The sequence below is a fragment of the Centruroides vittatus genome, unplaced genomic scaffold (assembly GCF_030686945.1).
Source record: "Centruroides vittatus isolate TY-2023 unplaced genomic scaffold, ASM3068694v2 scaffold_2931, whole genome shotgun sequence".
In the NCBI taxonomy this organism is placed as follows: Eukaryota; Metazoa; Arthropoda; class Arachnida; order Scorpiones; family Buthidae; genus Centruroides; species Centruroides vittatus.
In genome coordinates this window covers 365,694-509,872 of record NW_027122696.1, presented here as the reverse complement: position 1 = coordinate 509,872, position 144,179 = coordinate 365,694, and the positions used below count along the sequence as shown (strand labels likewise).

Sequence of the window (144,179 nt, the reverse complement as noted above, 5' to 3'; positions counted from 1 at the left end):
AGTCATTGACTACTTCATAGATGTTCACGGGACAGCTTGCTTTTCTCAGCGTCTTTAGGATAAGGGTCCACCACGCATGGTCAAAGGCCCCTTGTATGTCCAAACTTATACTGCAACAATACTTATTCTTGTCTAATGTACTTTTTATAGCATTGATGGCCTTGCAGATGACGTCCTCCGTTGACCTATTCGGAAGGAAACCGTGCTGCTTTGGACTGAGGAAATTTATGTCCTCGAGATGTTGAGGACATAAATTCATAAATCCTCATCAGCCAGAGGACATAAATCCTCTGGCTGATGAGGAAGTCCAAGACTTTTCCCATCACTGGTAGCAGGCTAAGGGGCCTGTAACTTTTGACCAGGCTTTTTTCTGCTTGGTCGCTCTTTGGTATGATGACCAACTTGGCTATCTTCCAGATTTTAGGAAAGATTCCAAACTTGAGGCATAAGTTGTATATTTTGCTGAGGTAACTGGGGTTGATATTCCAAATTTTGTGCATTGTTTCTGCCACCACACCATCATGTCCAGGTGCTTTGCCTGGTTTGAGCCGTTGTACGGCATTGTTAATCTCTTCTTCGGTAAACATCGGGTCCATCGACCCTGTGTATGTAGTGCATACTTCCTCTCTTATTTGTATATGCTCGGTCGTGTCGCTTGCGGGGTCATCCTCCGGGAAAAACCCCGTCATCAACGCTTGTACTGTTTTCACATATCCCTCTGTATACTCTTCAGTTACTTTCAAGGCTGTAAGGTATTGCGGTAGCTTCAGCTTTCCCGCGCACGCCTTATAGATGTAATTCCATGGTTTGGTTGAACTGCTAGTGCAGAACTCTCTCCATGATTTTATTTTAACATCCTTTATCTTCTGCTTATAGGCCTGGCAATGGTCCATATATTCACTTCGCTTTCTATGTCTTTCTTGGTTGTTTCTTGTTCTCTGATACCTTCTACGGAGTTGATTGTTTACTCTCCGCATCTCGCCCAGTTCTTTAGTCCACCACGGGACTGCTCTCGTCTTGTTTATTTTTTTCGGAATAGTCTCATTGCATATGTCAATAACCCTGTTATGAAACCTAGTTATGCTGTCTTCTGCTTCTATACTATGTGATATATTGTCCAGACTTAAGCTTTTCTATCGTTTCTTCCAGTTTCATCTGGAAGAGCGTCCAGTCGGCCTTATTGATGGCATAATGTGCCGTTTGTTCCTCTTCCATCCAATTGCACTGTCCGATTTCCATAAAGATGTAATTATGGTCGCTTAGGCTGGTAATCGGAGCCACGACCCAACTTTGGATTAGCCTTAAAGCTCTGGTGTTGCACATCGTGATATCAATCCAGCTATGGCCCCTTGGGCCATCAAAAGTAGGCTGGGAGTTAGGATCATTCACTATGTGCAGTTCATTAGCGCTCACAAAGTCGAGCAAAAGGTCAGCTCGCTCATCGTTGCCGGGATCGCCCCACATTTGTGAGTGGGCGTTAAGGTCTCCTCCGATTATTATACACTTATGCTTAAAGTTTCTAATCAATTCATCCAGCTCACTCAATAATGGACCAAGGTCCTCTGTTATCGGGCAGTAAACGGTAACCATAACGATACTACTTCTTCCGTGTCCCACTTCAATACAGGTCATGCTCTTGTTACTCCATTGTGTGTAGTATAGCACTGGGATTGATCTGTTGTTAACTATCATCAGAGTTTTTGGTATCTCACTATTGTCAAACAGCGTCCGGTACGACGTTCTCAGGCAGCCCGGAGTGCCTCTACGACAGTAGGGCTCTTGAACAAGTGCGACATCTACCTTCTCCATTATCTTGCACAACGCTGTAGTTGCCCCTATTGATTTCTGCGTATTTACTTGTAAAACTTTGATCGTTTTAAACTGTTCTTGATTAGTTACAGCCATAGTCTATCTTAGAAATTATCATTCGTCTTACTTTTTGTATCAAGGGACACTTTTTGTCGCACGCATTGTGACCTGTTTCTTTAAGTTTCTCCCGCCTACAATTGCAGCATTCAGCACGGCCTTTATTCGGGCAGTCTTTGTACCTATGGTTTTGTCCACATTGGCTGCAGACTATATCCTTTTCCGTGCAGTTTTTAGCTATATGCCCGATTTTGCAACACTTATAACACTGGGTGACATTTATATATTCTTCCAAGCCACATCTAGACCAGCCTAGATTGATTTTCTTTTTGGGCGACAGTACTTGGCGGCCCCTTGGGCTGACTTCAGCCACCCAATTGACTGTCCGTTTTTCTCGGCTACCATATTTAAATTTCAGTTCTACTTCACTTTTAAATTCATTAGTATTCAGATTGCAGTTTAGTATGTCATTCTGTTCATACAAACATTCCAGTACTTCTTCTTTCGGAGTGTCCCTGGCAACTCCATAGATAACTATACGGGGTCTTCTCTTCGCTGGCTCTCTAGTCTTCAAACCAGTCTTTTCTTCTATTTCTTTTCTTAGCTTCTTCTTTTCTTCCTCAGAGCCGACTTCAATTGCCACGCCGCCGCGTCGCAGTTTTCTCATGGCTTGAATTCCCACTCCGAGCTGTCGTGGGTCTACGTTCTTCTTTAAACGATCTTTAGTTCGTTCTGGATCTTCACCCTCTTGTTCGGGTTCTACTAGTATTATTTCTTTGGGCTTCTGCTTCGCTGTCTTCGCAACCGCTTGTGCATAACTTTGCACTGGTGCTGCTGTTGGCGTTGTAAGGATTTTGTCCAGTTTTTGGTTAATGTCGTCCATTGCAATTCGCAGCGGATCTTCTTCGCTCTGCCTTACCAAATCTATGATCATCTCGATCTTCTCGCAGATGAACACTGTGTGCTTTTGGGTCATCTTGCAAGCGCTGTTTTCCACCATATATTCCTTGATTTTATCGCGGATACTTTCCGCACGAATCACTCTCTCTGACTCGAGAGACACTTCATCTCGAGGGACGACGTCTCGTCGTCCGTTTCTGAAGATTTTGGCCTTTTGGCCATAGTCCTTAAAAGGACTCTTTTCAAACGTGTTGAACAAGCGCAGTTACTGATTAGTTTCGCCCACTAGGGGCTACTTGCGGGCAGGACCACTGGGAGGTTCAGTAACCGCTTCCCCTGAGGATTCGTTAAAGCGCAAAATGAATGAGCGCAATCGAAAGGCACAATAAGCCTAAAATAGACGCACAGAACTCACTAATAAAATCAAACGAAGCAAGCTGGGGCACCCTGCCCGATACACTAGTTTTGGAAAACATTAAAATGCAGTGTAAATTACGACTGTTTATAAATAAACAACTAGCAGCAAAAAAAAAACAAATACAAAAAAGTCTCGCCAGACGACTCAGATATTTTTACGGATGAAAACCGTTTTTCTATGGTGTGTTAAATTGTAAAACGATTCAGTATATGAAAATTCACTTATAATTCATGGACAGACTATCAGAAAGAAACATTTTATTTTTATACTATTTGAAAATGATGCATGTATCATGCGAGGGGATCCATTCGTAACGCAGAAAACAGCGAGCAAGTATTTCTTGTGTCATCGTCACAATGCCGAGCTTCATTATCTAAATTTGTTCCCCTTATTTAAAAAAAAGTTTACATTGTATTATAATAAATTCTCATTACTTTGTGCAATTCTTCCGTTAAGTAAAATATAAAATGTATAATATTGCACGAAATACATTTGTAATATATTCATAAGGGATTTTTCACATTTGTTCCGTATGTGATCTGAATTGTTTTTCTACAACAAAAAAGCCTTAATTAAAAAGCAAAAGCCAGTACCCAGTTTCTGTTTTTGTCTTCACTGTTTGCAAGACATTTTCATCATTGACACAATTTTCCCCGTTTGTGAACAATTGTAGTGGTTATATAATAAGGAAGAGAATACGATATTACAATATATATGAATTCGTTCGGGAAGAGTTGATATAACCGATGATACACATATTACGTAGATAATAGTAAAAATTGTAACATGTATATCCATCCTTCCTAACAGGAGCCGTGGTAATGGTAAAAAAGAACGCCCGCAATTCGTCCACATTTGATATATTGTAATTTACATGTTATAATACAAAATTTTGTCATTGATCCGAGAGTTTTGTTTTTGAAAATAAACCAGAAACGACTTACTCAACTGTCTCGATTTCATTTAAAATTTTGGTGGCGCCATCTGTTACCACGTTTTGTTTTAAAAAATTTTATATTTTCTACTATTATTAATTGATAAAAAGTTTTATTTTCACAGTAGTGATGGGTGTTAGCCACTAATGTTAAAAGTATTAATTTCTCTAGTACACAAACATCTCTGCAAAATTTCAGAAATTATCAACAAAAAGCAAAAAATTTATTAAGCTTCAATGAAAGGAGACAAATATCGTGTCCTTAACAGATTACCTCCATACATACTAATGTTACACCCACGTTTTATTTTATTTCTAGATGTTTGAAGGAGTTTTAAAATTACAAATGAAGAAATCTCGGAAGAGTTATCTTTTATCGATCATCACACTTTTTCTCTGTTATATATAACAGCCATGAAAGTAAAATTCGATTTCCATTTTCGTAACAACAGGAGTAATTCACGTCTTTTTTATAACTAATGTCGCACGCGATAGAATTAAAAATTATTCTTGTGCATTATAATAAATTAAGTTTAATTAAAACTATTGATTTTCTTTTAATTAAAGTTTCTGAATAATTTTCCAATTGAAAAAATCGTAAGGCCTCAACTAATTATAGATGAACTTTCGCTATACAGAGGTAGTCAAGTTATTTCAATTTAATTTTTTCCAGTGAAATTAGATAGATGGATGACGGACATCACTCTATTTTTAACAACGACAAAATGATGTACAGGTGCAAAATATTACTAACTTAAAGTAAAGATAATATGATTTAAACGAAATAAGTTAAAAATGTAATTAAAAATAGCAGCCCGGCATTGTAACAATGTCAATTAATAATTGCTCGTAAACATGATGTTTTGATAAAATCAATATCAGACAAAACGTAGAATTTTTGCCTTAATTAAATCAATTTCTTTAATTATAGTTATTCTATAATCGTGTAAAAATGTTTTAACTGCTTTTTAAAATTGTTTTAAAAAAATTTATTTACAGATTTCATTTTATTAAAGCAGATAAAGACAAAAATGATGAAAATAATAAAAGTTACATTCAATTACAAAATTTAATTCAAAAACAGTAATCACTGTCTAAATACAATTCCTAGTTTCGAAGAAATTTACAGAATAATAATATTAATAATAATGACATTATAACATTTAACCAGACAAATACGGTTATGTAGTCTAATAATAAAGAAAAACTTTAATTCTATAAATTTTCTTGACTGTTTAAATTAGATTATTTAAATTTTTTTTTAACTATACATTTAATAAATAGGTAAGCAAGTACTCTCTCCCTAATAAAAGTATGTATTTGTACACTTTTATTTACGTTATTTTTATTTCTTATTGATAAATAATTATACGCATTTACTGACTTTAATACACTTATTGTTTACTAATACACCACTGACTTAGAAATGAACTGTAGGAATATCATGTGCCGATTGAAGTTTTTGTCAGACACTGATTAAATTAAAGATTTCATCGACCTAATCGTTTACTATTTCTATTGGTTTTTCTGGCAAAATGTTTACTAAATTTTATGATGAAACCCGATAAAAGCAGCTAATTTTGCACATAACTCAAAAGGATTACAAAAAAACTCAGAGAATGGGAGAATAGTCACTTAACACCCTTGCTACAGAACATAGAATGTTCTCAAAAATAATTGGCTCATGTCAGAAACATATTACATCAAAGGATAAACGGATTGATGTGAGTTACACGCAAGGTATCCATCTTGATTCGGGCAAATTGAATGCAATTCCGAAACTGTAAATGGAAAGTGATCATGCGACACAAAACCCCATAATTAAAAATCAGAATATTACGAGGAATTCATAGCTGAAAAATTTTATTGACCTACTTGGAACGATTAGAGTTTTCCACGTTACATGGTTTTAACAATGTACAGTACCTGTACATTATTTTCCTATATTTTATATTTTGTAGCAAGAGTGTTAAGTGACCTTCTTCCCACCTGTACAATCTTTAATATGGTGCTGTCAATACATAAATGTAAATAAATAATTGTTGTTCGTTTGTATAAATGAAAGAAGAAGAAACAAACAACTAGTTTGTTTTTCTTTTCTATACCAGAGGATCTTCGTAAATTTTCAAGAATACTGTTTATTCATTCTGGTTTTTTTGTATTAAATAGTAATTAAAATATTTTGAAAATTCGTAAAATATGAAAATTCTGCGGTAAAAATAAAAAAGTTGATACCAGATTAAACAGGTGATTGTATCAGAGATTGACGTTTCTTGTGTGAAAATTGTGAGAAATGTATTTATCATTTTTGTTTCTTTAAGTTTGAAGATTTTCTTAAATTTACTAAAGAAACTACGATCGAAAGACAATTGAATTTTTTTATTTTATTGTAAGCGTTTGTTATTGAAAGTTTCTAGAAGGTATGAAAAGTATAGAAATGCATTTTTAAATAATTCTTAAATGTAACATGATCAATAATTTATTGTGACAATCACACACCGCTGTGCTGTAATTTTTAATTTATAAAACTTAAAATATATTTTCTCCACCGGAAATTAATAGTTTTTTTTTTCCTTTGTACATAAAACATTTACAGTTAGCAATAGAGGAAAACTACTTTTAGGGTAAATCTTAAATTGAACTAATGAGACTTTCGGTTCGCATAGGAAGATCGTATATAATTAATCAGGGCCTTAATAATCGTAGGAATTATTCATAAAGAAAAGGCAACTGACTCTGAAATTACCGCATTTTCAATTTTACAAGGCAAGTTAATGTGTACTCGATTTCATTTCGATTGTTCTTTTGTTTAGTCCATTTAAAATAGGTTGACACCTGATAAAAATAAAACGATAGTCAATAGAATTTACAATCATTTCATCAGCGCAGTTTGATTGGTTCTGTTTAATCGGCACTCATCACGTCAAACACTAATATACTTGTCATCTAAACACAAACGTCATAGTTGTCAATAAAATATTTGCGTTGATTATACACTAGAACAAGAATGAAGGCAGAAATATTCTGTACGTTAATGATGATTTACTTTTTTGCAGTTACAAAAGGTAGCAGAGAAAATGGTGAGTAAAATACAATTATTTTCCGAAGTGTTTTTACTCGCCAATTATGGTATATTACGAGATTCATCTCGGAAATAAAGGTTTTAACGTAAAGTGTAACGCATATTTAATTGTTGTTCAGCAGAAGTACATGTTCGGCTCAATGAGCGTTTTCGTTCTTCGAGCCCACATATAATATTTAAGTAATTTCTAATATTCTTTATAAGAAGATTTTTATAGTAAATCGCTCAGTTTAGGGTTTATTACTGTGAGTTAAGTAGACTTTATTTTATAACATGGTATCAAAGAATTTTTTACATTGTTAATGTAAAATATACAATGACGTTCGTTTTCGTAAATAGTGTATTTTTTGTTCATTCACAAGTGTCATAATCTAATCATTCACATTTGCAAAACTATTATTTACACAAAAGTCAAATACAATAAGTAAAAATTGCAGCCCTTCATTGTGACGATGTCGTAATAAATATTCGCTTATTTTCATGATGTTTTTATTCATTGGTGTTTTTTCTGTAAAATTCTTTAGTATAACATTATTATATATTGTTCACTCATATAAACTCTTGTTTTAATTTTGACTCTTTTTGGTTTCTAATATTTTTCTTTTAAAGTTCTGTCATATTAGTCAAGTTACTTGAATTGAAGCAACTCGAAATCACTTGACTAATATGAACGTGTCATTTACTTCACTTGAAATATGAAATAATAGTAAAACTTTTTTACAAATTTGAACTGCAGTTGACGTTCTTTCAACTAACACTTGCCTCAAATAACAACTTGAATGGGAAGTGTACTTTAATTCTTGCTAATATAAGTTTTCATATTGATTTCTTTAAGTATCTTATTGGCAATCCTACTCATTCGATCACCAAACTGCACTACAGATATATATAGTTATTTTTTGGAAATTTTGCAAATAGAAAGTATAACTAACTCATAAACTATTAGAAAAATTTTTTTTTATTAATTTTTTATCTTGCTTATTAGTTTATTTAAATTTTTATTGTTATGACATCTCACAGATTGACAATAATCAATATGTGAGCCCGCGGACCTCTCTACAAGCCTGAGCGGGAAAAGGAGAGAATATAGTCCAAAAATTCCGACTTCATAAATTTATTTCCTTCAGCGATTATTAGAGAAAAACATCGCACTAAAACGGATCGAATGACATTCTCTATAAATAAACAGAGAGGAATTTTAACAGCAAAATGTCAAAAAGAAAACATCTCATTGTGAAAGAAAGGCAGCTGTATTTAACGTCATCGAAGAAACTTATGCTGGGAATTAACCTTCGACTTGTCAATAGTCGATCACATGATCATTTTCCCAAGCATCAGGTATAAAAGGTAGAGACACCGAAATTCCGTGCGGTTGTCCGTGCATACTAAGTCGAATTAGTTACCAGGTGCTAAGTTCTACGGACCTCCATGAACAGATTGTCCCAGCCCATACAAGTCAACAAAAAGAAGATACAATTTCCTCTGAATTCCTCTCTCTCCATCGAACGAATGTCAGCTACTATGAACATCGAATTCCGAGGTAGCTATAAAGTTTTTTGTAAACTCTCTCTCTCTCTGCGGAAGTGCGACAGAGCTAGGTCAGTAGGTCAGCCGCCCTATAGGAGTGTATATTAACCTCATGTAACCGCATATAATCGTAGGTTTAGCTATTTGTATCGTAGGTTAGTGTATAATAAACGTTATTTTGTTAATTGTTCAAGTAGTCCATCTGTCTTATCCACCAAAAGGACTCCTGTCTACTTGCTCAGGTTAGTCTGTCAGAGACAGGTTGTCCGCGATAGACAGGTTTCTAGTAATTTTAAGAGAGGTCACGACCTTTTCCTAAGTATTTATTATACTTGCCTATTATACTTATTAAATTAAGGGGCATAGTAGTTCAGATTAGTTTAGGACCAAAGCCAGAATTGAGGAAAATCCCCATGCAACCCTGAAAGGACTAGGAGAAGTAGTTCCTCTACTTTCCACTTTTTCCGGGAACCAAGAGGAGACAAGCGTCACCAAGTTTTCGGAGTCTTTAACCGAAGTAGCAAAGGTTGCAGCGTGGTCCAATGCGCAAACGCTCGCAGTGGCAAAACTTAAACTTACGGGAATAGCCAGAGAGTTTGTCTGAAAGGATAGTAAAACAAAACACGTAGAAAATTATGATGAATTTAAGAAAATTATGTTGGAGGAATTCGAACGACTCCCCTATTATCTTAAGCTAAGTAAATTCTATCTATGCGTTCAACAACTGGGAGAGACATGCAAACTTACACTGTCTGCGCAAAATCTCTAGCGTCCGAAAAAAAAATTAGACAAGAAGGCACGGATGCAGCGAAAACCCGCCATTATTAAACGAATACAAGGCAAGGAGTTGGACGAACGATTAAAGAAGCAATTTTTAAACTGGGTTGATCTAACAATTAGAAAAAGAATTATGTCCCGTAAGCCTAAAACATTTACTAAAGCCCTTGACGTTGCAATCAGTGAGGAATCGATCAAAAGTTTTAGGGCACATCCTCGCGCGATCATTAGGCCTATAAAATCAAGAGAAAATTGGGATATGTTAATGGAAGCTATAGAGGATCTTAGACCGCGAATGGACGATTTAACCCAAAGACCATCCATTTATAAACAGGATATTACACGTAATAGACCGAATAGAGACCATCGAAGGAACGTTTTTATCAAGCAGAGAGGCGTCCTCAGACCCTGCAAAATACTGCCCATACAGATTTAGCCTCAGAAGATGAGGATGAAAATAAATGGAGTGGAAGAATAACATCAATACTGGAAAAACGCGAGCCCATCATTTTATAATACATAAATAATGTTCCAGCGAAAAATTTCGTATTGATCCCTCAGCCGAAGTTTTCTTTATCTCCGATGATTTAGCAAATAAGTTGAAAAAGAAGATTTCCATAAAATTCAGGAACCAAACGAAAATTAAAAGGAGTGACAGGAAAAACCGATCACCGCTATAGGATCAGCCTTACCAACTATTAAACTAAAGGAAAAAAATTTTCTATCACCTGCCATGTTGTGCAATCTGAAGTAACGGCCCCTTGTGAAGGGATACTTGGAAGACAGGTCATCGAAATCGCCAGATAGACTCTCGATTTTCGAAATAGCCAGGTGATTCTACCAAATGGGAAAATCACTCACTTTTGTTCTCCTAGACCCTTCGGGAAACATAAGACAAGACTGGAAAGAATAGAACACGAGGAAGAACTAAAAGGGCCCCAAATTAAATATAATTAGGCTCATGCGTGAAATTCCCAAAACAAATAGAGAAAAAATGCAAAATTAAAGAAACAAAGCAGCCGAGCAATCCATAAAAAGTAAGGAAAAAGGTGTATGAGGTCAAGCCCCCAAAAGGGACCCAAGAATCAGGAGAAACCTCCTCCCCAAACAGGAAAAATTCGAATTGTACGAGCGACTTCCACTCAAGGAAAGAAGCGATATTCTCCCCGTATGGTCCAACAACTAGAGGACATTACGACAGATCGAAAGAGGAAGAAACAAAGAATCAAGCAAGCAGAAATTATCCTTTTCCACATCTCACATGGGGGAGAGGCTTCCACACCTGACACCAGTGTGAGATAAGCAGAGGGTCAGGGGCTAAACTTTAAGGGGTTAATAAGAAGAGAGATAAGTGTCTGTATATTCGAAAATGGCCAAAGAAAGAATTTAGGAAATCTTCAAATAACTTGTCATCGCAAAAAGAGCCCTGTAGCATCGTACCCAGGGCTGTGACGTACTATGAGAATACACATAAACTATTACCAATTATCTTTCAAATATTTTCTCTGTGGCTGTAAGCTCTTCAGTAAATGCTAACAACACGGGTATCGTTCAGATTGCTGGATTATTAGGTACTCTTTTAATGAAATGACAAACATAGAAAGAAAATATTCGATAAAGAGAAAAGTGTTCTCTCAACTAATAGTTCCCTTAGCAGAACAACCTTTTAGAAAACTATTATTTTTATATTACAAAAATATAATTAATTTTAATTTCTCGGAATAAAAATATAATAATAAGCAATTCTCTCTTACAGGTGACGATATAAAAGATTATGTGGTGAAGGTAGCAGTGGTATGAAAAATAATTTCTATTATAGAATTATTGCAAATAATCGTCTATGATTTACAAATTTAAATATTTTTAATAGCTTCCTAAGTTCAAGACTACTCCGAAGGAAGAAATTATTAAAAGCTTTGGCGTTTTCAATATAATTCAGAAAAAATTAAAATTTAGGTAGGATAAAACGGTGAAATTTATTGTTGAATATTTTGTTTACTAACGGGATTCGTTTTTATTATTTTTCAATATTTTTTAAAATAAATTCACTTTTTACTTTCGTTTACTTATTTACCTGTCATCTGCTCATTGATCAACTTCATATCAAACAATCTCAATTTTTTAACATGCCACAGAGAAGACTTTAGTTTTACTCTAGAATATTTATCTCAATTATGTAATAATCCATTTCATGTGTTATTCTTCTCAAGAATTGTTTTAATATTTTTCTTCATTTGATACTAAATTTTGCTTTTTATTAGTACAGAAAAACACAATTGATTACATCTATGGCTTTTTTTGTAACAAAATAAGATTACTATTATGTCCTATTCTTCTCAAGCATATGTTTCAGAACAACTGTGTTGAAACTCTGATTTTCTGACGTGATTGAGTTTTTTGGCTTTAGTCTAATCATTGAGAATCCAAAAAAGTATGAATAGACATTTTGCAAGACTAAGCATGGCCCATGAATATCGATACATTTTAATATAACGTTTTGATTTTATATAGGGAAGCGTGACAATATACTTATTAATCATTGTTGTTATAAAAGTTTTAAGCATTTACTTTGAAAATTTCGTAATACTAAACTTGCCTACCACAGATATAGACAAACACACATCTGTGATATAAATTTCTATATAAATGAATAACGATATCGGTATTATTAAAAATAGCAGGTAGGCCCGGCGTTGCTCGGGCAAAACTAACGATACCAAAGATTAAGATTATCACCTTACCCGTTTTCACAGAATAGAAGAAGTAGTCCTCCTGTTTCCACACTAATTAGAGAATTTTTAGATGGGTCTAAAAATGTGTTCGATTTCCCGCAAAAACGAAAAAAACTGCATCTGCGACTTGCATGTCGCTTTCTCTTAACACTTCCATTGTTACGTAACACTTCCATTGTTGAATGGAAGTGTTAAGCTTTAATCCTGTTCCTCTCCCCCGTGGGGAGGAATTTCGAAAAATTCCTTCTTATCGTGCGTACTCGTGACATACATTAACTGTGTACCAAATTTCAACTTTCAACTCCTAACCGTTTGGGCTCTGCACTGATTATTATTATCAACCTGTCTCGATTATATATGTTACCGGCCAAACCCAATTTCAGGCCGTTTGTCCTTTTTTTTCTTTTTTTTTAACTCTTTCCGCCCTGTGGGCACTAAGAGGGCCTCTTTTAGAAGGCCCATTATGGGTTCGGCCAGGCCCACAATGGGGCGACCGGGCGGTGAGGGACGGGGACCGACATATCCGAACGGACCACCCCCCGAAAAATTCCTGGGGATTTTCGACCCGTTCGGATTTGATCCCGGGTCCCCCAGAGCGGTAGGCTGCCACCTTGACCGCTCGGCCATCCGGCCGTGGCCGTTTGTCCTAGGCCGAACTGATTTAGAATTAGTATTCAAGTATATTAATGGTTAAAATAAAATTAAAAGGCAATCAATTAGGTGAGTAATGTTTATTCAAACATAGTCTACTTAATTATAAAAAACGGGGTTGATGTTACCCTAGGTATCGAAGATGGCGGCTCGTCTCAGATTCCAGCAATCAGAAGACAGAGAACAGTGGGGATGCACGTTCTAACCTAACCTAACCTCTATCGTGTTCTAATAAATTACCATAATTATTAGCATCCGAATTATTAGAAAAGGTTAGGTTTAGGCAAACGTGTGTCCACACTGTTCCCTGTCTTCTGATTGCTGGAATCGAAGACGAGCCGCCATCTTCGATACCTAGGGTATCATTAACCAAAAACGGTATTGATTAGAAGTGACACAACAGTTGTACAAAACTATAAAATAAAAATAAGCTAATCAGTACTTATCAGTTTGTATTTTCTTTATTAAGTCATGCACTTTTAAAGGTAATTAACTTTCGAAAATATTTTCAAAAATTCAAACGAAATAATAAAAATAACTTATACAGTCAAACTAAAATTAAAAATGAACTTATTTGTGCTTCTTAGCGTAACATATAAAATATTTTATCTTTTATTTATTTTTACAGGGTGTACTGTGGTGGTATTTCGAATTACAAAAAATTATTATTTTTTTTAAACTGGCACCTATTTATAGTACATAAATCAGTTCGGCCTGACACGCGTAGGACAAACTAGTTTAGCCTGAAATGGGGTTTGGCCGGTAGCATATATATAGATTACTTAATCTAGAAGAAAAAAATTTATTTGAATAACTTCCAAAATAGTAAAACAAAATTCATTTTAAACAGCTACATCAAATCCAGTAGAGTGTATTCAATGGGCAAAAACAAAATAATAATAATAATAATAATAATAATAATTGCTTGAAATCTCACTAACAGGATTTAATTAAACGAAATTTTAATTAAAAAATATTCTTAGAAAACTTTCTCTGAAGTCAAAACTGAACACGTGGACATTTAATTCAAATTTTCCTGCAATCCATAAAGCTATAATAATGTGACCGGGGGGTCGGCACCTCTTTGATGCCTCGTCAGGTCTGACACCACCGTGTCTTAGCTGACACGAAAGCCGCGGCGCTTCAAAGCTCGGGCGCGCGAACGGTCGGGTCACGGGGCGATCGGATTCCGGATGGAGGACGGGACAATGCCCCGGAAAGAACAGAGACCTCGTTAACTAAAGCACAACGTTTATTTATATTAAGCGTGACTTATGTACAAAGACCACGGAAAAATAGGCCTAACGTCACGATTCCAAGAGAGAGAGAGAGTTTAGAAAAATTTTGCGTGGCGATAAATACCTTGTTGAGGCGAGTTCGATAAATCCGTCGATGCGGAGGGCGGCGTTTCTTCTATTGACGACGAGAGTCTTAGTCCTGGCGTCAACGGCAGACGTAAACGGCAGCGTTAATCCAGGTGTAGACACAAAGGAACTGGCACATACACACTGGAAAAATTGGCGCACTAGGTAATTTTGTTACTTAGCAAGAGTTGATCAGGGCGGCAACTGACGAAGTCTTGAGGTACTGTTTTTCTTTCGATGCAACTTAGGGCGAAGGTGATGAGAAAGCGTCATTTAAGCGTCTGAGAACTAAACGGATGGTTCATTCTCATGTGTAAATGTTGACAGTTAGTCGTTAGGTAGTTGACAAAAGGCGACAACTATGACGTCATGGCATAACACGGAAAATACACTGTAGGCCCATAATCAGGTACCGAAATTCAGATACTCACATCAAGCTAGAGGAATAACACCAGCCATTTCTACCTACAGCGACTTTAAATTAGTTAGTCAAAAACTAGAACATAGTTAAATTTTAAATTATTTTATCAAGGACAAATTCGTAAAGTGAGTTGGAAGTACTTTTAATATTAACAATCAAAATAAAAATATTTAATGATTTAGATCTATTATTTATCAAAAACTTAAGATTTAAACACATAAATATATAAAATTACTTGTCCTGACTGACTGACTGAGTGAGTGATTCATCGCCCAGAGCAAACCGCTGAACCTAAAGAGGTAAAATTTATACACAGTTAGAGTACGTCACGAAAACGCACAAGAAGGGGTGCTTCGAAATTGCCCGCAGGAAAAGAGAGAGAGCATTAAGTCTTAACATGAAGAACGGCTTCTACTGTTTTATTTTAGATGCGATTTTTTGTTTTCAACTACGTTTAGTTTTCATTGAATATTTAGGTGCTTTAAATTAATAACATTTCAGGTTGGTTGGTTGGTTAGTTGCAGTTTTTTGGCGCAAGGGCCACAAAGGCCAAGCTGCGCCACGCCGAATGGTTAATTCACCTATCACTATATGAATATGTTATATAAAATAACAACAAAAAAACAACAACAAGTATATACACAATTAAAACGAACAAACGACAATACACAAAAAGGTAAAAAAAAAGTATAATTAAATAATTAAATCTCTTTGTACAAATTAGTGACCTTTAAAAAGTCTAATACATTATACAGATTGGGCCTCTGGCCCGGAATCTCTGTCAAACGTCTTGCGCCAAGCCAAATAATTAATTCACCAAACACTATATGAATATGTTATATAAAATAACAACAAAAAAACAACAGGTATACACACAATTAAAACGAACAAACGACAAAACACAAAAAGGTAAAAAATAAATAAATAGTTAAATCTCTTTGTACAAATTAGTAACCTTTAAAATGTCTAATACATTATACAGATTGGCCTCTGGCCCAGAATCTATATCAAACGTCCTGTCCCAAGATACTGTATACGCATTATCTCAAAGGCAGAGCAATCGAGCAGTATGTGTTTTATGGTAAGTGGACATTTGCAATACAGGCATACTGGCTGCTCATCGCCCTTCAAAAGATATTAATGAGTCAGCCGAGTATGTTCAATTCTCAAACGAGTAAAAATGACCTCAGATCTCCTGTCATAGGGTTGCTTATGTGTCCAATTTTCTATCATAGGTTTGATCTCATGTAGTTTATTGTGGACTTGTGCATTCCACATATTTTGCCATCTCTCTGCTAGTCGTTTTTTAACTACTAGCTTCAAGTCACCTCCTTCAATAAACATTGTATGCTGAGAAGGACTTGTTGACTTTGCAGCTGTGTCACCTTCTTCATTTCCTCTTATACCTACACGGCCTGGGACCCAACAAAATTTTATAGAGTAATTCCTCAAAAGAAGATGACAAATCAGATTATGGATTTTAATCACTATAGAGTGAGAACTACGTTCAGATGAGATCAAAGCATGAAGTGCACTAACTGAGTTAGTGTGAATCACGCAGCAACGATGACCTTTTCTATTTATATACTTTAGAGCTGAATAAATAGCCTGCAACTCCGCAGTAAAAATGGAGGAAATCGGAGCTATTTGTTCTGCCACAATTTCATGTTGGCAAACAAAGGCTAAGCCAACATAGTCATCCGATTTAGATCCATCAGTGTATTTAGAAATTAAATTCCTGTCACGATGTTGAATTTCTGCGAAGTGCTGTCTATAGACGTAGTCAGGTGTGGTTTCTTAGGGGAACTGCTTTAGGCTTAAATCCACATTAATTACTGGGGTTAACCAAGGTGAAATTCTATTAACCTCAACCTGTGAGACGTTGCTTATGTCCAGGTCAATCGTGCTGCTTACATTCTCCATTCTTATATCAAATGTAGGAACACTACTTGGGCGAGCTGCAAATAATCTTTTCAGCTGAGTATCTGATACTCTACAATAAACTGAAGGTTTAGCCAGAGATTTCTGTTTGTTTAATAGAACAAAGACAACTGTTCTCTCCTGAGAGATAGTGGAGGTTCATAAGCATCTACGTACAGACATTGCACAGGAGAAGTTTGAAACGCACCAGTGCACAAACGCAATGCTTGATGGTAGATTGGATCCAGTATCCGAAGAATAGATTCTCGCGCAGAGCCATCCATAATCAAGCTTAGAGCGAACTAGGGCTCTATATATTCTGAGCATTGAACATTTGTCTGCTTCCCAGAATGAGCAGCATAATACCTTTAAAAGGTTTAGAGTTTTTAAACATCTACTCTTCAAATTGCGCAAGTGTGGCAAGAACGTCAATTTATGGTCAAACACAACACCCAAAAATTTCGCTTCGTTGACCATTGGGATTTTAACCCCATTTAGGTGAATTTCAGGGTCCAGGTGCAAACTACGCTTTCGGCAAAAGTGGATGCACGAGGTCTTTTCTGCATCCACTTTTTCCATCCAATAACATTTCAGACATTGTTATAAAAATTATATGTTTTAATTTTTTAACCAAGTATTCGAACCGTTTTAAATTCAAATTTCTTATTGCATATTGGTTCGATTATAGAAGGATTGTAAACGTTCCAGCCAATTAATCAGGTTTAAAACGTTATTTAAAGCAGTAAATTGATTTTCAGCAATAAGGGATATGTTTTATATAACAATTACTATGGTTGTCGAAGATTATCGTTAATAGTTATACCTTAGTTTCAAAACGTATAATATTTACCAAATCATCTAAATCATTTGCCGAAGCAACGCTGGGCTTATTTGCTAGTATTATTATAATTACCTAAACTTTATATATTTTATAATCACGAAAATTCGGTCAAAATTTAGTGTTAAAGATTCGTCCAAATCAATGAGTTTTGAACTATACAATTATACTAAACAAGCAATCTAGTGTAAATTAAACGGCAAAACATCAGAAACCTATTTTTCGAACTGCATGAATATATACAAGAACCTGTAAAAAGTTGATTAACTTTCCCAGAAAAAACAGGTAAAACTGCGTTTAACACTATAATTATTTTAAAAGTTACAAAATAATTGCTACAAACCGTTAATTGTTTAATTGTTAGAATATGTTTCATTGTTACAAAACGGAGGAAACTTAATTTCTACGAAAAACAATAGTTTTACAAAAATCGCAAATGCCAATAGCGAGTAAAGTTTTTATCAAATCCGATTCTAATCAAGATATGAAACATTTCCTTTTCTATACGTGCACCCCCGGAATATTTAATTAAAAACGAAACGGCACAAATTCTTTAAATACATAAATTTCCCTGAAAAATCGAAGAAATTTTCGACATAAAGCATACACTTTCTTAAATTTCAATATGGATGAACAAATTCTTTCTCCCACGCACACACATTAACAGCCGTACGTATAGAAACTTTCCCAAGTTTTTTGCATTTCTTGAAGTTTCACGGACCTACGAAATTCTAAAATCTAAAAAAAAACTGTTTAGTTGGATTTTGATTTATGACAAACTTTCAATCTGTTATTTAAAATCACGAAAAAGTAGTAGCTTGATTTTTGTCTCTTTTTAATGACAACGGCAAAAATAAATATATTCCAGAGTTTTCTCGCGTGTATATTGTTAAATTAATACTTATAACATAACTACTTATAATTCAGTTATGATATCTTAGTAAAATAATATGTCGACAGATATAAAATAGTGAAACCAATGCTGGATTGGCCTACATACTCATATGTAAATGGCACGTGGATTGGAATTATTGGGCAAGTGTTTAACAAGGTGAGAAATGGTAGAATAATATATTTACCGCTGAAGTAATAAATATAATAATGAATCTTTAATTTAAGTTATTTAAAGACATAAATTAATAATTGAATTAGACTTTCATCAATTATTTAAAATCTCCTTTAATAATATATTTATGTGTTTTTTTTATAGACAGCGGATATTACTCCATATTATAGTGAACACTCAGGCTACAACAACGGATTCGAATACTCTCCTGCTATTGAACTGAGTTCTGTAAATTTTTTTATTAAACGAATAGAAATAAAGCCTGGATGGAATGCAATTTTCAAATCCTTTTCAATTCAAGTAAGTATTTGACTTATGCCATCATCTTTTCGATATTTATTATATATTTTATTAAAAACAATTTGTGAAAAGACAAAGTAAATGTTTTTTTAAAAAATATTTTCTCCTGGATTTTAAAATTTATTGTATCACTATTTTTAAATCTTTTTTCAATTACAATATGTAAGTAGCTGTGTTATATTATACCTATAGACATTTATCTGTTTTCCACTTCGTCGACTGGTCGAATCCACTCAAAAATTGACAAATTTTTAAATATTTAAATTTATTTATTATTTGGACACATTAAATAAAAGACAGTTAAAGAAGCTTTTTATTCATGATGTAAATAAATTTCCAATAAAAGCAACTTTAGTATAATTATTCTAATAACCATTAATTAAACATATTTATAATATTTTTTACAAAAGGTCTGGTTCGCAATAGCAACGACTATTATTTTGGTTACATTAATTCTTCCTCCCATAATAAATTACAAAATAAACGAAAGTGAAAACGAACGTCGCTGGACAATAAAGACAAGTTTTTGGTTTCTATTTTCTTCTTTTACTAATCAAGGTATAAATAATTAATAACAATTTTACGCATTGATTTCAAGGAAAAGATTTATGTGTTTATTTTTCAGGATCTGACATCAACTACATAAAACGAATGTTTGCGAGAATTGCGATTGGAACTTGCTCAGTAACAATTTTAATATTAACATTTAGTTACAGCGTAACATTGACTTCTCAATTGACTGCTCCAGGAGAAGAACCCGTGCCCAAAACATACGCAGAATTAGTTGATTATGTAAAGAAAGGGAAGGTCGCTTGTGGTACATACGATGGTGGTGCTCTTTACGGTTTAATAATGGTAAAATAGTTTTTGTATTATTTTGTTTGTTAATATAATCTTGTATATGAAATGTAAAATTAGAAATATAGTTCAATAATGTAAAATTTTACCATTATAACTTTATAGAGATCTAATAAAGGATTTGTTAAAGACCTAAAAGATCATATGGTAGCCAACAACAACTTTTTCAACTCTGAAAGTTATATGCCACGTGCAAAGAAAGGCCGAATTGCACTTATTTCATATGATCGATATATAAAAATTTATACAAGTACAGACGAAGAAAAATGGTTTATTTCTGAAGATTCAATCAGATTTATGAAATTTGGATACTTTATGAGAAAAGGATTTCCGTTAAAAAACAATTTGATTACATGTAAGTGTGAATTTGAATTTAGCAAAAATTTTTCATTTATATAATTCATACAAATTTTTTAGTATAATATTTTTAGCAAGGAGTTGCTTGACTTTCCTTGCAACTTTTAAAATAGCGTGTGTTTTGCCATCTGTTAAGATATTGTATTATTAATAACGTTTATATTTTTAAATCTTGAAAGATAACAAAAATTTTAAATTTGAGAGTAACGATGTGTTTTTGTATGAAATTGTAGATACTGATAAGTTATAAGTACGTACAATTTGACACGTTATCAATGATAACGTGTAAAATCATCACCTTGTTCGACCCAACTTCATATGTGGCACAAAACACGTGTTTTACCCCGTATTTTTTCGATCTTTAATAACCAAAATTTAACAGCATTAATCTTCCTTATATACAAATTTCCTTGCAAAATCCTCGAAATAAAGCATACCACACATACCAACATCTATACATTCAAAAATTACCGTCGAAAGTTTTGCATTTCTCGATGTTTCGAGGTATCCCGAGACGAAAAATTTAAAATTAATAAAAAATAAATATTTATTGTGTGAATTATATATGTGAATAATTAACACACAGCTATGTATATCCAGAAAATACGTGTTTACATTGACTTAAGTGACTTATATGCTCAGCTCTGTATTTGGTTTTTTATTATTTACTTACAATTATTACTTTTCAGTACATAAGTATAAATTGTTCTAATTCTAATTTCAGCATTTCTCGATCGTTTGAAACCGGAATAATAAGTCAAGTCGATAAAACACCGAAGTATAAAAAGGAGAATGAGAAATCAAAATTTGAAGCACTAAATTTAACAAACTTTTTAGGAGCATTCTTTCTTCTTCTATCAGGATATTTGTTAGCAATTATTTCTTTTACTTTAGAAGTATTTATAGGCAAGAGGGCAAGAGCTGTAACTGATCAAGATAACAATGATAAATTATCAAAAGTTTGTTGCATTCGCATACGTAAATGAATAAGTATAATCTCACATTATTGTGTTAAGTAGAAACAAGCAATTTTTAGTATAAATTCCATTCTTTTAGTTCCATTAACATGTCGATCAAATTTATATAGTTCATTTTACCTGTTATGTAAAATTTATATTAATTTAGAAATGATAAAAGAAAACTTAATTCGCTGAAATACTTTTTATGTGTAAATAGTATAAAATAGTTGTAAGTAAGTACTAATTCTAGTTGATTTGTTGTGAAACCGTGTTGTATTGTTCTTAGAAGTGTTGAACACAAAATCGTGTTAATAACAATCACATGGCTTTTTCCACCTTTATTTAGTTGATACGGTACACGTTTCGGGCCTTGTGCCCGTCATCAGTCAACAGTCTTCCCCCCAGTATGGCACTTGCACACGGTAAGTTTGCACATTACAAACCCGAGAATTAAAAGTTTATAAATTCCTGTACATTATTAGTTATCTTCTTTCTCGGGTTTGTAATGTGCAAACTTACCGTGTGCAAGTGCCATACTGGGGGGAAGACTGTTGACTGATGACGGGCACAAGGCCCGAAACGTGTACCGTATCAACTAAATAAAGGTTGAAAAAGCCATTTGATTGTTATTAACACGATTTTTTGTTCAACACTTCTAGTAATTCTAGTGTTAAAAAGCAATTTTCGTATCGCAACTCTTGGACATCTATATCTGTCATTGTATACGAAGTTCAAAATTATACGGTTTAATATCATATGTACTCAGTGGTAAAATTAACGTAAACATTGCAAAAATGTGCACGAATATTTCATATTTTTACAATCACACTTTAGCTGTGTTTAGCTGTTGTATTTTCATACTGAGACAGCTTATTTCGAAATTTGGGATGTAGACCCGGTATGTCTTATTTTCATCGCGATTTCTATCAAATCGTGTAATTTTTTCAATGTATTTTGCAGATACGTAAGTTAGTGATAGCACTCTGTAATGAGAATCATACGGCCGTAGCGTGTCATGATGTCATCATTACTCTTAACTGTCTATCAATATCTTAACTGACAATGTTAGTGATTTGTCACGCTCATCTCTGTGTTCCATGAGCAACGTAGCTTCTCACTCCTTGCAAGTTCTGCTTGGGTTCTATAATCTAGTATATCTGAAATTTTCACGATACTCTTCTGTAGTGTGACTAGAAATTACTATTTAATTGCAATTGTATCTATATTATAAAGAATATATACCCACATTTATGTGTTATTTGTAAATATTCTGAGATGGTTTGTATTATAGAATGATATAAAAATTTTTATTTGTAAGGAAAAGACTAGAGCTGTGCTTGATCAAGATGAAAATGATACATTATAAAAATTATTACATACGTATACATAAATAAATAAGTGTAATTTCACACTATTGCGTTAAGTAGATACTCGATCACGTTTTTTGAATAAACTTTTCCTCTTTGTTTCTTTAAAGACGTAAATCAAATTTATATACATCATTTTTACCATTTACTGTTAAATAAAAATTTACGTTAATTTACGTTAAAAGATGATGAAAAATATTTAACTGGATTAAAGTTTTATTTATGTGTAAATAATATAAAGTAGTTATAAAAGGATAGTAATTATTGTGTTGTAAAGCAATTTGAGAATTGCTTTTCATCACAATATCTTTGACGGATCAAAATAATAAACAGAATTTTTTGACATTCATTTCAGTCATTATCTGCGAGGTGTAGAATTGTATAATTAAATATCGTATACACTGAATATTAAAATTTCCGTAGAAGTAGAGAAAATTTGCTGGAAAATTTGCCATCTCTGCAATCACACTTCATTACTGTTTAGCTGTTGTGTTTTGAAGCAGTGCTATCTCAGTTTTTTCGAAATCTGCGACATAGTTCGTGTATGTCATTTTTTCATCTCTATTTCAACCAATTGTCTAGTGTTTTCAACGCACCGCTTAGATAGGTCATTTAGCGGCATCACTATGCAATGAGAACCGCACTACCGTTTTTGCGTCATTGCGTTATTATTAGTCGTGACTATCTATCAATACCATAATCGGCAGTGTCATTCACTTATCAGCGTTAACTCTGCATTCGAGGAGCAACATGTCTCCTTACTCCTTGAAAATTCTGCTTGAGTTTAACAACACGGTGGATGGGTAATTATCACAATACTCTTTTGTAGTTTGACTCAAAATTAGTATTTAATTGCAATCATATTAATATTTTAAGAAATGTACACTCACATTTATATGTTATCTGTAAATATTAAGAGATTGTATTAATGTCATATCGTAGAATTATAAACAGAAATTTTTACTTGTTTTATAATATCATTTCTACAACAATAAATAAAACCTGCAACTACTGTTTATCAAACTATGCAAGATAAACTTAAACGATTTTGAATTTTTAAAGTTTTCTCTTATTAGTAGCATTCCACAACAATGAGTTTTGATCAGACTATTTTTCTCTGCAAACATTAACAATTCAAAAGTTATATGTTATGCCTGCGCTACAAATCTCCTAAATCACGATTTTAACTTTTACAAACGGAAATTCAAATTCTATCTTTAGCTTTTAGTGAAGTAAGTTTAAGAATTAATATTCGTAAAACTGTACTGACGTGTTTCTCTCTGATTAGAGATCTTCCACTTTCTCATTTTTACGTTTATAATCATGTTTTAAATTATGTAACTTTGTATCATGATTTGAGAGTTGTCTTTGACAATAAATTGACTTTTAAAGAGGTCATGTAAAAAAAATCGCAAAATCTATCGCAATTCGACGGGGAAGTTAATGGCGGTGTTTTAAATCTATATCCTTACAAACTGTACTGTGCTGGATTTTCTTTAGAAATTTCCAGTCTTTAATAGATTACTGCATATTAATCTGGGCAATGTCAGCCCCTTCTTTAATAATCATAGTTGTTAAGGAAATATATAAAGTATATTTCCTTTTAACGCTTTCTACATAATGTATGATCTTTATTTTTTTTATCATTTTATATATTTTTAAAATTATTATACTTCGTTTGTTATTTTTATTGTATTTTTGGGTAAATTATGTAAATCGGGAATGGAATTTTTTTTCCATTGATAGTTTCAATTATATGTAAAATAATTATTATACTCACATTCCTATCTATTAATATTATGGACATTGCAAATAGCACTATAAAAATTCTTCAATTGATGTATGCTTGTATCTTATGATAATAAACATTCTACATATTTGAATCGAACATCTCGGAAATGTTTGTGTTATTTTCAATGTTTACATTTTATTATATAATTTAAGGTCAACCAATGCTTGTATACTTTGAATATGAAATGAAAGCTTACATTGAACGACTATTTTTTTGACATTGTCGCAAAACTGGGCTGGATGACGGTGGTAAATTTATAGGGCTGCAACTTCCAAATGAAAGTTTTATAAATTACCACTGGTATTCTTCTGTCTTGCTGTCTATATTCTATTAGATAGATAAAAGTCGAGAGCGGATTCGGAATGCGTTGGGCCGGATTCCCAAATGAACTATACGCAACTTATTAAATAATATGAAGTTGTAGTAATGGTAAGTAACATTTTTTAAGGGACATTAGATAGCCCAATCACAATTTAACTATTAACATATAGAATAAATTTAAAATGGATATTCAATAATATTTTGGTGATTAATATATGAAACCGGTCAAATTTGATTTCAGGCCAAACTAGTTTGTCGTAGGCCAAACGGATTTATCCTACGCGTGTCAGGATATACTAGTTTAACCAAGACAATCAAGTTTGGCCTAAATACTTTAGGCTTAACTAGTTTGACCTAGGTGAAACTGATTTAGAATTATTATTCAAGTATATTAATGGGTAAAATAAAACTAAAAGGCAATCAATTATATGAACAATATTTATTCAAACATCTACTTAATTATAAAAACAGTATTGATTAGAAGTGACACAATACTTTTACAAAACTATAAAATAAAAATATGCTAATCAGTACTTATCAGTTTGTATATTTTTATTAAACCATACACTTTTAAAAATACTTAACTTTCAAAAATATCTTCAAAAATTCAAACGAAATATTAAAAAATAATTTTTATAGTCAAACTAAAAATAAAAATGAACTTATTTGTGCTTCTTAGTGTAACATATAAAATATTTTATCTTTTATTTATTTTTACAGGGTGTATTGTTGTGGCATTTCGAATTACACAAAATCATTTTTTTTTACACTGGCACCTATTTGTAGTACAATTTTTGGTACAGGTGCACCTCATTAAACCTTGTCCTGTCCTAACTAAATGTTCGGTAGCTGCAGTCCTTAGAAAGATTTGGACATCTTGATTAACATCACTTTCTTGTAGAAATTTTTGAGTACAAAGGTCGAATTCAGTTCTGTAATAAACAAATATTTTATTTTGACCAAATTACATAACATATTTATGCTTGTTAGACCAAACAAAACGGCGTTTAACATTGGGCTTCTTTTTTCGAAGATCTTTATCAGGCCTTCATTATAAGTAAATATTATACTAAAACCTATCTAAGAATATTCATAAAACTTGAAAATATCTTCCAAATACAAAAACAATAATCATCGAAATCAGTTCAGATTTGACAGTGCAATAGAGTAACATGGTGATTAAAAAAGAATTTGTTTTTTTTTTTTTGAAGTAATTTGGGAAAAAATAAACAATAAATTGCGTAAGTAACCTGCAATAGTGTCTGCAAATTCCCATGCTTAGTTCTAATTTTGTACAGGAATAAATCAGTTCGGCCAACGAATAAATCAGTTCCACCTAGGTCAAACTAATTAAGTCTAAAGTATTTAGGCCAAACTAGATTGTCCTGGGTTGAACTAGTATATCCTGACACGCGTAGGATAAACCCGTTTGGCCTAGAACAAACTAGTTTGGCCTGAAATCGGGTTTGGCCGGTAACATATATTAATAATAAATTAAAGGTTCCTTCAGATCATGCGATCGCCATTAATTAATTGAAAATTTTATCGATAGTTTGCAAAGAAACTAAATAATCACGATTATAAATATTCAGTATGGCGACCATTGTTTTCAACAATGCTCTCTATTCGATAAACAACATTTCCCATCTCTGAACGACAACGAATGCTGTCTTTTTATCTGGCACAAGTGAACATCTTTCAACATAGACTACTCATATTAGAAATCCTATAACAAACTTTCCAATGTAGAGAACATTGTTGAACAATGGAAGACGTACAGTACTGAAAATTCATAAATGTGATTTGCGTTACTCCAGCGCCACCAATCGTGAGAATTTTTTTAAAAATATTTTTATTTAATGAATGGCGATCGCATTATAAGTACAGTAGAGCATCGATTATCCGACCCTCGATTAACCGACTTATCGGTTAACCGACCGCATTCTAGTCGGCAAATTCAAATGTCCGCTAGTGGTGTGGCGCTACGATATTTGGTTATGTCTGGGCTACTTTAATATTATTTTTGTTAAATTTTTGCATGTTTTAGCTGGCAGCACTGGCTCGACCATGAAAGGGAGGCTAGTATTTAAACCAGGCCTATTACACTATACTAATAATGTATTTTTTTATACTTTTCGGTTATCCGACTTTTCAGTTATCCGACCAACCCCAGTCCCTAATTGAGTCGGATAATCGATGCTCTACTGTACTACCTGTTGTCCAAATGATAGTTTATTTCGAGCAGTATAACAGGCTGCCGAGACCTCTGAGATCGGAAAGTTATTTTTTAACAAATCTATATTTTTTGTACTTTATACCAGAAATTAAATCAAATACAGTAAGAATGAATTATCATAAGCTAAACTTGCAAAAGTTGGTAGTATATTCGATGGTATGTCATATTATGAAAAGGAAGTTTTATTTGAAAATAAATGTGATGTCAAAAAATGCTGACAGCGAATTTATATTGCAAGAAAAGATCTGGTTCTGTAGTTAATAACATAAAAGCCCGTTAAGAATAACTAAGTGGTATTGAACTTAATTTTGATGATAAAAGAATAAATGATAATGAAGACTCTTCCTGCTAGTTATAATAAAATATACAGACATAAAAGACGCTCTACTATATTATGGCGTTAGAAATTACGGGCATCTTCAATTGATATATTCAAAAGAAAAACGCTAGAAAATGTCATGTGTCCCAAAAAGAAGAGGAAAATCACAAAGTAATTTGTAATATCTACAAATCCTTCTTATGTGAAGCCTGTCGAAGAAAACCTACAATGACAATACGCGTTGAATATGCTGTTGTGTATAGATCTAATTATCGCCGATATATTCAATTTATTACACAAAATGATGAACATTTTGTTCTATTTAAATTAGTTATTTTTATGAAGCAGCGTTTATGGTCAGCGCTTTTGGGCGTATTGTAATTAATGATATATATAATTTAGCCAGGTAAGATTATTGGTATTATTCGTCATGTCTAAAAGGAAGACCTATTCACCATTAAGTGAGTCTTTTTTTTTTTTTTTAAATGCAGAAAAGGCCTCTTTCCGCTCAAAGAGCACTAAGAGGCCCAGGGAAGCCTAGGCAAAGTTGGCACATGAGAATAACATGATGGCACAAAGAAGGGACAGCGGGTGAAGCGACATACCCTATTCCAATATTAGAGTTGGAACAGAGCATACGACACCCACATAAACACATACAAAAACTAGAAACAAATACATACATCTAAATAAAACAACTATGCAAAAACATATAATACCAAGATAGACCCTGTAGAAGCACTAAATAGCCCAGCCAGGAACAGTGACAGTAAGCCGCAGCCAGCAGAAAGAGTTTTATTGGGAACCGTAATGACTAGCACACTGAATAAAGCAATCCTTTAGTAAGTTAAAACCCTCAGTGTCCTCTACTAAAGCGTGGAGAGGAGCCGGCCAGACCTGCAACCGGTCATAAAGGAAGGTGATCAATTTTCTTCGACAGATATCAAAAAGGCTACAGTCATACAAGATATGCTCAATAGTGTCCGGAACCTGGCAACCACAGTTACAATTTGGGTTATTTATGACCTTGAATCTGTAAAGATAGCTATTTAGTTTACCATGCTGCGTTAATAAAGTCGTAGTGAAATGGTCATGATGTTCCCAATTAATTTTAATCCTGTGACTGACAGTAGGAAAGAAGCTATGCGTAACGGCACCATTTGTGTCTGCTTGCCATCTGGAGTCCCACAGCTGAATTGAACTCTGCCGTAGAATATGCTTAGCATGCCCTAAAGGAAGAATAGAATAGTCTATATTACTATTTAAATGTGCACTAGTAGCCAGGAGGTCAGCCAAGGCATTCCCAGGGCAAGCAGAGTGTGCCTTAATCCAAGAGGCCTTAGTGTTGTACAAGGCGACGCACTTTTTGAATAAGTTGTAGATGTCTAAACTAAGCTTGGTGGATATCTTAGGCTTTTTTAAACAAGCCAATGCAGTCTGCGAATCAATGCAAAGTAACACCTGGTTCAGCTTGTTTTTAATTATGTAATTTAAAGCATGCCAGACAGCTAAAATTTCAGCCTGAACAATGGAACAATCCTGATGTAACTTAAAGTCTAAACAATGCAAAACTTGCATGCCTGACAGGAAAGCCACAGCTGCCCCCGTGCCGCACTCGGACTTCGACCCATCAGTGAATATCTTAAGCGGATGGTGGTCAGCATAATCGATCAATGCACCTTCATGTGAATATGCAGGGTGAGGAAGCTGCTCCACCCATTAAGTGAGTCAGATAGTAGATCTAAGATCTATTACTGGGACTCATTGGATGAGACAAGGATTTCACAGTTACTTCAAGGAAAACTGGATATTAACGATGGGATTTCATTATTAACTAAATTTAAAGCAGAATACTAGATTGGAAGGAATGAATGTTAAAATTGACTTGGGTGGAAAATTTGGATAAAGCGATTGTTAATTTAGAAACTAGACTTTGAGGATTTAGAAAACGAATTTGCATGCAATACGGTTAAGGTCTCGTCAGTTGAAGGAATAAACCTATAGAATGAACTGGTTGTGTTTAGATTAAGCCAGGAGCGGTTTGAGTGTTTTTTACAGCGCAACAATTTAATAATCTCTGGACCACCTGAGACTGAAAATGATAACTTGGAGGTTAGAGATTTAGTGTCGGAGTTTTTTCGAAATAAATTTAGTGTTGATCATATCAGTTTAGAGCGATATCACAGATTGGGTAAACAACGGAATGGTAGACTTGGGATCATTTATTGTTGTTTTTTCGACTATAGCGTTAAATATAAGATTAAAAGAGCGGCTTTTAAATTACAAGAATCCAGAATATTTATAATGGATGATTTTCCTCCCCTAACTAGAAATATAAGGAAAATAATTAATAATTTCGCTAGAGAAAAAAAATGACGGGAAATTCAATTAATTATTTAAATAATAGGAATGCAGTGAAAGTTGATAACAAAATTTATAATTATAATATAGTTTTTAAAAAAATGGAAGTGCAAATTTCAACTTGATTGAGAGTAGGTACAGTACAGTACATCGGTAGTTTCATGTAATTGTAAAGGTATTGTGAATAAATCTAATTAATTTTGAAATTTTTTGTGTAGTTTTGATATAATTTTTTTAATGGAGACGTGGTGGGACGGTAGAACTGCAATTTACTGTATTAAAAAATAAGTATACTCAGAGAGTTTTAATTCGAACAGAAAAATTGTCAATAAATTATGAAATATTTGTATTAACTGTTTTTAAAAATGAAGTACTTTGCTGCAAGTTTTGAAATTCTGTCCTATTTCAATATTCTAAGACGATGTCATATCTATCTACTATTTTTTCTCTTTTTTTTACAATAACAATTGAAAAAAATAATAAAAGTTTATAAATTGTTCAATAGGATCAAAAATTAAATTAATTTTAAAATATATAAAATACGAAAGAAACTAACAGCCTGTGTCCGGCTTTAGTGATCAACAAAAACATTCAAATAACACTTTTGTGGGAATTCCGGGAGGTCTGAAGCAGTCGGGCCTTTTTTTTCTCGGTTTACAGATCGGTAAAATCTGCCCCACTGTCAAGGATGGCTTGTCCAGTCTGGAACTAATTGTTTGTCAGGTCGAGGAGAGAGAGGGATCGTTGATAAGACAGAGGCGAGATTCGAATAAATGACACCAGTTGAATCAACAAACAGAATTTATTACGAAACAATAAAGAACAGTACACCGAATAACATGGACAGAGAGATTACGTAATAACATAGAAAAGTTCGAACCCGAGAGAGAGTTTACAAATAAGTGGTCGTCATACCTCAACAGGTGAACAGTCGGATGACAGAGTCAATACAATATCCGCAGTGGCGTAGCGGCTTCCAGCGTAGAATTTTCGGCGTTCCGGCTTCGAGTCCTACTAGAGGTGGGAGCTACGAATGACGACCCCTCTGTCCGTGCTCCCCTCCTTTTTATTTCGTCCCCTCGTTAATTTTCTCGCCAATAAGCGAATTTTGTCCTTAGTTCCGAGTGTGACTCAGTTTCGAGTTTCGAGGGGAGGGGGAGGTACAGTCATTCCCTTAAGACAGGTCGGTTTTTGGTTTGGAATTTGGTTATTGATGTCAAGATAATGACTAATTTAAATCTGTAATTTGCCGGTCAATTCGAACTCTCACATCACTGCAGGCTTTCTAAAATCGTAGTTGTCCTAAAAGGGCAAGTTCGATTTTTTTTTTCTTTGTTTTTTGGGAGAGATTTTCTCTCTTTAAGTATTTGCAGAAGGCGGTGGGAATTTATTTAAATATCGTAGTGTTAGCGGTTGGGTATTCTATGATACAAAAGTTATTTATTTGTTCTAGTTTCTAGTTTAGTACGGCGTAAAAATAGGATTTCCGGGGTTCGGAAGTCGGTCGTTCGAAAGTGGATGTCCGGTGACGTCAGTAAGTACTTGATTGGTTGACCCCGTTAAGGGTGAGGTCGAGAGTGCAGTTCAAAGTTCGAATTGATGGTTGTAAGTGGGTAGGTTAACGGTTCTTTGTTTTAGTGCGTATTGTCTTGATCGATGAGGTACTATTTCGGAATTAAGGATGTAGGCGATTATTTCTTACTGTGAGATTATCCGCAGGTGAGTGAATAATAGTTTCCCTTTTTCATGTCTTGATAAATTTCGGAGTCGGCAAGTGAAGAATCAACGTAGCTGAAGGCTTGTAGATTTCGGGTGAGGCTTCTTCAGCGGCCATTCTTCGGAGGCTGTTCTTATAAGTACAAAAGTAATATTAAATTAGAGTATAGAGATTAAAGTTTTGTCCCTCGGGTATGTTGGAGGTATGGATGGGTTTACAAGTTATTTACCGTACTCTCTCTCGGGATTATCATTAATAATTAAAATAATTACGTAAAATAAAAGGATTAAAATGTTAGCATTAAGCAATAACCTATTTCTGCCAATTGGAAACGTATAATATAATAATAAAATAGGGGTTAGTATAAAATTTGCAATTTCGTAGGAGTATAGGAATATATAAAATGTGCATCGCAGTGAGCGATCTTCTAGCTGGATGTCTGTATTTCCAGGTATTTTTAGTAGGTCAGACTCATGCGATGTTATGAGATGTTTCTGTAGTACTTGTATTTCCGTTTGATTGATAATGTGCTCGATAGGTGGAACGATCAATTGTTGTTCCATGGTTAGGTGTATTGTAGATTGTCTTTGGAAATGTGGTGTGAGGATGATTCCAGGCAAATAGCCAGTACATGCCTTTGGGAGTTCAACTACTCCAGTACCGTTTTATTTACGCGTGGTCGATAAAAGGTGACTTCTGATGTCGTGTCGGGCATTTGATCGTTAGGATAAGTGATTTTGGAATGGAATAAATCTATATGCCCTGTCTCTGAAAAGAAAGGAACTGGTCGAAGTTCTTAAAGATCGGCATGTATTTGGATTAAAGCTTCCCAATAATCTAATGATTCGGAGACGAATTGTATTTGTTGATTGAGATGTTCAAACGTAAAATCATTAACTAAAGTCCAATGACTGTAGGTCATGAGGAAACTTATTCGGTGCAAGAAAATTACTCTTTTCGTGAAGGTCATTGGTTTTTAATGTAGCACAGCCAAAGCATAGGTAGAGGATGCTGATTCGTAGATAGATCATGTCGATCATTTCGTTTAAAAAGTTCTCTCTCTAGCGGAGAGTATGGACTTTTGTTCTTGGTCTGTTTCCGATTCGGAGACTTCGCTTTCTAGCTCAAGTTCATCGCGGTCGTCGTCTGGTAGTGAAGGGAGTATGGAAGCTAAAATGGCTTCATCCCAAGGGTCGGCCGTTATTGTATCTTGTCCCAACGATATAGATTGGTCAACGGTTTTGCCAGTTTCAGGATGACCTTCCTTTTGGGTGATTGTTGGTCTGGTTTGGTTGGTGAAAATATTTGAGGTTCGTTTCAATTGTATGTTCTCGACCTTGAATTTGTTTGGAAGCGAGTCGCGGATAGGTCGAAGATTAGTGGTTTCGGTGGAAGGTCTCTTTTGATTAGTCGACCCTTTCTGGAGGCTTCCTGGGTTTCTTGGTTGGTCGTTTCGTCTCAGTTTTTCCTTATGCCTGCAAGATCGTGTGATCCTTGAGGGTATTCCCTCGCTTCGCGCCCTTTGCAAGTCTGGTCCAGGGCTTTGGCGCATGAGTCGAATCATATTTATCTCGGGCGCACGAGTCAAATCACTTTCTTTTTTATATTTACTTCTCTTTCGTCCTTTCCCCTGTTTCTTGCCGGGTTTGGAAGGTGAACAGAAGTGAATGGATTTCCCATTTGGTAGCGTGATTCGTTCCTTTGCATAATCAAGAATGAGGCCTTCCTCTTCTATCAAGTCTCGCCCGATTATTCCTTCACATGGAAAGGTAACTGCAGATCGGACGATTCTACAAGCCTTGGGGAATTTGTGTCCCCGTAATTTAAAGGTGGGAACCGCCTTGTTTATGGTGGGGACGGATTGTCCTCTCGAACCGGCTATCTTCCCTTTGGTCCCAAATTTAACAGGTGCTTTACTTTTTATCTTATGTGCTACCTCGTTCGATATTAGCGTTTCACCGACTTCCAGATCAACAGCAACCTTGACTGGAATGTTGTTAATGTAACATAGAATCACTGGCTTACCTTCTTTCGGTATATACGTTCGTCCTATTCTGCCTTTCCACCTTGTCTCGTTCTCATCTCCCAATGAATCTGATTGAGGAGGAGGAGGAGAAGTTCTACTAGAATTTCCTGTAGGTCCCTTTTGAAATCGTTGACTCCTGACACTCCTCAATTGGCCTCTCCAGCGATTTTGATCCTCTGCTGGAGACAGAGATCTGAGTCGTACCCCATTTGTATCATTTCCTACGTCGCGATTATGATTATATCGGTTCCGAATGTGATCAGGTCGATCGAATCGGCGACTAAGAGTGTTCGAACAATATTCGCCTTGCTGGAAGGGCGGATTATTATACGTATTATTAGCATAGTTTCCTCGATTGTTTCGTCGATTTCTAGAGCCGTTTTGTGGTACATTTTGGAGTAAATCGTCCATCTTAGCCTTTAGGTCCTCTAGGGCCGATGTTAACTGGGCAATATCTTTAAATGAAGGGGATTTGGGTTCCCGTTGATCTTCTCTAACTGTTCGCAACATTCCCCTGGGATGGGCAGTGAGATTTTCGATTGTCTCCTCACTAATCGCGGCTTTGAGAGCATCATCGAAAGTTTCCGCTTCTCTGCTCATCACACGTCTGCCGGATCCTGATATCTATCCCATTTAAAAATTGCGCCTTTAAGCGTTCGTCCAGCTCCTTTCTCTGAACGCGCTGGATGATAGCAGTTTCGGTGGCATCCGCGCCGGGTTCTGGCGTGATCTCAATTTCCATGGCAAGTGCCTGCAGCCGGGCAGCGTATGTTTGTACATCCTCATCCCTCCTTTGCACGCACGTGTAAAATTTATTTAAACGAAAGGAAAAAGGTTCACGTTCAAAACGCGCTATCATTATTCGTTTAAATTCGTCGAAATCATCTACCTCTTTGATCCGACGATCTTTCCTAACAAATTCCCGCGCTATTCCGGAAAGCTTAAGTTTCGCTACGGCCAACATTTGGGCCTTTGACCAGGCGGCTACTCTCGTTACATCCGCGAGCGAATCGAAAAAGTCCGTAACTCTCGTGCCTCCCGTTTCACCGGAGAATACGGGCAGTAAAGGAATTATTCCGCCCAGACCTCCTAGGGTAAGAGGGTTTGGAGCCGGATTTGGACCCGGATGTGGGTTCGCTGGTTGGGGACCGTCCGTCATTATGTCTACTCCGTACTTAAATCTAGGTTCGCGATGACGTCTATCGGGTCCCTGTATCTACTAATCCGAATTATGAAAATCTTAATTCGACCAAACTTGGCACCTTATTCGAATATGGCCTATTTCGTCTTATCAATCGTTCGAGAAGTTCGAAAACGAAACCCCACTCCTGAAAAACCAATTCGTGGGAACCCCGGGAGGTCTGAAGCAGTCGGACCTCCTTTTTCTCGGTTTACAGATCGGTAAAATCTGCCCCACTGTCAAGGATGGCTTGTCCAGTCTGGAACTAATTGTTTGTCAGGTCGAGTGGAGGAGGAGGAGAGGGATCGTTGATAAGACAGAGGCGAGATTCGAATAAATGACACCAGTTGAATCAACAAACAGAATTTATTACGAAACAATAAAGAACAGTACACCGAATAACATGGACAGAGAGATTACGTAATAACATAGAAAAGTTCGAACCCGAGAGAGAGTTTACAAATAAGTGGTCGTCATACCTCAACAGGTGAACAGTCGGATGACGGAGTCAATACAATATCCGCAGTGGCGTAGCGGCTTCCAGCGTAGAATTTTCGGCGTTCCGGCTTCGAGTCCTACTAGAGGTGGGAGCTACGAATGACGACCCCTCTGTCCGTGCTCCCCTCCTTTTTATTTCGTCCCCTCGTTAATTTTCTCGCCAATAAGCGAATTTTGTCCATAGTTCCGAGTGTGACTCAGTTTCGAGTTTCGAGGGGAGGGGGAGGTACAGTCATTCCCTTAAGACAGGTCGGTTTTTGGTTTGGAATTTCGTTATTGATGTCAAGATAATGACTTAGAACCTTGCCGGTCAATTCGAACTCTCACACTTACATTGAAGAAACAATTGGTTTATTCTTATACTTCAACATACAATTAATACGTAACTTAAAACTTAAGCACGTTCTATCTATAGGAGGATCTGTTTTAGACAAAAGTTACAGAATATGCTGTAAATTCTTTAGTTTTACTTCAAAAACATTGTTCAACAATTTTTCCTATGTATAAAACTTATTCTTTTTAATTATAATTTTCATAGTAATTGTGTATGAATGTAATAAACAAGTGAGTATCTAAATAGGATTAAATGAATTCATGTACGAAAAAATATGTTCGTGCTAAATTTAATGCAAAAAGAATATTAAAAACCATTAACTAGTTAAAAATAATTAATTGCACGCTTAAATATATATATAAGAAATAAAATACCTAATTAAGATATATCTAAAACACTATATTTATATATAACAATTGAATCTCCAATTGCTGTCACCACCAAACAGCGGTCATTTTTTCAGGAACTTGTTTTCTCTTTTACAATATTGCATACAAAATAAACTGAAAACGACGACTTCATCGGAACAATGGACGTTTGTTTTCATAATACTGTTTTTTTCAGAGGTTTTCCTGATATTATCTCTAAATATAACCGTTCTTATATTTTTGAAAGATTTTAACACATTTTTATAATTTAAAAATTTATATAATTTTCTGACTTATCAATTTTAAATTATACTGTAATTCTTTAAACACAGTAAAGCGCCTTTGAAATAAAATTACTAACATTTTTATTTGAAATTAAAATTTTAAAATTACTCTTATTGGAAATTATTACAATTTGATAACAAAAGTAATAACATGTAATTGAATTTATTATCGTTGGTAACAGTCAAATGTATAAATAAATAATATTTGCTGATAACATAAAAAATAATCTCTAATCATTTTCGTTATATTGGAAATTTCAAAAATATTTATAACTTTTTAGTTCATTTAATACTTTGTACAATATTTTATCCGTATTCTAAATTATTTAATTAAGTATTGAAGACACCAAAGATCATGATATGTAATTGTATCACTTCAAAGACTGATTCTCTTCAGTAAGTGTTATATAATTCTTCGATTTCCTTTAAAAAAATATAAACTTTTCTTATAAATTTTCGTATTTGTTAACAGTTTATATTAACCAGAGGAATGTATTTGAATTTCTGAAAAAATATTTATTGAACCGCTTCATTGTAGTTTTTCACAAATTCTTCGTTATTTACATAAAATTCTTCATTTTGTCTTACTACTTCAAAGTATTCACTGAAATCGAAGTCTGGTAATTCTCCTCCATATTCAACAGGAAGAAATTCTGGATGAATGAATTCATGTAATGATGCCATCTCACTATGTGGAAATATCTGTAAATAAGATATTAAACTTATTAAAAATCAATAAATCACGTGATTAATATTCATTTCCTTCTCTAATTTTTACGTTACAAAAATCACTTCCATGCAATATAACTTTACGACTATATATAAGCTTATTTTTGCCAAAAAAAAACAACTTATTTAGCAATTGCATACAGAGAGAGAATGTTGATAACTAATATGTCGGATTATCTGTGAATGATCCGTTATCTGTTTTTTTATCTTATATTGTAATTATAAATGACTGTTTGAAATTAAATAATAAATTCATAATTTTATGAAGAGTAACTTAACTAGCTGAATTCCTTCTTTGACATCATCAACAATTATATATTTACTAATTAATGTAAGAGCTTCATGATTGTGGAGGAAAATCAAAAAGAGATATTGTATTATATATTTTATATACTCTATACATTAGTAATAATATAACTTTAAAAAATTCAGTGACTGATGCCAACTGTGTACTCTTGTTAGCAGAATTTTTTCTCTGTGCATTATACAGGGTTTTATTTAATTATTAAAGGGGATGTTTTCAGTCATCCATTCGGATACTGTTTCTGTAATTGAATATACAGTACATACTCGTTAATCGGAACCCCGGTAATCGGAACGATTTTCAGTCGGACTGTGTCGTGCTGAATCGAACGTTTTTTGATACTAGATTTATTTCTAAAGTATAATTTTTATGTTTTTATATTCTTCAATATATTTATTTTGTTTGTACAAAATGAAGAAATTATTTTTAACGATACGATAGCCTCGATTATTATTATAAAAATTTTCGTTAGGCTTAAAATCGACGAAAATTCAACACGAAGCGACACGCAATGGAGAAAAATTTGAACATCGGACAGGTTAATATATTTTTTTCGTACATAATCGGTAATCGGAACAAATCACTAATCTAACAATCCCAGTCCCCAATTGATTCCGATTTTTCGGTTCTCTACTGTAATACGTTTGGAATATCTTAATGAACAGTTTTCAGCAATATCGTCATAAACGTTTGACTCTTGCGTTTGCAAGACGAAAAAAGAAAAGGAAAGGAAAGAAAGGAAGGAAAGGAAATCGAAGGAAAGAAAAAATACTCTTGAGAAAAATGTCACTAGTTTAACAAATTAAGTGTAATTTTGATTAACAAAACTTTCAGAATATCAAACAATACGTGCAACGATATAATTATTTAAATTCATATTTTTAAAACATTCTTATGTAATTTGTCAATAATGAAGCCTTTTAAAAAGAAATGTACAGTACGTTGCACAACTTGACATATTGTTTCCATAAATGAATCATAAACAATAGATAAAACGTAATTAGTTTAAAAAATATGCTTTTTTTAAAATACATCCTTTTTTGTTTTATTCTTTAGAAGTACTTACTTTATTTCGTATCTTTGCTGGAAAAAGTGGCAGAGAAAGTTTCAATAATCCTTTGACAATGGAGTTTAAATTGACGTAATGCATTTCTTTGATAAACAGTTGATTGCAATCATTCTAACGTAAAGAAGGAAAAATTCAATAAAGTTAACTAATTTTTTCAATTACTAAATTAAAGGTATATAAATAAAATGGTTTCTGTTAGTTTGGAAGGATTAGAACAAAAGGAGAATTTTAAAAATATACATTTGATTTTAATTTTACGGGAAATTCATATTTTTAAAAGTGAAAAACTATGAAAACCACAGCTTTAAATTTTAAATAAAATATTTATAACGAAAGCACCAACTATCACATATATTTCAATTAAGATAAACAAATTTATTATAAGAACAAAAGTTTTTAACTGTTTTTAACAGTTATTCTCAGGTAATGGAACGTTACGTAGAACGAGAAATTACTTGTATTTATTCTTACGCTTTCACAATGCCGGGCAACAATTTTAATCATAATTTTAATTCATTTAATTCAAATTACATGCTCTCCATTTCAAGTCAGTAGTGTCGTGCCCCTGTAAATCATACATTTCCTTTAACAAAGGTCATCTATCTAACGCATTTTAGGAGAGAATGTTTGAATTAAAATAACAGGATTTTCGGTTTTCATCGCAATTTCCTGTATAATTAGACGGGTGTCGATTGTGTAACTCCATTTTCGACATTAAAGAAGGAGAGACAGAAGGACAACAATGGAAATTTATAGGTGTACAATTTCTGCAAATTGCAGCCCTATAAAATAAGAGAATGTTAAAGAAAAACATTATTAAGTAAAAATCCAATATAGGTACGTGGCCGGCGCTATTTACATTTAAAAACTATAAATACGACTTTTATAAAGAAATAACTTTGCATGTTGTCCTCCTTTTTCACCGTTCGCACCATCAGCAGTCCTTGAACAATTCACACAAATTTCGGAGACGACCTTCCTTTGTAGGCTGCTGCCTCCGCAAAAGAATGTAAAACAGGTAAAGCGTCTTCTGGTGCTAATGCCACAATCGTAAAAATTACATTTTAAGTAAAAAATCTGCTTTACCTGTTTTACATTCTTTTGCGGAGGCAGCAGCCTACAAAGAAAGGTCGTATCCGAAATTTGTGTGAATTGTTCAAGGACTGCTGATGGTGTGAACGGTGAAAAAGGAGGACAACATGCAAAGTTATTTCTTTGTAAAAGTCGTATTTATATTTTTATTGAATAAAAAATCATTATCATTCATGATTGTTTTACGCTTGCGGCTACTAGTACGTGTTTAGAGAGTTCTCTTTTATTTAAATTTGGATTTTTGAATTTTATTAAAGTAACGACGAAAAAGTCACACTAAACGCTTTTTAGGAGCTTCCAACGTTAATTGAAAGTAATAACAAAAAATTAATTTTTAATTTGCTTTTATCACTTCTGGTGTTAATTTGTTAATCTACTGTAGTTTATTGTGTAGCAGATTTTATGATATTAGTAATTCTGTTATCAGGTAAGTGGCCAGTAGTAATGTTCAAAATAAACCACTCAGTCGGTTTGACGAAGACACAAATTTATATTTACAGTAAATGTACAAAATAATCCACTTTAGAGTTACAATTAAATATGCACAACCACTAATTCCAACAACAACCGACTATTCCCGTACAAATTCGTCGAAAGAACTCCTTACGATCAAACAGACTTGTAATTAACAAAACCTCCGAGTCAGGAACAAGTTCGTACTCAACCGCGTAACTTCCAACGAGAGAGTTAGTTAGCACCTTGATAACCACGATCCCCCTTGATCCGATCCGATCACCTCCGATCCGAACTCAGCCGATCCTGATACGAACCTACGATACGAGCTTCTGATACCCGCTGAAACTACGGCTTAAATAGACCCAACGTTCGAATCGTCCGCAATCCAATTTGAATGTTCCCGCAACGGCCGCCAACGGTCACTTCCCGCCGGCCAATCGTCTGTCGGTCGACGATTTGAAACTTAACGGTTCTTCCCACGGAATTTCCTAACGGTCGTTTCTACCGCCGATCCTAACGACTTTTCCGTTATGAAAGTTCGTTATAACAACCCAGGGCGGAAATCGCTCGCCTAGCGATTCCAAACCCTACACCAGTCAACACCTGTGTTACGTTCAATTTCAATGTTATTTAAAGTATTCACTAAGGATACCATAAGTGATAACGATCAAAAAACGAAAAATTCATTATCATAGCTTGTATGTAAATAACACCGATGATATTAAATTTTAGTGGTTAACCCTTCGTCACGCGCGCGCTCAGTCAAATCGAAATCACGCGCGCTCGGTCAATTCGGCACCAATTTAAAAAATTAATTAATAAAAATTTAACATCGGAAAACGGGTATTTTTACTTTAATCCAGTTTACTAATATGTTTGTAATCGAATTCAGTCAAAAAAGTTTTAATTTCATCATAATTTATTGATGATTTTAATTTTTTAATATTAGAAGGTAATTAGCATAAATTACAAAGTGTCGTGTTTCATCTTCGCTCCTGTTCAAGTTTATTGCTCTAGGCACGCGCCGATGTTTGTTTTTAGTTCTACTGGTGATTAGGCTTTTATTTCAACCTCGTCCGTTTTGGTTACAGAAGATGGGGAGACGGGCGTCACGTGATCGCTTACCTCACATTTTACCACAGAAATTACCTTACCTTGAAAGTTTTATTTTTTTTCTCAATTTTAATTATTATTAACTATCTTTTTTTGATGGATTCTCATACTTATATGTGTTATGAAGTTGTAGATATTTTTTTTATTAAGTTTTACAAATTTATTTTTTTTTCTTCGATTTTTATATATAAAATATACGAAAATTCAGATATTTATTAAAATTTATCAGAAATGCTAAACTATAAGTACAGTGTGTTTTACAATACTATTACGAACAGATATCGTCAATTATTTTATAAACATATTTATAATTTTAATTTTTATAAATTATTTAAATTGATGCAACGCGAAGCGCTCAGAATCAATTAATTACTGTCGCGCGTTATTAAAGATGGCGATGGGACTCGATTCAATTACTTCTTCATTTCAGATGTTAATTAAAAAGTGTTATTTTCATATAATATTAAATAGTGTATGTTTATTATAATTAATAAATCTATATAGGAATAATATATATTAATTACTGAGTGTATTTAAAAAATAAAAAAAACGGAACAAAAATATAATAGAAAAAAATGTTTATACTATACCAAAATGTTTTTTACATCTATTCTATTAGATCTATAATAATCCTGACGATGGTGGACTTCACGCCGATCTCTGAATAAGCAAGAGACGAGAAAATTGACATCCAGGCGACACTTAACGCCTAGATGTCAATTATCTCGTCTCTTGCTTACATCTATTCTACTTTCAATACAAGAGTTATATAAATAATAATTAAGATAAACAGCATAAATTGGTAATACAGATAAAATTATATTATATATTATTTATTTATACATTTAAATATTCATTTCTATTATTCGTTTATACATTTTACATTATACAATGCTAAAATTTTATGTACATCTTGTATTGCAAGAATTATAATTAACGTATGCAAAAAAAGTTAATTTTTTATTTTCTGGGTTAGGCATAAGGGGTTGCTTTCAGTGACTTGCAAACAGGATTTTTTAGATGCAGTATTCAACAAATAAACAATTTTTATTGATATATATATCTATAAATATCGTTCATTTGTTGGACAATATTCAAAAGGTCCTGTTTGCAAGTCACTGAAAGCAACCCCTTATGCCTAACCCAGAAAATAAAAGAAATACAGAAAAATAGGTAATATAAAAAATGAATACGTTCATATAGTATTAACTTTCTAATTCTATTGTTCTTTCTGAACTTTCTATACATGACTTACATAAATTATGTGAGTGCTCACCACAAATGTATTTATTACATCGAAAACATTTATTTGTCGTCTTTCTGCCTTTTTTATAACCGCAATCAGAACAGGATGATCGCTTCCGTGATGTTGATGCTGCAGATGTGGATGCCGCAGATGTGGATGCTACTGATGTTGATGCCGGTGATGTCCCTGTTGATGCTGTTGTTGATTCTGATTCCGATTCTGATGTTTCATGTTGCAATTTAGAGAATTGAAGGGCTGCCGTTCTAATGTTTCTGGGTAAATTTTCTTTTTGTGCACGTAATTTTAATTGCGGAGTCATTAGTTCGATCGATAGCAGTTTCATGAAGTGTCTTCTGCGTTGATTTTGTGGAAGTTTATTATTCAGATAATAAATGACATGAGAATTTACGGCCGAAATATTTAGCAAACTATAAAAAATAACAAGGGGCCAGCGTCGGCAGTATCTTGCGCAATTATAACGTGACGCCAGTTTATCAACAACGTCGACGCCTCCCTTTGTAAGATTGTAAAACGTTACGATTTCGGGTTTGTTTTTTTCCTCGGTTGAAGAATCAATGCTATTGTTGTGGTGTAAAGTTGATAGTAAGAGAGTTACTTTATTTCTTTTGGGAGAATATGAAACTAAAGTACACTTTTTTTGGAATCCAAACATGCTACTGAATACAGTTCTGTTTCTCGAAGTAATGAACTCTGGCGGTATTTCTCTTTTATTTTTTTTTAAAGTACCGACTGACGTCAGCTTTATGTCTAATAATTTTAATGCAAGTTCGTAACTCGTAAACCAATTATCAAATGTTATATTCCTTCCAGAGCCTGCTACGGGTTTACATAATCTTAACACAACATCTTTAGGAGAATTACTTGTGAAATATTGGCCCTGCGGTTGCATTCCCGCATATACTTCTAAGTTGCTACTATAAAAAGTCCTTGAATCTGTCAAGGCAAAAATTTTTATCCCATATTTTGACGGCTTGCTTGGAATATATTGCCGGAATTGGCATCTGCCCTTAAATGCCTCCAACATCTCGTCTATAGTTAAATATTCCGATGGGTAATAATTCTTTTGGCAATTAGTAACAAATTTCTCAAAAAAATCTCGCACCGCAGCGAGTTTGTCAGTATTACGACGATCATTTCTAGTAGCTTTATCGTCAAATCTTAACGCTCTTATTAGAAAACTAAATCTTTTCTCTGACATCACAGGTTTTATAATTTCTATTCCGAAACCATCGGAGGTCCAAATATCTCGCAAATTTACTGTATTTAATTTCATCACCGCACATGCAAACAATATTCCTATAAAAGCTTTTATTTCACAAATATTTGTTGAGATGGCATCACGCTCGCGGCTAAATTTTTCTTTTATTCTCTCTATATACTTATTTGTATTTTCGACAATATGATTTAATATATCGTCATCAAAAAATAACTTCCAGCATTCCGAAGGTGTTTTGACGAACTTTGCTCTTCCATTTGGGCCAGGCAAATGAGTTATAATATTTTCTTTCTCTCTCCTCTGAGTTTGAAGGGGCATTTCCTTATTCCACCTAGTTACACGGTCTTTACCCATAAAAAATGAACCAGAAGTACTAACCTCGTCTAGGTCTGAACAAGATTGTTCAGATTCAGAGTCCGATTTTCGCTGCTCCAAAATATCATCCTCTTCCTCCGAAGAAAAAACATCATCATCATCTTCAATCATCTCTGTTATCTCCGAAGATGAAAGCAAGTAAAAATTACTTTTATCCATAGCGCTGTTTTAACACAATCGTAAAAAAGAAGAACTATACTCGAAACCAAAAACAGCAACAAAAACAATGACGAGCTAATGCGAAAAAACTGCACTTATATAGTATCAGAGTAAAAAGTCACGTGACAGAGAAGGGAGAGGACTAAAATTTACCAAATATGGAAATATGTGAATAGGGTTCCTTATTTGGTAAATTTTTTGTAAGCTCCCTTTTCTGTCACGTGACTCAATAATTACTGCCCTAGACCAAGCCTAACCTTGTTTGGGAATCGAAGTTTTAATTTAAAAAAATACAATTTGACAGGAGATTGATTTATTTTATTTATTTGTAGTTTGGTATCATCTTACGAAGTTTTATGACAGTAGTTCCAATAAAATTTTTATTTATTTAAGTAATTATAATTATTATTTTACCTATCATTCAGTGTTTTTACGGCAAAAATTGAAAATTTTAAAACATTCCATTTCTGGATTCATCTGAAGACAGGTACTAGAGTTATACCATTTATTTGAAAGTTTATTTACATTCTTAGAACAATAATACATATTTGAAAAGACGGCAAACAAAAAAAAAAACCCTCATAAAACCCATATGATCTATAAGTATTAAACCAACAGCAATAAAAGAATATTCCAATTCATGAAAGACAAAATATAGGGGAAAAAATGTATTTTATAAAACTTAACATTTTCGATGCTACATTTTTATGTGCATAGTTCATATGTATTTTACAAGCGATTTTTTATATCGTCTATTGAAATGTGTACTATTGTACATGTGAGATTCCAGACAGGGTCCAAATACCTCGCAAAACGTAAGAGAAATAGAAAAATTTCTCTAGAAAAAGGACTGTGTAACATCAATATGTCGTGAAGGTACGAAATAAACAACGTAAGTCGCAGGTGTGACTTGATCATAGGTGTTAAATGTCAAATAGAAAGATTGAACTTCGACTTGGACGCTTGTATCAACGACAAAATTTATATAAAACGCAAAAACAGCATGGCCGGGGAGAAGAAAAAACAATCGCGTGATGGTCATAAAAATGTCATTACATCCTCGATTTCTCTACTATCTAACAGAATAAAATACTCGTTGGTGTAATAAAAAATGAAATTTTTATTATATTTTCTGTAATTTGATTTGTAAATGCAAAAATTAAACTTAAAAAACATCAACTCACTATAAATAATTTTATTTATTGACATCAGATTTATTAAATTTCACGAAATTGTATTATTTTTAACCTCAGAGTAGTAAAGCTTGTTTTTTCTAGCAAAAATAATAGACTCGCTAGTCCTCAACTGTCAAAAAGAAGAAACTACTAATCGCTTTATTACTTTGTTTTCAAAAACTCCCCTTTCTATCAGCTGATAGTAAAATGGCTAACAAATTGTTTACTTTCACTTAGAAAAATGTGATGATGTCATAAAACTTTATAAAAACATTTAAAAATACCAATGGAAAAATTTAAATTATTTCTGATCAAATTTCAGTTTATTAGAAGTAATTCACTTTAAAATAACGCCATTATAAACAAAGAAGCGCGCGCGCGCGCCACCGCTGCGGCTATTTTTAGTAACAACAACTGGCGGGAAATTTGAAAATTGAAATCCGAGATAACGCGCGCCATAGTGCCGATTTGGCACCAATAATTAATTAAAAATAACGGAACGCTTTAAGCAAAAAATGAATAGCGCATCATAAAATTGAAGAAAAATTAGACAGGTAATAATTTTTTCAGATTTTTCGGACAATTAGAATTTTTACACGAACTAATTAAAAATCGATTGGTGCCGAATCGGCACTAGGCGCGTGACGAAGGGTTAAAGGTTTTGGAGTGGGAAGATACAGAGAAGCCATGTGTCATATCTCGAAACAGGTCGAATTTAGTAAAGAATTTACTCGTTGTTAGCATTTCTAATTTTTTAAAACCATTATATTAACGAATTGTACGGCGTATGCTCTAGCTATTGGTGCAGGATACACCCAACACGGTGTTTCAGCCTGACAATTCCTGACTGCATGTCACAACTTTCACCAGCCCAAAGGGAATTCACATCATTCCCTGGCCGTCAGTTTTTTCGCCAATAGAACACATGTGGTACCTCATCCGAAGTGAGGTGAACTAGAGATCACCGTCATATATTGTAGACGATGTGCGCACGAGGTAACGCAGCTTGGCAAGGGATGCCTCAAGCAAACTTTATTCATCTCATTGATAGTATGTCTCGCTATATAGCGACCTTTACTGAGGCCATACTCGTTATGGAATAAACAGGTATCTTTTGCATAACTCTGTTTGTTCTTTTAATGATTTGAATGTTTCTATCACTTCTTCCCATCCTGCAATGTGGTTACAAGCATTCCTCTTCGTCATGACCTGACCAACATGATTCTATTGTTAAAATAAAGGTAGGATGTACAGGAGCATGCCGTTACTAATTCGAGATGAAGAGCATATATTTTAAATTAAATTAATTAAAATTATGATTGAAAATTGCAGCTCAGCATTATGACGATATCATAACAAATAACTGCTTTATTATTTTATTACCTTTAAATTTAGTAATTATTTTTACTTTTAATTTATTTAGTATTAATTTTAGTTTTAGATTTATAATTATTTTTAATAATTTATTTATTTATTTGTTTATTATTTGTTTACTTTTTCGCAGTTAATGAATCTTTAATTACAATTTTTAATTTATTATAACTTTCTTCTTTTGCTACAAAACTATAGAATTTTTTTTTTGAAACAAAAGATAATAATCTTGAAATTTATTTTAATTTTTGCTTTACAAATTTGACAGCTTTTTAAATTTTAATTATAAGAGAGGGCGTTATTATCGATTGAGTGTCGGGCTACCTATTATACTCTGAAATTAGGACTATGATCGAAGTTTTGATGAAAATTTGCCACAATCAGATTTTGAGAACGTACACAATTCTGTAATATATATAATAATAATAGACACTTTATAAAGTTCCTTCTTAATAAAAGATATTAATGATTTTCTACTTTGAATTTAAACAAATTAAAATGTTAAGTAAAAGTTTATACTTACACTTATTAAGCTCACTAAGTTATGTATAAATTTTGGCGTGTATTCCATTACTTGCTTAAAAGTAAAATTTTTAGTGTCAAAAATTAAAACTATTCCATTTTCTTGACATTGGTGTAAAGTGAAGAGTAAATCTGCTAAGAGGAATGTAACGCGGTAAGTATCTATCAAAGGTACTTCTGAAGGATTCCAATGTCCTGTATATTAAAAAATATCAAGAATAAATTAAAATACTCTTATTTATAAGTAAATACAGTGCACTTTTCTTACTCCGAAAGTGAACAAATTTCGAAATTTCATCACATCCTCATTTTCCGGAGGTTCGTCTTAATTTAAGTAATGTCCAGTAGCGTTGTGTTTGTTGTACTTAGTGGCTGTTAGCAAGCGGAGTGTGCGCCTTGATCAACGTTTATGTGTTGTGGTGTGGTATATTTGTTTTCACATACTCTAATATCTGTGTTGCTCATAAATTGTGTAACTACATTTGTGTAAGCTTTATATTATATTAATCATGATTACTCTGGACATGATACATATTAATGGTTCCTTAACTCTTGAACCTCTAGACTCTTGAAATTTGTGGATAATCCTTTCATGTGTTACAGCGTAATATCCAGAGTCTTCAGAATGAAAAGTTGTTTGCCTGTAGTCTTTCTAACTTTATTTTAATTATATATATAACCATGCTAATTCGTATAACTCTGTATCATTATTCGTTCGAATTAGCAAAAGTATACTGCATTTCAACTTTATGTTAAAACTACAAAACTAGGCCTAAGTCTAAAATTTAATATGTAGAAGAAATACGTACATAATGACATAGGCAACATTATTCGGATTTGGCGGTCTCAAGCGCGCAACTGATCACGACACAACGTTATTCGAGCGGCTTTTACTATCCTGTGAAAACGTGAACGCACTCCTCTCATTTGCTCGGGTGTCATGGCCGACGACAAGCGTTGATACGTTACAAGTTTTTTTCCTTGCAACAAGTTTTTTGTATATTGTTTTTCAACTATTTTATCTATTTGTATAGCATTTATTTCAACCCTCAAAAAGTTGTTGTCGCACTTAAATAACTTTTTCCATTAAAAATATCATTTTTGTATTTATTTTATAATTTTGTTTTTTATAACGTTATATCGACAAAACGACATACATACGCAATGGACATAATGACATATCTGTGTCATTATGCCCGTTGCTCAGTTAAGAAACTTATGCAGCAAGTAGACTGAATGTGACTCATTTCTTATATTTATAGTGTGTTACTAGAGTTAAATTCACTCTTGAAGAATACAAAATATATGGCACTTATTATTAGTTTTACTAATAAAATTTTGTTCGAATTACAAAAAATAAATACGTATGAATGACTTTGATCTTAATAGTCTTGTAAACTGAGAACACTTTCCCGTAGTTTTGAGGATGATAAAGTTTAATCTACGGTTCATTAAACTTAAAATCTGACTGTTGAGCAACTACTAGTTAGCATGACAAAAAAATGAAATTTTAGAGAGAACAGCGAGATTTGATAGCTTTTATAGACAGCGATAGCGAATTGAATAAACTCACTAAACACTATAAGTTGGACAGGAAATCGCGTTTTACAAAGTGGCTGGCTACGCAGAGAATTCTGGACTTTATTCACGTGTTTCACACGAAAATAATAGTCAATTTGCCATAAAAACTTGTCCGAATTATTCGTTTGGATTGGATTTATAGAATAAGGCGGTGCAACACTTATGCGCAATGCCGAGAGTAGTTGCCTTTTAGGAGGACTTTTCTGAAAAACTGGAAACTGGGCCTAATTTTGGTTCTAGATACTGAAAGAAAATCCGGATAACTACGTGTAGCCAGATTGTTAAGCCTAAAACCGCGACCTACTACTGATGATTTTTTTTCCGTTCAGACATTGGTAGGCACACCTCTATCCTCCCGATAATAAAACTTTTTTGATAAATCGCTGAAGCGTTGCACTGTGTTATTCCATCAGTCATAATTCAACTCAATTTTCAAATGTACAAATTATGTATATCTTTTCTGATCGCAATAACATCAGGCTGTAATTACAACTTCCATTCACAAGTGTTAAGAAATAACGTATGTTAATGTAAATTAATAAATAACGTATTATATAATTACTATAAATTATTTACAAGTTAAAAAATAAATTAAAACTATTTAGAAATCTTACCCAATTGTCCTATACAAATAAATCGCCCATTTTGATCAGGCTGAGGTAAAACTTTCATACAATTTGAAGATAAAGCTTTTTCTAACTTCGATGGAAGTAGATTTTTAAAATATGCCGGATATTCTAGTCTTGTAGAATAATAATTCCTAAGCAATTGAAGTGAACCTTCAACATCAAATTTCATCCCACGAAGAAATCCAAGAAGAAACCTGTCGTCCATTTTGCATTTGATTTTATTTTCAACTGAAAAATTGATTAAAACTTATTATAAAACGAGGCATTTAATAGTAATACTGTTATAAAAAGTATCGTAAGATTCATAACCAAAGACATTTTTACATATTTTCAAAATTATTGGATATTAAAATTACCACTTGATATTTTGAATTATAAATCCTATAATTAACAAGAAATGTTTAATATGAGTATATCTTTATTCTTGACGTGCATACAGATTACTTATTGATGTGTGTTCCGAATTTCATAGAGTCATTCTAGGAAAATGACCTAGGCATATTATGTGTTTTGGCGTAGCCATAAAATTTCATGGTAACATAAAAATATAATTTCATGCCTATGCTAAGTAATATCAACTGCAATGCATTTTTCACAGCTTGAAATGCAGTACTTTTAAATAATAAAAAGGAATTTATTTAATATGAGAAATTAAATAACTACAGTAACATTTCTGGAATAAAAAGAAATATGAAATCAACAGCCCTCACGTAAAGATAATATCAACTAAAAAAATTTCTTCCTCTCTCGTTGTTGGAGTTACTCCCGTACGTAAACAAAGAAAACAATTATCCCTAATTTTAAAATGAAAGAAAATATTGAAATCAAAAAAGATACAGGATAAGCAAGCAATTGTATTAAAATACTGTAACAGAGCAAAAGATTGATAAAGGGAACCAAGCATCAATAAAATGAAAAGGAACAATAGAAGCAGACACTGCATCTTCTGAAGAGATGTGGAATTCGAAACTTGATAACGTAATCGAACCTCGATATCGCGCCCCTCTCATATAATGCTAATGAATATTCCTCTTAAAAGTAAAACTAGGAATGCTTTAGCTTCTGTGAATTAATAAATGTACTGTACAATCTTACATTGTTTAAGGATCGCTTCGTGAAATAACATGACATACACACCCTGAAACTTCGATCTTGTCTGTATACTTCACTGTTTTAGATAACTAATTGTTTGAAATTCTTCGGTTTGGTTTATTTCTTTACGGTAGAGTTACACGTGGTCGATCTGCCGAGAGGGATTTACAGAAATTTCATAAGAAAACAAATGATGGCGCTACATCGAGGTTTGTACCTACTCTAACTGGAATGAAATAGCAAAAGTCTGACGTCAAATTGTACTAATTTCTTATGATACATTTCAAACTATTTTATTAATTCTGTTATTAATTCTGTATTCTTAAACCATCTCCGAATTTAATTCATCAAAGAACGAGTAATTACTTATTGTGACATCAATAGAATGCCGTGTTGAAATTTTTAATCATATTTTCAATTTATTTAATATAAACTATAGGCTTTCTGCATGAAATTACGTGTCTTCGCTCCCCCTCACATCAAACTTTTCCTGTTTGCAACAGAGTTATACCTGTCATCTAATTAACTCATTTCAGGGGAAAATATTCGAATTGAAATAACATAAAGTCTCTCTCGATCAAAAAAATCTATACCGTTAGTCGGGACTTGGTGCTCCTAATCCTTCCATATCTCGTTCAATATTTCACCTGTTTAACTACATTATTGAGATTTAAGAAGGAGAGGCAGACGAACGGACAGGTGAAAGACAGTAGGAATGTATAGGTCTACATTTTATTTTATTTTTTTTAACTGCAGACGAATTATTGAGAAATATATATTATTATATAAATTTCCTGTCTTAATAATACGTTCGGAATATTTTATATACAGTACGATAAAGTCTATGAAAATACTTACTTATAAGTTTTTTAAAATCTTCAAGAGCATTCTCATCCCAGGGGTAATCTTTACTGTCCTCAGGAAACATTTTGTGAAATGCATCCATCTTAATAATCCCTCAGTTTACTTTTTCTGTCCTGGAATAGATATTATAAGCTGTTTAGATGCTGCTGTAAGTAAATTTTTAATGTGTTTTAAATATCTAATGGGGTTTATTTTTTTAAAATAAAAACACAAAATATATCCAGATAAAACTATGAAAAAAAATTCTTAGAGGCCAAGTTTCGGCTTTCGAAAGCTTTATGTAAATCTCAAGTTCTAGGGACATTCTCACTTAAGACTGATTGTAACCTTTTTTAGGCATCAGTTGGTAAAATGTAATGCTTTACGTATGGAAAAATCCTTTTCTAAAAATTCTGAAAGACCGAACCAAAAGCTCTTTGTCTTATCCTATTTAATTTTTCAATTAGATTACAGCTTACAATTTCAAAAATCAAATTTTCTAATTTTCTATGAATTGTTCAAATCTTAAACAAATTAATTAAAGAAAGTTAATTAATTGATTTTTTAAACTTTTAAACCGTATATTAATAAAAGAATTAACTAGAATTCTAAGGCGAAGTGCTATTCCGTCCTATCTTGTTCCGTTTTCGAGAATTTTTACATAAAAATTTTCCAATTCATAAAGCATTACATTTTTAACGATAAATTATATGTTACGATCATTTTAAATGTTTTTAAATCATTCTTTCAATGGCTTTTAAAACATTCAAATTTAGAGTCCAGAGTTCTCCCAACTACTCGTAGTAAATTTATCACCCATAAATTTGTACTTTTACGCAATAAATAAATTTAAATACATTTTACCTAAGGGTAAATCATTATTTTTGTAGCCTATAAGTTATTTTCTATTATTTAAATAAAAGTACAAAAATTATTTACGTTTTAACATTATTATATAAACATTAAAAGTGACTTTCAACGAAGAAAATTAATACATTTTGTGTGTTTGAAGGACAAACTTAAACTGATCGAAACTTTGTCCTTCCAATAAACAAAGATTGTAGAACAGAAACAACTTTATAATGCTATCAATAAATCGATATAAAATATTTATATAGATATTATTTTAGTATTTCTAGATAAATTTTAAAAATATCTCTACATAAATTAGTAAAACTCGTATGTAAATCTGTTACTAAAATCACTCACCTGATTTAATAGAAGCAGAGTTTTGTCTGTCGATTGTTCAAATCAATAAGAATTAATCAGCTGTGCATATGACTAAAATAAACTGATAACTACTTATACACTAAGATATAAAGATAAATCATAACGATTGCAATCGCTCATCTGTACAAACGTCACTTCATTCCTGATAACATTAGAGACATAAATAAAGTATCTATTATCACTAGAATTGGAATATTAGAAATATTTTAAAATTATTTTAAACTTTAAACACGTGGAAACAAAACTGGCGCAAAATATATTCAATTTGTTTTATGTGACGAAAATTTAAAAGTAAACCACTAATGACTTCGTTCCTAAATATTCACAAAGATTCGAATTATTTAAAAATGTTATATTTACTTGGGTTTCACTAATAAATAATTTCATGTTTATCGTATGATTTCATATTGGCAACCATAAAATGAACACAGAATAAACAATATTTCTTAATATAATCCAATTAATTTATGGTTAACCATAATAAAATTTGTGAGATTCAAGGTCAGTAGGACATCCTCCACTTGTCTAGGATGACTATGCATTAGTTTATATTGTTGAAAACTTTGTTTAGTGTAGGATTCTTGAACCAGTCAGGATAAAAGAACAATCGTGTCCTAACTCGCTATAAAAGAACGATTCATCTTAATTTATATATAATCCGAGTGGGAAGAAGTGTGTGATAACGTAGAGTGGACAAGGGGTCGTGATTTTTCAGAGAATGGAAGTTAGCCAAATCCAGTGAATAAAATAGCTATATTTATTAATGTGAAATCTGGGTTAATCTACAGAATATACATAAAAATATATACATATATTTGCGTACAATGTAAGTTCTAACTAATTAATGACTCAAATATAATAAAGATAACGATTATCAAAATATTTCTAGTACTATCACCAAAAGATAGAGCTTACATAAATTATCATACTACCTGAGAACATCGTGAAAACCTTTTTTCATGTTAATGTTTACCTTTTCATATTATTAGATGGAGTAACTAAAGTAAAGGAAGGAACTACTCAATAAGCTAATATCTTTTGACACAGGACAAAGGCTATGTGGTTGTTAGTACGAATAAAACATTACTAAAAGTTTAGATGACCGATAGTGTGAATAAAAGTATAAATGGAACGTGACTTCCACCTTTTATAAGAAAATAAAAACAAATAAAAATTGTAATCGATTCAGTCATTCTCTGCTAAACCTTTCTTTTTAGCAGGAACAATGAACATCGTCTGAATCACACGAAACAAAGGAGAATTGTTATAGATAGATAATAGATAATAATAGATAGATAATAGTTAATAATAGATAAAATTTGATCTTTTTTTTGAATTTATAAAATTCATTAGATTTTCTACATAGAAACATAGAAAGAAAAAATTCGATAAGCAGAAAAGTAGTGCTCCATTTCAATAATTTTCTTAATAGAACATCTTTTTAGAGAACTTCGTTATATTTATATTACTAAAATGCAATTCATTTTAGTTTCTGGAAATAAAAATATAATAATAAGTAATACTTTCTTGTAGATGACGATATAAAGGATTACGTGGTGAAGGTAGCAGTGGTATGAAAAATAATTTCTATTATAGAATTATTGCCAATAATCCTCTATGTTTTGCAAATTTAAATATTTTTATAGACCTCTAGGTACAAAACTACTCCGGAAGGACAAATTATTAAACACTTTCCCCTCTTCGATATGATTCAGAAAAAACTAAAGTTTAGGTAGGTTAAAACAGCAAAATTTATTGTTGAATTTTTTGTTTACTACAGGGATTCGTTTCTATTATTTTTCAATATATTCTTTTTAATAAATTTACTTTTCACTTTTGTTTTTTCTTCTAACTCTTATCTGCACACTTATCAACTTTATATCAATCTCTATTTTTTAACATGCCACAAATGAGACTTTAGTTTTACTTCAGAATATTTATCTCAATTATCTAATAAAAAATTACCTCTTATTCTGCTTAATAATATTTTTAATATTTTTTTTTCATTTGACACTAAATCCTGCTTTTTATTAGCGTAGAAAAGAATAATTGATTACATCTATGGTTTGTTGTAGCAAAATTATATTACAATTACGCCATATTCCTGTCAAGCATAGGTTTGCGAACAACTTTGTTGAAATTTTGATTTTAAGACGTGATTTTGTCTTTTGTCTTTAATCTAATCATTGAGAATCTGAAACAATGTCATGAGATATCTAGCAAGACTAAGCATGGCCCAGGTATATGTGATCCCAAGGATTTCAAATAAGGGATTTTAAAATTAACGTTAATTGTTTGTTCAAAATAAAAATGTCCCTGATAAAAAAAACGGAAAATCAGATCGGAGGTCACCTGTTGTAATAACAAGTCAGTTGTAAAGTTGACACTTAGCTGTCGAAAATGCTTTGTCATCATCAACATTTGACGATCGCGTGACCCCTTTTCCATGACAATACTTTAAAAGCGAGAGCAACTGGAAGCTCGGGGCGATTGTCGTAGGAAGTTATAATTGGTGATAGTGCCACCTCGACTCCTGGACCTCCATACAGCAGACCCAATCCAGCTAAAGAGAAAAGACACCGGTTGGAAGATACCAAGAACTTCTACTGCTTCCATGCACACATGATAGTCATATACTGCTTTCCATATCTCTTCTTAGAGGTATTTCGGGGCTAAACTTTGTAAACTTTCTCTGTCGTATGCAGATTAGGCACGCGACATAGTTTCGAGATTAGTTGCCAATTTTGTGTAAATAGTATAGCGCATAATCGCATTTTACCTTAGGATTTATATAGCCTCCTCAAATCTAGATTTAGTTATTCAATAAATGCTTAGTTATTTTGCTAAACCTGTCTCCTGTCACTCCAAACCACCTGACTACGTGCTCACCTTTCTCGCCACTCGATAAAAAGCCATTTGAAATGACAACGTGAGCGGTCTTTGCAGACTGTTGCCAAGTAAGTGGTCAGTAGAAATTAACCCCAAAGAATCTAGCAAATAGAAGAAAGGAAACAGTGGGAACGCACACGTTCTAACCTAATCTAACCTATTCTAATAAATTACCATAATTATTAACAAAAAAATTATTAGAATAGGTTAGGTTAGGTTAGAACGTGCGTCCCCACTGTTTCCGTTCTTCTATTAGATGGAATCACAGACCAGTCGCCATTTTGGAACCATAGGTAACATTAACCCCGATTCTAATGAAGATATGAAACATTACTTTCTCCATATAGTGACCCACTGAATATTTTATTAAAACAAAAACAGCATAAATTCTTTCAATGTGTAAATTTCCCTGAAAAATCTAAGAAATTTTTGACAAATAGCACATACTTTCTTAATTTTCAATATGGATGAACAAGTTCGTTCTCGCACACAAAAGCACTAACATTTGTACATACAGAAAATCCCCGAAGTTTTTTGCATTCTTTGAAGTTTCACAGACTCCCAAAGTTCTAAAATCTAAAAAACAGTAGTGTCGGATTTTGATTGATCACATACTTTTTTATTTTATTTATAATCACGATAAAGTAGTAGCTTTATTTTTATTTTTTTATAATGACGACAGAAATAAATATATTTGAGCGTTTTCTCACGTGTATATCTTTAAACTAATACTTCTGACATAACCACTTTGTATTGAATTACAATATCTTTCTAAAATAATATGTCCACAGATATAAAATAGTGAAACCAAAACGGGATTGGTCTTTAAAGTTATACGTGAATGGCTCATATATTGGCATTATTGGGCAATTGGCTAACAATGTAAGAAATGGTAGAATAATTTATTTTTTACTGAAGTAATATATATAATAATTAATCTTTAATTTTAAGTTATCTAAAGACATACATTAATAATTGACTTAGATTTTCATAAATTATTTAAAACCTAATTTAACTATATATTAACGCTTTTTTGTAGACAGCAGACGTATGTCTTCTATATGCTACAATCAAACACGACAGAATAGAAGTTATAGAATACTCTTCTGTTTGTAGTATTTATGAAACCGTGCCGGTGCTTATTCTGCAACTTGAACAAAACTATATGGTGTATTTTCTCGGACACATGGCAAATTTCATCACTAATTCCTCTTCAGTTGACTGAAGAGGAATTACTGATGAAATTTGCCATGTGTCCGAGAAAATACACCATATAGTTTGTGTTCAAGTTGCATACTCTTCTGTTGTTAAAATGAATACTATAAACTTTTTTATTAAACGAATAGAAATAACGCCTGGATGGAATGCAATTTTCAAACTTTTTTCAACTCAAGTTAATGTTATACTTACGCCATTTTTTTTCTATCTTTATTAAATTTTATTAAAAACAAATTGTGAAAAGGCAAGGTAATTGTTTTTTTTTTCTTTTAAATATTTCGTCCTGGATTTTAAACTTTATTATATCATTTATTTAAAATCTTTTTTCAATTATAATATTTAAGTAACCGTGTTACATTATACCTATTGACATTTAACATTTTTCCAGTTTGTCAACTAGTGAAGTAAGAAATCCACACAAGCTTTTAAATATTTTAATTTATTTTTTATTTGGTCATATTAAATAAAAAACAGATAAAGAAGGTCTTTATCGATGATGTAAATAAATCTGAAATGAATACAAAACCTTACTATAAATATTCTAATAATCATTAAACATATTTATACTCTATTTCATTAAAGGTCTGGTTGGCAATAGCAACGTCTATTATTTTGGTTACATTTATTCTTCCTCCCATAATAAATTACGAATTAAACAAAAGAAAAATTTCACGTCGCTGGACAATGAAGACAAGTTTCTTGTTTCTATTCTCTTCTTTTACTAATCAAGGTATAAATTTTCAATGACAATTTTACGCATTAATTTCAAGCACTAGATTCATGTGTTTATTTTTCAGGATCTGACACAAGTTACACAAAACGAATGTTTGCGCGAATTGCGATTGGAAGTTGTTTAGTAACAATTTTCATATTAACATTTAGTTATAGCGGAACATTGACTTCTCATTTGACTTCTCCAGGTGAAGAGCCCGTGCCCAAAACATTCGCAGAATTAGTTGATTATGTAAAGAAAGGAAAGATCGCTTCTGATACTCATGATTCCAGTGCTGTTTACCGTCTAATAATGGTGAAATAGTTTTTGTATTATTTTATTTGTTAATATAATCTTGTAGATAAAATGTAAAATAAGGAATACAGTTTAGTAATGTAAAATTTTAACATTATAATTTTATAGAATTCTGATAAAGGATTTTTTAAAGACCTAAAAGATCACATGATAGCCAACAACAACTTTTTTAGTAATAAAAATTTTTTGCAACATGCGAAGGAAGGCCGAATTGCACTTCTTTCACATGATCCAGTTATAAAATTTTATACAAGTACAGACGAGGAAAAATGGTTTATTTCTGAGGATTCGATGACATTTATGCCATTTGCATACGTTATGAGAAAAGAATTTCCGTTTAAAAAACAATTTGATTACATATAAACGTAAATTTCAATTTATTTAAAATTTTTCATTTATATAATTCACACACATTTTTAATATAAAAATTTCTGCAACGAGTTGCTTAACAATCCTTGCACTATTTAAAACAGCGTATGCTTTGGCATCTGTTAAGATATTGTATTATTAACAACGTTTATATTTTTAAATCAAAAAATAAAAAAAATTTTAATTTTGAGAGTAGGGATGTGTTTTTGTAAAAAATGATAGATACTAATAACGTGTAAAATCTACATCTTGTCGAGACACACACACTAACATTGTTACGTTCGGAAATTATTCTGGAATGTTTTGCATTTCTCGACGTTTTAAGGTATCGTGTGTCCAAAAATGTAAAATTTTGATCGGGTTATTTTTGTCTGATAGCCATATTTTACCTCTGTTATGCATAACAGCGCCGGGAAAGTATAAACATTTATTGTGTGAAATATATATGTAAATAATTAAAACACAGCTATGTGTACCCCAAAATTATATGTATTTATTATAATATAAAACTATATATTTGAATGGAACATCTCAGGAATGTTTTGTTCTTTTTAATGTTTACATTTTATTATATTTTATTTAAGGTCATCTAATGCACGTACACTTTGAATGTGAAATGAAAACATTCATTGAACGACTATTATTTTGACATTGTCTCAAAACTCGGCTGGGTGTCAGTGGTAATTTATAGGATTGCAATTTCCAAATTGAAGTCGTATAAATTACCACTCGTATCCTTCTGTCTGGCTGTCTATATTTCATTAGATAGATGAAAGTCGAGACCGGATTTGTAAAGCTTTGGGCCGGATGTCCCGATAAACTATACGCAAATTTCTAATAAGAACAGAAAGTTACGTGATTTCCATTGAAAAATTTTCTATACAACGGAGTTAGTATACTAGAATGTCGTAATGACGTGAATTATACATTGTGATAGGGGAAAAAACTTCTCGATCTTAGAAGATTCTGTTATTATGCCTTTGTATCCTTTATCATAGCTTAAATTTATCTTTGTATACTAGTACATTTATCAATTAACAGGACTTATTATACTGGAAAATTATGGATGCAGATATTTAATCTTACTGATCAGAAATAAAATTTTTCATTTAGTTCACCTGTACACATACACTTTAAGCTTGTGTTTCGGACTTGTTTGTCCCTCCTCAGCAGGCATTCAAATAGCACTTTCTACAAATCAATAATTAAAATGTTTGTTACAATTATAAATAAAATTAAAAATATACACATTAGTTCCCCGACAATAAAATAATAAAATTCTTACAGTTTCTGTATTTCCGAACTTCTTTAAAGATTCAAATATACTTGTAATTTACATTAACCAAATAATTCGAAACGTATATCTATTTTTTATATACATTATAATTAATCATGATTAAAATTTCATCTGATAACTTCTACATTGACTACTTGCATTCTGGATTATTCTTTTCTACTTAAACTATATTTACAGTTCATTTTAAATCTTTCCTTTTATGCTTTCACTTCCCTCCCCCTCCTATAGTGTTTCTCCAGGATTGGTGGATTTCCTTCCGGTATTATTGTTTATTCTTTCTGTTTGTCTGTTTATATTTATATGTTCATATAACTGACGTTTAAAATTATTTTCTTCTTTTTTCCTTATTTTAACAGTGTTTCACAACCTTCCTTATTGCAATGTTCAGCCACTGCTGAATTTGCATAATTTCCTTTTATTGCTCTAATATGCTCGCTTAATCTAATTTTTAATTTTCTTTTTGTTTCTCCTATGTATGTTTTTTTTTGGGATACAATTGCAATTAAATGAATACACAACACATTTTCCCTCTGTTATATCATAATTTTCTTCTTTTCTATAACACAAATATTTTTTAGTTGAATTTATTTTACTTTTTTACAACTTTCTTAATTCTTTCAAATAATTTTGGTACATACCGTAATTTAACAAATTTTTTCTCTTTGTCCATTGGTTTTGGATCGGTTGTCATTACGTAATTTTTCATTCCATTTATTTAGTAAACATTTTGGGTAGTCATTTAAAATAAACATCTTAATTATTTCTTCCACCTCTTGTTTTTGCGTTACTATTTCACTTGTTCTTTGTCTTATTTTATTCATATACATTTTAAATATATTATATTTCATACTAACAGGTATAACAGATTTATAATTAATTATTTTGGGTATTCGTATAGGTTTAACATATTTCTTATCTTAAAATCAGAAAACTTAAAATCGAGCTGGGTGGAAAATTTGGATAATGCTATTAGCGAGGTTGAGGCCGAAGTTTTAAAACTTCGGCCTCAACCTCGCTATTATTAATTTAGAAACTAGACTTGAGGATTTAGCTAAATCCTCAAGATTTTACGGTTAAGTTCTCGTCGGTTGAAGGAATAAACCTACAAAATTAACTGGTTGTGATTATAGTGTTTTAAAGCGCAACAATTTAATAATTTCTGGACTACATGAGACTGAAAATGATAAGTTGCAGGTTAGAGATTTAGTGTTAGATTTTTTTCGAAATATATTAAATGTTGATCACCTCAGTTTAGAGCGAAGTCATAGATTGGGTCAACAACGGAATGGTAAAATTAGGCTGATTTTTTCTAGTATTTTTGAACTATGGCGATAAATATAAGATTAAAAGATCGGCTCTTAAAAAATCTGGAATATTTATAATGGATAATTTTCTTTCTCAAATTAGAATTATAAGGAAAATAATTAATAATTTCGCTAGAGAAAAAAATGACGGAAACTTCAATTAATTATTTAAATAATAGGAATGCAGTGATAACAAAATTTATAAATATAATATAGTTTTTAAGGAAACGGAAGAGCAAATTTCAACTTGATTGAGAATAGGCATGTCTGTAGTTTCATGGAATTGTAAAGGTATTGTAAATAAATCTAATTCCTTTTGAAATTTTTTGTGTAGTTTTGATATCATTTTCTTAATGGAGACGTAGTGGAATGATAAAACTGCAATTTACTCTGTTTTAAAAATAAGTATACTCAGAGAGTTTTAATTCTTACAGAAAAATTGTCAATAAATTATGAAAAATTTGTATTAACTGTTTTTGAAAATGAAGTACTTTGCTGCAAGTTTTGAAATTCTGTCCTATTTCAATATTCTAAGACGATGTCATATCTATCTACTATTTTTTCTCTTTTTTTTACAATAACAATTGAAAAAAATAATAAAAGTTTATAAATTGTTCAATAGGATCAGAAATTAAATTAATTTTAAAATATATAAAATACGAAAGAAACTAACAGCCTGTGTCCGACTTTAGTGGTCAATAAAAACATTCAAACAACACTTACATTGAAGAAACAATTGGTTTATTCTTATACTTCAACATACAATTAATACGTAACTTAAAACTTAAGCACGTTCTATCTATAGGAAGATCTGTTTTAGACAAAAGTTACAGAATATGCTGTAAATTCTTTAGTTTTACTTCAAAAACATTGTTCAACAATTTTTCCTATGTATAAAACTTATTCTTTTTAATTATAATTTTCATAGTAATTGTGTATCAATGTAATAAACAAGTGAGTATCTAAATAGGATTAAATGAATTCATGTACGAAAAAATATGTTCGTGCTAAATTTAATGCAAAAAGAGTATTAAAAACCATTAACTAGTTAAAAATAATTAATTGCACGCTTAAATATATATATAAGAAATAAAATACCTAATTAAGATATATCTAAAACACTATATTTATATATAACAATTGAATCTCCAATTGCTGTCACCACCAAACAGCGGTCATTTTTTCAGGAACTTGTTTTCTCTTTTACAATATTGCATACAAAATAAACTGAAAACGACGACTTCATCGGAACAATGGACGTTTGTTTTCATAATACTGTTTTTTTTTCAGAGGTTTTCCTAATATTATCTCTAAATATAACTATTCATATATTTTTGAAAGATTTTAACACATTTTTATAATTTAAAAATTTATATAATTTTCTGACTTATCAATTTTAAATTATACTGTAATTCTTTAAACACAGTAAAGCGCCTTTGAAATAAAATTACTAACATTTTTATTTGAAATTAAAATTTTAAAATTACTCTTATTGGAAATTATTACAATTTGATAACAAAAGTAATAACATGTAATTGAATTTATTATCGTTGGTAACAGTCAAATGTATAAATAAATAATATTTGCCGATAACATTAAAAATAATCTCTAAACATTTTCATTATGTTGGAAATTCCAGAAATATTCATAAGTTTTCAGTTCATTTAATACTTTGTACAATATTTTATCCGTATTCTAAATTATTTAATTAAGTATCGAAGACACCAAAGATCATGATATATAATTGTATTACTTCAAAGACTGATTCTCTTCAATAAGTGTTATATAATTCTTCGATTTCCTTTAAAAAATATAAACTTTTCTTATAAATTTTCGTATTTGTTAACAGTTTATATTAACCAGAGGAATGTATTTGAATTTCTGAAAAAATATTTATTGAACCGCTTCATTGTAGTTTTTCACAAATTCTTCGTTATTTACGTAAAATTCTTCATTTTGTTTTACTACTTCAAAGTATTCACTCATATCGAAATCTGGTAATTCTCCTCCATATTCAACAGGAAGAAATTCTGGATGAATAAATTCATGTAATGACGCCATGTCACTATGTGGAAATATCTGTAAATAAGATATTAAACTTATTAAAAGTCAATAAATAACATGATTAATATTCATTTACTTCTCTAGTTTTTACGTTACAAAAATCACTTCCATGCAATATAACTTTACGACTATATATAAGCTTATTTTTGCCAAAAAAAAACAACTTATTTAGCAATTGCATACAGAGAGAGAATGTTGATAACTAATATGTCGGATTATCTGTGAATGATCCGTTATCTGCTTTTTTATCTTATATTGTAATTATAAATGACTGTTTGAAATTAAATGATAAATTCATAATTTTATGAAGAGTAACTTAACAAGCTGAATTCCTTCTTTGTCATCATCAACAATTACATATTTACTAATTAATGTAATAGCTTTATGATTGTGGAGGAAAATCAGAAAGAGATATTGTATTATATATTTTATATACTCTATACATAAGTAATAATATAACTTTAAAAAATTCAGTGACTGATGCCAACTGTGTACTCTTGTTAGCAGAATTTTTTCTCTGTGCATTACACAGAGAAAAAAATCTATTTATTAAAGCGGGTGTTTTCAGTTATCTATTCGGATACTGTTTCAGTAATTGAATATAATACGTTTGGAATATTTTAGTGAACAGTTTTCAGCAATATCGTCATAAACGTTTGACTCTTGCGTTTGAAAGACGAAAGAAGAAAAGAAAAGGAAAGAAAGGAAATCGAAGGAAAGAAAAAATACTCTTGAGAAAAATGCCACTAGTTAACTAATTAACTGCAACTTTTATTAACAAAACTTTCAGAATATCAAACAATAAGTACAACGATATATTTAATTAAATTAATATTTTAAAAACAATTTTTGTAATTTGTCAATAATGACGCTTTTTAAAAAGAAATGTACCGTATGTTGCACAACTTGGCATATTGTTTCCATAAATAGATAAAAAGTAATTACAGTACAGCATCGATTATCCGACTTAATTGGGGACTGGGGTTGGTCCGATAACTGAAAAGTCGTATAACCGGAAAGTATGAAAAAATACATTATTATATTAGTAGTGTGTTAGGCCTGGTTTAAATACTAGCCTCCGTTTCATGGTAGAGCCAGTGCTGCCAGCTAAAACATGCAAAAATTTAACCAAAATAATATTAAAGTAGCCAAAACATAACCAAATATTGTAGCGAAACATCACTAGCAAACATTTGAATTTGCCGACTAGAACGCGGTCGGTTAACCGATACGTCGGTTAATCGGGGGTCGGATAATCGATGCTCTGCTGTAATTAGTTTAAAATATATGCTTTTTTAAAATACATTTTTTTTTGTTTTAGAAGAAAAAGTACTTACTTTATTTCGTAGCTTTGCTGGAAAAAGTGGCAGAGAAAGTTTCAATAATCCTTTGACAATGAAGTTTAAATTGACGTAATGCATTTCTTTGATAAACAGTTGATTGCAATCATTCTAATGTAAAGAAAAAAAAATTCAATATAGTTAACTAATTTTTTCAATTACTAAATTAAAGGTATATAAATAAAATGGTTTGTGTTAGTTTGGAAGGATTAGAACAAAAGGAGAATTTTAAAAATATACATTTGATTTTAATGTTACGGGAAATTGATATTTTTAAAACTATGAAAAACTATTAAAACCACAGCTTTAAATTTTAAATAAAATATTTATAACGAAAGCACAAACTATCACCTTTATTCCAATTAAAATAAACAAATTTATTATAAGAACAAAAGTTTTTAACTGTTTTTAACAGTTATTCTCAGGTAATGGAACGTTACATAGAACGAGAAATTACTGGTATTTATTCTTACGCTTTCACAATGCCGGGCAACAATTTTAATCATAATTTTAATTCATTTAATTCAAATTACATGCTCTCCATTTCAAGTCAGTAGTGTCGTGCCCCTGTAAATCATACATTTCCTTTAACAAAGGTCATCTATCTAACGCATTTTAGGATAGAATGCTTGAATTGAAATAACAGGATTTTCCGTTTTCATCGGAATTTCCTATATAATTAGACGGGTCTCGGTTGTGTAACTACATTTTCGACATTGAAGAAAGAGAGACGGAAGGACAACAATGGAAATTAATAGGTATACAATTTTTGCGAATTGCATCCCAATAAAATAAAAGAATGATAAAGAAACACATTATCATTTATGATTGTTTTACGCTTGCGGCTACCAGTACGTGTTTAGCGAGTTCTCTTTTATTTAAATTTGGATTTTTGAATTTTATTAAAGTAACGACGAAAAAGTCACACTAAACGCTTTTTAGGAGCTTCCAACGTTAATTGAAAGTAATAACAAAAAATTAATTTTTAATTTGCTTTTATCACTTCTGGTGTTAATTTGTTAATCTACTGTAGTTTATTGTGTAGCAGATTTTATGATATTAGTAATTCTGTTATCAGGTAAGTGGCCAGTAGTAATGTTCAAAATAAACCACTCAGTCGGTTTGACGAAGACACAAATTTATATTTACAGTAAATGTACAAAATAATCCACTTTAGAGTTACAATTAAATATGCACAACCACTAATTCCAACAACAACCGACTATTCCCGTACAAATTCGTCGAAAGAACTCCTTACGATCAAACAGACTTGTAATTAACAAAACCTCCGAGTCAGGAACAAGTTCGTACTCAACCGCGTAACTTCCAACGAGAGAGTTAGTTAGCACCTTGATACCCACGATCCCCCTTGATCCGATCCGATCACCTCCGATCCGAACTCAGCCGATCCTGATACGAACCTACGATACGAGCTTCTGATACCCGCTGAAACTACGGCTTAAATAGACCCAACGTTCGAATCGTCCGCAATCCAATTTGAATGTTCCCGCAACGGCCGCCAACGGTCACTTCCCGCCGGCCAATCGTCCGTCGGTCGACGATTTGAAACTTAACGGTTCTTCCCACGGAATTTCCTAACGGTCGTTTCTACCGCCGATCCTAACGACTTTTCCGTTATGAAAGTTCGTTATAACAACCCAGGGCGGAAATCGCTCGCCTAGCGATTCCAAACCCTACACCAGTCAACACCTGTGTTACGTTCAATTTCAATGTTATTTAAAGTATTCACTAAGGACACCATAAGTGATAACGATCAAAAAACCAAAAATTCAGTATCATAGCTTGTATATAAATAGCATCGATGATATTAAATTGTTAAAGGTTTTGGTGTGGGAAGATACAGAGAAGCCATGTATCATATTCGAGACAGGTCGAATTTAGTAAAGAATTTACTCGTTGTTAGAATTTCTAATTTTTTTAAATCATTACATTGCACGAATTGTACGGCCTATGCTCTGGCTACTGGTGCAGGATACACCCAACACGGTGTTTTAGCCTGACAATTCCTGACTGCATGTCACAACTTTCACCAGCCCAAAGGGATTTCACATCATTCCCTGGCTGTCAGTTTTTTGCCGATCGAACTCTTGTGGTACCTTGTCCGAAGTGAGGTGAACTGGAGACCACCGTCATGTATTGTAGACGATGTGCGCATGAGGTAACGCAGCTTGGCAAGGAATACCTCAAGCAACCTTTAATCGGCTCATTGATAGTATGCCTTGCCGTATAGCGACCTTTACTGAAACCATACTCGTTATGGAATAAACAGGTATCTTTTGCATAACTCTGTTTGTTCTTTTAATGATTTGCATGTTTCTACCACTTTTTCCCATTGTGCAATGTGGTTACAAGCATTCCTCATCGTCATGACCTGACCAACATGACTCTATTGTTAAAATAAAGGTATGATGTCCAGGAGCATGCCGTTACTAATTTGAGGTGGAGAGAATATATTTTAAATTAAATTAATTAAAATTGTGATTGAAAATTGCAGCTCAGCATCATGACGATGTCATAACAAATAACTGCTTTTTTATTTTATTACATTTAAACATTTTTTATTACATTTTATTACATATTTTCGTTCAGTTTTATAATTAATTTTAATAATTTTTATTTATTTATTTATTATTTGTTTACTTTTTCGCAGTTATTGAACCTTTAATTACAAGTTTTTAATTAATTATAACTTTCTTCTTTTGTTACAAAACTATAGAAATTTATTTCTTAGAAACAAAAGATAATAATCTTGAAATTTAGTTTAATTTTTTAGTTCGTTTATTAATTTTTATTTTACAAATTTGACAGCTTTTTAAATTTTAATTATAAGAGAGGGCTTTATTATCGATTGAGTGTCGGGCTACCTATTATCTCTGAAATTAGGACTATGTGGCAAATTTTCATCAAATTCGATCAATCAGATTTTGAGAACGTACATAATTCTGTAATATATATAATAATAATAGATACTTTATAAAGTTCCGCTTCAATAAAAGATATTAATGATTTTTACTTCGAATTTAAACAAATTAAAATGTTAAGTAAGAAGTTTATACTTACACTTAATAAACTCACTATGTTGTGTATAAATTTTGGCGTGTATTCCATTAATTGCTTAAAAGTGGAATTTTTAGTGTCTAAAATTAAAACTATTCCATTTTCTTGACATTGGTGTAAAGTGAAGAGTAAATCTGCTAAGAGGAATGTAACGCGGTAAATATCTATCAAAGGTACTTCTGAAGGATTCCAATGTCCTGTATATTAAAAAATATCAAGAATAAATTAAAATACTCTTATTTATAAGTAAATACAGTGCACTTTTCTTACTCCGAAAGTGAACAAATTTCGAAATTTCATCACATCCTCATTTTCCGGAGGTTCGTCTTAATTTAAGTAATGTCCAGTAGCATTGTGTTTGTTGTACTTTGTGGCTGTTAGCAAGAGTGTGTTCTTGATCAACGTTTATGTGTTGTGGTGTGGTATATTTGTTTTCACATACTCTAATATCTGTGTTGCTCATAAATTGTGTCTATACATTTGTGTAAGCTTCATACTATATTAATCATGATTACTCTGGACATGATACATATTAATTAATGGTTCCTTAAATACTCATTTGGAAAATAGACTCTTGAAATTTCTTGTATTACAGCGTAATATCCAGAGTCTTCAGTATGAAAAGTTGTTTGCCTGTAGTCTTTCTAACTTTATTTTAATTATATAAAACCATGCTAATTCGTATAACTCTGTATCATTATTAGTACGGATTAGCAAAAGTACACTGCATTTCAACTTTATGTTAAAACTACAAAACTAAATCTAAAATTTCATATGTATTACATAAGATTAAGATATGAATACCTTATAATACAGTAGATCTAATTCGCGTATTTCGCAGGTTTGAAATTTGAGTTAAATGTAATTCAACGCTGACAGATAAACAAAATGCAAAACAATGGATATTTACTACCATCGAAATGTTATCTTTGAGAAATAGCCCCATTTAGATGTGAGATACATAAAAAAATCTGGAAAACTCCATGTGATTAGCCTGTTGTTTAGCAGAAACTCACATCGTTAAGTGGTTGTTATCCTCAAACAAAAGGTAAAGATAAAACTAAATTATTTTAAATTCGTTCTACTGCAATTCGCATCGCTGTTTGTTACTTCCAGCTAGAACAGTGTTTCCCAACCTTTCTTGTGCTATGCCCCACCTAAGCCTTTCTAAAATTCTTATGCCCTCCAACATATACGTTAAACTCTTTTGGAAGGTCTCTCGTTGTCGTGTTCGTTGAAGTTTTTTTCTTGCACTTAATTGCCACACTGTTTTATCGTAACCACGATAAAACCCAATCCTTTCACCAGTCTCTTGCACTTTCCAGTCATTGCCAAACGCGACCTGGAACACAACAACTCACGTCTGCCCACCTCGAGGTCTGGGCAAAGAATGTTCTTTCTCCTCTTTCGCCGGCCTCAGGGCCTCGTTCATCTCTTTGTTCTCAGTGGTTCCCAGAGTTGTTAATCCCATCCCAAGAGAAAAGGATTATAAAGGAAAGTTCTAGAAGGAAAGGGAAACAAAGAAAATTAAAACTGACTGAAATCAATATTTACAATAAATATAGCGTACAGCGGCTATATGGTTAACTTAAACTCTAAACAATTTTCGAATTGCCCCCCTTAACAATCAAATTGCCCCCTTGTGGGGCGTGGGAACCACGTTGGGAAACACTGAGCTAGAAGGCACTCTCCAGCATTTTCTTGCGAAGTTTTACCATGTGCACTTCTCTTAGCAGTAAACGAGGTGTTTTATATTACAGTGTCTAACACCAGTGAAAAGATTCTCCTCTTCTACTCAAATATCCTTATTTATGCATCCATTTATGGGTTTGGGTTGCATCCAATTTTGTGTTTGAAAACGTCGTCGATCTACGATGAAGCAGTCATTTCAATCAGGAAAGCTAATTCGTATCTGTATTTAGTAGGATGTGGACGAATTTATCTTACAACCCTCGTCTTCTCCAATCCGAGACAATGAACAACTTTGCCAAATTGCTCAAAAGCGAACATATGGAAGACTCAAATTGCCCGACATTTTCTTTAATCAAAATTTACTTATCATTCGTCTTAGGGAAATCTTTGTTATTTTTTTTAATCATTGTATAATTCGCAATTATATACATATTTCAGATAGTGACGGCAGTGACCGTACGCCAATTCAAAAACTCACTGCTGACTCACGAAACTTCTGGGTTCAATTTCTTCATTTGTGAAGGCCTATATTAATTCTGTATATCTTGTTCGAAACATAATTATTCATTTAAGTAGCCTGTAATATTTCAGCATTTTCAATGAACAGCTTGCCGGGACTCAGGGGACTTTGAAACGTGCAGAAAAAATTTGGGGTTTTTTCTGTATGTATGGAAGTTAATGTGTTGGAGGCAGATTTTGTTCACCCTGTTTGAAGCTAATAACTCCTGTGCCTTTTTGTCAAAAACTTATGAAATTTTGCAAGGTTGTTTGTGTATTGGGAATTGATGCTATTACATTTTAGTGATTAAAGGTTGAAAAGGCGAGGAGTAAAAGGAGTCGTGTAATATCTTCATTAGGATAGGACTTAAAGAGGATTTTATTCGTTATCAGCATTTACAATTTTTTTATAAAATCAATTCGTATCTAAAAATTAAGATTTTTGCCATTTTATAATAATTAAAAATAAAAAATAAATTTAAATAAAATATTATAGCAGATGGCGCCACGAAATTTTGCCAGGAAAGTTAAGCAACTCCTTGCTGGAAATTTTTCTTATGTTTTTCTCACCAGTCAAATTGGAGACGCCCGTACAGAAAATAAACTACTGGATATAGAAAGCTCAAATTTTAAACTTAAGCCTCTATCTTTATTTGTATTGTGATTCCGTGTCAATAGGTCAAAGTTCACGGAGATATAGCTATTTTACATTTCTCGCTTTATTTATTACCTTGGTTCTTCAAAGTGAAATGTAGGAAACGATAATAAAAATCTGTTGTGTACCTCTGTCATGTACGAAGTTTACCTGAACCCTTACTGAGAACCCCTCCCCGGGGTTTTGAGGATGATTAAGTTGAATCTACGGTTCATTGGACTTAAAATCTGACTGTTGAGCAATTACTAGTTAGCATGGAAACCACAAAAAAATGTAATTTTAGAGAAAACAGCGAGATTTGACAGGTTTTATAGACAGCGATAGCTAATTGAATAAACTCACTAAACACTAGAAGTTGGACAGGAGATCGCGTTTAACAAAGTGGCTGGCTACGCAGAGAATTCCGGACTTCATTCACGTGTTTCACACGAAAATAAAGGTCAATTCGCCATAAAAACTTTTCCGAATGATACATTTGGATTGGATTTATAGAATAAGGCAGTGCAACACTTATGCGCAATGCCAAAGGAGGAGTTACTCATTAGGAGAACTTTCCTAGAAAACTGGAAACTGGGCCTGGTTTGGGATTTAGATACTGAAAGAAAGTCCGGATAACTACGTGTAGCCAGATTGTGAGGCCTGAAACCGCGACCTACTACCAATAACCTTTTTTTCCCATTCAGACATTGGTAGGCATACCTCTCCTCACGATAATAAAACTTTTTGTATCGCTGAAGCGTTGCACTGTGTTATTCCATCAGTCTTAATTCAATCCAATTTTCAAATGTTCAAACTATGTATACCTTTTCTGATCGCAATAACATCAGGTGTAATTACAACTTCCATTAACAAGTGTTAAGAAATAACGTATGTTAATGTAAATTAATGAATAACGTATTCTATAATCACTATAAATTATTTACAAGTTAAAAAATAAATTAAAACTACAGTAGAGACTCGTAAATCGGAACCCCGGTAATCGGAATCGCCGGTAATCGGAACGATTTTCAGTCAGACTGTGTCGGGCCGAATCGAACGTTTTTGATACTAGATTTACTTCTAAAGTATAATTTTCATGTTTTTATATTCTTCAATATATTTATTTTGTTTGTACAAAATGAAGAAATAATTTTTAACGATACGATAGCCTCGATTATTATCATAAAAATTTTCGTTAGACTTAAAATCGACGAAAATTCAACACGAAGCGACACGCAAGGGAGAAAAATTTGAACATCGGACAGGTTAATATATTTTTTCGTACATAATCGGTAATCGGAACAAATCACTAATCTGAACAACCCCAGTCCCCAATTGATTCCGATTTTCGATTCTCTACTGTATATAGAAATCTTACCTAATTGTCCTATACAAATAAATCGCCCATTTTGATCAGGCTGAGGTAAAACTTTCATACAATTTGAAGATAAAGCTTTTTCTAACTTCGATGGAAGTAGATTTTTAAAATATGCCGGATATTCTAGTCTTGTAGAATAATAATTCCTAAGCAATTGAAGTGAACCTTCAACATCAAATTTCATCACACGAAGAAATCCAAGAAGAAACATGTCGTCCATTTTGCATTTGATTTTATTTTCAACTGAAAAATTGATTAAAACTTATTATAAAACGAGGCATTTAATAGTAATACTGTTATAAAAAGTATCGTAAGATTCATAACCAAAGACATTTTTACATATTTTCAAAATTATTGGATATTAAAATTACCACTTGATATTTTGAATTATAAATCCTATAATTAACAAGAAATGTTTAATACGAGTATATCTTTATTCTTGACGTGCATACAGATTACTTATTGATGTGTGTGCCGAATTTCATAGAGTCATGCTAGGAAAATGAGATAGGCATATTATGAGTTTTAGCCATAAAATTTCATGTTGACATAAAAATATAATTTCATGCCTATGCTAAGTAATATCAACTGGAATGCATTTTTCACAGCTTAAAATGCAGTACCTTTAAATAATAAAAAGGAACTTATTTAATATGAAAAATTAAATAACTACAGTAACATTTCTGGAATAAAAAGAAATATGAAATCAACAGCCCTCACGTAAAGATAATATCAACTAAAAAAATTTCTTCCTCTCTCGTTGTTGGAGTTACTCCCGTACGTAAACAAAGAAAACAATTATCCCTAATTTTAAAATAAAGAAAATATTGAAATCAAAAAAGATACAGGATAAGCAAGCAATTGTATTAAAATACTGTAACAGAGCAAAAGATTGATAAAGGGAACCAAGCATCAATAAAATGAAAAGGAACAATAGAAGCAGACACTGCATCTTCTGAAGAGATGTGAAATTCGAAACTTGATAACGTAATCGAACCTCGATATCGCGCCCCTCTCATATAATGCTAATGAATATTCCTCTTAAAAGTAAAACTAGGAATGCTTTAGCTTCTGTGAATTAATAAATGTACTGTACAATCTTACATTGTTTAAGGATCGCTTCGTGAAATAACATGACATACACACCCTGAAACTTCGATCTTGTCTGTATACTTCACTGTTTTAGATAACTAATTGTTTGAAATTCTTCGGTTTGGTTTATTTCTTTACGGTAGAGTTACACGTGGTCGATCTGCCGAGAGGGATTTACAGAAATTTCATAAGAAAACAAATGATGGCGCTACATCGAGGTTTGTACCTACTCTAACTGGAATGAAATAGCAAAAGTCTGACGTCAAATTGTACTAATTTCTTATGATACATTTCAAACTATTTTATTAATTCTGTTATTAATTCTGTATTCTTAAACCATCTCCGAATTTAATTCATCAAAGAACGAGTAATTACTTATTGTGACATCAATAGAATGCCGTGTTGAAATTTTTAATCATATTTTCAATTTATTTAATATAAACTATAGGCTTTCTGCATGAAATTACGTGTCTTCGCTCCCCCTCACATCAAACTTTTCCTGTTTGAAACAGAGTTATACCTGTCATCTAATTATCTCATTTCAGGGGAAAATATTCGAATTGAAATAACATAAAGTCTATCTTGATCAAAAGAATCTATACCGTTAATCGGGACCTGGTGTTCCTAATCCTTCCATATCTCGTTCAATATTTCACCTGTTTAACTACATTATTGAGATTTAAGAAGGAGAGGCAGACGAACGGACAGGTGAAACACAGTAGGAATGTATAGGTCTACTTTTTTTTTTTAACTGCAGACGAATTATAGAGAAATATATATTATTATATAAATTTCCCGTCTTAATAATACGTTCGGAATATTTTATATACAGTACGATAAAGTCAATGAAAATACTTACTTATAAGTTTTTTAAAATCTTCAAGAGCATTCTCATCCCAGGGGTAATCTTTACTGTCCTCAGTAAACATTTTGTGAAATGCATCCATCTTAATAATCCCTCAGTTTACTTTTTCTGTCCTGGAATAGATATTATAAGCTGTTTAGATGCTGCTGTAAGTAAATTTTTAATGTGTTTTAAATATCAAATGGGGTTTATTTTTTAAAAATAAAAACACAAAATATATCCAGATAAAACTATAAAAAAAATAAATTCTTACATTACATTTTTAACGTTATCTGCTGGAGATAAATTATATACGTTACGATCACCTTAAATGTTTTTAAATAATTCTTTCAATGGCTTTTAAAAATTGTCTTTAATTCTGGACTAATTTAACTCTGGACTCTAAATTTTTCAAATTTAGAGTCCAGAGTTTTCTCAACTACTCGTAGTAAATTTATCACCCATAAATTTGTACTTTTACGCAATAAATAATTTTAAATACATTTTACCCAAGGGTGAATCATTAATTTTGTGGCCTATAAGTTATTTTCTATTATTTAAATAAAAGTACAAAAATTATTTACGTTTTAACATTATTGTATAAACATTAAAAGTGACTTTCAACGAAGAAAATTAATACATTTTGTGTGTTTGAAGGACAAACTTAAACTGATCGAAACTTTGTCCTTCCAATAAACAAAGATTGTAGAACAGAAACAACTTTATAATGCTATCAATAAATCGATATAAAATATTTATATAGATATTATTTTACTTTTTCTAGATAAATTTTAAAAATATCTCTACATAAATTAGTAAAACTCGTATGTAAATCTGTTACTAAAATCACTCACCTAACTTAATAGAAGCAGAGTTTTGTCTGTCTACTGTTCAAATCAATAAGAATTAACCAGCTGTGCATGTGACTAAAATAAACTGATAACTACTTATACACTAAAATATAAAGATAAATCATAACGATTTGCAATCGCTCATCTGTACAAACGTCACTTCATTCCTGATAACATTAGAAACATAAATAAAGTATCTATTATCACTAGAATTGGAATATTAGAAATATTTTAAAATTATTTTAAACTTTAAACACGTGGAAACAAAACTGGCGCAAAATATATTCAATTTGTTTTATGTGACAAAAATGTTTGGCTGAAATTTTCGGATTGCAGACCCATACTGTCGTTTGTATGACTGTCTGTTTATCGTTTATCTCGAATATGCAGTTAAATAGATGAAAATCGAGACGAGACCTGGAAAGGATAGAAGACGAAAAGCCCGATTAACTTCGGATTTGGACCGGAAGTCACGTGAATTTTTAAATTAATACGAGATTAATTGCTACTGCTGCTGTAATGATGTTACAATAATATAAATTCAGTTTTTTCTATTATCCTAACAATAATTATTTAACATTATAAAATCTGAAAAAATTTCAAGAATAAATTAAGAGTAATTAGAGTATCCATTTATCACAGATTAATTATAACTAAAATACGTTGAAAGTACGACATTAAATCAATTATACAGAAAGAATTTTGAAATTCATGTTACGCGCATTTATGATTAAAATTCTAAATTATTATCTTACAAATATAACCGTAAATATAAAAATAAAATTAATAAATATTTTAAAATTGTAACAAATTCATTATATTGCGATTGTAGATTGATTTCTTTTGTTTATATTTTAATGTAAATGATATGCTTATCCTTTAATTTATCATTAATAATATAAACAGTATCGGTATGTTTTCTATCGTTGTATGAACTGTTTACAGGCCAAATCAATTAACTCTATTAATTATGCCAGGAAAGTAAAAATAGTGTATCCTAGGTATAATCATTATTATTTTATATGTCGTTAAGTAAAAGCTGCTGACGTTATAATGAATTCTGTTAAAATTTGAATAGTTACGTATAAAAAGCTACCGTACCGTAATTAAAATACCTCTATTTAACGCTGCGTAAGAATATGCTTAGTTGTACAAATGCAACCAAATCTGTGGTGCTATCTTAAATTTCTTAGATGTACAAAATGTACAAATACATTCTGTTAAAACTAATATAGGTTCAAACACATACCAGTTTGAGAATTTTTCCACTGCAAGAGGTGTTAAAGTACAATAACCTTGTTAGTTTGGTCTCCACGTGTCATATACAGAGTGTACTCGTATGATGATATCAGTGTTGAATATAGTGAAGATCTCCGTGACGATCTAGTGAGGTTATTTCCCAAACTCCGTCTTGTTGGGTTGGGTTCCGTATGTATCACAATCCGATAGTTAATTCAGGTTCGATAAAAGCACACATTCAATTCAGTGAATATTTAGTTTATTTACAAAACAAAATATTTCAGAATATTCAAGTTGAACAACATTACATACACAGGACAACAAAGTGTGGTGTCTCACGTAACAGCTTGTCCTTCGGGGACTATTAGATTCTGGGGAAACTTCGTCGGTTTGTGGAGTTGGCTCAACTATACGGTCTGTCCAGACTCCGCACTTATCCGTCCCTGAGATCTTTATCAGAGGAGAACACTCTCTTTACGCTTAGCGGGCTGCCCAAGTGCCTGAAACTACCGTATTATCAGTCTCTTGCTTTTCTCACCTTTCCTCTCGCCCCTTTTACTATTTAGAGTCTTTGGACGACAAGTTTCGACCAATCAGGATCCTTCGTTTCATCGGCACCTTTCCAAAACGTCGGCCCTTCTCCCGACGAAACAGCTTACCGTAGCGTCCGTCACTTGTTTACATTTTTTTCTAGTAAACTGACACGTGGCAAACACATTGCCCGCCCACACACAAGTCCCGTAAACAAAGACGATACTCCCTTTGTTTTCCCGACTGTTTACAAATATAACACCAGGTGGGACCAATTAACAAGACTGTGTTGCTTTTGTTCCTACTCTGTTAAAGGCGACCCTTTACAAATATTATCACAGTTATAATCAGTAGAGAAATGTATATCTGCTGAACCTCCTCATGCGTAATTAAGTTCACTTATTCGAATTAAAAAACAAATTTTAAACACAAATAAATAACAGAATTACACATAAATATAATTTGAATCACATTATAACATTATTATGTTGTGTGTAAAATAATAAGGTAACCAATGCAGACTAATTAAATATAATAAATATTTTACTTCTTTTTGTTAACTCATGTTTGATTGTGTTATTTAAAAATAATACGATAAAGGTTCCTGTATTAATTTATTAATACAATAACCTTTGTCGTAGTTTGCCGATTGTAAAAGTTTGCTGACTCTGATGTCTTTGTATTTTTTGTTCTAATGCTTTCTTGCAAGTGAAGGTTACTCAAAAGAATTAGGTTGTGTTTTTCCTCAGCAAATTGTCAAGGTGTAATCATGGTTATTTATTTCCCAAATGTTTTGTGGGTTTCTCACCCTGTTTGCTTGAGTTCTGTTCTCTCGTTTTATCAATTCATTAGTTACAACTAGACTATTAGCTTCCTCCTTCAAGATTTTGTCAAATTCCAAAAAATGAAAAATTTGTCGGTAGCTACTGTTGTCTATGGCTCGCTCTTGTGAAAGCCTGAGAAGGAGTACAATGTTCTAAGACATAGACTTGTCAGTTGGTTGCAGCTGATTCTTGCCGAGTAAGAAAAATCGGTTTTTATATCCTGGGATCACGTTGATTGATTTGTATTTGTCTAATTATTGTACAGAATTTGCATGCTGATGTCCACATCGACCACGATAGTGTCTTCCTTCTTCAGCTAAAATTGTGTTTATTAATTCTAAATTAGATATTATCTATTTTAAAATTAAAATAAACAAACTGCTTAATTTTGTCATTTTCAATATTTGTTTAAAATTTTTATGAAAACACCGCTTCCCTATTATCAAATGTCTAGTAACCATGGTTCTATTTAGCCATTTTATAAAATAATCATAAAAATCGAATAAGACGGTTAGCATTCACGTCTAATATGTAATATTGTTTTATCACATACGTTGTAACTAAATATTAGATTGTTTGACGTAAATTTAAAAATATTTTAAATATATCTAGTTGAAACATATCGGCAGTGTTGTTAGTTATAAATAGATCAATCTTGAAAATGGATGGTTTAGGTACAGTACGTAGTCTTTTTTTATTAAAAAAAAGTAGTTCTTATATGCTTTATCGTAGCAATAGTAGCAGTTAGGGTTTCTTATTTCCCGGTCTTTTGCTTGTCCCGGGATTCCGGGATAAAAGTGAACTGTTTCCCGGGATCCCGGGAAATCCCGGGATATAATATATTATTTTTAAAATATAAAAAAATCTTGAAATCGAATGATATCATTATTTTTCATTTTTTAAAGTAATTTAAGTGTTCTACAACCTCCAAAATCGTATTAATAATGATGTGTAAAATATGTATTAAAAATACCTTTGAATTACGTAGAAAATTCACAAATAAAAAAAAATTTGTTAAAGTTTGTTCGAAACTGCTTATAAGAAAAATTGCCTACGAATTGAGTTAAAAATTTAAAGAAAAAAACTGAACTTTGATCAAACTTCTAACTTAGAAAATGATATTTTTTATTTAAATAAAACATAATACAAATATTACTGTAAATTTTTATAATGAGATTTTAAGAAACAAAGATGGTCGATACTCCGATCACTCAATCTGGTTCTTAATTTGGTAATAAAAAGTCCTGCTGCCGAGAATGCCCTTTCTGATTCAATCGATGTGGGTGGAATCGTTTTTAACGCATTTAACAGAAGACAGATGTTGTGTGTTTTTTCACCTGTAGCCTCAAAGATTTCTATTTCGTTCTCGAGACGCGTTTCAGTACTGCTTTTGTTGTCCACTTTTCTTGATCTGTCTATCTCAGCTTCTTTGATAGCAGCATCAAGCTTTTCAGCTAAAGTCATTGCAGATGAGCTTGCGACATCTGGTAGTTGATCTGTATCACCGGAAGTAGAATCAGTAGATACTTCAAAAAGACGATCTAACATCTGTTTTGCTGATAAAATTAACATAGTCTTGGTTGGTAAGGCTGGCAAACTTTTTTCACTTGGGAAAGTTGAAACTTTTCCATAATTCTTTCCACTATTGAGATATTGTATGAGGCCAGTCAGTTTTACATTTCTTCTCTCTGCTATGCGTCGAATAAACGACTCTTTTAGTCTTCTTGAAAAAGGTGTGTTTAGTTGATTTAACTCATTTATAATAAAAGAAAAAATACCTTCCGATGAAAGTAAAGTCGATCCTCTGTTGCCAAGCTTTTCTGCTCCAGCTTTTAATGGCTGCAGTGATGCCACGATGTCACGAATTACAGTAACTTCTTGTTTGTCAAGATCAAAATTGTCCGTATCTTTATTACAGTCAATGATTGCTTTCGATATGGATGATCTTATTTTAATAAATCGCTCTAACATGGCTAAAAGGCTATTCCATCGGGTTTTGGAATCCAGAAATAAGTGCAAATTTTTTCCATGTTCCTGTTCAACGTATTTTTGTAAGATGTTATTCTTTAAAGGTAATTTGCGAAAAAATTTTGCTATTTTTCTAACCTTATTAATGATTTGAGAACAGACGATTTCATTACCTAGTGTGTCATGTAATTCAAATGAAATATCTATATCGAAAGGATCTTCAGCCGAACGCTCACACAAAACACTTTCAAAATCAATACTATAACTAAAGTCTTCTTCATCTTTCTCAATATCGTCATTGCGCTCTTCATCTTCAGTTTGAATTTCTTCAGAAAGAGGGACTGCTACTGAAGTGGTTGACTTTTGGTACAAAACATCACATACCGCTAAATGAATTCCGTGTGCATAACATAACTGATGCTCACATTCAATTAACCTTCCAAATTTAACCATTACAGCTGCACCATCAGTAACACAAGCCACCACGTGTTTTTCTAAAGATATGTGAAATTCTTTTAACTTTTCTTTGATTACTTGGACAGCAGTTTCTGCAGGTAGAACATTGGAAATCTTCACCATTCCTAAGTTCCAAAATGTTCCGTCACTTTTGTGTATGTTTATATTTAAATACCGGCGATTGTTTAGTGAAGTATATCCATCCAAGGATAAACTAAACCTTGATCCTTCATTTATTTGGCTATCAATTTCAGAACATAATCGTTGTTTGATTTGTTTGTAATGCGAATGGATGAGATCCATTACATCTGATGGATTTTTTGGTAACGTGTATCCTCTGTCTGTCAATGATTTTCTGATGAACTCACTTTTTGTAATAGAGTTGATAGAGATGCCATCTAAAGTCGCAAGTTTTGTTACTATTTCTTCACATGTTTCTTTTTTAATAAAAAGCGATGGTAAGGTTTGTTGAGAGGCTAATCGCTTACTGCTAGTTTCTCCAGTTTCCTCGGCTGTACGCTTAGTACTAGTGACAGATAATTTGTCAATATTATGCTTGAGAATCAAACACAAGACCGTGTTATTTATTAAACACTTGGCACTTTTCCACTTCTATTAGTTGAGACGAGATTTTATTTCACTCGTTTCGGGCATTTCGCCCCTCTTCAGTCAACTAATAAAACAATATACAACATTTCAAGTAATATAACACACACTAACAGATACCACAAAAATTAATTTAAAACGTACCGTTAGTTCCTCGAACTCAAGGGTGCGCGTGCATAGCACAATTTGGACCTCAAAGTTACAGCAACAAATGTAAATGTTCTACGTACTGCTAATTAAATTGTAAAATTTCTTTTAAAATATATAAACATACAGGCTTATTTTATACATATCGGTATATTAAACATATTCGGTATCTTACTTTTTTAAAATCGAACGCAATAGATCTTTAATCTTCTTTTTACTAACTTTTTTCTTTTCTTCATTGTTGTTTTATCTTGACATAAAGCAATAAACGTTTGGACCTGGTGTTAACTAAAATACTCACTTTTCGTCTAGTACTGGCTCATTATTACGCAGTTGTTTGTTGACCATTTGCATATTCTGCTGGTTATGACGATCTGAATTTACATAATTAACTGTATAGCCAAAAGTAGCCAAGTTAGGCTGGATCTGTTGCTTATTTTTTATATGATTATAATATTCTTAACCAATTCTTGTTTATATTTATGCTTAAATTTTTATTTATAGAATTACTGGACTTTATGATGGCCACGCTCTCTTTAAATTTTCTATTATAAGCGTATTTTTCTTTATATAAAATTTTTGTACCATCTTGATCTATATTACAATTATTAAGTAGGCAATGATCATGAAAAACAGAGTTTACTCGATTGTATCTTAAGTCGGCGACATGTTCCTTTAATCTGATATTTAACTTACGTTTCGTTTCTCCAATATAAATACTATTATTCTTACAAGTACACGGAATTTCGTAAACGACATTCTTTGTTTCTTTCGCTTCTGTTCTAGTTTGCTGTATACTCTTTTTATTTTTTAGCCGGGATTTAAGTTTCTCATATTTAGGTGCGAGTTTTATGTCTACCTTTCTTAATTCTTTATTAATTTCTTCATATAATCCTTTTACATATGGTAAACTAATATATCTTATTCCTGAGCCTTGTTTTTCTATTCTTTGTTTGTCGTTTCTATTTGTTTTATCATTTATTTCTTTTTCCCATTTTGTAATTATATAGTTTGGGTATCCATTTAATACAAATTTATTTTTTAATTCTTTTATATATTTAGACATATTACTTAACTTACTGGTTCTATTTTTAATTTTTTCATATTCCATTGCAAAGACGTCAAGTTTATGTCAAGATAAAACAACAATGAAGAAAAGAAAAAAGTTAGTAAAAAGAAGATTAAAGATCTATTGCGTTCGATTTTAAAAAAGTAAGATACCGAATATGTTTAATATACCGATATGTATAAAATTAGCCTGTATGTTTATATATTTTAAAAGAAATTTTACAATTTAATTAGCCGTATGTAGAACATTTACATTTGTTGCTGTAACTTTGAGGTCCAAATTGTGCTATGCACGCGCACCCTTGAGTTCGAGGAACTAACGGTACGTTTTAAATTAATTTTTGTGGTATCCGTTAGTGTGTGTTATATTACTTGAAATGATGTATATTGTTTTATTAGTTGACTGAAGAAGGGCGAAATGCCCGAAACGAGTGAAATAAAATCTCGTCTCAACTAATAGAGGTGGAAAAGTGCCAAGTGTTTAATAAATAACACGGTCTTGTGTTTGATGCTCAACATATAAGAAAACACGGTTTCAAGAATACCTAAATTATAAAAATTTTTGTCATAGAAACGGCAAATTCCATCGAGAAAGAGAAAATTCACACGTACAGCTTAACAAAATGGATACTACGCACATCGACAGGACGCAAGGTGAGATTAATAAAATAATTATCGATATAAACTACTTAAAAACACATCTAAGGGAAAAGAGAACACTTAAAACACTTTCCCTTCCTAAGTCCATCGCTAAAGCAATCCCGACAAGGGATAGGAACTATTTTAATTTGAAAATACTAAGATCAGCCATAAAGTATAAATATATAAAGCTTAGAGAATTAAAGCGCAATTTTAAAAAATCAAACGACAAAAATTCGAAATACTCAAACAAAAGAATCGACCCGATTATAAATTTAAGCGATTACGAAGCCAATAAACATGAGAAATTAGTAAAACGATTTCAGTATCCGCCCAACATGGAGATTAGCGCATGGAAAGAATCTCTAGTAAAAAACAAATCACAGGTTAAAATTCCTGAGGACATCCTTGAAACAATTCGTGCAGGCCTGGACTTTAGTGGCCCCAATAGATGGGAAGTTCTTGATATTATACCAGACTTAGATCGAGTATGTAACAACCTTCCTGAGCCAGAATCGCAACTTATTAAATCAAGTCTTAGTAGCAAAATTAAGAAATACATAACAAAAGAAAAAAGCAAAACTGTTATAAAAGACAAAAATTATTATAAATATAAAAATAACATTAGCAAAGTACAAACATTCCTGGTTGATAATGGACTAGAGATAATTAAAGCAGATAAATCGAAACAAGTTATTATTGTATATGCTGATTGGGTAAAAAATAAGAAATGTGAATTAGTCGAAGGTAAACAGTTTAGGCAACTCCCGATAGACCCATAAGATATTATATATAAAGAGCTAAAAAGTAGAGTCACAAGATTACATAAAATGAATAAATTAACAAAAGCTGAAAAAGAATTTATCCTAAACGATCAGAATGATCGCACACCAAAAATTAATATTCAACTTAAGACTCACAAAGATGGCGAACAGGTTCGACCCATAGTGGACTTCAAATATTCAACGTTATATAATCTTGAAAAATTTCTAAAGCAAGAACTTAAGTCTTACCAAAATTCTAATTTTGCCATATCTAATACTGATGAGCTTTTAACAGATCTAAAAGATATGAAGATAGAAAGCACTTTTAAAATGGCTAGTTTAGACATAATTGAAATGTATCCCTCCATAACATGGGACATAATTGAAGAAAAATTAAAAAAACTTAACATAACACCAGAGATCACCCAACTAATAGAGTTTTCGTACATGAGTAATTACTTTGAAATAGAAGGTAATTATTACACCCAAAATGAAGGTATTAGTATGGGATCAGTTATAGGACCTAAACTTGCTGAATTAGTAATGATTGATATAGATGAAATAATTAATAAAATTCAAGGTATAAAATTTTACAAGCGATATGTTGACGATATTCTGATTATGTACAATACTTCTGAAATTACAATCAACCAGATAGAAGTCCTTATAAATAATTTAAATAAACGAATTCAGTTTAAAACAGAAGAAGAAGACAGTATTAATAATAGCATTAACTACTTGGACGTTAGGATTACAAGGAATAGAAATAGTATCGAATTTGAACCTTTTAAAAAGCCTTGCACTATCAGTACGACTATCAAATATAACTCTAATATACCTTTATATATCAAATATAACGTCTTTGCAATGGAATATGAAAAAATTAAAAATAGAACCAGTAAGTTAAGTAATATGTCTAAATATATAAAAGAATTAAAAAATAAATTTGTATTAAATGGATACCCAAACTATATAATTACAAAATGGGAAAAAGAAATAAATGATAAAACAAATAGAAACGACAAACAAAGAATAGAAAAACAAGGCTCAGGAATAAGATATATTAGTTTTCCATATGTAAAAGGATTATATGAAGAAATTAATAAAGAATTAAGAAAGGTAGACATAAAACTCGCACCTAAATATGAGAAACTTAAATCCCGGCTAAAAAATAAAAAGAGTATACAGCAAACTAGAACAGAAGCGAAAGAAACAAAGAATGTCGTTTACGAAATTCCGTGTACTTGTAAGAATAATAGTATTTATATTGGAGAAACGAAACGTAAGTTAAATATCAGATTAAAGGAACATGTCGCCGACTTAAGATACAATCGAGTAAACTCTGTTTTTCATGATCATTGCCTACTTAATAATTGTAATATAGATCAAGATGGTACAAAAATTTTATATAAAGAAAAATACGCTTATAATAGAAAATTTAAAGAGAGCGTGGCCATCATAAAGTCCAGTAATTCTATAAATAAAAATTTAAGCATAAATATAAACAAGAATTGGTTAAGAATATTATAATCATATAAAAAATAAGCAACAGATCCAGCCTAACTTGGCTACTTTTGGCTATACAGTTAATTATGTAAATTCAGATCGTCATAACCAGCAGAATATGCAAATGGTCAACAAACAACTGCGTAATAATGAGCCAGTACTAGACGAAAAGTGAGTTTTTTAGTTAACACCAGGTCCAAACGTTTATTGCTTTATGTCAAGATAAAACAACAATGAAGAAAAGAAAAAAGTTAGTAAAAAGAAGATTAAAGATCTATTGCGTTCGATTTTAAAAAAGTAAGATACCGAATATGTTTAATATACCGATATGTATAAAATAAGCCTGTATGTTTATATATTTTAAAAGAAATTTTACAATTTAATTAGCCGTACGTAGAACATTTACATTTGTTGCTGTAACTTTGAGGTCCAAATTGTGCTATGCACGCGCACCCTTGAGTTCGAGGAACTAACGGTACGTTTTAAATTAATTTTTGTGGTATCTGTTAGTGTGTGTTATATTACTTGAAATGTTGTATATTGTTTTATTAGTTGACTGAAGAGGGGCGAAATGCCCGAAACGAGTAAAATAAAATCTCGTCTCAACTAATAGAGGTGGAAAAGTGCCAAGTGTTTAATAAATAACACGGTCTTGTGTTTGATGCTCAACATATAAGAAAACACGGTTTCAAGAATACCTAAAATATTATGCTTGTTACGCAGATGTCTGATAAGGCCGCTTGTTAAAAAATTTTTACACTTTATCTGTGTTTTACATTTATTAGGTTGCAAATTCTTGTTTCAAATCCTTAACGAAATATTTCCAAACAAATGATTCTGACATTCTTGATTAAAGGGATTGGTTACGAACAAAATAAATTATAAATTATAACGTAGTATAAATGTAGATAATAGGCGATTACGGGAAAATCCTTGAGTTAACTCGCAGCTCACAAATTCACAAAAGGAAGTGTGACATATGCACAATTTATAAATAATTTTAATTTCAGTTATTCACATCAGATTTGTTAAATTTTACAGGATTGTATTATCTTTCAACTTTAGGGGAGTAAAGCTTTTTTTATTTTCTCCCGCGAAAGTAATAGATTCTACTAGTCCCCCACTTTGAACGACAACAAAGTGCTAATCGTTTTATTACTTTGTTTTCAAAAACTCCCTTATCTGTCTGTAGTGAGTTAAATGACTAACAAATTGTTTTTGCACTCGGGGGAATGTTTTCTTTTAAATTTAACAACTAGTATTGACAGTAATGAAGTCTATAATTTTGTTTTTAATAATTAAAAAAATATTGATAAAATAGCCAAATAAATGTTCGGGTCACAATTACTAAATGGTATTGCTACGTAATAAACATAGATTTTAATTGTTGCAAAATTGAAAGTATTAAATTTGTAAATAGCGTCCCAACTGAATATAGTAATGAATAATCTGCCAAGTATTGAATAATGTCATCGTAGTGTGTCTGTAAAAAAGCAAAGTAAACTACAACACGGTTTCATCAGATTCAAAAGTATTAAATTTCTTATCGTGTTATGATCGCGAGACAGCACAGCGATAACACCGAGCGAAAAAATCGCGTTGTCAAAAAAGCTGCAATAACTTATTTGAAATTAATTGGGATTTGGCCGGTCATTGAAACCAGGAGAAAAAGATAGAATGTGTAGTATAATGGTAAAGGTTAAACGTTCCACATTGTTATTTTATTCAATTGCAATTGTGCTCATAATAATCGCGAGAATACAGAGCTCTCACTCTGCCAGATAATTCACTGCAGGTGGTATTAAGGAATTGTTTTTCGCAAAATTTCTGTAAATATATATATATATATATACAAATTTTTAAAACCTCTGTTGGAATCACTTCAGAACGTATCAATTGAGGATTACTACAAAGCCCGCAGTTCAACAATTATTTATTTTAGAGACATATAAACAAAAAAAACTAATAAGCAGGCTTAAATTAATAAATATAAATGCATTCCGGCATTCTGACAGTTTATGAGTTAATTATACTTTCTATTTGTAAAATTTCTTCAATCTTAACACAAAATAAGAAAAAAGTGAACTTTTAAAAAAATTGCGGGATTTCCCGGGATGAGAAAAATTTCCCGGGATATTCCCGGGGTAAAAAAAACAGCTGGGATCCCGGGATCCCGTTTCAGAAACCCTAGTAGCAGTGATTCAAAATCTCTCATTATTATTATCATTTTTACTATTCCTTTGTATTAATCTAAAGTTATTTTGTCGAAATAACTTTAGGTTAGTACAAAATTCCAATATGGCGGTGGTTTCTTTGGCTATGTTGTGACGTTTCAAGACGTTTCAATCAAAGCATTAACTTCACTCTCAAAATATCTTAAAATTTTGTTTTCGATAATATTGAGCATTATATTTAAATTGAATAATTAGCTAAATGTTGCTATAAAATTAGTTTACAGATTAAAATTTTTGTTCCAAATTCTACTTGAATTTTAAACTCAATATTTTTTACATTGATGCAAAGCAAGGAACGAAAAAAACAGCTTATTTATGTATATAAAACGTATGCTTATGCATTAATGAAATATTTATGCACTGTTTATCAATGTTACCTTTCTATAATGCCGAGCAATTAATGTACAGAACTCATTTTTAATAAAGATTATTGAAACAGAAATAAATAAATATCCATCGGATATTTTATAAATTTCATGTACTTTTACTACGTCACGCGGAACCGCAAGAATACGGGCAACAATAGATTTTTCTATTGTTACACTTTCTTTGTTGAGTGAATATTTTCATAGAGAAAGACGTATTCAAATGTTTGTGCGTAAATTTCTTGAAGAAAATTGTGTTGGAAATAAACGTGAGTAATATTTTGAAAGACTACAAAATATACTGTACAAATGTTTTAATAAAAATAGAATTACCGATCTAAAAATTTGTCTTTAGGTAATCATAATATTCTTAAAATTAATTAACAGCAAACAACTAGAATAAGAAATTAATTGCGAAATATAGTTCCATATTTTAAACTGATTGGAATAGAATACATTTAATTACTAGAGTTAAAGTAAATAATAATGAGTCTGTGAAAAATATTCGATTGACTCTCCCCTGACGATTAGACCCAAATAATTCACGAATTGTTTTTATTTATTTATTTATTTATTTCTTTTTACTTGTTAGGTATGAAAATGGATAAGCGAGAAAAAGATGTATATGTGAATGCAGATGAGGATAGAGAGCCAGATTTGGTGTTGTCTGAGCAAACATTTGATCCCCCTGATTCCAGCATATAACTCCCAACAGATTATGATGATCCAGATAATTTCTCGAGTTGGGATTTGGATAGCTACCGAGAAACAAATTATATTGAAATTGTTTTCGATCTTGCTGAAGATTGTTTTGGCTATAGCGATTCTTATTCGCAACATATTTTTGTATTTATTTTTTATTCGTATTTTTAAAAAAATTTTATTTATATATTCTTGTCATATTTAAAAGAAATTTTTTATATATTTTTGTATTTATTTTGTATTTGTATTTTTAAAAAATTTGTTCTTTATTTGTTTATCTGTTTTCTGTTTATGTTTAAAAAAAGTAAATTTTATTCATTTACTAGAATTCTGTCAACATTTGTTATATTTATTCTAAATTGTTTTTTTTAATGTTCAACGAAATAATATATATGTACTATTTTAATGTTAAAAATGTATTTATTAAATTAAGTGCTTTTAATAAAAGTTTTCGAATGAATTATTAAATCGGTTTTTTTTTTATTAGAAAATCATTTTTTGTTGTTATATAATATTGTCATACTTTTAAATGTGAACAAAAATTATAATAAAAATAAAAAATTATAATTAATTTATAGAGCATCATAAAATATAATTTAAACATACAAGGTTTTAGTATATATCAGTCATTTAGTGTCCGTTATTATTTACTTTATTGCAATATATACACACAGAGCGTCCCACGTTTACATTCATATAAAGGTCATAGGTTCAAAAGGCACTAATTAAAATGTTAGCAATTACGTTCGTCTCAGTCAATAGACAGAGAGTAAGGCAACAAAACATGTCAGTGATCTGCCAAAAGGATAACACTTTGCAGAACTTTATATGTGGAAATCGGATTTTGTTTAGGTGTTAGACACATGAAGAAAACGCAAAACATCGCATGGTGGCCAGTCTATTTGTCAGGCACCTACCAATGACCAACTATTTACGGTCAATGGTTTTATTTATTTCTACGTTAAGCACGATGGAATTCTTTTTATGATAAAGTGAAGATAAAAATTGAGAAGAGCAGAGGTTTGATGAAATCGAATAATAGTTACTAATATTTTTCAAATAAAGTTGTTTGTACTAACGATTGTGACATAGAGAGCAACAAAACAAAATTCCATTTCGAGTAGATAAAAATAGAGTTTCGGGGATTTTACTTACATTTACGTAAACAGATGATGGCTTTTACATTAAAACCAGCAGATGAGTGTGAGATCGTAATCGAGGGTAGGAAATACTTTGTGATTTATCTACCACTTAATTGAATACAAATCGTATGATTTGTTCTCTTTTGTCATATAGGGATGGCTTCAGCTAATTGTTGGAAACGGGTCTTTAAGGATTCCCTGTGAGTTGTTTTTTTTTACACCAGGTAATCAGTTTTATGGAACACGGATTACTACTGGTTTATTAATCGCCTCGCGGAATAACAAGTGGGAGAGGTCGCGAGTAAGTTGGAAAGAAGGTCATTGGCATTCAGACAGAGAATACTTCATCTTAACTCTAACAAAACTTAAATTTAATGGAAATCAAAATAGATTATAATACAAATAAATGAATAAAGTGGAAAAAAGAATAATTGAATTACAACTTGCACTATCTTAAGTCTAATACCTAGCACGCGATGAAAGAGAGCTTACAAAATATTTCCGTAGTTTCATAATACCTCGTTAAATTAACGTTTCTGGACGTTTTCTATTTGGAGTCTTTTTCAAATGGCACATTATTAAACCTTTAATCTTCTACTAATAATAGGCAAACATATGGAGGGCCCTTTTCTACTTCTTTTCACGATGAAGCTTTAAGATAGACTCGTAGTCAAATATATGTGTGGAGAACACCTACTATACTTTTTCCTAAGATGAAGGCATTCGGTGGACTCCTTGATTTTAGCTCGAAATTCGCTAATATTCTGGAGGTTTTAACCTATCAAAATAAGCAAATGTCTTCACGTGAAAGGATGTCTAGGGCAAAAATTGAAGGTAACAATTTTCGTGTTTGACGTCAACTGGACAGGAAGATAACGACTTAGAAAAGGAAATTAACTTCCGTTGAACCGGTCAACAACTGAGTGTCTTTCCATTCTTCAGTGGAAATTATGTAAAGATTTTTAACAAGATTTCGGACATATTTCTTATATAAGATTGACATCAAGTGATTATTTTACAAGTAACTGAAAATATCATATCTTTCAATAACACACAACAGTTATATTTGAAATTAAGGAAAGGAAAGTACTATGTGCCTTTCCCCTTCTAAGAAAGTTCCTTCAACGAACATCCGTTGAGTTTGTTACAACATTTGGTAAAATTTTTTAACAGTAAAACATTTAAAATATTGCTGATATTAAAATAAATTTAAACAATCGAGGACTTGTCTTTTAACGAGTTTAACCGTTATAAGAGATTAGGGGAGAGGGTGATTTTCACATGAGCCTGGTGTTGCTCAAGAGAAACGTAACGATAGCGAAGATTAATATTATTAGATTATAGCCGACTTTTCCCATTTGTATTACGTGCAAGAATTACGTTAACTCTCTTTAGAAACCTATCATAGACTTATACCATAAGTCTGAAAATATGTTAGATTTCTCGTAAAACACCACATCTAGAATAGTACAGTAAAATCCAAATTTGTGCTAATCTGTAATTCTTTTCCTCATTTTTTCTGGGGGAAAATTCGAAAACCCGATTATTGCCTACATTGTCATGACATACCCTAACTGTGTACTAAATTTCAAATTACAACTCATAACCGTTTGGCTCTAAACTTAACATTATTATCTTGGGTTATAGTCGGTCAACACTGGTTGCTATTTACAATGCCGAACCAGAATCAAGGCATAGTAACCAAAAGAAAAATTAAAATTTATTGGTGTGTCTATATACAGAAATTTCCTCGCAACGACATGTTCAATATAGTGGCCTTCTGTAGTGTGATGTATGTGTTTTCATTGAATTGTAATGTGTCCAGGCGTTCGTGTAGTGTGTGCTATGACCTGCATAGGAAAGAAGAACAGATACAATAAGCACCCTATCGAATTTGTCACAGATACTTTATTTCCTGGGCACGTTTTGTATGCTTACTGACTTTTTCAGTCATGCGTTTCATACATTGTGAGTTTTTGGAATGAATATGTCTATAATGTATGTGATTTTATTGTTTGTCAATGAGTGTGATGTCTTGTTTGTTGCGATAAATTGTTTTATCTGTGGTTATTGCTTTGTCATAGTACATTTTGTGCGTGTTGTTTTCCAATACTGTCTGTGAAATGTACTTATGTAAAGTTTGAGGATGTCTAATAATTTGTGTTTGTTTGAAATCTCTTGGTGTATTATATTTGCTATTTGATCATGTCTATGTAAATAATCTGTCTGTGCTAAGAGCTTGTATCCAGAAGTAATGTCTTGTATAGCTTCTGGCATGATGTGACATTTTCTGCATGTGTCATTTGTGAGCGTTTTATCTTTAAGCATGTTTTCTGTAGTTTCTAATATTTTTGACCTGGTCCTGTATGGTTATCATGAATTTTTTTTCTACCAAAAGAGGCATCTCCAGCAAACCAACTGTTTCACGCACACTTATGTCAACAAAATCCTGGGCCAGGACGTAAGGATGTCTGCAATGGAGTGGCTTTTGAATATTCTATTGCTTAATGGTGTCTATGGTTTTTATATGTTGTTTCCTGTCTATATGTTGTGAGTGTAAATTTATTGGTGTGTTTGAGCCTACTAGAATTACTACTTTATGTGACTGTGATATTTATTGTTTTTTGTAGAAAAACTCTTGCAGTGTCTGTATTTGTTTGTAATAAAGGTTAACTATGTCAATCAGGCACGTCTGCCATCTTTACGTGAAATGGTTAATTAATCGTTGCTTTTTTGCGTACGTTCTGTTAGTTTGGCCTGATGGAATCCTAAATACTTGTGGAACTTGCCCTCTTCCACGGATTTAATAACGGATTCATGGTTTCAAAGTGGAAAATTTCTTTCTTCAGGACTCCTTTTTCTACGTAAAGTGTTTTACAATTGTCTAGGCTCCATTTGTATGTCCTTGGTGTATGAATGTGTGTTTTGTAGGAATTGATGAAGTTGTTTTATGTGGATGCTTAAAGTTTTACGTTGTCCATGTACAGTACATTAGAAGATTTAATGAGTGATAATTTCTGGTTTGGAACTTTGGTTAACACGCGCTATCCAATCACCTGCTCTGTACTTTAGGTCAAATTATTAAAGCTGATTTATAACAGAGTGAACAGAAAACAGTTTGATATTATAAACAGTATCGGTATGTTTTCTATCGTTGTATGAACTGTTTACAGGCCAAATCAATAAACTAATACTCCTACATCTGCCGAAAATAATCGGGCTAAATTTTGGATGTATGATTAAAGATTAGAAATAAATTTGACACTAGAAATAAGCGTTAGGCGCCATCTCTTATTAAAATAAATAATTATAATATTTAAATAACTTTAAATATTATAATTATTAACGTGAAAAGCGTCCGCGCGGTAAGCGGAAGTTGCGGTTGGAGTCCTGCTTCGGGCCGGTTTATTTTCCAGTTTAATCTAAAAATTATTTAAATATTATAATTATTAATTTTAATAAGTGATGGCGCCTAACGCCTACTTCTAGTGCCAAATTTATTTCTAATCATTAATCATATAACCAAAATTTAGCTCGATTATTTACGGCAGATGTTGGTGTATTGGCTTAAGATATCGGGTTTGGTTTGATGTTTATTTGTATTTTTCAATTAACTCTATTAATTATGCCAGGAAAGTAAAAATACTGTATCGTAGGTATAATTGTTGTTATTTTATATGATCTTAAGTAAAAGCTGCTGACGTTATAATGAATGCTACAACGTTTTTTTTTTAAATTTCAATTTAAATAGTTACGTATACAAAGCTATCGTACCGTAATTAAATTACCCCTATTTAACGCTGCTTACAAATATATTTAGTTGCCCAAATGCAGCCAAATCTGTGGTGACATTTTAGGATATGTACAATAGGTTCCGTTAAAACTAATATAGGTTCAAACACATACCAGTTTGAGAATTTTTCCACTGCAAGAGGTGTTAAAGTACAATAACCTTGTTAGTTTGGTCTCTACGTGTCATATTAAAAGTGTACTCAAATGATGATATGAGCGTTGAAAATGTCACATTTATAATCAGTATAAAAATGTATATCTACTGAATCTCCTCATGTGTAATGAGGTTCAATTATTCTAATAAAAAAGAAATTTTAAACCAAATAACTGCCAGAATTACATATAAATATAATTCAAATCACACTACAACGTTATTATATTGTGTGTAAAATAATAAAGTAACCAATGTGAAGTAATTAAATATAATAAATATTCTAATTCCCTTTGTTAACTCGTTTGATTGTCTAATTCAATTGTTCCTGTATTAATTTATTAATACTTTTATCTATAAAACAAGATTCGGGTTTACGCATTAAATGAATATACAAATGAATACTCTGTTATCGCAAAATTAGTGGCAGATGGGTTGGACCGGTCATCATAGAGGAAAGAGTACGTGACAAAGTGGAGAACAGAACGAAGAGGTGGTTGCATGTCGATAAATTAACCCTTTATTGCCTGAATTTTTATTTTTCGATAAAAATTTTTTTAATTTCTCATTTTATCATTAGAAGAGGTGTTTGTTTACAGATAAGTTAATAAAAAAATTTTAAAATGTATAATAACAATTTTTTAATTATGGGACTTAGAAGTCCCGTCAGGCTTTACAGCATATTGGGACTTACAAGTCCTTTTTTGTTTAATATTACATAAATAAAATATTTTTATTTTATATAAAGAATTTTTTTCAGAGAAATTGGCAGATTAAATTCATAATTATTTATTTGAGAATTTTTACAATATAAAAATGATAAAATTTTATAAAATAATGAATTGCAGTTCATTTCATTATTGTAAAACTGGAATAAAATTTATTGTTTTAATAATTCATGATTGGTGAAAATCTAGGAAACAATTTTTTTTCTGGTTTACACACAAGAAAACTTTACATAGTGTGCATCTTGAATGTGGTCTTGATTCTATATGCTTTGTAGCACAATATTCACATCGACCTCTATTAGGAACAAATTCGGGCCAATGTCCTCCCTGATTTTGTAATCTAATATCATTGCTTACAGAAAATGCTAATTTTTTTCTTTTCGATAATGGATCAGTTGTTTGGTCTAACGATTTTCGTTTTGGTCTTCCTCTATTTGAAGATGCTTTTTTTCCTTTTGTTAATAAACCCTGCGATACTTGTCTTTTGAATTGCAAAAATGGAACTTTTTCATTCATATCAGTGAAAATTATATAAGCATTTACAAGAGCCATTTCTATGATTGCAAAAAGCAGTCTATGCCACCATTTCTTCGATCTTCTATTTCGATCATATAATGATCTTAACATGTCAGCTTTATCGACTCCTTCCATATGAGTATTGTAATCCTTGATAGCAAGTGGTGCTGGCACATCTAGTTTTGTTCCATCCTTCTGAGTGCGTTTTACATTTACGACTTCCGTTCCATGATAATTGGATAATAAATGAACACTTCGATTGTCTTTCCATTTGAAATATGCGATACCCTGATCAGATATTCTGAAATCATATTCTCCTCTTTTTAAGTCCTTGTCAATTGCCAGTTTTGGAAGTCCTGCTCGATTTGAACGAATAGTTCCACATGCATAAACACCCTGTGATTTTAAGTATTCAAACAACTCTAGAGATGTGAAATAATTATCCATTATAATTACAAAATTTCCATGATGAAGGGATGATGATAACTTTGCAACAACACTTCCACCGAGACCAAATTGTTTTTTCTTACGATCATCATGTGTTTTTCCTTGGTAAATTATAAATTCATATATGTATCCTGACATATCAGCACGACACCAGAGTTTATAACCTCTCTTCACAGGTTTCATTGGATTGTATTGCTTGAGGGATGAACGGCCTTTGAATTTTACCATGCTTTCATCTATGCTCTGGAATTGATCTGGTAGTCGAAATTTTTTGAAGTTTTCATTAATTGTAGTGATCAGTGGTCGTATCTTATATAGTCTGTCTTTGTTATCTAGAGGAATGGATAAGTTATCATTTACATGTAAGTTTGATAAAATTTGTTTATATCTTTCTCTTGTCATTACTTCTCGTACAATGGGAACGCATAAATCTATATCACTACACCAATAGTGACGAGTTTGTGGTAAACGATGATAACCAAAAAGAAATTGCAGTCCTAGAAATCCATACATTTCTCGTTCTATAATTGTCTTAATATTTCTTTGTTTTTGTTGGCTATACAAATTGCTTTGAAATACAATATTGCTTATTGTACTTTCTCCTAAAACTGTCAGGAAAACATCTGTTGATGTGGCTTTATTTTCAAAAAATTGATTTACTGTTCCTTTCGTTAATGAAAAAGAAGGAACAGTACTTACATTTTCACGTATTCTAAAATTCCTTTTTATTGATGGATTAATAGCAAATTCTTCCTCATCAGAATCATCCTTGTCAGATTTTTCACTAAATAAAGCCGAAGCTATGTGAGTTTGTGGTGATATTTTATCACATTTATTCTCTGATTCATCATCACTACTGTCTTCAACAGGTGTATCAATATCTAATGGAAATTCTTCTAACAAAAAATCATCTATTTCTTCATCTATAAGTCTTTTATCCATATTATCTATTAAAACGTTAAACAAATTGATAAATCTATAAAAAATAATGTACAAAAAACAAATTCCTGACATTTACAAAAAAATCTCCTTAGGCCTGAAGGGACTTAGAAGTCCCAAACATATTTTGACCTTTTACACAATAAATATAATAAATTCCAAAAATATAATATACTAAAATCAAACTACACATATCTAAAATATATATAATAAAATACAAAGACAAGTACCTTCAAAATAATAAGTAAAATCTAACAAGAAAGCAAGCAATATCAGCTACAACCATTCAAACTACAGAATTTCTCTGAACAAAGTGAAACTTGTTTCTATAAAATTGAAACAAAGACACTTTCAAGGTTACTGCCCCCTACAAGAAAAAAAAAACACTTCATACAATCAGGACCTGTAAGTCCCAGTAGGCTATAATGCATACACACTAAAATAAAAAATTTCAAAGTTAGTGGGACTAGAAAGTCCCGTCAGGCAATAAAGGGTTAAAACGTTATATACAAGAAGAATGTGCCATCGGAGTTATATCATTCTTAATGTCGCACCGAAGGCAACCGGAACGGTCAAATCCCAATCGGGAAATAAAAGGATAAAAAACATAGATTGAGGTTTGCCGAAAGGATGAAATTAGAGATTGTCCTAGAAGCTTACCAGAGAGTAATCAATCCAACATCGAAAAGAACAGCAGCTAAATACAATGAGATTGTTCTGAAAGAAGGATGACAATCAAAATCTCACATGCCGTATAGAATATCACTGGCACGAAAATCTAAGGCAGACGAAATAATTGACGAGTTACTCGAGGCGGGCTTAACGGGAAGAATTTCATTAAGTGTTTTTGTTTTCTTTTCAATTTTATATTTTTTTTTATAAATATTCTTCAATTGTTCGTTATTCACAACAGAAATTTTCATTCATTAGAGCAGGGCTTCTTAAACTTTAATCCACGACCCCATTTATGATTGTGATTTTTTTCGCGACCCAAAAAAATATAAAATAAAAATATATAAATATTTTGTGATGACTTATTTATTAGGTAACAATATATATAATATGAAAAAATACAGTTCTAGAATTTGTTTAAAAACATACAAAAATTATATACTCTATTTTTCATCAAAACTGCATTTTTTGGGTACCCAAGATATGCCAAAACGACCTGGACAACTTCACCATACGTCTTCACTCTCCGACGTCCCAGCCAAAAGTGGTCTCACATGTCTTATCTTTTGACCTCTGAGCTACCCATTTTCTTTTGTCTTCTAACACAGTTACTCACCACCCACACTTGGAAGAAGTTTCTAGGAAGTTAAAAACAAAAGGAACAAGAACAAAAAAGGAAAAAAAAATATATATTGAAGATATATACAAGTTTGCAAAAACAATAATGGTGTACTACCACAGTTCACTCTTGTGTTACAATGGAACAGAGACAACTGAATACACTGAAAAGCGACAACAATATACTAGTTCACACTACAATCAGTGTTGCTGAATCGTTGACTCGCTGCTCCAGAAGTGACACAAAGCGCAACTCACGAAACGTATGACACAAAGCGCGCCATTTTCAAACTTTCACAAATTATTTTCAATATTTTGTATTAAAATCTCGCGACCCAAGATTTATCTAAGCGGCTCCAAATGGGGTCGCGACCCATAGTTTAAGAAGCCCTGCATTAGAGTATTAGAGGTCATTCATGAAAAAATTACAAAATAAACGGAATATTTTGCATTAAAATTGAAACGATTTTATTAAACTAAATAACGATTGTTAAAATATGTATAATTTTGAATTTACAAAATGTTTTATTGAATTTAAAGTTAATTGAAATTAAATGAATGTTGTGTTCATATGGTTTAAAAAATTTTGCAGCCAATACCGGAATTTAATTATTTCAATTAGTTTGAGGATTTGCTGATCTCAGGTTTTTTATCTTCGATTTCAGGAAAGATGTTCTGAAGATCTTCTGTTGGATCTTGTTTTTCTTCTGTTGCATTCTTTTCATTCTTTTCGCGACCTTCAACTTTCATTTCATTTTTATTTTTAATTTTTGTTGAAAGTTTAAACCATTCTTTTTCGGGTTTATTTTCTGATTTTAATTCCTCAAATTTTCTAAGATCCATTTGTAATTTTTTAAATATTTCAGAAATTTCCTATAAAAAACAAGATTTTATACAGGAATGAAATATATTTTGCAGTTACGAACATATTTTGGCTGTAAACGCGAAAAGTCTACAATACTGGTTTGATATAATAAGGCAATGCTACACATGGGTGATCTCTCATGGAGGTGCATCAAAAACAAAATATACGAAGATTTATTTTTACTATTAAATCTACTTTAGGGAGCATGCATAAGGTAGAGTTAAACTTTATTTATGAAAGTCTTATTGTTTGGTAATGAACAATATTTTGCATATTGTATTGTTCGTTTCCCATTGTTTACTTCCCTTATGAGGTGTTGAATAATAGTAAAACGCATATATGAACAATGTTACTTTCAGTAACATTCCTCAGATTTACTATTGAGTTCGTAACATTGCGGTTCGGAACCCTCAGATACTTAGCTTAATCGGAAGGGATGGGATGTGAGTAATGAAATTAAACACAATATTATAATTAGGAGTAACATTATAACTTTCGATAATGTAAAATGAGTAAAATGAATATTTCAATACGTACGTCAGAAGATGAATTAGGCAGTATAATGCAGTTGCCTACGTTAAAGAGTTCTTCGTATATTATTGTGCATTCTTCTCTTTTGAATGATCCACCTGAACAGGAATCCTTATATTGTTTTTTATGTGTTTCATTAAGGTGATTTTTTAACGCTACTAACGAATCAAACACTCGTCCGCAATATTCACATTTATATTGGTTGTCCTGCAAACTTCTGAATTCAAAAACGTGCATATTTTTATCAATTCAATCCACAATATATACGTTAACTTTGATATAAATTATTAGATACTTCTTTCCTGCGTCCAGATGAATCGTTTACAAATATGCAACAGAATTGTTGATCCCGACAATGCACAATTATTTAATTGTTTTTCTATAAAAATTAGAAGTATTGAATTGTTACGCGATCGTTGCATTTAGAGTATTTTTTTAATCTTCTATGTGATATTCTGTAATTTTCAGTATTTTTTACATTTAGGGAAAGTTATGACGATTGAAGTATTAAAGATTGTAAAAGATCAGATGATAAACATAGACATATGACTGTAAACAAACTTACTTTTTAACTACTTGAGCACACGATATGTCTTTGAAAGCTTTCAAAATTAAAAACATAAGTTGTGATTTATTATATAAAATTATGAGCGTTAGTCTGATCTGTCTAGCCTTATGAAGGAAAGAAGATTGTTAAATATCTCATGTTCATTATTCTAATCGAAATTGTAAGAAATTATGAAATAATTTCAAATAAACAGATAAAAGTATGTTCCATTTGTTTTGTTGGGTGATATTTATACAAGTTACGAAATATATGAAAATGAAATTGCTATAACATGAATTATAGCGGTCATCTGTAAAATTCGACCATTTACATTTCGATAAGTTAAATTGCCAAACCAATGTAAATAATGTTAAATAGCGTCGATATAACTTCTGACAATATAGTACCACTGTGATAATAAGATGGGGTTGTCTAATATATTGCATAATTATGTGAAAATTTGTAATATTTCTGTATTGCAGAAAGTTTTAAACCCGAAAAAATAATCTTGTGTAATTAATTTCAAATTTAATTATCTAGTTAATTACAAGGAAGGTTTTACTTGTGTTGAAGTTAATTAATTCTATTACATAAGAAAATATAATTGTTTGATAGTGATTACGTTCTCAAAAATTTTTAAAACATACAGTCAACTTCCGATTTAGGGAAGATTGATTTACCCTAGCAGGTGATTTACCCCATATGCAAAATAGTCGTGGAAGTGTTCTTGATCGTAACTTAGTACTTGTTAGATTTAGTACTATGGATTTTTTAGGTTAATATATGTTATAATTTTTATAGCAGTTTATATAATTTATATACGATTAATAGCTACGTAATTTAACTTATTTTATTGCCATTGTGAGGTTTTTAAGTGAATAAAGTCTTCATGATCGGTAATGAACTAAATTTTGCATATAGTATTGTGTATTGTTTACGTTGATTACTTTCCTTATGACATATTGAATAATAGTAACATGCTATTATTGCGCATATAGTTACTTTCAAGTGACCTTCTTCAGAATTACTATTGAATTCGTAACACTGTGTTTCGAGAACACTCTGAACTGCACTAAATCGGGAGTGATGGGTATAATACAAAGAAACACTACATTCAGTAATAGAAGTAGCGATAAAACCTTTCAGTATTGAAATAAAATAAAATATATATTTCAATGCGTACTTCAGAAGATTTATCAGGCAGAATAACGCGCTTGTCTAATGTAAAGCATTTTTCGCACATTAATCCGCATTCTTCGTACTTAAAGAATCCATCTGAACAAGTATGGTTAGATCTTTTTCCATGCCGTGTCCATAAATGATCTTGTAATGCGTTTTTCGTAGTAAACACTTCACCGCAATACTGGCATCTATATGGCAATTTCTTCAACCTTCTTAATTCAATAACGTGCATATTCTTTGTCAATTCGATCAACAAAGTATAATTTTACTCCGATAAAAATTATTAGATATTTTTTCCAGACTCCAGTTGGTGCAGCGTCCAGCGTATATGAATATGCAATTAAGATTGTAATTTGAACAATTGCGCAATTGTTTTATTGTTTTTCTATAAAGATCAGAATTACTAAATTTTTACCAGATCGTTGTAATAAATTTATTGTTTTGTTTAAATTTTATAAGATAACCTGTAATTTATAGTATTTTTTACATTTAGAAACAAGTAGACTTTAGGTGTTAACAGTTGCAAATCATTAAAGGATAAAACAAAGACATATGGATATAAACAATCTTTTGTTAACTACACGACAACATAATAGTATTTCTTTGAAAGCTACTGGGTATTTTATAGGAAAACGAAACTAATCTTTGTGGTGTAGGTTTATCTGTTTCGGTTTTATACGAAAACATAAATATGGTGACACGCTTCTAACGTTCTCTCTAAAGCAGTTTAATACCAGCAAGTTCCGGGGAGGAGGTGCATGCCCGACGTTACAACCGACAAGAGCGTCAAAAAACATTTAATTCTCGGTCGGGATTAATTCTATATGCAATGTCAAAGGGCTCAGTGAGCCAAATAGACACGTTAAAAATAATGTTTTCAGAAAATTTCAACCACTTATCTTTTATTTAATGTATAGAATACTTTAAAGTGATTTTTTAAATTTACCACGTATGGTTTTTTGGCAAAAAACATTTTATTTACATAATTGCTTTTCGGTTCACTTTTCATAATTTATTACGCAACCCAGAAAGAACGTAGTTTTAAAGTCTTCATAGAACACAAAAACTCTTAATTCAATTATGTTTCAGCATAACTGATTTAGAGTAGGTATTTTATCGGTAAAACTGTAGCATGAATCACAGACGAAAATTCACATGTAACATACAAAGTGCACTCTTACATTTCTTATATTCATATCTGGACAATCTTATATCAGTTTCGGTGCCACACATTGCACATCATGCCCACCGCCTCCGATTGGAGAAGTGTCGCTCCTGACGGGATTGGACCGCAACGGAATCGAACCGGGTGGTCTACAGCTACGAATCCAGATTATTTAGGCACTGACGACGGTCGTGTTCGTGTCTAGAGGTCCCGTGAAGAATGTTTCAATCCTGCCTATGTTTTAAAGCGGCACATCACTTCCATTGCCGGGGTGATAGTCTGGGGTGCCATCAAACACTACAGCCGTTCACCTGTAGTAGTGATCCAGTGACCATGACAGACCAATAGTGTGTTAGCGACATCCTGCAGCTATATATGTTACCTCTCATGGCAGCGCACCCAAGAGCCATTTTCCACAGGACAATGCTCGACTTCATACGGCAAGGGGGTTACAGGAATGCTTTTGCCATAATGCCACCCTTCTTAATTTAAACAAATTTTGTTAAAATAAAAGAAGTGAATATTTGAAATCTTTGCAGACATTTAATTTTTTTAAATACGAAAAACTTCGCAAATTGCTCGCTACGCCCTTTTTTGGTGTTTTTCCAGCGACAGTTCAAACAGAATTCTTATATGAAGATGACTATTCTTTTGAGGTTCGCGAAATTTATTGTATTTTAAAAAATTGTCAAAATATTTATTAAATATAATTGGTAGAAATTTTATATGTTTAAAAAATTTGTGAAGTAGAAGAAAAAACTTCCTGTTTTGATAAAGGATAACAACTTAGTTTCTCCAAAAAAGATAGTTAATCCTTAATGTTTCACACTCTATCAGCAAGTTTTTCTGATTACCGTCACGTCTCGGAAGCGTTGAGAGCTTCTTTCAAATAATTTGATTGGAGGAAATTTTGGTATAAAGGATGAAAGGTCCTCTCCAAATAGTGCTTTCTCACATTGTGCTCCTCCGAGCACAATGTGTGACAGCACTGTATTGTTTCATCTCGGAGAAGAATAAGTTCTGACTTATTTTCCTCCGAGATGAAACAAGATAATATTAATATATTTTTTATTTAGAAAAGTCTAGTGGCGAGTTAAGACGCGAAACAATTTTATCCGAACTGTTGTCAGAAGATCTTGACGATAGTCCAAGGCAGTTCAGGTATTTGCTTACATATTAACCTCTGACGAATAATTAACGTCTATCCCAGTGAGACGGGAGGTGTTTCTGAAGAGTCCCTATATTGTACTATAAAGTTTAATTGTAAGAGAAAACATTGACCCTTTCTCAAAGTTAAATTTATGTTTGGCACCATCTGTTAAAAAATTTTATACATTATATTAAGTATTAATTATTATAAATGGCAGAAGCTTTATTTTTGAGGTAATAATGAGTTTTTAAATATTTAAATGGCAATATTGAGTAAAATTTTATTAAATCTGACTCTACTCTAAATACAAATTTTACCTGGTTTATCACCCCTGACTTATTATCTACACTATTCAATAATATCAATTTCACATATGTAAACGTTTTCCTTTTAAATTTCAGAATATTTGGCACACGATGTCCTGATTTATAAAGTAGAATGTAATCAGCATACCGCTATCTTTTGTGTAGATCTATCGCCATTCAAGAATTCGTGGGGTGAAATAGATGAGAATCCAGGGTCATCTCACAGAAATAAAAAATATCAGTAAAAATATTGAACGTGCTAATTTTATAAATTAATAGAATTTTTAAAGTTAAGTTTTCTGCATTTGTTCGCATTACATTGTGTATGCACACAAAAGTCTGTTCATAGTTTTTCTTAAAAAATATTGTTTATGCCAAAGACTAGCAATTTTTGATAACTTTGAGTGGCAATTTTACTGAGTAGAAATGGAGTAAGAATTATATTTTAAATTATTAGTTACACGTCTAAATAAAAATGAAAACCATATTTCATAATTCGAGTTCAATGTGTAGTACACAGTTGTGGCTAAACTATATTCTACTTCTGTTTATGTAAATCAGCAGTAAGTACAAAAGAAACCTAATCATTTTAAAACAGAGTAATTTCGAATTCCAGATCTTCTTTTAAAGAATACAAGAAAGCTTCTGGGTTGTTAGAATGACGTTCAAATTTTTCTTCTAATTTTTCTATAAACTTTTTCAATCTTTCTTCTTCTGGATCTTCGATAATGTCTCTAAAGCTGTCTACTTTAGAACTTCTCTTTCTTTCTTCACACAGTTTCACCTGTTCTTCGTTTCTTCGGTAGAATTCTTCATTACTTCTAATCATATTATTGGATTTAGACGGATCGAAACCTGGCAAAGTTCCTCCATATTCCAAGGGTAGACAATCAGGACTGATGAATTCGTGCAAAGTTTTCATATCAGAATGAAAATGTAGCTGTAATTTAAATTTAAATTTTCAATATATAGAATATAATAAAGTAACATACACTTAAAATTTCAAATTATCATTGAAAGATAATTACAATTTATTAAAATAACAAAAAAGTTTATCCGATTTTAATGTTGAGACATACAGTGTATCTAACCACAAAATATAACAAAGAAAAATATAAAAGTAGAAATCTAAAAATCATTAAAAGCAATATGCACATGCATTGATATCATTAACACTTACTTTTTTCTTCAGTTCATCAGACAGAAGTGGGACTAAGACACTTAAAATAGCTTTCATTATGATATTTAGGTTTACGTAATGCACTGCCTTGTATCCAATAGTATAAGATTCTTTCTATTTAAACAAACACATATAAATATATCAGTATGTATAGGCTATATATAAAGAGATAATTAAAATATCAAAATTTTCAATAAATATTGTCGTAAAATGAATTAAAGTATTCTCCCTTCTGTGTAACCCAAAATGTGTTTAAATCGTAAATACATTTTATTTGAGGTTTATATTTGATTTATAAAAGACGTATCTCAAATTGTAAGATTGAAAAATAGTGAATGTTTTAAATTTACATCAGATCACAAAAATCTTGTATTTATAATTTCAAATCCCGGCGTAAAAATGTCTTGTGTTCTTCAGAAATAAATGTGAAAACTTTATATAAATTTTCAATATTATAATTACTAGATATGTGTTTTATGTCAAGTTATACGGAATGAATCAAAGTACCCTACCACATTTTAAATAGTTATAATTCTAAACATATATTATCAATATATCTTTATTACTTTCACATTGTAGAGTACTATAACATAAATGTAATAACTTTCATTATAGAGATTTGTCACGACGCTGAATATATCAACGGTAACGCTGAATAATTGCTATATAGAATGACATTCAAGCAATTACGTTTTATCATACATGTCATCTCGCGATAAAATTTAGTACTTGATATAAATGTGTACGTATAAGTTGCATTATAACATGAAAACTACTCACAGCAATAAGCATAACTAACCAATAGATGACTTTTGGTGAGAAATGGTAAAAATGCGACAAAGATAATCCCCCAGCGTCTATAATACAAACGATTTTCTTTTCTTGAGTTCGATGTAAAGTTAATTGTAGGTCCATATAAAGCATCAAAACACGCAATAATTCAGTTGCACTTGCAACAGACGTGTCCCAGTTACCTGTAAAAATAAAGATTTAAGCGCAATATTATAAAAGGTGGTGTGAAACGGGATCGACAAATTCTGGTGAAGTCCACCTTGATTTGAAACTTAATTCTGGTGTTGACACTGGCGCCTTCAGGCAAATGACCTCTTATTTAAAACCTAACTAACTTTTCTTTAAAAAATTATTGTTATAATTGCAAATGAATATAAAACACCAACATACATAATTTAGAGACGTAGATATAGCTTCCGAACTGGTCAGGTTTCGGCAAAAATTGCATTACATTCATGTTCAGAACATGTTCCAATTTGGAAGGAGAAAGATTCTTAAAGAATTGAGGATTGTTTACTCTCATGTTATAATAATTCTTAAGCAACTGAACGGAACTTTCTATATCAAACTTTCTAGCGCGTAGAAATCCAAGAAGGAAAATGTCGTCCATAACACAAGGAATCTCTTGGTCTTCTAACATCAATAAAGAAAGGAAATATTAGTTATTGTATATTAAATTTTTTTTTTAAAATAAATAAAACTAGTTAAAGGTAGGAACTGATCAATAATTAATTTATCGTAATGGTGTTATTATAAATGTTCTGCTTTGCGACTTATGAAAAGCTACATTTAATTTCACAGCAATTCTTAAATGAACAGAATTTACAAATTTTTTTTAAAAGATTTGGGTTATATGTGAGATATGTGGCACATTTACTTTATTTTTTTTTGCAAAATGCATTTTATATCTGTATCGGTATTTTCTATGTAGGTTTATGTATTAAGGAGATTGATGCAATTGAATTTTGCAGATTAAAGGTCGAAAAACGAGAGATAAATGGAGTCGCGTATATCTCCAGTAGGGTCAGTATTATGACAACATTACTTGTTATCAGTATTTAAAATTTATTATAGAATGTATTCTTACCAACAAAATTAAGCTTTTTGCCATTTTATGATATTTAAAAATAAAAAGTGTGTTTTAATAATACTGAAAACAGATGACATTACCAAAGTTTGTCGGGAAAGTTAAGCAACTCGATGGTCGATTTTTTAATATCAGTATAACTGTGTAAAATTCCATTTTTGTTTCTGATTCCGCTGCAAAATCAAATTGTGAAAATTGTAATAATACTGGTATCGATAAATGAAGAAAAGTATTGATACCGGTATCGGTATCGGCAGCATCCAGAATTCCCTAAACAGATTTTTGTTTTACGCTTTTTACACAATTATACATTGTTTAAAAAACGTACGCAATAATAAACTATCCTTTTTTTGAAAATATTTCGAAATATTAACAATTAATCTTTATACGATGAATTTTCAAAACGTAACTAAACTCTTCATATAACAAATTAGCATTTTCTAATTATACATTAAAACAATAGAAAATATTTTAAATAAAATCAAATAGCTGTACTTACCGATCGAGTTTTTAAATTCCTTTAAGACATTTTCATCCCATGAAAATTCTTCTTTCTCTTCCTCGAAAATTGAACACTTAATATCCATTATGGTTTCGTGATACTGCAATTTTTAATATATTATATTCAGTATTTTAAACTCATTTTATAAATAATTTCTTAAACTATATTATGCTAACAAATTGGTTTTAGCAATAACAGAAAGTAAAAGTAGATATCCTTTGAATCCCATAATTATTTAAATAGTAGAAGTTACAATTTTCAAAATAAATATGTAACAGAGATGGTATCTATAAGATATTCCGAAACTTTAGAATGTCATTGAATATTAGTTGTAACAAAAGAAAATACGTTGATATACCAACCTTTGTCTTTCCGATCTTTTTCGAAAACTTACGAACAAGACACAGCAATTTTCTTCTTACTCTAAACGGAAATCCGCTCGCTTATATTTGCAGTAAGTTAATATCTGCTTGAAATAAAAATACTTGTGACTAAGTTTAGATAGGCGAGTGTGTAAACGGAGAGGCCAGGAAAAGGTACAGAGAAACAATACACAATATCTACTTTATCTAGTCAAAACATCTACAATATCTAGTGAAAACAACTATTTACAGAGCAATCTTTTTACATGACCAATCAAGAAAATCGATTCTGCAATTCCACCTTTGGAATAAGTTATTGTTAACAGCAAAGCATAATTGAAAAGGGATGTGTGAAACTTTTCATTACAAAAATCCAAATTGAATAAAATACGATAACGCTCTTATAGAATAAAACTGTCGTGTATGGAGAGAAAATGCGAATTTGTCAATTATTGTAATTCGAAATCGCTTTTCCCTTCTTTTTTTGCGTAATTGACTGAGGTTACTGCTTTCTGAACAACGAACAAGTGTTTATAGAATTTTTCTATTCAAAGATTCTTATATATTGTAATTGCAATTATTGTGCAAAGATTGGCATAAACGTTGACAGTTTATCATAAATAACGTAAAGACGTTTATCTGTGAATTATCTATGTAAAGGAAGGAAATTAGTCTGGATCGAAACAGTTAATAGTTACAAGTATTATCATTTCTCCGTTTCAAACGTATTAACGTATTACTTATTTAATCAGAAATAAATGCTGTTTCCTTGTTGCATATTCTATGTTTTTTTACCCTTTGATTAAAAAAAAAACATAATCAGAGTGGAAACGTTTCATTTTAAAATGTTAAACAATAATCATTTAAATTGTGCCATTTTTTAAGTATAAGAGCGATTTTTCTTTAGGCACTACTATTGTATTTTATTTGCGATCATAACAACTTCTAATCTGTTAAAACGAGTAAATTGTAGATTTGGATTTATTATTATTTAGCGTAAAACCAAACACTGCCTTGCAAAAAGATATAATTATCTGTACATTCTTCTTAATTTCTTAATATTATATATAACATTGGAAAAGCATGGAAATCGGTCAAAAAATGATTTCCAAGATCTTTATATTTTTCGACTCGGATGAACATGTAACGTTGAGGAATAAAAAAAATTCTGTATGTATGTTAGTGTGTGTTTGGGAAACATGATTATTTTTACCCTATTTATAGCACAATAACTCCTGTCTTTGTCGAAATTTTTTAATCATTTTAGGGAGGCTTGTAAATGCTATTAAATTTTGATGTTGTAATCAAGCAGATTGGGATATAAAGAAGTTCGTGTGTCAAATCTCAAGTATAGTCGAATTTAATAATGCTTTTATGCATCATTGGCATTTACGCTTTCTATATTAAACCTATCTCTACCTTCAAAATAAAGCTTTTTCAGTATCATAATAGTAAAAAATATAAATTGTTAAACGTTGTCCTGGGAATTGTATTTATTAGCGTTTTATAAGTTATAACGGTTACATTACATAAAAATCTTTTTTTGTAAAAAGTGAAGCATTTAGAATGTAAAATACTCAATAAGCAACAGAAATTATATTAGTCTACTCACCTTTGTCTTATCCAGAGTCTTCTGTTACGTGACAAAATGAACCTAGAGTACATCTTGTTATCTGGCTTAATAGCGAATAGGCGAAGTTGTTATGACATTGTGCTCCGATCCAATTTTATTATCACTAACTTTATAACACAGAGAACCAAAAATATTCATAATTTTCTTATCGATATCTTGAAATCTTACAGCCGAAATTGCTGATTAATCGTTTATTCTTAGTAAAAGTGCTATCGCACGAAGTGGCATCACTACATAACCGTACAACTATTACATAAATACAATAAAGCCTGTCTATATGAAACATGTTTATCTGAAAAACCTGTTTATCTCAAAATTCACTTTTTCCTTGCAATTTCTGCCTAAATTCATTATATTTTCCATCTTTATCTCAAACAATTTTCTCCCGAAATATCGGACTGAAGTGGGTAATTACAAATCCAATGTTTAGCGGCTACATTTTGATAGAATAAATTGTAGTCGACAAACATATCTTGCAATTCAGTACGCTTCTTTTCTCAGATTGGCTACGATTTTGGCTTGCATTTTATTGGTTAAAAATATTACGGTTAAGGTATGTGAAAATATTTTTATTTATATCTAACACAGATATGTAGTGTACTTGCTATTGTACTGTATTAGTCAATATCGTACCTCCAATCAAAGCTGTTACTGCTCAATGTTTAAGAACATCTATATCTCGAAACCTATTATATAATTTTAAATAAATAATAAATATTCTAAATAAATAACTATTATATAATTTAATATAATTAAATTTTGGATGATTTTCTTTTAAATTTTATTTTTAATATTTACAAAATTAATTTAGTTATCATGTTGCTTTCAAGAATTTATATACGGTTTTGATGTTTTCAAATAAATATCAATTTATAATCGTTATATTACAAACACAATGAAGTAATTAAGATGCTAATTTGTAACAATAGCACGTTCAGTAACTTAATTTTCAACCGTCATTTAAATTGTCGTGAAATTTACCAAGTTAAATTTTATGCTGAATATTTTTTACAAATTGGCCTTCATATAAAGTTTGCTGTACTGTCTTCGAAAACAGGTTAAAGTGTTTTTACTCAGTTCTATGATAACAGAGATAAAAGGAGAAGTTAATATGCAATTCAGCAACTTTTACTGTAAACACATAAATGGCCTCATACGTGTTGTTTATGTGCGATGTCCCTAGCTTCTCATCTATTTTACCTCACGAATTGCTGACTTGCGTTAGATTTACACATAAGATAATGTCATATGCTGATATATTTATTAAGAATGGTTTAACTATGTTTAAACACAAAGGAAAAATTCAATAGAGGATTTAAAAAAAAACGTATTTAAGAATACAAAATTTAACGATAAATTTTATTAAGGAAATAATCTCGAATATCAACCATTAACTAACTCTTTTCGTAGAGAGAGAGCTTTCGTAAATTTATATTACCTGTAAGCATATGTGTTTAATGCTGTACGGCAAGTATTCATCAAATAAGGCACAAGTTTAAATTTTCTTCATATGATCTTGTTTCGTCTCGGAGGAGAACGAGTGTAAGCAGCAGAGAAACGAACTGCCAGTACGAGAGCAATAGAGAAGTAAGTACTGTTTGGAGGTGACTTATCCCGTTTTATACTGAAATTTCACTAATCAAATTATTTGAAATAAGATCTCAACTCTTCCCAGGCGTGACGGAAATCGGAAAAACTTGCAGATAGATTGTAAAACATTAAGAATTGACCAACTTTTTTGGAGAAACTAAGTTATTTTCCTCCATCAAAACAGGAAGTTTCTTCTTCTACTTCACAAAATTTTATAAAGCATATAAAATTCTTATCAATTATATTTTATAAATATTATAACAATTTTTTTTTATAAATATAACAAATTTTGCTAACCTCAAAAGAATAGTCATCTGCATATGAGAATTCTGTTTGGACTGTCGCTGGAAAAAGACGAAAAAAAGGGCGAAGCGAGCAATTCGCGAAGTTTTTCGTATTTAAAAAAATTAAATGTCTGCCAAGATTTTAAATATTCACTTCATTTATTTTAACAAAAATTGTTTAAATTAACCTTTCAACTCTAGACTCTTTATTAATGTAATGAAAATGTATTAAATTATGTAATTCATTTATTAAACTACGTGAGAAGTATTTAGAATAATTATCTATGTTTAAAGTAAATTAAAGAATAATAAACTTGTTATTTTAATTAAAAGAAGGGTTGAAGTAAAGTAATAATTTAACACTTTACGGAATTATGTACAGTTTTATTTTTTACACAATTCATTTGTACTGTACGTTCTCTTCATGCATCAATGAAATTTGATACATTACAGATCATCAGACCTTTTTTTACTTATTGTAATATATTTTACCAACTTTTTAATTAAACACAGAATGGTAAAACCAGATCGTAATACAATTTAGAAAACTTTCTGAATTCAAGTAAGCATTTTACTTGTGTTATATAAATATTGCTTGTAATAACAATGCACAAAACTTTTATTACTTACTCAGCCTCTGCATATGCCAAAAGAGTAATAAAAGCAATCCCGAAATTTTGGAAATACCTTCAATAGAATTTCTTGTTAAGTACATCACAGAAGAGTGAAATAATGTGTTTCTTAGTTGTTATCAGATAATAATGTAACTACAAACTCTGAATAATTATAAGTATTCCGAATAAATTATTTCAGTAGAAAGGTTTTATAAGTATTCCGAATAAATTATTTCAGTAGAAAGAAGCGTATTCAATTGCAAGATATGTTTGTCGACTACAATTTATTCTATCAAAACGTAGCCGCTAAGCGTTGAATTTGTAATTACCCACTTCAGTCTGTAATTTCGGGAGAAAATTATTTGAGATAAACATGGAAAATATAATGAATTTAGGCAGAAATTGCAAGGGAACAGTGAATTTCAAGATAAACAGGTTTTTCGGATAAACATATTTCATATAAAATTTTAAAACGAATTTCTTAAGGTAATACAATGTTTGAGTCCTTTTCTTACATCGTTTATTTCATATAGATAGGTTCTATTGTATTTATATAAAAGTTGTATGGTTATGGTATGATGCCACTTCGTGCGATAGCACGTTTACTAAGCATAAACGATTAATCAGCAATTTCGGCTGTAAGATTTTAAGATATCGATAAGAAAAGTATGAATTATTTTGTTTCTCTGCGTTAAAAAGTTAGTGTTAATAAAATTGAAACGGAGTACAACGTCATAACAACTTTGCCTATTGGCTATTAAGCCAGATAACAAGATGTACTCAAGGTTCATTTTGTCACGTAAGAGAAGACTCTGGATAAGACAAAGGTGAGTAGACCAATTTAATTTCTGGTACGTATACAGTATTTTAAATTCTATATGGTTTACTTTGTACAAAAAAAGGTTTCTACGTAGTGTAAACGTTATAACATATATATAATTAATAAATAAAATTGCCAGGACAACGTTTAACAATTTACATTTTTTATTATTATAATATGGAAAATGCTTTATTTTCAGGGTGGAGATAGGTTTAATAGAGAAAGCGTAAAAGCCAATGTTGCATAAAATCATTATTAAGTTCGACTATAGTTGAGATTTGACACACGAACCTCTTTATATCCCCACCTGCACGATCACAATTATCAAAAATTAATAGCATCAATCTCCCTAATACACAAACCTTCTAGTAAAATTTCAAAAATTTTCGACAAAGATAGGAGTTATTATGCTTTAAATGAGGTGAAAAAATTGTGCTTATCAAACACACACTAACACACATACAGAATATTTTATATTTTTGTTTTTTTGCTTTCTCGTCCTTTAATGTTCTCCCGATACGGAAAATATAAAAATCTTCGGTATTATTTTTGACCGTTTTTATCGCTACCTTTTCCTGGCCTCTCCCGTTTACACACTCGCCTGTCTAAACTTAGTCACAAGTATTTTTGTTTCGAGTTTATCTTACTGCAAATAAAAGCGGGCGGATTTCCATACAGATAAACAAGTAAATTGCTGTGTCTTGTTCGTAAGTTTTCAGAAAGATCGGAAAGACAAAGGTTAGTATATCAACGTATTTTCTAATGTTTAGAGCTAATATTCAATGACATTCTAAACTTCTAAAGTACGTTATAGATATCATATACGTAACATGTATATTTTGAAACTTCTCCTATTTAAATATTTCTGGAATTTTAAGGAATGGATATCTAGCTTTACTTTCTATTTTTGCTAAAATTAATTTCTTAGAACAATATAGTTTTATTAATTTATTATAAAGAGAACTGAATATAAAATATTAAAAATTACAGTATCACGAAACCACAATGGATATTAAGTGTTCAATTTTCGAGGAAGAAAAAGAAGAATTTCCATGGAATGAAAATGCCTTAAAGGAATTTAAAAAATCGATCAGTAAGTACAATTATTTCATATTATTACAGTTTATTTCATTAAAAATACTTTTTTCGTAATATATAATTAAAAAAATACGAATTTATTAGATGACAAATTTAGTTATTTTTGAAAATTCATCGCATGAAGTATTGCGCGTTTTAATGTTATAGAAATGTTTAGAATAAAACGATAGTTTATTATTTTCTAGTATCTGCACAATGTATGCTATTGTGTCAAAAAACGTAAAATATAATTCTGTTTAGGGACTGCCTTCTTGATACTGCCGATATCGATAACGATATCGATACTTTACGTCGGTGTATACGATTCGGTATCGTTTAATTTTTTACACTCAGGTTTTTGCAGCGAAATCAGAAATAGAATTTTACACTATTTACGGTTAAGTTAAACTTATATAAGAAAATCCAGCAACGAGTTACTTAACTTTCCAGGCAACATTTTTTGTCGCATCTTTTTCGATGTTTTATTAAAACTCATAAAATGGCAGAAAGTTTGACGGTAGGAATGGATTTTATGAAAAATTTCAAATACTGATAAGAAGTAAAATTGTCATGGAGTCTGAAATACACACGTTCCCGTTTATCTCTCCACTGCTCGACTTTTAATCTTCAAAATTTAATCGCATAAATCTCCCTAATGCATAAACCTACACGCAAAATACTGATACTGATATCGATGCGAAATGCATTTTGCTAAACGAGAAATGTTGCTCATATTATTACAAGAAATTTATAAATTCTGTTTAATTAATAATTTCTGTGAAATTCAATGTAGCATTTCATAAGTCGTGAAGCAAAACATTTATAATAACACCATTAGGATAAATTAATTATCGATCATTTCCGATCTTTAACTAATTTTATTTATTTTATAATTAAATTTTGTATATATAGTAATATTTTATTATTATTATTAATATTAGAAGATCAAGAGATTTCTTGTATGATGGACGACATTTTCCTTCTTGGATTTCTACGTGCCAGAAAGTTTGATATACAACGTTCCCTTCAGTTGCTTAAGAATTATTATAACATGAGAGTAAACAATCCTCAATTCTTTAAGAATCTTCTTCCTTCTAAATTGGAGCATGTCCTGAACATGAATATTTTTCAATTTTTGCCAAAACCTGACCAGGACGGAACCTATATTATCGTTTGTAGATATTGTAAGTTGGAGTTTTGTATACATTTGCAATTAGAACAGTCATTTTTTAGAAAAGTTAGTTAGGTTAAAAATAAGAAATAATTGGCTGAAGTGTCAGTACGAGAGTTGAATTTAAAATCCAGGTGGACTTTTCCCGTTCCACACCATCTTTTATAATAATGCGTTTAAATCTTTTTCTTTATAGGTAACTGGGACACATCTGCTGCAAGTGCATATGATTTATGGCGTGTTATAATGCTTTGTATGGACCTACAATTACGTTTACATCGAACTCAAGAAAAGAAAATCATTTGTATTGTAGACGCAGGGAGATTAACTTTGTCGCATTTCTACCATTTCTCACCAAATGCCATCTATTGGTTAGCGATGCTTATTGCTGTGAGTAGTTTTTATCATATAACATAATATAAACACGTTGATATCAAGTAATAAATCCTGTCGCGATATGATATTTATGACGAAACATAATTGCATGAATATCGTTCTATATAGTAGATATTTAACGTTACCGTTGATATATTTAGACTCGTAACAATTCTCTGTAATGAAACTTATTACATTCAAGTTATAGTTCTCTACAATGTAAAAGTAATAATGATGTATTGATAATATATGTCTAGAATTATTACTACGAAAAGTGTGAAAGAGTCTTTTGACTCACCCCGTATTACTAGACATAAAATACATATCTATTAATGATAATATAAATAATAAATATAGAAATTTTGGGTGAAGATTTCACATTTATTTTTGAAGAACACAGCCGGAATTTTAAATTACAAATGTAAGATTTGTGTTTGATCTGATGTAATTTTAACACATTTACACCTAAAAAATGTATTTACGATTTATACACAAAGAAGAAAATACTTTAGTATATTTATATAAATAAAACTGCCTATACGACAATATTTATTAAAAATTCTGATATTGTAATTATCTCTTTATATACAACCTATATAACTAACACACATATATATGTATTTTTTTAAATAGAAAAATTCATATACTATTGGATACAAGGCTGTGCATTACGTGAATCTGAATAACATAATGAAAGCTGTTGTTAGTATTTTAGTCCCACTTCTATCTGAAGAACTGAAGAAAAGGGTAATTGGTAATCTTATCAATGCATTGCGTATTACATTTAATGATGTCGCGAATAAGTTGAACTTTTATATTTCTACTTCAATATTTTTTTCCTCATAATGTATTATTAAATAAGCTGTATGTTTCAACACTAAAATCAAAAATACTTCTTATTTTAATAAATTCTAGTTATCTTTTAATGTAGTTTTGAAATTATAAGTGTTTTTTACTTTATTATACTCTATACATTAAGAATTTAAATTGAAATTACAGCTGCATTTTCACTCTGATATAAAAACTTTGCACGAATTCGTCAGTCCTGATTGTCTACCCTTGGAATATGGGGGAAATTTGCCAAGATTCGATCCGACTGAATCCAATAATATGATAAGAGGTAATGAAGAATTTTACCGAAGAAATGAAGAATACGTGAAACTGTATGAAGAAAGAAAAACAAGTTCTAAAGAAGACAGCTTCAGAGACGTTATCGAAGATCCAGAAGATGATAAAATGAAAAAATTTATAGAAAAATCAGAAGAAAAATTTAAACATCATTCTAATAACCCAGATGCTTTCTTGGATTCATTGAAAGAAGATCTCGAATTCGGAATTACTCTGTTTTAAAATCATTAGAATACTTTTGTACTTACTGTTGAATTATATAAACAGAAGTAGAATGTAGTTAACCCAGAACTGTGTACTCTACATTGAAAACGAATTATGAAGTATAGTTTTTATTTAGATGTGTAACTAATAATTAAAATATACTTTTCATTCCATTTCTATTCAGTCAGAGTGCCACTCTAAATCATCCCGCGTGCCACGTTTGTCACACGTTCTGTATGGTTTCCGATTTTTGGCACAAACAATATTTTTTAACGAAACCTATAAACACATTTTCTCTAAGAAATACATTTGTGCACATAAACAATGTAAATGCAGATAATTGAACTTTAGGAAATTTGTCAGCAAGTTACTTAAGTTTACCGGCAACATTTAAAACTACAAGTGGCTCAGTCTGTTACGCTATTTCATTTTAAAAACTTTTTTTATTTTTAATTATTAAAAAACGGCAAAAAGCTTAATTTTGTCAATAGAGATCAGCTTTATAAACAAAAATTTTAAACGCTAATAACGGGTAAAACCATTAAGTCGGATTAATACACGATTCCCTCTATTTCCCCATTTCTTTCACCTTTTACCAATTACCACTACACAGGAATTTCTAATAGATTATTATCTATTTTTTATCTTATTATTCTATCAACCATAACTAATGTCGGGTACCTCGGCCATCCGGACGTTGCTACTTAACGGCCGGATGGCTGAGCGAATAACCTGGCAGCGTACCGTTTTGGGAGAATGGATATCTTATCCTGACAGGTCGAAAAAGCCTCAGAATTTTTCAGATGGTAGTTTGTCCGGATATGTTCGGCCTAGTCACCTCCCGGTCACACCATTGTAGTACTTTTTTTTGTAACTCTTTCGCCCTGTGAGCACTAAGAGGGTTTCTTATAGCAAGTCCATTATGAATTCGGCCAGGCCCACAATGGTACCGTCAGGTGGTGAGGGCAGAGATCAATATATCCGGATGGACCACCCCCCGAAAAATTCCTGGGGATTTTTCGACCCATCCAGATTCGATCCCGGGTCCCCCAGACCTCATAAGGAAACTCTTTTCCCCTGCTCCGCCACGAGGCACTACAGGGTTCTAGAGAATATGCCTTAATCATGGGCCTTGGTCTCTTACTCGAAGGTAGTCACTGACTCTTTTTCTTTTAGTTGGGGCGCTGAAGGCATCTCCTGGGCTGCCATCCGCCCTCTTAGCCCCAACTCACTAACTTGGCATAACTTTTATGTAAGTACGGTTTGCACCGCACAAACGAATTTTGCTCTGTCATGTAATTATGCGGCCTTTGCCTTTGCCGCGACCGTGGGTTTGCACAGCCTTGTGGTAAATAATATACCCAAGCACTAAATAGGGCACCCTTCCCTACAAGAAGGAGGTACCCTGCCCAATGCGTCCATTGGGCTCATAGATCAAATAGATCTGAGACTTTAACCATCAAATCCTTTAGTTTCAATAAGTTTCCTTCACTTGCTGCTAGCGTTCGAAGTACTTGTTCAGGCGGCTTGGACCAGTCAACTTGGTCAGCCTTTCGGCGGAAATCCTCTATAAGAGGACATTCAAGTACGTAGTGTCTCGTGTCGCCGCGAGGACACCCACAGGAGCAGCAACCATCTCCTTGTCCAAGAATGGACTTGAAGTGGGGAAACCTCCCGTGTCCGGTCAGTATCTGCGTAAGCAACCTACAACAACTCACAGGGGTAAGGCCAACGTCAGGCACGAAGGCGTGGGTCGCCTACCCACCGTACTCAGAGTCCAGCTCTCTTGCCAACTCCTCATCGACCACTGCAGTAGAGTACCTTTTATGTATGTTGCCGAGGGTTCTACCGTCCTCGTTACAAATGGGCCCCTGGCCCCCGCCTTGGCCAGTTGGTCGGCACGTTCGTTGCCCGGGATCCCGATGTGGCCTCGGACCCACCGCAGGGCAACGTGTCGCTCGTGCCTCGCCCTCAGTACCCTACCTCTGATCTCTCGTACCAACTCGTCCCTGTGGTACCCGTCGCTTAATGCCTGAAGCGACGATTGGCTGTTAGAGTAAACCGTGACAGGCTCAGGACCCGGATGTAGTAGGATCCACTGGGACGCCCCCGCCAGAGCCACCAGTTCCGCCTGAAACACGGACGCCTCCTCATTCAATCTGACTGATTGAGAGTACACATGTACCCCCTCAGAATAGACACAAAACGCGGCACCTACTAAGCCACCGTCTTTAGAGCCATCGGTGTATATTTCAACACCGATTCTTGTCGGTTCACCGACATCCCAGTCTAGTCCGATCCTATGGGCCGGATGGACTTTCAAAACGTCTGCCAAACATCTTGGTCTGGCTGGGCACATCTGATTACAATGCTTTGCCTCAATGCTCTCCACAGTTGTCCTGTAGAAGGCCGCCTCTTGGCTGACAACCAGAGGCAACGGGAGCAGTCCGGCCAAGACCAGGGCCACCTCCGTAGACACAGTTCTGTACGCTCTGGTGATCCGCAGGGCAGCGGGTCTCTGAATCGAGAGCAGCGTCCTGCTCTGACAGACGTTGGCAGATTCCTTCCACCATATACCACAGGCATAGCAGACAACACGTTCTACACTCATCTTATAGATGGATCGAAATGCGTGCCCACTAAGGCCGTAGTCCTGCCTAGCTAGTCTCGATAGTGCCGCTATCGTGAGGTTTGTCGTTTCCCAAACACTCCTTAGATGTGGCGTCCAACATAGTGTCTGGTCGATGATTACACCGAGGTACTTTAGCTCGCTCACCCTTCGGATGGGGTTGCCCCGAATTCGGTATATTGGTCGGCGAGCCAACACGCCAGTCCGGGCCACTGTCAGGGCCTCCGATTTCTCGGGGCTAAAGGAAAGCTTATGCAGCTCTCCCCAGCGAACGAGTCGTTCTATCGCTTCGTTGCCGTGGGTCTCCATCTCTTTACGACTGTAACCAGCAACTACTAACAACAGATCGTCAGCATAAGCCTGCAGCTGGACTTTGTCCGGTAGGACTTGCCTCAGCACCGTGTCCGCTAGAACGTTCCAGAGTAATGGTCCAATACAGGCTAACCTTGACCGCTCGGCCATCTGGCCGCTCCATTGTGGGACGGGGGAGATGGTGGAACCCATAACTAGATTGCTAAAAAAGGCCCTATTTTTACCCAAACGGCAGAAAGAGTTTAAAAAACAAAACAAAACATGTTTCTAGCTGTTGGTGGAGATACAGGTTAGCCTGTTCGCTCTGTTAGGCAGATTCCACGAACATACAGTAGAAAATTAATGTTTTACGACAACTTGTCGCCAAATTCGATCTTTCGTGACTCGTTAGCAATCTGCTCTCAATATTATCCATGTTTAGGGAATACAACCTGTTTCTTAATAGTATCTATCTGTCTGCCTGTCCTTCGTTACTCTCGGGACAGGCATTAGATAAATTAATGCAAAACAAGCTGTGGAATAAATAATTGCAGAAAGCTCCGATTAAATATATGGGAACTTTTGTTTTTTAATAGATGATAATTGTTATCAGGTATAGTGTATATGTAGGCGGAAGACACTACAAATATGAAATGAGAACATATAAATTGAATACATTAAATTATGAGAAAAAATTGAGTGATGTATACCAACAAGAATTCAAAAAAGGGCCCATAGCTCAAGTCTATACTGTCAAGATTACTGTGAATTCCCACCACGTTCTGAAACAGTTTTCCGTTCTTTCCAACGAGATATTCTGCTCTTTTCATTTTTGTCTGCACTCGGAACAAAATCTATTCAAGAGTGGATCGTTTGACAAAACTACTTCAAATGGATATACAATTTAAATGCTGTCGTAGAAAGAGACGAAGCAGATGCTATACTGCAAGCGTTCCTCGTGAAATACACATAATTCTGAAAAATTAAATTTAAACAAAGTAAAATACACTACAGGACGGTATATTTTTATGTAATAAAAATTACAATCTTCATTACTCCACGAGGTTGCACAGTACAGACCAAAGAACATGGTTTTATACAATGAATCAGAGTTAACAATTTTAATTTTAATAGCTTTGAAAAACATATTACGTTGTCAAGTAGTTTAAAAATCCAGCAACGCGTTGCTTAACTTTCCCGGCAACATTTCGTGGCGTCATTCGATATTATATTTTATTTTTAAAAATTTTATATTTTTAACTATTTTAAAATGAAAAATGCTTAATTTTCAGGATAGGGATGAATTTCATAAAACTTGTAAATGCTAGTAATAAGTAAAATAGACATTAAGTCTGAACCAACTGCAGACACACACGACCTTCGTTATCTCCCCTCTCCTCAGTCATTGGAATTTTAACCACTAAAATTTAACATCAACAATCACTTTAATACGCAAATATTTCTGCAAAATTTCAAATATTTCGGATAAATAAGACAGAAGTTATTAAGATTCGAAGAGAGTGAACAAAATTGTGTCCCACAAACACATGAATTTGTTTCTATTTCTCGGCTTTTCAAGTTGCTCTGATTACAAAAATATAATGATTTTCGGGGATCATTTTTTCACCAATCGTCACACTTACCCTCCCTTATATGTAACAGCCAGAAAAGTAAGAATAAATTGATTTATAATCATATGTCTAAGTTTATCCTGTGATATTTTACAACATTTAATATTTCAAGTGTCATTATTTTCCCTAAATATAAAAATTACCGAAACTTACAAAATATCACATACAAGATAAAAAAATACTTTAAATACAATAAACGGTTAACAATTTAATCCTCATTTTTTAAGTAAAACAATAATTCAATTGTGCAATTGTTAGAGTCAACAATTCAGTCGCATATTCGCAAACGATCCATCTAGACGCGGGAAATAGTATCGGAATCATTAGAGAATAATAATTTATATCAGAGTGAAGTTTTACGTTGTGGATCCAATCTCATAAAGAAAATGCACGTTTTTGAGTTTAGAAATTTGAAGGGTGTGTCTTACAGATGCGAATATTGCGGAAGAACGTTTAATACGCAATCAGCGTTACAACAGCACATTAATAAAGAACATACACGTCGAAGTAACAGTGCTGGTCCAAGTGTTTCATTTAAGTATAAAAAGTACGAAGAGTTTTTGATGGACTTGTTTCACAATGAGCGTAACAGATGCCAATATTGCGGCAAAATGTTTAAATCTGAATTAGAGTTACAGGATCACATTAAGAATGAACATTCAAGCCAAAGTAACGGTGCTAGTTCAGATGTATCATTTAAGTACGTAAAGAATTTCATGGGCGTGTTTGATAATGAGCGTAACAGATGCCAATATTGCGGCAGGATGTTTAAATCTGAATTAGAGTTACAAAATCACATTAATAAAGAACATTCGGGCCAAAGTAACACTGCTGGTTCAAGTGTTTCATTTAAGGATGAAGAGTACAAGGAGTTTTTGATGGACGTGTTTGATAATGAACGTAACAGATGCCAATATTGCGGCAGAATGTTTAAATCTGAATTAGAGTTACAAGATCACATTAAGAAAGAACATTCGGGCCAAAGTAACGGTGCTGGTTCGGACAGATCATTTAAGTACGAAAAGAATTTGATGGGCGTGTTTGATGATGAGGTTTACAAATGCACATATTGCGGCATGTTGTTAAAGTCGGAAACAGAGTTACGAGAACACATTAAGCAATGGCATCCAAACAAAACTGGTTCTGGTTCGGATGGATCGTTTAAGTACGAAGAGTACGGAATAACACGCTCAGAACCTTTTAATGTAGATCACAGCATTATTCTCTATGATTCCACATTCTGTGTACGTGTTGAAATATTCATTTTATTCTTTCTTCAATACTGAAAAGTTATATTGATACTTCTAATTAGTACTGAGTAATATTCTTTATATTAGTATCACCAGTCTCGATTTCGCTGAATATTAAAAAATTCTCGAATACTACTTTTGTGTCACTTTTCTGAGTTTTCTTCTGTGTCCAACAGTTAACTTTCTTTCCTTCGATGCACCGAATTGTAGATCATCCATGCGTTGCATTTCCTTTTATCATTAATCTACTTTCATAGAATTTTCGTGTTTACTGTCAAATTATATATACAACTGTAAAGTTTAGTTAATTTATGTATACATTTTTTTTACAGGAAATGTTTGAGATATTTGAAACATTGGGAAAAGTTCTCGAAAAATCGGTAGAATTAAAATCAGAAAATAAAACCGCAGAAGAATGCTTCATAATTTTGAAAAAATTAAAAAAAGAGGAAGAGATAAAATATAAAGGCCCTAAAAACAAACGAAGCAATGAAGCAGAACAAAAGCAAGATCCGGCAGGTCATCAAAAAATTTTTCCAGCAAGTGCAGATAAAAACCCAGAGATTGGCAAATCTACAAATTAATTGTAATTATTAAATTTGGCTTATTTCCGACAAAATTTACAAAGCGAAAGGCATTGCATATAATTATCTCAGCTTCATAAATTTAACTTAATTTTAATGTGATGAAAACATTTTCTACATTCAAAATTGTGCATGTTTATCAACGAAATTTACTCTAATAAAAATCATTTCAATATTAATGCAAATGATTTCTTTTTTATAATTTTCTACATATCTATAAGAAAAGTTCTGTTGTAAACAGCAAACAATGTTTTATAAAATAATCTAAAATTAAACAGGAATTAAAACTGTTTAATGAATGATTTAAATTTTAAGTTCAATGGGGTCGGTATTACATTTGATTTTAATTTATCCAAATGCATTTCGCCTATTTTCTTCTGTCTTATGACTGGTTAACGACACTTTTTAAACTCTACATCGGTTTATATGGATTTCTCAATAATAAAGTCTATATTATCAAATCGAAAGTATCGTTTAATTGAATGATACAAAACAACATCTATATGCAATTATGTTTTTAAAAGTTTGAAAAGCTTGAATGTTACTAAGTACTTAAAACTATGTGAACAACGATTAAACATTTTAACAAAATTACCCAGTAAAGTATAAAATTTTATACAAGAAAATGATATATATTTTTAGGTTAATGAGAAAATTGCAATTACTTGTTTTCCTTCTGAGTTCATCAGATATAAGTGGAAGGAAAACAGGCAAAAGAGCTTTCAATATTATATTTTAGGGTCACATAATGTACTGCCTTCTATTGAAGAGTATAGGATTCTTTCTATTTTAAAAAATAAATATACATATTATTTAAATAATTTTTTTAGTATTTGTTTTAATTTTATTATATGTGATATATAATAGCCTATATATTTATATTTTATAAATAGAGATAATTAAAAAAACTAAAAGTTTTTGAAAAGTTATTGTTGTAAAGCCAACTTCTGTCTTATTCAACAATCTACATTTCTTCCATCTGCTAAAGTTGTGTGTACATATTATATAAAGCAAGTACTGTATATAATTTATATCAGACGTGTTATTACTAGTGGGGTTCATAGGTTTGATTTGTAATGTCTTAAAAATTAAGAGAAAGTCACAATTGAGGGACGACAGAAATTGATGGACTGTTGAGATTTCTCGTGAACAGTTAGCACAACAAGCTTTTTGTAATTTAAAAGGGAACCCTAAATAGTACCACATTTTACTCAAAACTTTATCTCCACTAAACAACAGAAAATTTTCATGAAAATTACAGAAATATATTTTTATAATCTGTCTAGCTTTTATCTTTTTAAAAGTTAGTATATTGTATTACGAAAACACTAAAGTTTTATTGTTATTCTCTATCCGAAAGTATGAGTTTTACATTATAATTTACTATACTTTAATTTCCTGTATAGGTATTTGGTGAAGATTATTATTTACCTAATTTGAAAAATTGTAAACGTATAAATTCGCACAGTGTGTCTGCTTTTCCTCAATCTGAAGAACGGAGCTTGATAGGTGGACGTCAAGTACAGATATAAAATGTTCGGAGTAGTAGGCCCAAAATAACTATAAGTATGTAAGAAAATTAAATGTACAAACATGTACTAGATTTCACATAGTTAATAGCATTCGTCCTATTACCATACGATAAAATTTTATTATTTAGTATTGTTGCCACTGTATATACTTCAGAATGGTAATACGATAATTAATTAATAAATAAAATGGTATAAGGAAGTATGTTCTATCATATATGTATATTTTTGAATCATCTGACAATAAGATTTATTGGTTGTTAGAGAATCTTAAGGTTACGTTATGCGATAAGAAGCTACTCACTGCTATAAGCATTACTAACGAATAGACAACTTTTGATGATAAATGGTAGAAATGTGACAAAATTAATTCTCCTTCGCCTACAACACAAACGATTTCTTTTCTTGAGTTCGATGAAAATTTAATAAAAGATGCATAAAAAGAAATATAACACGCACGAAGTCAGTTTTTTTTTCGAATTCGATCCAAATTGCCCCAGTTAGTAGATTAATGTGACAGCTTAATTTTCTAGTAGACACAGGATAAACGGTATTTTTATAGAGTGGTCTATCCCGGAAAAAACGGGCTTCACCACCACCCATTTTATTGTGGGCCTAGACAAACCTATGAAGGTCTTCACAATCCACATTCCTAGTAGTCAAAAGTGGAAAAAGAAAGAAACGTACATGCTTATATTTTTTATAAGTATATGCTTAAAATTCAAAAATTATATAAAAAGTAAAAGACTGGAACCTTTACAAGTCTCCGTTCTACGTGATTTAATTGAATTCGGTACTTACTAATAATGTAATTCTAACAATATTTCTCTTGTATTCTAAATAAATAAAATTAAATTTTCACTTATCGAATCGAAATACGAAAATATATCATTCCTCCTGGTCAGGTTTTGATAACATTTGCAACATATCCATGTTCAAAAGATGCTCCAACTTGGAAGGAAGAAAATTCTTGAAGTACTGCGGATAGATCACTCTCGTGTTATAATAATTCGTAAGTAAATGAAGGAAACTTTCTACATCAAACTTTCTAGCGCGTAGAAATCCAAGAAGAAAAATGCAATAAATACGACTATGAATCCCTTCGTCTTATAATTTCAGTTTAAAGGAAAAATACTAGTTGATTATATTTTTATAATTTAAATTGAAACGAAGCTAAATTATTTATCAGTCGAAAAGTTTCTAAAATTAGTTCGCTTTATACGTATTATGTCAAAATACTTGTCAGAAACAAGTCTTAAGGCACTTTACAATAGTTCTAATTTATTGGTTTTGTTCTTACATGTAGCAAATCTCTCAACTCTTTAACACTTTCTTTTTTATTGCAGTCGAGAAATAATGTATTTGAAACTTTACAAATACAAAGAAACATCTACATTTTCTGTAGATTTATATATTTTGAAAACCTGTTATTGTGTGAACTACGTAATCGGTTCCAAGCAACATTCTGATTACAATTGAGAGAATTAACCAATTGTCAATTAAATTGTCAATTATGATAATTAAATATGTTAATATAGTATATAAACTTTAGCAACAATTTATGTATATCATGACAAGCTCTGTCAATTTTAGACCTATAACTGATCCCATGCTAGTTCCTGCTTTTTGTGTACAGAATTTTCATTTAGTGATGAAATAATTATTGGCAGAGCTTGTCATGATATGCATATACCAAGAAATCAATAATATCACAAGCATAAAATTTTACACAAGATACGTAGACGACATAATTATTTTATACGACCGAACAATAGTAAGAATAGAAAGAATAGAACACAGGATAAATAAACTAAATAATGAAATTTAATTTACGATAGAAAAAGAAACCAACACAGAAATAAACTACCTTAACATATTGGTAAAACGAAGAATAGAAAAGGTAGAATATAACCCATATAAAAAACCAAGCGGAATTCAAAAAGACATAAATTACAATTCAAATAGTCCACAATCAATAAAAGAAACATATTCAGTATGGAATATAAAAAAATCATAAAGGGAACAAGAACAACACAAAATAGAAATAAATATATCAAAAAACTAAAAGCTAAATTTCAATTAAACAGTTACAGTAATTCAACAATAAGAATCAGCAAATCGAACGAAATAACAAGAGCACAGACATGAAATGTATAGCTTTCCCTTATATCAAAGGCTTCTCCGAAGAAATAAATAAAGACCTTAAAGTAAAAATAAAACCTGCTGGAACTTATTAAAAATTGCACAACACCTTGCGTATGTTAATAGATAGTTAGTAATGAGCAAAATAATGCGACTGTGGGAAATTACATCCAGAGTGGTTCCCAGTTGCCTTCTCTGAAGCGCAATGTTACGCGAGGGAAATGCCTTCCGGGAGGTCTTGTAAAAAAAACTGCCCCCTATTCAGGTATTACAAATTTGGAGAAAACCAGGAAAACTCCACGTGGCCAGCCCGTCCGAGCGCGGCGCGAACACGCGACCGAACTTCCAGTGTTTAGCAACAAAACCTCTCGGCCACTGGTGGGCAAAATTATTATGATAAAGTTACTAATATTATCAACAGCAATAGTAATAATATTAGTAATAACAATTACAAAGAAAAATTTATCGTATAAATGTTTTTAAAGAGATTCAAATATGCCAACGAGATTAAACAGAAACTTGTCAAAAGTATGTGTACATGTTAGGTGTTAAGTCAAGAAACTTTAACTATAGTAGTACTTTTAACTGTGAATAAATTTTAAACTTTAAAAGTATTTTAACATTAACACAATATAACTGTAAATAAGTACTGTAATTGTAAACATAATGTATACACTTAAAAATTTGCCTGGACGAATTCACAATTAAGAAAAAAAATACAATTTCTTGTAAGACTATACATTTACTTGAGTCTTTCTCCTTCAGTCCCTTCACACTCTATTCAGAGGCAATAACAAGTCATACGGTAAAACTTGACCTTTTATTGGAGGCTACTTGTCCACCTTCCAATGTAAAACAGTTATAGAGTCTTCTAGCGGTAGCATACGTATTAAAATAATAATGACATTTGAAAATTTTTTTTTTCTTAATTGTGAATTCGTCCCGGCAAATTTTTAAATGTAATTATTATTTTAATGAATACGTATGCTACCGCTAGAGGACTCTATAACTGTTTTACATTGGATGGTGGACAAGTAGCCTTTAACAAAAGGTCAAGTTCCATCGTATGACTTGTTATTGCCTCTGAATAGCGTGTGAAGGGACTAAAGGAGAAAGACTCAAGTAAATGTATAGTCTTACAAGAAATTGTATTTTTTTTTCATAATGTATACACGTTTACACAACCTACAAGAAATCTTGTAAGTCATGGAACGTTGTAATTTATTACAACACAAACGTTTTGTAATATGAGAAATTCATGTTATCTTTTATTATGTAAACGACGGAAGAGGGGCTTGTACCCGAAGCGGGTATCGGCCTATAGGATATTCCGAATAAAGATAATATTAGAATTGCCCAGAAGTCCATCTATGCATCTAGTCGTGACAATAAAAACAGATAAAAGAAGACACGGACGTAGATTACACAACAGGAAATTCTGACAAATTACATTTAAACAATGTAAAATACACTATAGAAAGGTGTATTTTTGTGTAATAAAAATTACAATCTTCTCTTCTTCCTGAGGCTGCACAGAATGAACCATAGGATATGGATTTATACAATTTACCAAAATTAACTGTTTTAATTTTAGTAGCTTTGAAAAACATATTACGTTGTCAAGTAGTTTAAAAATCCAGCAACGCGTTGCTTAACTTTCCCGGCAACATTTCGTAGTGTAATATGTTAGATTCTATTTTTTAAAATTTTATATTTTTTACTACTTTAAAATGAAAAAAGCTTAATTTTCAGGATAGGGATGAATTTCATAAAAATTGTAAATGCTAGTAATAAGTAAAATAGACATTAAGTCTGAACCAACTGCAGACACGCACGACCTTCGTTATTTCCACACTCCGTAGCCTTTTTACCACCAAAATTTAGCAGCAACAATCGCTCTAATACTCGAATATTCCTGCAAGTTTTAAGATATTTTGGACGAAAAAGTCAGAACTTATTAAGATTCGAAGACAGTAAACCAAACTGTGTTACACAAACACACAAAATTTGTTTCTATTTCTCGGCGTTTCAAGGTGCCCTGATTCCAAAAATATAATTAATTTGGGGGGATAATTCTTTCACCAATCGCCACACTTTCGTTCTTTTTTATCTAACAGCCAGAAAAGTAAAAATACTATCTTGAGGAAACCGTGTTTTGTATTTTCTTTTCTTTTCTTTTCTTTCGAAGACACAATGTAGTGACGTAAACTTAAACACTGGGCGAATTTTTCATTTTTTTTATTCGGTTGGAACGCTTTTTATTACATAACGCGTTTCGGGCCGATCCCCCTCTTCAGCCAACTTCCAAATCCTGGTGGTGAGAGTTTGTATACCATTAAAAGCTGGTCCGTACCTCATTCGGTAGTTTAGACAAATGTAATAGTCCAAGGGTACGAATCTGAGATTCGTCTACCGGTGTGTTGCCTAACGCTGATCTCGTACTCCTCCACCTCAACTGCGGAATACGATCTGTTTCTAATTTGTATGCAAATTAGAACCAGACATATGCAAATTAGAAACAGATCGTACTCCGCAGTTGAGGTGGAGGAGTACAAGATCAGCGTTAGGCAACACACCGGTAGACGAATCTCAGATTCGTACCCTTGGACTATTACATTTGTCTAAACTACCGAATGAGGTACGGACCAGCTTTTAATGGTATACAAACTCTCACCACCAGGATTTGGAAGTTGGCTGAAGAGGGGCATCAGCCCGAAACGCGTTATGTAATAAAAAGCGTTCCAACCGAATAAAAAGGATGAAAAATTCGCCCAGTGTTTAAGTTTACGTCACTACATTGTGTCTTCGAAAGAAAAAAAAAGAAAAAAAAAGAAGTGAAAATACATTTAATTATAGTTATATGTCCAAGTTTATCCTTTGATTTTTACAACATTTAATATTTCAAGTGTCATAGTTCTTCCCATATGTATAAATTACAGACACTTACAAAATTTCATATACAAGGTAAACAAAAAATACTTAAAATACAAAAAACATGTAACAATTCAATTCTAATTTTTACAGAAAAACAATAAATCAATTGTGCAATTGTTGAAGTCAACAATTCAGTCGCATATTCGCAAACGATCCATCTAGACGCGGGAGAGAGTATCGGAGTAATAAGAGAATAATAATTTATATCACAGTGAAGTTTTACGTTGTGGATCCAATCTCATAAAGAAAATGCACGTTTTTGAGTTTAGTTATTTGAAGGAGAAGCCTTACAGACGCGAATACTGCGGCAAGATGTTAATTACGGCATCTGCGTTACAACAGCACATTAATAACGAACAGACACGTCAAAGTAAAAGTGCTGGTTCAAGTGTTTCATTTAAGTATAAAGAATACAAAGAGTTTTTGATGGACGTGTTTGACAATGAGCGTTACAGATGCCAATATTGCGGCAGGATGTTTAAATCTGAATTAGAGTTACAGGATCACATTAATAAAGAACATTCAGGCCAAAATAACGGTGTTGAATCGGATGGATTGTTTAAGTATGAAAAGACTTTGATGGGCGTGTTTGATGATGAGGTTTACAAATGCACATATTGCGGCATGTTGTTAAAGTCGGAAAGAGAGTTACGAGAACACATTAAGGAATGGCATCCAAACAAAACTGGTGCTGGTTCGGTTGGATCGTTTAAGTACGAAAAAAATTTGATGGGCGTGTTTGATGATGAGGTTTACAAATGCACATATTGCGGCATGTTGTTAAAGTCGGAAAGAGAGTTACGAGAACACATTAAGGAATGGCATCCAAACAAAACTGGTGCTGGTTCGGATGGATCGTTTAAGTACGAAAAAAATTTGATGGGCGTGTTTGATGATGAGGTTTACAAATGCACATATTGCGGCATGTTGTTAAAGTCGGAAAGAGAGTTACGAGAACACATTAAGGAATGGCATCCAAACAAAACTGGTGCTGGTTCGGATGGATCGTTTAAGTACGAAAAAAATTTGATGGGCGTGTTTGATGATGAGGTTTACAAATGCACATATTGCGGCATGTTGTTAAAGTCGGAAAGAGAGTTACGAGAACACATTAAGCAATGGCATCCAAACAAAACTGGTTCTGGTTCGGATGGATCGTTTAAGTACGAAGAGTACGGAATAACACGCTCAGAACCTTTTAATGTAGATCACAGCATTATTCTCTATGATTCCACTTTCTGTGTAAGTATTGAAATATTCATTTTATTCTTTCTTCAATACTGAAAAGTTATATTGATACTTCTAATTATTACTGAGTACTATTCTTTATATTACTATCACCAGTCTCGATTTCACTGAATATTAAAATGTTCTCGAACTACTTTTGTGTCACTTTTCTGAGATTTCTTCTGTGTCCAACAGTTAACTTTTTCTTCATCGATGCACCGAATTGTTGATCATCCATGCGTTGCATTTCCTTTTATCATTAATCCACTTTCATAGAATTTTCGTGTTTACTGTCAAATTATATATACAACTGTAAAGTTTAGTTAATTTATGTATAAAATTTCTTTTTACAGGAAATGTTTGCGATATTTGAAAAATTGGGAACAGTTTTCGAAAATTTTAAAGAATTAAAATCACAAAATAAACCTGAAGAAGAATGCTTCAGAATTTTGAAAAAAAGTAAGAATGAGGAAGATATAAAAGGTCAGGGGGCTAAAAACAAACAAAGCAATGAAGCAAAACAAAAGCAAGATCCGGCAGGTGATCAAAAAGTTTTTTCAGCAAGTGCAGATAAAAACCCGGAGATTGGCAAATCTTTACATTAATTACAATTATTAAATTTGGCTCTTTCCCGCAAAATTTACAAAGAGAAAAAGTTTTCGATATAATTATCTCTGCTGCAGAAATTTAATTTATTTTCAATCTGATAAAAATATTTTCTAAACTCAAAATTGTACGTGTTTACCAATGGAATTTACTCTAATAAAATCATTTTAATCTTAAAGTAAATTATTATTATTATTTTTGTAATTTTTTACATATATACAACAAGAGTTCTGTTGTAAACAGTAAACAATATTTTATAAAACTAACCTAAAATTTAAGAGGAATTAAAAATGCTTAATGAATAATTTAAAATTTAAAATTAAAATTCAATGGGATCGATATTCCATTTGATTTTAATTTATCCAAATGCATTTCGCTTATTTTCTTCAGTCTTAACACTGGTTAACGAACTTTCTAAACTATCTATCGGTTTATATAGATTGTGCAGCCTCTCCGGCTTTAATACTTAAAAAAGAGCAATGGCGTATATTACGAATAACGGAAATCTTTGCCGGGCACAAGTTCAGGATGGTCGACACTCGAGAGTCCGTACACCAAGGTTCAAATCTATTTTGTTTTATTCGTTCGTATTTCTTGCTTCGCACCGCCTACGTCCTAGCAACAAGTGACCAAGTAACAATGTGTCTGAATTTGAGGTTCCTCTCGTACTGAGCAGGATTACTATCGAAACAACTACAGTCAGAGGCTTCTACCTTAGGAGCGTTCAGTCATAATCTGATGAACAATAGCTTCGAACAACTGGCCACTCGAAGAAGAACATGTACCAAGTGTTCGTTACAGTTTCCATTGCCAGGGTCAAAAATATGTTTTAATTGGAAAAAAAAGACTTCACCCTCAAATGATCTTGATAGTCAAGGTCAAGGTCACATCCAAGGTCTCCAATTGATCGGCTTTTCGAAACCCTATAACTTTTGTCTATACCATTTTACCAAAATAATGAGATCCAAATAAGTTATTTCATTGTCTTAAGATTAAAGTGACCAGCTATGTTAGGTTGAAATACGGGACGCTTTTGTGTTGTGGGAGATAAAAATGGGGTGGACTTTCGACATACATATATATAATAATAATAACTAATTCATTAATAAATAATTTAATAGAAAAATATATAAATACATAAATGAATAATTAAACTTAAAACTAACTCTTTATAGCAGTGATTCCCAATCTTTTTTATACTGCGACTCCCTTTACAGGCTGTAGCTTATTTGCGACGCCCTTCTAAAAGAAGACACCGGCGTGTAGCTCTAGCAGAGATTAAAATTACTTTATTATTTAAAGAAAACTCCAAAGAATATAGAATCTTAATAATTATTATTTATTACAAAACAAAACTGTACAATTAATGAGAAAGATGAGCTTGCTTTTCTGAGCATAACTTCTCAAATCGGGGCTGAAGTTTTGAAATGGCTGCTCTCATTTCTTTTTCTAAATTTATTTTGACCTGTATTTCGACTTGATTACTGCAACTGCAGAAAAGCCAGTTTGACACAAGTACGACGTAAAAAACGGTAAAATAACCTTCAAAGCTGTAGTATTTATAGTAGGATATTCTTGGGATATATTGCTCCAAAATTCTAATAGTTTTTCTTTATCGAATCGTAGTTTTAGGCTCGTATCACAAGATAGTTCTAACAGCTGTTCTTCATCGGCTGTTGAAAGGGTGGGGTCGATTGGAATGAGTCTCTAATCCAATCGTATTAATCTAGATTCTTTGGAAAATACTGTATGTATCAAAATGGGTGCTTAATGTTGATAAGTGTTGGATAAATATCAATTTCAAACTTGGCTCCAGAATTTGAATAGATTTTTCTTGCTGAAAGCCATTTAAAACAAGAAAACAGCCAGTATTCCCTTGCTCCTTTTCTATTTTCGTTTTCCACAACAATAACTTCATTTTAAACGCTGCAATTTTATCAGCCAGTTGCAGTATATGCGATTTCGTTTCCCTGCAGCGATTTATTAAGGACATTTAATTTCTCAAATATGTCGCAAAGATACGCCAGTTTATTAAGAAGTCAGCATCTTTATAGTTTTCTGCGTCACGATGCGATTCAATTAATAAATACGTGTACAACTCATTTTTAATTCGTATATACGAGAGAGTACGTTATTTCTCGACAACCAACGAAAGTTACAGTAATAAAGTAAAGATGTATGCTCGGCACCCAAATTTTCACAAAGCTTTTGGAAAAATCTCGCCATCACGTTCTCCTGTTTTGATAAAGTTTACCACTTTAATAATTATATCCATCACAAGATTTAATTCATGTGAAATATTTTTTGTAGCCAGTGCCTCCCTATGTATGACGCAATGTGTCCATTGTGCATTTGGAGCCTTGGTTTTAATGAGAGCTTGAAGTCCTCCATACTGCCCTGACATCGCGCGACCTCCATCCGTACACACACCAACACAGTTCTTCCATTGAATATTATTTTCTTCTATGTATGAATCTATGATCGCAAACAAACTACTAGTCTTCCCGGTATCAGTCATTTTTTTGCAAAATAACAATCCTCACATACATTTGTTTCTTCCATGTATCGCACGTAACATATTAATTTACGTCATTATTACTGTCTGACGCTTCATCCCGTAGAATGGCAAATAAACCAGAAAGTTTTTTCAGGATTTGCTCATTAATGTCTTCAGCTATGTCAGGTATGCGACGACTAATCGTATTGTTAGAAAGAGGAATATTTTTTATTTCTTCAGCCGCCGATTCTCCAATCATCACTGATACCATATCAATTGCTGCAGGTAAAATAAGATCTTCAGCAATCGTGTGCGAGTTTTTTGCATTTGGCAATACGGTGAGCGATCTTGTAAGAAGCGAGCAGTGCTTTGGAGGAGATAGAAGCTCTGGAAAACAGGGATGTCGACTGATTTTTCAGTTCTCGCAAATTTCTTAGAAAAAAAAAATCTCGCGGTTTTCCTTGTAAATTACTGTGAGTTGTTTCTAAATGACGTATCAATTTATTAGGAAGCATACTTTCGGCAACCAGCACCTTATGACAAACAACACATTGGGGTAATTCGACATTTTCTTCGCTAGCGTAGGTAAATTCAAAATCTAAATATTGGTCATCATATTTTCTGTACTTTTTTCGTTTTTTTGCAATTTTCTTTGTACTCTTTCCTGAGTCTTCGACACGTTTTCTATTTATTTGAATAAAGCTATCCATTTTACGATGCGTAGATTAAATACAACACACTTGAAATCAAAACACTTATTTAACAACGCTTGTAATCGACGAACACAAAAGACTGAACGAAAGAGACAGAAAATGGAGGAGCGGTGTGATGAGAGGCATGCACCGCGCTTTCACTCAATACGTCGCGCGCAGGCGACCTGTGGGTACCGTCTCGCGACGTGTGGGTGCCTATAACGGCCACTAGGGGCGCCCCTAGATATTATTTAAATTAATAATAAATTCAGTATATTATTGCAATAGGAATTTATTATTAAATTATTGATATGAATTTATTAATTATACCACGGAATGACACCGTTGCTGCTAGAACGCCTACTACGGGGCGTCCCAGGCTACTAGTAGTAAAATAAAACGACAACCTTGTGCTCTTGACAACTTGAACATGTTGAAAATGTTACATGACCAAATGCAGAACACTTTCCGGGACAGTGTTCAATGCAGGACTAACAACCGAAATCCGAACCATCTGGTTACCTTACTTATAATAAAAAATACTCTCTATATATATAGGGTTTTAATATATAGGGTATATATATATATATACAGTTTTCTAACTATTTTTGCAACAGAAAAAAAAATTTTTAATTTTTGTTTATATATTTATAAACAAAAATTTTAAAAAAATTCGGGAAATATTGTCACAGATAAGTTTTATGGTTCCATGTTGGTAAAAATACCTTTATATTTCACCACGTTGATTTCATATATATACTGACTATTTGTATCAGGAATCCTTGTAAATATACGGAGTGATACAGTATTGTTTCAAAGTTATAAATCATTACTACGTGTGTTGAAAAATAAGTTAATGCAGTTAATATTAAACATGTGTTCTAAGTAACGGTTAGTAGGACAAATAAACTTTAATTTAATAGTATTGTAGTCCAAATGAGCCTGTAAGAAAATAGAGCAATTTGCAATTACATCAAAAAATGACTACTAGTTATAATCATCTGTTACAAATATGATCGATAGCTAAATGCAAAAAGATATCTTACCTGCCTGTATCTTAAATTATAGATACACTTTCATGAATTTCACTGATAAATTTCGTCATTTTGTACATTATAAGAAATATGGTTGCTTCTACGATATATTATTGCTTTGTATTTATGAAATAATCCTGGTCAATGTATAATTTCATACATGATTTCTTCTGTACTTGATTAAAATATACACATTATAAATACTGAAAATTTTAAACACAAATATATATTAAATTATTATTTGATTTTAAAAAATATATGTTTCGAGTTAAAATATTTTTGAGCGAGAAAAATGTGGTTTTCAATATATATATAGATAAACACAAAGGTGTACACACCATGTTTTCAGAAAAACACATTTTACAAACAAGCCAATTTATTATGCAGTATACATCAGTCAAATCTAAAAGTCTGTAGTTTGTTGAAACGAGAAAAAAATAAATAAATCTTAAAAGATAATATATTCATAATAAAAACAAGCTTGTAGTCTTTTCTTCTAAATAAATTTATACAACTTAATATTTAAAGCAGCGTTTCTCAACTTGGGAGTTGCAACTGCCAAGGGGGTCACGGTGATATTAAAGGGAGGGGCAACAAAAGCACAGACATGAAATGTATAACTGTCCCTTATATGAAAGGCTTCGCCTAACAAATAAATAAAGACTTTAACAAAGTAAATATAAAAGTTTTTGGAACTTATGAAAAATTGCACAACACTTTGCGTTTGTTAATAGATGGTTAGTTATGCGACTGGGGGAAATTAAATTTAGAGTAGTTTCTAGTTGCTTTCTCTGGGGTGCGATGTTACGACAGGGGAAATGCCTTCCGGGAAATCTTGTAAGGAAAACTGCCCCCTATTCAGGTATTACAAACCTGGAGAAAACCGGGAAAACTTTACGTGGCCAGCACGTCCGAGCGCTGCGCGAACCCGTGACCGAACTTCCAGTGTTTAGCAAGAAAACCGCTCGGCCACTGGTGGGCAAAATTATTATAATAAAGTTACTAATGTTATCAACAGCAATAGTAATAATAATAGTAATAACAATTACAAAGATTAATTTATCGTATAAATGTTTTTAAAGAAATTCAAATATGCCAACGAGATTAAACAGAAACTTGTCAAGAGTATGTGTAGATGTTAGGTGTTAAGTCGAGAAACTTTAACTATAGTAGTACTTTTAACTGTGAATACATTTTAGACTTTAAAAGTACTTTAACATTAACACAATATAACAGTAAATTAGTAATTGTAAACATAATGTATACACGTTTACACCACCTACAAGAAATCCCGGAAGTCATGGTACTGTACGTTGTAATTTATTAAAATACAAACATTTTGTAATATAAGAAATTCATGTTATCTTTTATTATGTAGACGACGGAAGAGGTGCTTATGCCCGAAACGCGTATCGGATATCAGGATATAGGATATTCCGAATAAAGATAATATCAGAAATGCCCAGAAGTCCATCTATACATCTAGTGGTAACAATAAAAACAGATAAAAAAAGACACGGTCTTAGATTACACAACAGGTGATTCTGACAAATTAAATTTAAACAATGTAAAATACACTATAGCATAATAAAAATTACAATCTTCTCTTCTTCCTGAAGCTGCACAGAATGAAACATAGGATATGGATTTATACAATAAACCACATTAACTGTTTTAATTTTAGTAGCTTTGACAAACATATTACGTTGTCAAGTAGTTTAAAAATCCAGCAACGCGTTGCTTAACTTTCCCGGCAACATTTCGTGGTGTAATATGTTATTATATTTTTTTTTTTAAATTTTATATTTTCTACTACTATAAAATAAAAAAGCTTAATTTTCAGGATAGGGATGAATTTCATAAAAATTGTAAATGCTAGTAATAAGTAAAATAAACATTAAGACTGACCCAACTGCAGACACACACGACCTTCGTTATTTCCACACTCCGTAGCCTTTTTACCACCAAAATTTAACAGCAACAATCCATCTAATACTCAAATATTCCTGCAAATTTTAAGATATTTTGGACGAAAATGGCAGAACTTATTAAGATGCGAAGACAGTGAACCAAACTGTGTTACACAAACGCATAAATTTGTTCCTATTTCTCGGCGTTTCAAGGTGTTCTGATTACAAAAATATAATTAACTTAAGGAAATAATTCTTTCACCGATCGCCACACTTTCCCTCTCTTATATCTAACAGCCAGAAAAATAAAAATACATTTAATTATAGTTATATGTCCAAGTTTAACCTTTGATTTTTTACAACATTTAATATTTCAAGTATCATAGTTCTTCCTATATCTAAAAATTACAGAAACATACAAAATTTCATATACAATATAAACAAAAAATACTTAAAATACAAAAAGCAGGTAACAATTCAATTCTAATTTTTACAGAAAAACAATAAATCAATTGTGCAATTGTTGAAGTCAACAATTCAGTCGCATATTCGCAAACGATCCATCAAGACGCGGGAAAGAGTATCGGAAAGATAAAACAATAATAATTTATATCACAGTGAAGTTTTACGTTGTGGATCCAATCTCATAAAAAAATGCACATTTTTGAGTTTAGTTATTTGAAGGAGAAGCCTTACAGACGCGAATACTGCGGCAAGATGTTAATTACGGCATCTGCGTTACAACAACACATTAATAACGAACAGACACGTCGAAGTAACAGTGCTGGTCCAAGTGTTTCATTTAAGTATGAAGAGTACGAAGAGTTTTTGATGGACTTGTTTCACAATGAGCGTAACAGATGCCAATATTGCGGCAAAATGTTTAAATCTGAATTAGAGTTACAGGATCACATTAAGAATGAACATTCAAGCCAAAGTAACGGTGCTGGTTCGGATGTATCATTTAAGTACGTAAAGAATTTGATGGGCGTGTTTGATAATGAACGTAACAGATGCCAATATTGCGGCAGGATGTTTAAATCTGAATTAGAGTTACAAGATCACATTAATAAAGAACATTCGGGCCAAAGTAACACTGCTGGTTCAAGTGTTTCATTTAAGGATGAAGAGTACAAGGAGTTTTTGATGGACGTGTTTGATAATGAACGTAACAGATGCCAATATTGCGGCAGGATGTTTAAATCTGAATTAGAGTTACAAGATCACATTAATAAAGAACATTCGGGCCAAAGTAACACTGCTGGTTCAAGTGTTTCATTTAAGGATGAAGAGTACAAGGAGTTTTTGATGGACGTGTTTGATAATGAACGTAACAGATGCCAATATTGCGGCAGGATGTTTAAATCTGAATTAGAGTTACAAGATCACATTAAGAAAGAACATTCGGGCCAAAGTAACGGTGCTGGTTCGGACAGATCATTTAAGTACGAAAAGAATTTGATGGGCGTGTTTGATGATGAGGTTTACAAATGCACATATTGCGGCATGTTGTTAAAGTCGGAAAGAGAGTTACGAGAACACATTAAGCAATGGCATCCAAACAAAACTGGTTCTGGTTCGGATGGATCGTTTAAGTACGAAGAGTACGGAATAACACGCTCAGAACCTTTTAATGTAGATCACAGCATTTTTCTCTATGATTCCACTTTCTGTGTAAGTATTGAAATATTCATTTTATTCTTTCTGCAATACTGAAAAGTTATATTGATACTTCTAATTAGTACTGAGTATTATTCTTTATATTACTATCACCAGTCTCGATTTCGCTGAATATTAAAAAATTCTCGAATACTACTTTTGTGTCACTTTTCTGAGTTTTCTTCTGTGTCCAACAGTTAACTTTCTCTCCTTCGATGCACCGAATTGTAGATCATCCATGCGTTGCATTTCCTTTTATCATAAATCTACTTTCATAGAATTTTCGTGTTTACTGTCAAATTATATATACAACTGTAAAGTTTAGTTAATTTATGTATACATTTTTTTTACAGGAAATGTTTGAGATATTTGAAAAATTGGGAACAGTTCTCGAAAAATCTGTAGAAATAAAATCAGAAAATAAAACTGCAGAAGAATGCTTCATAATTTTGAAAAAAATAAAAAAAAAGGAAGAGATAAAATATAAAGGCCCTAAAAACAAACGAAGCAATGAAGCAGAACAAAAGCAAGATCCGGCAGGTCATCAAGAAGTTTTTCCAGCAAGTGCAGATAAAAACCCGGAGATTGGCAAATCTACAAATTAATTATAATTATTAAATTTGGCTTATTTTTCCAAAATTTACAAAGAGAAAAGGCTTTCGATATAATTATATCTGCTGCAAAAATTTAATTTATTTTAAATCTGATAAAAATATTTTCTAAATTCAAAATTGTACATGTTTATCAATCGAATTGCCTCTAATAAAATCATTTCAATTTTAAAGCAAATTATTATTTATATTTTTTTTTGTAATTTTTTACATATATACAACAAGAGTTCTGTTGTAAACAGCAAACAATATTTTATAAAACTAACCTAAAATTCAAGGATAATTAAAAATGCTAAATGAATAATTTAAAATTTAAAATTAAAATTCAATGGGATCGATATTCCATTTGATTTTAATTTATTCAAATTCATTTCGCCTATTTTCTTCAGTCTTATCACTGGTTAACCACACTTTGTAAACTATTAATCGGTTTATATAAATTGTGCAGTTTTTCCGGCTTTAATACTTAGAAAAGAGCAATGGCGTTTATTACGGATAACGGAAAACTTTGCCGGGCACAAGTTCAGGATGGTCGACACTCGAGAGTCCGTACACCACCGTAACAATGTGTCTGAACCTGAAGTTCCTCTCGTACTGAGCAGGACTACTATCGCAACAACTACACCCTCAAATGATCTTGACGGTCAAGGTCAAGGTCACATCCAAGGTCTCCAATTGATTGGCCCAACGAAACCCTATAACTTTTGTCTATGCCTTATTCCCAATATAATGAGATCCAAATAAGTTATTTCATTGTCTTAAGATTAAAGTAATCAGATATGTTAGGTTGAAATGCGAAACGCTTTTGTGTTGTGGGAGCTAAAAATGGGGTGGACTTCTGACATACATATATATAATAATAATAACTAATTCATTAATAAATAATTTAATAGAAAAATATATAAATACATAAATGTATAAATAAACTTAAAAATAACTTTTTATAGCAGGGGATCTCAATTTTTTTTATACTGCGACTCCCTTTACAGGCTGTAGCTTATTTGCGACGCCCTTCTAAAAGAAGACACCGGCGTGTAGCTCTAGCAGAGATTAAAATTACTTTATTATTTAAAGAAAACTCCAAAGAATATAGAATCTTAATAATTATTATTTATTACAAAACAAAACTGTACAATTAATGAGAAAGATGAGCTTGCTTTTCTGAGCATAACTTCTCAAATCGGGGCTGAAGTTTTGAAATGGCTGCTCTCATTTCTTTTTCTAAATTTATTTGTGACCTGTATTTCGACTTGATTACTGCAACTGCAGAAAAGCCAGTTTGACACAAGTACGACGTAAAAAAACGGTAAAATAACCTTCAAAGCTGTAGTATTTATAGTAGGATATTCTTGGGATATATTGCTCCAAAATTCAAATAGTTTTTCTTTATCGAATCGTAGTTTTAGGCTCGTATTACAAGATAGTTCTAACAGCTGTTCTTCATCGGCTGTTGAAAGGGTGGGGTCGATTGGAATGAGTCTCTAATCCAATCGTATTAATCTAGATTCTTTGGAAAATACTGTATGTATCAAAATGGGTGCTTAATGTTGATAAGTGTTGGATAAATATCAATTTCAAACTTGGCTCCTAATTTTGAATAGATGTTTTTTGCTGAAAGCCATTTAAAACAGGAAAACAGCCAGTATTCCCTTGCTCCTTTTCTATTTTCGTTTTCCACAACAGCAACTTCATTTTAAACGCTGCAATTTTATCAGCCAGTTGCAGTATATGCGTTTCGTTTCCCTGCAGCGATTTATTAAGGACATTTAATTTCTAAAATATGTCGCAAAGATATGCCAGTTTTATTAAGAAGTCAGCACCTTTATACTTTTCTGCGTCACGATGCGATTCGATCAATAAATACGTGTACAACTCATTTTTTTATTCGTATACACGAGAGAGTACGTTATTTCACGACAGCCAACGAGAGTTACAGTAAAGATGTATGCTCGCACTTAAATCTTCACAAAGCTTTTGGAAAAATCTCGCCTTAACGGCTCTTGTTTTGATAAAGTTTACCACTTTTATAATTATATCCATCATAAGATTTAATTCATGTGAAATATTTTTTGTAGCTAGGGCCTCCCTATGTATGACGCAATGTGTCCATTTTGCATTTGGAGCCTTGGTTTTAATGAGAGCTTGAAGTCCTCCATACTGCCCTGACATCGCGCGATTTCCATCTGTACACACACCAACACAGTTCTCTCATTGAATGTTATTTTCTTTCATGTATGAATCTATGATCGCAAACAAACCACTAGTCTTCCCGGTATCAGTCATTTCTTTGCAAAATAACAATCCTCACATACATTTGTTTCTTCCATGTATCGCACGTAACATATTAATTTAGGTCATTATTACTGTCTGACGCTTCATCCCGTAGAATGGCAAATAAACCAGAAAGTTTTTTCAGGATTTGCTCATTAATGTCTTCAGCTATGTCAGGTATGCGACGACTAATCGTATTGTTAGAAAGAGGAATATTTTTTATTTCTTTAGCCGCCGATTCTCCAATCATCACTGATACCATATCAATTGCTGCAGGTAAAATAAGATCTTCAGCAATCGTGTGCGAGTTTTTTGCATTTGGCAATACGGTGAGCGATCTTGTAAGAAGCGAGCAGTGCTTTGGAGGAGATAGAAGCTCTGGAAAACAGGGATATTGACGGATTTTTCAGTTCTCGCAAATTTCTTAGAAAAAAAAAAACTCGCGGTTTTCCTTGTAAATTACTGTGAGTTGTTTCTAAATGACGTATCAATTTATTAGGAAGCATACTTTCGGCAACCAGCACCTTATGACAAACAACACATTGGGGTAATTCCACATTTTCTTCGCTAGCGTAGGTAAATTCAAAATCTAAATATTGGTCATCATATTTTCTGTACTTTTTTCGTTTTTTTGCAATTTTTTTTGTACTCTTTCCTGAGTCTTCGACACGTTTTCTATTTATTTGAATAAAGCTATCCATTTTACGATGCGTAGATTAAATACAACACACTTGAAATCAAAACACTTATTTAACAACGCTTGTAATCGACGAACACTAAAGATTGAACGAAAGAGAGAGAAAATGAAGGAGCGGTGTGATGAGACGCATGCACCGCGCTTTCACTCATTACGTCGCGTGCAGGCGACCTGTGGGTACCGTCTCGAGACACCCCTAGGATAGCGCCGCGACGCCCCAGGGCGTCACGACGCACAGTTTAGGAAGCCCTGCTCTATAGAAAAAAATATTGTTTTTTTCACAAGTTCAGGGCGCTGTTTGTATATCTATCATGGTATGCCGGCAACTAGGGGCACCCCTAGATATTATTTAAATTAATAATAAATTCAGTATATTATTGCAATAGGAATTTATTATTTATACCTTGGAATGACACCGTTGCTGCTAGAACGTCCACTACGGGGCGTTCCGGGCTACTAGTAGTAAAATAAAACGACAACTTTGTGCTCTTGACAACTTGAACATGTTGAAAATGTTATATGACCAAATGCGGGACACTTTCCGGGACGGTGTTCAATGCAGGGCTAACAACCGAAATCCGAGACAGTCCTGCACAATCCGGGACATCTGGTCATCTTACTTAAGATAAAAAATACTTCCTATATATATAGGGTGTATTATACACCCTACATATATAGGCCGGGTGTATATATATATGGTATATATATATATATATATAAATATACAGTTTTCTAACTATTTTTGCAACAGCGAAAAAAAAATTTTTAATTTTTGTTTATATATTTATAAACAAAAATTTTAAAAAAATTCGGGAAATATTGTCACAGATAAGTTTTATGGTTCCATGTTGGTAAAAATACCTTTATATTTCACCACGTTGATTTCATATGTATACTGACTATTTGTATCAGGAATCCTTGTAAATATATGGAGTGATACAGTATTGTTTCAAAGTTATAAATCATTACTACGTATGTTGAAAAATAAGTTAATGCAGTTAATATTAAACATGTGTTCTAAGTAACGGTTAGTAGAACAAATGAACCTTAATTTAATAGTATTGTAGTCCAAATGGGCGTGTAAGAAAATAGAGCATTCTGCAATTACATCAAAAAATGACTATTAGTTATAATCATCTGTTACAAATATGATCGATAGCTAAATGCAAAAAGATAAGTTACCTGCCTGTATCTTAAATTATAGATACACTTTCATGAATTTCACTGATAAATTTCGTCATTTTGTATATTATAAGAAATATGGTTGCTTCTACGATATATTATTGCTTTGTATTTATGAAATAATCCTGGTCAATGTATAATTTCATACATGATTTCTTCTGTACTTGATTAAAATATACACATTATAAATACTGAAAATTTTAAACACAAATGTGTATTAAATTATTGTTTGATTTAAATATATATATGTTTCGAGTTAAAATATTTTTGAGCGAGAAAAATGTGGTTTTCAATATGTATATAGATAAACACAAAGGTGTACACACCATGTTTCCAGAAAAACACATTTTAGAAACAAGCCAATTTATTATGCAGTATACATCAGTCAAATCTAAAAGTCTGTAGTGTGTTGGAACGAGAAAAAAATAAATAAATCTTAAAAGATAATATATTCATAATAAAAACAAGCTTGTATTCTTTTCTTCTAAATGAATTTATACAACTTAATATTTAAAGCAGCGTTTCTCAACCAAGGAGTTGCAACCGCCAAGGGGATCACGTTGATATTAAAGGGAGGGTCACGACTAGGGGTCACGACTAGGGATTGCAATCCAGCAGTGTTTTCAATCCAGCTGGATTTTTGCTGGATTGAAATCATTCCAGCTGGATCCAGCGCGGATCCAGCGTAGCTGTATTTTTGGTGCAATAAAGTGTTATCTGTCTATCTATCTACCCAGAAATTTATGGTTTTTTTAAAGAAATAAAACATTTTTTAAAAATACTTAAGAAGCTATTATTATTTAGACTGGACACTATAAATCAGTAAAACTTCTTACACATTTAGTTAGTAAACTTAACTTTGGTTCGGTTTAACACTTGAGATAGAGATAATTAACTTTAAATGTTTAGTTAGATTATAATTATAATGTAATCTTTAAGTTCAATAATAGCAAAGGTAATTCTACTAATTAATTTATATTAATATATTATAATAATATAAGGACGGATAATCAGTGGCTAAGTGGCTATTAGTCTTACCAGTTTTCTTATATAGGCTCTACATATTAGTCTGTAGTTATTTATAAGTATATAAAACTATGTACTGGAAGTAGAATAAGTTAAATAAACTATGCCTTTATCAATCCAGCAAAATGCAATAAAATAATAAAGTTTTTAATCGTTTCTAACGATCTTCCTCAGTTACAAAAAATAGAACATTAAATATAGAACGGAATGTGTTATGAATGTGAATGTATTAAATGTGTTCGGAATAAATATAAAAATTAACGGAAAACGCCCAAACGGACAAAACATAGATAAATAAACAAAATAAATAGCGGAAAATATATAAATATATAAGATATAACAACGAAACCAGCATTATCCGTTAATAATATTAATTAATGTAAAAGGATCTCCACACGGTAGACAATGAGTTCGTATCTCTATGGTTTATACAATCAGTTGTCACGTGCACCTTGCAGATTTTCAATCTCTCAAAATGTTTGACCGTTTGCTTATTCGTTGTCGTTTTTATAATTGCCACTTAATCCCAGTGGACGTTAACATCCTACTGTCTTGCGTATGATGCCAGCGCAGTGTTGTCAAGGATTGTATATTTGTGCTCTTGAGCCTTTGTTTTAAACTGCGCATAGTTGCACCCACATAAACAAGATTGGAATTGAAACGTTAGATGTGTAAAGGCACCGAGTATATATACCCGTTCATATTCCGTTGAATTCCTATCCTCTTTCTTTATATCGTTTCTTAAAAGTTTGAAAACAGTGGGATTACATCGGTATACAATACGGAAATTATTAGACCTGGCTGTACATCTATGTATCTTATTTTAAAATGGGATGTAATTAAGCACAATTCTTTTTATATTTATTCCAAACACATTTAATGTTCTATAGTTAATGTTGTATTTTTTGTAACTGAGGAAGATCGAGCGATTGAATACGTTATTATTTTATTAAATATTGCTGGATTGATTAAGGTATAGTTTACTTATAAGTAATTTAATTATTAGTGTTAGTAAAGTAGTGAGTAAGTAATTAGTAGCAGTCTAGTAGTTAGCAAAGCGGCAACGCGACAACGTAGACTTTTGCGCCATTATTTAGAAAGTTAACTGAGTAGTTGCGGATTCGCAGCGCTGGATCCAGCAGGTCGAAGAATGCGCTGGATCCAGCAGGTCGAAGAATGCGCTGGATCCAGCAGGTCGAAGAATGCGCTGGATCCAGCTGGATTGCCGGATGAGGGATCCAGCAATTGCAATCTCTAGTCACGACACAATAATGAAATTATTTTATGAGAAAAAGTCATTTATTATAAACTTATAAACGTTTTACTTACAGTAAGTACATATAAAAAGAAAAGAAATTAATGTGATGGTTGCATTTGTTTTTCATTTAAAATCTTTTCCATACGTGAATCAAATTACAAAGAGCACGTACTGTACACATCAAGTTGGAACTTGTAAATTGCTCATGTAGTACATGTCATGCATGCATGTTCATACCCGTCGCTAGAAACGCAGCGACATAAAATAATAGGCAACGTTGTATTATATTTTTTATACTGTCGGTATTTTCTTAATGTATAAAATTAGTGT

General features: G+C 32.0%; 12 protein-coding genes across 12 annotated transcripts; 4 read left to right on the top strand and 8 right to left on the bottom strand.

Moving 5' to 3' along the window:
* Nucleotides 1-36,289: 36,289 nt before the first annotated feature.
* LOC136987959 (piggyBac transposable element-derived protein 4-like) lies at nt 36,290-43,553 on the bottom strand. The gene is made up of 2 exons (XM_067285727.1): nt 42,399-43,553; nt 36,290-36,475 (listed from the first exon to the last, which is right to left on the bottom strand). Exons 1-2 carry the CDS (start codon nt 43,551-43,553, stop codon nt 36,290-36,292), a joined length of 1,341 nt encoding a protein of 446 aa, XP_067141828.1.
* Nucleotides 43,554-46,426: 2,873 nt separating this feature from the next.
* Nucleotides 46,427-52,039, bottom strand: LOC136987958 (alpha-tocopherol transfer protein-like). The gene is made up of 5 exons (XM_067285726.1): nt 51,976-52,039; nt 50,782-50,933; nt 48,817-49,059; nt 46,623-46,816; nt 46,427-46,504 (listed from the first exon to the last, which is right to left on the bottom strand). The coding sequence occupies exons 2-5, from the start codon at nt 50,867-50,869 to the stop codon at nt 46,427-46,429; spliced, it is 603 nt and encodes a 200-aa protein (XP_067141827.1). The 5' UTR covers nt 50,870-50,933; nt 51,976-52,039.
* A 9,945-nt stretch (nt 52,040-61,984) lies between these two features.
* On the bottom strand, nt 61,985-72,851 carry LOC136987977 (alpha-tocopherol transfer protein-like). Its single transcript, XM_067285747.1, has 5 exons — nt 72,736-72,851; nt 70,785-71,027; nt 66,586-66,779; nt 63,502-63,615; nt 61,985-62,179 (listed from the first exon to the last, which is right to left on the bottom strand). The coding sequence occupies exons 1-5, from the start codon at nt 72,821-72,823 to the stop codon at nt 61,994-61,996; spliced, it is 825 nt and encodes a 274-aa protein (XP_067141848.1). The 5' UTR covers nt 72,824-72,851; the 3' UTR covers nt 61,985-61,993.
* A 9,028-nt stretch (nt 72,852-81,879) lies between these two features.
* LOC136987957 (uncharacterized) lies at nt 81,880-86,623 on the top strand. The gene is made up of 2 exons (XM_067285725.1): nt 81,880-82,711; nt 86,511-86,623. The coding sequence occupies exons 1-2, from the start codon at nt 81,880-81,882 to the stop codon at nt 86,621-86,623; spliced, it is 945 nt and encodes a 314-aa protein (XP_067141826.1).
* A 5,978-nt stretch (nt 86,624-92,601) lies between these two features.
* LOC136987956 (piggyBac transposable element-derived protein 3-like) lies at nt 92,602-94,242 on the bottom strand. Its single transcript, XM_067285723.1, has one exon. The coding sequence runs from the start codon at nt 93,907-93,909 to the stop codon at nt 92,602-92,604; it is 1,308 nt and encodes a 435-aa protein (XP_067141824.1). The 5' UTR covers nt 93,910-94,242.
* A 7,656-nt stretch (nt 94,243-101,898) lies between these two features.
* Nucleotides 101,899-106,929, bottom strand: LOC136987968 (alpha-tocopherol transfer protein-like). Its single transcript, XM_067285736.1, has 6 exons — nt 106,906-106,929; nt 104,929-105,031; nt 103,733-103,975; nt 103,331-103,524; nt 102,551-102,664; nt 101,899-102,310 (listed from the first exon to the last, which is right to left on the bottom strand). Exons 2-6 carry the CDS (start codon nt 105,014-105,016, stop codon nt 101,960-101,962), a joined length of 990 nt encoding a protein of 329 aa, XP_067141837.1. The 5' UTR covers nt 105,017-105,031; nt 106,906-106,929; the 3' UTR covers nt 101,899-101,959.
* A 4,036-nt stretch (nt 106,930-110,965) lies between these two features.
* LOC136987967 (alpha-tocopherol transfer protein-like) lies at nt 110,966-114,278 on the top strand. The gene is made up of 6 exons (XM_067285735.1): nt 110,966-110,972; nt 111,225-111,327; nt 112,253-112,495; nt 112,679-112,872; nt 113,491-113,604; nt 113,857-114,278. The coding sequence occupies exons 2-6, from the start codon at nt 111,240-111,242 to the stop codon at nt 114,205-114,207; spliced, it is 990 nt and encodes a 329-aa protein (XP_067141836.1). The 5' UTR covers nt 110,966-110,972; nt 111,225-111,239; the 3' UTR covers nt 114,208-114,278.
* Nucleotides 114,279-115,903: 1,625 nt separating this feature from the next.
* Nucleotides 115,904-117,322, bottom strand: LOC136987955 (uncharacterized). Its single transcript, XM_067285722.1, has one exon. It carries the CDS (start codon nt 117,320-117,322, stop codon nt 115,904-115,906), a length of 1,419 nt encoding a protein of 472 aa, XP_067141823.1.
* A 1,804-nt stretch (nt 117,323-119,126) lies between these two features.
* LOC136987954 (zinc finger protein 57-like) lies at nt 119,127-120,026 on the top strand. The gene has a single exon (XM_067285721.1). It carries the CDS (start codon nt 119,127-119,129, stop codon nt 120,024-120,026), a length of 900 nt encoding a protein of 299 aa, XP_067141822.1.
* A 7,402-nt stretch (nt 120,027-127,428) lies between these two features.
* LOC136987952 (zinc finger protein 57-like) lies at nt 127,429-129,011 on the top strand. Its single transcript, XM_067285720.1, has 2 exons — nt 127,429-128,421; nt 128,760-129,011. The coding sequence occupies exons 1-2, from the start codon at nt 127,429-127,431 to the stop codon at nt 129,009-129,011; spliced, it is 1,245 nt and encodes a 414-aa protein (XP_067141821.1).
* A 2,580-nt stretch (nt 129,012-131,591) lies between these two features.
* LOC136987951 (zinc finger BED domain-containing protein 5-like) lies at nt 131,592-132,219 on the bottom strand. The gene is made up of 2 exons (XM_067285719.1): nt 131,982-132,219; nt 131,592-131,896 (listed from the first exon to the last, which is right to left on the bottom strand). The coding sequence occupies exons 1-2, from the start codon at nt 132,217-132,219 to the stop codon at nt 131,592-131,594; spliced, it is 543 nt and encodes a 180-aa protein (XP_067141820.1).
* Nucleotides 132,220-139,759: 7,540 nt separating this feature from the next.
* LOC136987950 (zinc finger BED domain-containing protein 5-like) lies at nt 139,760-140,387 on the bottom strand. The gene is made up of 2 exons (XM_067285718.1): nt 140,150-140,387; nt 139,760-140,064 (listed from the first exon to the last, which is right to left on the bottom strand). Exons 1-2 carry the CDS (start codon nt 140,385-140,387, stop codon nt 139,760-139,762), a joined length of 543 nt encoding a protein of 180 aa, XP_067141819.1.
* Between the last annotated feature and the right edge of the window lie 3,792 nt (nt 140,388-144,179).

Coding starts and splice junctions, on each gene's coding strand:
- LOC136987952 (XM_067285720.1), top strand. CDS start 127,429: ATGCACGTTTTTGAGTTTAGTTATTTGAAGGAGAAGCCTTACAGACGC. Junction 128,422..128,759: donor TCTATGATTCCACTTTCTGT/GTAAGTATTGAA, acceptor TTCTTTTTACAG/GAAATGTTTGCGATATTTGA.
- LOC136987956 (XM_067285723.1), bottom strand. CDS start 93,909: ATGTATGGATTTCTAGGACTGCAATTTCTTTTTGGTTATCATCGTTTA.
- LOC136987950 (XM_067285718.1), bottom strand. CDS start 140,387: ATGGATAGCTTTATTCAAATAAATAGAAAACGTGTCGAAGACTCAGGA. Junction 140,065..140,149: donor TCATTTAGAAACAACTCACA/GTAATTTACAAG, acceptor CCTGTTTTCCAG/AGCTTCTATCTCCTCCAAAG.
- LOC136987951 (XM_067285719.1), bottom strand. CDS start 132,219: ATGGATAGCTTTATTCAAATAAATAGAAAACGTGTCGAAGACTCAGGA. Junction 131,897..131,981: donor TCATTTAGAAACAACTCACA/GTAATTTACAAG, acceptor CCTGTTTTCCAG/AGCTTCTATCTCCTCCAAAG.
- LOC136987968 (XM_067285736.1), bottom strand. CDS start 105,016: ATGGATATTAAGTGTTCAATTTTCGAGGAAGAGAAAGAAGAATTTTCA. Junction 103,525..103,732: donor TATCTACGTCTCTAAATTAT/GTATGTTGGTGT, acceptor TTATTTTTACAG/GTAACTGGGACACGTCTGTT. Junction 102,665..103,330: donor GGTTAGTTATGCTTATTGCT/GTGAGTAGTTTT, acceptor TTGTTTAAATAG/AAAGAATCTTATACTATTGG.
- LOC136987955 (XM_067285722.1), bottom strand. CDS start 117,322: ATGGGTTCCACCATCTCCCCCGTCCCACAATGGAGCGGCCAGATGGCC.
- LOC136987954 (XM_067285721.1), top strand. CDS start 119,127: ATGCACGTTTTTGAGTTTAGAAATTTGAAGGGTGTGTCTTACAGATGC.
- LOC136987958 (XM_067285726.1), bottom strand. CDS start 50,869: ATGGATGCATTTCACAAAATGTTTCCTGAGGACAGTAAAGATTACCCC. Junction 46,817..48,816: donor TATTTGTATAGGACAATTGG/GTAAGATTTCTA, acceptor TTTAATATACAG/GACATTGGAATCCTTCAGAA. Junction 46,505..46,622: donor ACTTAGTGAGCTTAATAAGT/GTAAGTATAAAC, acceptor TATATATTACAG/AATTGTGTACGTTCTCAAAA.
- LOC136987967 (XM_067285735.1), top strand. CDS start 111,240: ATGGATATTAAGTGTTCAATTTTCGAGGAAGAAAAAGAAGAATTTCCA. Junction 112,496..112,678: donor TATTATCGTTTGTAGATATT/GTAAGTTGGAGT, acceptor TTTTCTTTATAG/GTAACTGGGACACATCTGCT. Junction 113,605..113,856: donor CTGAAGAACTGAAGAAAAGG/GTAATTGGTAAT, acceptor TTGAAATTACAG/CTGCATTTTCACTCTGATAT.
- LOC136987959 (XM_067285727.1), bottom strand. CDS start 43,553: ATGGATAAAAGTAATTTTTACTTGCTTTCATCTTCGGAGATAACAGAG. Junction 36,476..42,398: donor ATTCTCCCAAAAGAAATAAA/GTAACTCTCTTA, acceptor TCTTATTTACAG/ATATTTCCACATAGTGAGAT.
- LOC136987977 (XM_067285747.1), bottom strand. CDS start 72,823: ATGGATGCATTTCACAAAATGTTTACTGAGGACAGTAAAGATTACCCC. Junction 71,028..72,735: donor AGATTTTAAAAAACTTATAA/GTAAGTATTTTC, acceptor TCAATTTTTCAG/TTGAAAATAAAATCAAATGC. Junction 66,780..70,784: donor TATTTGTATAGGACAATTAG/GTAAGATTTCTA, acceptor TTTAATATACAG/GACATTGGAATCCTTCAGAA.
- LOC136987957 (XM_067285725.1), top strand. CDS start 81,880: ATGAATAAATTAACAAAAGCTGAAAAAGAATTTATCCTAAACGATCAG. Junction 82,712..86,510: donor AAAAATTAAAAATAGAACCA/GTAAGTTAAGTA, acceptor TTTACTTGTTAG/GTATGAAAATGGATAAGCGA.